The sequence below is a fragment of the Mytilus galloprovincialis genome, chromosome 12 (genome assembly GCF_965363235.1).
Source record: "Mytilus galloprovincialis chromosome 12, xbMytGall1.hap1.1, whole genome shotgun sequence".
Classification (NCBI taxonomy): Eukaryota; Metazoa; Mollusca; class Bivalvia; order Mytilida; family Mytilidae; genus Mytilus; species Mytilus galloprovincialis.
The window spans coordinates 6,933,617-7,077,795 of NC_134849.1; the positions used below are offsets into that span (position 1 = coordinate 6,933,617).

General features: G+C 31.3%; 1 protein-coding gene and 1 long non-coding RNA gene across 2 annotated transcripts; both read right to left on the reverse strand.

Moving 5' to 3' along the window:
* Positions 1–50,672: 50,672 nt before the first annotated feature.
* LOC143054229 (FMRFamide receptor-like) lies at positions 50,673–115,169 on the reverse strand. The gene is made up of 2 exons (XM_076227158.1): positions 114,912–115,169; positions 50,673–52,434 (listed from the first exon to the last, which is right to left on the reverse strand). Exon 2 carries the CDS (start codon positions 52,387–52,389, stop codon positions 51,313–51,315), a length of 1,077 nt encoding a protein of 358 aa, XP_076083273.1. The 5' UTR covers positions 52,390–52,434; positions 114,912–115,169; the 3' UTR covers positions 50,673–51,312.
* Positions 99,832–102,170, reverse strand: LOC143054516 (uncharacterized). Its single transcript, XR_012971709.1, has 3 exons — positions 102,027–102,170; positions 100,793–100,873; positions 99,832–100,021 (listed from the first exon to the last, which is right to left on the reverse strand). It is a non-coding gene; the product is annotated as an uncharacterized LOC143054516 (long non-coding RNA).
* Positions 115,170–144,179: the final 29,010 nt, after the last annotated feature.

Consider the following 144,179-nt stretch of genomic DNA (forward strand, 5'->3'; position numbering starts at 1 on the left):
AAACTCAAGTTTTACCTCATGACAATTGTATATGTCTGTCCTATGTCGGATTTTTGTTATTGTTTCAAAATGGTTGTTAGATTGCCTTGTAGATCTGTTAAAAGTATGCACAACCTTTATATATCGCCTGCCATTACATACTCAGATTGTTATTATATAGACACGTATCTGTTAATACTGACTATGTTATCTTCTATTCTTATGTCGTTGTCTTTGTTGTTATTTTTGTTGTTTGATTGCTGTATGATTTGCTTATATTCCATATTTCCTTACCTTTATATTTAAATGAAGTTTTGTTTACAAATGTTATTGTTTCATACCTTGTGCTTTTACCTTTATTGGTAAAAATGTGAATATATAGCTTTAAACTTACTTTTACAAAATCAGCATTGCAGACTAATGCAATAGATGGAAATGAAAAAAAAAACAATGTACAGCCATTACTAACAAATATTTCTGATTTTGATTGTATTTTGTTCACACAATTGTTTTTACCTTGTGCTTTTATCTTTATTGGTAAACCTGTTAATATATAATTTTTAGATAAAGGCAACAATAGTATACAGCTGTTCAAAACTCATAAATCGATAGAGAAAAAAACATCACATCCAAACTAAAACTGAGGGAAACGTATCAAATATAAGAGAACTACGACACAACAGAGACACAACATCGAAATGTAACACACACAGAAACGAACTGTAATGTAACAATGTGACTATTAAACAAAATCAGCATTACAGGATAATGCAATTGATTGAAACGACAATAAACTGTATAGACAAAAATTAACAAATATAACTCTTTAATAAGACAATCATACCTTGAAAGCTCTGATTCAAACATAACATTATCTAAAATTAAGACGCTTATTTATTAGAAGTCAACACATTTATCAGGTTTAAGGACGTTTTTAAAAGTCATCATCGTCATGCCCATGGGAACATACTGGGCTCGTCTTCATGTTGACTTGTTCCATTGTTCATATAAGACGGATTATAAATATTAATTTCCTTCAAATAATGGAACAAAAGTAGCGTTAATCGTTTGCTTAAGCTATAGATGATGTGTTCTCAGTAAATTATGTCAATATTGATGAAGATGCTGAACGGACCTCTTCCAACGAACATGAAATAACAGATACAACAGATATTGTTAATATAAAAAAGAAGATGCGGTATGATTGCCAATGATACACTCCTCCACAAGAAACCAAATGACACAGAAATAAATAGTATAGGTAACTGTACGGCATCATCGTTCTATCAGTGCTTTCAAAGAAAGTATATAAATCCCAGTGCATAATTGATTTCAGAGCTTGCATTCCTTTATTACATAAAAAAGGTGATTGCTTACGGCAAACCTATTAAACTAAAGGTTCCAAGTGCTGGAAGTAGAACATGATTAAGTCATCCTTTTGATAATTTACGAAAGCCTTCATGTGTTGTTTGACCGTTATAAGGATTTTAGACGAATCTTTAAATCTTAATCATGTAAAAATGTACGTTTTCTAATTTCGCTATTATATGTTCCCACTTCTTTACCTCAAGTTTGAAAGACCATGTGACTTATGAACTCGACACTACTTTATCTCCCTCCTCTCTTCTATTTCCTATTGTCCTCCGTCTTATTCTAAGTAGACGATTTTCCTCCTTGTCTGGTAATACACAGCTGTGTGTCAGATGCAACCGTTCATTCTGGTTTGCATAATATCTCAAATCCTTCCATTTGTGTTTATGACCTACTTATTTACCCTACATATATGATAACCTACATATATTTATGTTTTAATCATGTGTAATCCCATGTGCCAGTTCTCTAATCGGACATTAAATATTCAATAATAGAAATATGGAACCATCAATAAATACTTAAAGGTCCCAAATGTAAAATGATTAATACATTTCTTCATGTTATTGAAAGTTATCTGGATACACAATTTCAATTAGTAAACATTTAGATTCAAATATCAGATCTCTCTTTGCAACTATTGAGGCAACTTGAGGATAATGGTTGTATCCTACATTAATGGTATAAGGTACTTATAATGGGCGAACTAATGTTTTTTGAGTTATAGAATTTTGTTTGGAAAGTGATTCAAAATGTTTGATTTATTGTTGCAAATAACGTAGTACGATATCATTTTATTCAAGAAGTATTCCCTTCTGAGATAGTGAATTATCACGAAAATTGTTTAGAGACTCAGTTATGCATTTAGTTGATCAGATTACAAACACAATTTCTATTTATGATCTCCTCCGTTGTTTTCAACGAGGTGAAGTTGTTTAGAAACATGAGAATCACACCCCCGTGTATACTCTAATTGAAAAATTTTGCAAGTAATGTCTTCAGGAATAAATGTTTGTATTGCCAATGTCGTCTGATCATATTGTATACTATGTATTTTCACGTTTGTAATTGCTTGTTTTCTAAAAATATGTCATTATTTTCAAAAGACTTCTAAATCAAGTTAAAACCTTAACATTATAAGGTACACTTATATTTTTACATAATAGTGTGACGGATTTGTACTGACAATCTATCACAGGAAAAAAAGACCAAATGGTTCTGTTATTTCAAATAAACCATTACAATACATAGTAAGAAAAAGATTGTCAGAAGTTTAATAGTACATTATTAAACTCTGTTTTTTTGGGTATAATAATACTTTCAAAGTAACCAAAACAGGGGCCACTGACACTGCCGTTGCTTTCATCATCTCGATTTGAGTATAAACTAGTTAACGTGGACTGAAAAATACCAAAAATGTGTAAAAATATTTGTCGCATATAACAATCAGGTACAACCTTTGAAAATAGATACATTCATAGCTTATTAATAAAACGAATATAAATACCAGGATGAAAATTTTGTATGTGCGCGAGATGCGCGTTTCGTCTACACATTACTCATTAGCGATGATCGAATTAAAAAAAGTTTGAAAGCCAAAATGAAGAACGAAGTTGAAGAGCATTGGGGACTAAATATTTCGTAAAGCTTTGCCAAATTCAACTAAGGTAATTTGTTTCTGATGTCGAAACGCATGAGTATTTAAACAATTCAACATTTTGAAAATAGTTAATTTATAATTATGACCATATCAATGATAATTCATATTAACACAGAAGTGCTTACCACGGGACTGGTAATACCCTCGGTGAATAAAAAGTCTACCAGCAGTTGCATCGACCCAATAGTCAGTCCGAGATATGGAGAATTTTTTCATATATATTAACATAGGAACCAATACTTTCAGGAATATTTTAACACTGCAGCATTTAAGCACGTATAACCACCTTATTGTTGATTCATTAAATCACAGATGTGTAACATCAGGTTAACACACAAAGGCTTTAATGCAGCAAGACTGAGGTATCTCTATTGACAATACGGGGATTATTGCAATAACAAAGGCATAGTCTGTCCAAAGCCAACCATTGTTATAACTGTGGTTGACATGACAAATGACGGAGAATCTGAAAAACAGTAATTTCCATCAAGAATAGGACTGGTATTAGTTGTTAATAAATTGACCACATGGCAGAGAACTTGTATATGTTGTCATTAGTACATACTTTTCAGTAGCAATGCCAATAAGTTCAAGTTTTTTTTTTTTTTTTTTTGGAAAACACTTAATCAATCATAGTCAATTTACAACTGATTGCACAGATATCCTGATAAATAAATGGCGCTAATGATACGAATGTAATGTAATGAGTTTGTCTATTTTTTCTATTTTATTCTTTTATTTATTCATTGATATCCCTCTTCCTAATCCGTACCATAACCCTTACCCTAACTATTGGAATTTTCAACAGATCACAATATCTGCAATGACCAGACTATTTATATAAATATAGTAATTTAATGTGGTAAGTACAAATATACCTGATTTTCGTTTGATTGACATATACCATTATTTTTAGAGTGATTGACAGAAATTGCTGAAACTATAGAAATCTAAATCATCTCAAACAAACAACAAACACTTGACTCCTTCAGGAAAAATATAATCAAACATAAAAACAACAAATTTAATGAGAAGGCTGCTAAATAGCTCTTGTGTTTCCTTTCTTTCAGTCTAGCTGTCTTTACATAAATACAAAACAAACGTAATTGGTATTTTTAATGACTTACTAGAAATTTCAATGTTCCTCTTTCATTGATTTTTAATGAAACAAAGTTTTATTTTAGTCAGCATTGATTGAATTCACATTACATTGGAAATCCATCTGAGTGAATTATGGGTGTCGTAACGATATAAATCCAATCATTAAAATAAACTAGTTACTTTATTTGTAGCATTCTTATAAGGCACTATGTTATAATTTTTTCACATTTTATGATGAAACGTATTAGTATTATATATTACTCTACAAATTTAACTTGATTGTTGACTATCAAATATAGGTAATAAGATTAAAATAATCAATTATTTAACCATCGGATCATGCTTATATCATTATATCATAATACTAGCTGTTACTAATAACTTTACAATATTACATTATAATCACTGACTTTTGAGCCTCTAAAAAGTAACACAACAAAAATTCCGAACTCCGAGGAAAATTCAAAACGGAAAGTCCTTAATCTACTGGCAAAATCTAAAAGCATAAACACATCGACACAATGAATGGACAAAAGAGGGACATAAGATACCAGACAATCGAATATAAACTTATAAACTCGAGAATAAGCAACACGAACTCCACCAACAACTAGAGGTGATCTCAGATGCTCCGGAAGGGTAAGGAGATCCTGCTCCACAATGTGGCGTCCGTCGTATTGCCTCTGTTATAACAGATTCGGTAAATAGTCTAATTCGGTAGGTCGCATGATCGAAAGGTGAATAAAAAGTCTACCAGCAGTTGCATCGACCCAATAGTCAGTCCGAGATATGGAGAATTTTTTCATATATATTAACATAGGAACCAATACTTTCAGGAATATTTTAACACTGCAGCATTTAAGCACGTATAACCACCTTATTGTTGATTCATTAAATCACAGATGTGTAACATCAGGTTAACACACAAAGGCTTTAATGCAGCAAGACTGAGGTATCTCTATTGACAATACGGGGATTATTGCAATAACAAAGGCATAGTCTGTCCAAAGCCAACCATTGTTATAACTGTGGTTGACATGACAAATGACGGAGAATCTGAAAAACAGTAATTTCCATCAAGAATAGGACTGGTATTAGTTGTTAATAAATTGACCACATGGCAGAGAACTTGTATATGTTGTCATTAGTACATACTTTTCAGTAGCAATGCCAATAAGTTCAAGTTTTTTTTTTTTTTTTTTTGGAAAACACTTAATCAATCATAGTCAATTTACAACTGATTGCACAGATATCCTGATAAATAAATGGCGCTAATGATACGAATGTAATGTAATGAGTTTGTCTATTTTTTCTATTTTATTCTTCTATTTATTCATTGATATCCCTCTTCCTAATCCGTACCATAACCCTTACCCTAACTATTGGAATTTTCAACAGATCACAATATCTGCAATGACCAGACTATTTATATAAATATAGTAATTTAATGTGGTAAGTACAAATATACCTGATTTTCGTTTGATTGACATATACCATTATTTTTAGAGTGATTGACAGAAATTGCTGAAACTATAGAAATCTAAATCATCTCAAACAAACAACAAACACTTGACTCCTTCAGGAAAAATATAATCAAACATAAAAACAACAAATTTAATGAGAAGGCTGCTAAATAGCTCTTGTGTTTCCTTTCTTTCAGTCTAGCTGTCTTTACATAAATACAAAACAAACGTAATTGGTATTTTTAATGACTTACTAGAAATTTCAATGTTCCTCTTTCATTGATTTTTAATGAAACAAAGTTTTATTTTAGTCAGCATTGATTGAATTCACATTACATTGGAAATCCATCTGAGTGAATTATGGGTGTCGTAACGATATAAATCCAATCATTAAAATAAACTAGTTACTTTATTTGTAGCATTCTTATAAGGCACTATGTTATAATTTTTTCACATTTTATGATGAAACGTATTAGTATTATATATTACTCTACAAATTTAACTTGATTGTTGACTATCAAATATAGGTAATAAGATTAAAATAATCAATTATTTAACCATCGGATCATGCTTATATCATTATATCATAATACTAGCTGTTACTAATAACTTTACAATATTACATTATAATCACTGACTTTTGAGCCTCTAAAAAGTAACACAACAAAAATTCCGAACTCCGAGGAAAATTCAAAACGGAAAGTCCTTAATCTACTGGCAAAATCTAAAAGCATAAACACATCGACACAATGAATGGACAAAAGAGGGACATAAGATACCAGACAATCGAATATAAACTTATAAACTCGAGAATAAGCAACACGAACTCCACCAACAACTAGAGGTGATCTCAGATGCTCCGGAAGGGTAAGGAGATCCTGCTCCACAATGTGGCGTCCGTCGTATTGCCTCTGTTATAACAGATTCGGTAAATAGTCTAATTCGGTAGGTCGCATGATCGAAAGGGAATAGCGTTACTGTTCCTTTGTGTATAGATGACAAAAACTGTTATATTCCTGAAAATGGTGGATTTATCCTTGTGTTATAGCTAGGTAAACCTCTCACTTATATTACAGTCGCTTACAACATTCCATTATGTTGACAAAGATGTGTGAACAAAACATACAGACACCTAATTTACTTTTTTTGGACAATATTTTAAAAACCCAATATCGATTACAATACAATATAGCAGATGAAAAGAACCGAAACTAATATCTATTTCGTGTAAGTCAAATGTATATTTGATTGTGACCAAATTTCAATAATGAAATATTTACTGCCAATGGTTAAAATTTAACCATTTACTTTCTTGTTTTTGGAAACACATATTGTAAAGAACATGAATCCTAATCTAAACTAATTTACAACTAGCCAAAGTTTAGGAAAACTTCAATCAGAAATACTTTGATTATAATTTAAAAAGCCAGACGCCACACACAGCTACTATTGCATAGGTACTACTTCTGTACTAAAAAAATGCAGTACTGGAAATTTACTTTTAATATTTAGTACTATTTCTTTACTTTAAAACTATTGTAATATTTAGGTACTTGTATTTTACAGTACTTGATGTGTTTACTAAATGTTTTGGTACAGAAATAATACAATATACTATGTTTGAAAATCATAACTTTAAGAGATTTGAAATAGACAAACTTTCAAAATGCTGAAAATGTATCAGTAGTAAACAAAAATCTGTAGTACTTAAATTTTAAGTACATATAAAGTACAGTAAAATACAGGTACCTAAATATTACAATAATTTTAGAGTAACAAAACAGTACTGAATATTAAAAGTAGATTTCCAGTACTACAATTTTTTAGTATAGAAATAGTACCTATGCAAATGTAGCTGTGTATCTCATCTTCATTTCCTACTCAATGAACCTGAAATCAAAACATTGGAAGGTCAAACCAATTGACGAGTTTGAAACCAAGATATTATGTAGAAAAAAGTTGCTTGGGCTTAAAACTGTTAAACCACTTTGAAAATTTTCAGATATATTTCCAGAACAATATGAGGATGTTTTACAACTTTTTGTCACAGATTTACCTCAAAACCCGTTTTTGATTGGATTCATGTAACACATTAATTCTTTAGGATATGGTGACTATTCCGTTGATTGACAACGTTTGATTTTTTTAGTTTTATATGGACTGTCCTTTTGAAATTTACTCTGGTGTTCTGTAGTTTTGATTTACTTTTTTTTTTAATTTGTGATACAACTGAAAACACTGTTATCTTGATAAATAAATACAGAAGATAAAAACAAAAAATACATGATATCTCAATTGTATCTTTCGTCTCTTTGATTTATTTCTGCTAAGCTGATTCACAATAACATTGTTTTTGTATTTACCACATCAAGGTCTATTGTGTTCTAGTAGTTTTATATGCATTAATTACTTACTACAGCTGAAGATTAATGTTGTATAACTATCTTTCATCTTATAGTATTTAGATTATGATATGCACTATTTATATCTTACAGTTGCATGTTAATGGTTTAGAACTATATTTCATGTAAGATCAGTTAGATTCCCTTGTGTAACATTTCTGTGATTCTAAAACAGATAAAAGGGAGGTAATCGTATTATTCCTTTAAAAATTGTTACACGATGATGACTGCTGTACCAATATCTTGACTATTTTAATTATTTTGTCTGTTTAGTTCACGTACCATTGTAAATATAAAGAAATCTGAGGAGACTGTCGTCAAAGTGAGAGGGTAAGCACTATAAAACAAGGTTTAATCCACCATTTTCTACATTACAAAATCCCTGTACCAAGTCTGGAATATGACAGTTCTTGTCCATTCGTTTTTGATGTGTTTTGTTATTTGAATTTGCCATTTGATTATGGATTTTCTGATTAGATTTTCCTCTAAGTTCAGTATTTTTTTGTGATTTTACTTTTACATATTTATAGTCGAAGGTCCTACGTACAGCATAATTGATAATTGTATTGGTAGTGATCTTGATAATTTAAAGCAATATATCAACAGCTTTAAAAGAGGGACGAAAGATACCAAAGGGACAGTCAAACTCATAAATCTAAAACAAACTGACAACGCCATGGCTAAAAATGAAAAAGACAAACAAACAACAGCACACACGACACAACATAGAAAACTAAAGAATAAACAACACGAACCCCACCAAAAAACTAGGGGTGATCTCAGGTGCTCCGGAAGGGTAAGCAGATCCTGCTATACATGCGGCACCCGTCGTGTTGCTTATGTGATAACAAATCCGATAAATAGTCTAATTCGGTAGGTCACATTCATGAAAGGGAACGGAATTGTAGTTACGACGTAAGGAACATATCCGATATCGTTTGTGAAACGGTTATTCCATAACGGTCAACCAACTCGTAACAATCAGGATTAGATATCAGTACTCTCTATGCTTTGATTTGAAATCATTTACTGATTGGTGTACTCATGTATTCTGACAATTATCGACACTAACCTTCGGAAACTTGTAAACATAAAAGCTTGAATACATATACAAGAAAATGTTCCTTCCTGTGTTATTTTTATGAGGTAACAAAGAAAATTGTAATATCATTCAAAGCCAGTTGGTTTATATGGTATAGTAATAAAGATATTATTAGTAAATGATGAAGTTACAAACAAACACAAAAATAAACAAATATAGGTCACGGTACGGCCTTCAACAATGAGGAAAGCCCATAGCGCAGAGTCAGCCAAAAAAGGTCCCGAATCGACAAATGTAAAACAATATAAACGAGAAAACTAACGGCATAATTCCTTCACCAACAAATAAACGAAAAGCATACATGTAACACATCATCAAACAACAGCCACTGAATTACAGGCTCCCGACGTGGGACAGGCACATACATACATAATGTGGCGGGGTTAAGCATGTTAGCAGGATCGCAACCTTCAGTACAACATAAGAAAGATCAGTTGAAAAAGGCTTAACTCATCAGTTGGATACAAATACGTGTAACAAAAACGCAGAGTGAACGTTGCCGGGTTCCTGTATATCCAAACATCAAAAAGACATGTATTACTAATTTAAAAATACTTGTCGTTACTAGTTTGTCTCTAAAACGTGACAATAAAATATGACTACATCTGGAACATTGCGGACATTATATTTAAAATATATAACTTTGTAGTCGTTTATTATGAATAAAATGAATATGGATCTGATTTGCATCTGGAACCAAACGGATATCATATATTAATTGAATAAATATGCGATTGATTAGTATGAATAAATAATCATATATCTGATTACCGTCCGGATACATAACGGATTTCTTATATTAAGGATTACAGTACACTTAATTTTGTTTTTAAGGTAATGGACGCACAACCAAACGTTACATGTACTATTGTAACAATTAAATGTGTAACTGTTTCTGTTAAGTAGAAAGTCCCGTCATTATAAATGAATCTGATGGCCAGTGCTTATCTATTGATATGACACTTTGCTTATAGTAACTTTAGAATTAAAACAAAATGCAATAGATATATGAATGTTTTTTTTTATTCTAAAAATAACTATTTCGTATACACAATATTAGGTTCTATACGTCACTGAAGAAACAAAAAATACTACAGTGAAATGTTCTTTTGCATGAGACATGTATTGCGGACTGGAGAGATAGTTTGACTTTTCCCAAATGAACAGTTTAGTCTTTTGTAAACTAAACGCGCGTCTGTCGTAAATTATTCCCATCTGGTATCTAAAAAGTTTAATAACAAAATTCAAAACGAAAAATTATTTTTCAAATAGCTAAATCAAACGCTCAATACATCAAGCGAATGGAAAGTAACTGACATATTCCTGATTTGTAATAAAAGGTTGTTATTAGATTTGTTCATCGAATAAGATAATCAAATTAAGGGTCACTACAATTTCAAAAGTTTGCTTTAACTCACAGCTTTTACATTGTGTTGTATAGATGATTTTTGAGTAAATATAAATACGAAAATTTAGCATGAATGCCAACTAGATTACTCAAGTCAAAATATGTTAGAAGATAACAATTGTTGGTCAAAGAAAGACACTCAACACACAGCCTAAATTCTCAACGAATTACAAGATATAAGGACCTCAAATTGACAAGCGTAAAACAATTCAAACAGGAAAACAAGCGGTCTAATTTTTAAAAGAAAATACTAGAAAGAGAAACACTTAGAAGCAATATCAACAAAAGACAACAAATGAACAAAGCTCCCATCACACCAATTCAGTGGTTTGGACCGTTTTCACATGCGCCATCCTTCATCTTAACCTGAGACATATTAGAATTTTTGAGGCGAGAAATAACACAAAATTAATTAACATGCATTAAAAAATGATGTCTACATGTTAAACTTGCACGTAAGTACACTTTTTGAGTTCTCGCAGTTACTGAAAGATAGTAGAACCCAATCTCTAAATAGAAAATAAACGATGAAGAGTATTTATGTTTAAATGTGTTGATAATATTAATAAATTAATGCCAATGTAAAGAATACTCAAGGATCTTATTAGCTAACGAATCATTGAAATTGTTTTGTACAGTTTTCCAATGTTTATTGACAAATATGAAAGAAAAGTCATTTCGTTGCAGATTCTGCAAATACAGGCTATGTACATGATTCTTGTAAAATAAATAGGTGTACCCCTCACCCGTTTTCTTAAAATAAAGGCTAACAAGACTGCCTTAATTTGTCGTAAAATTTGGAAACTGAATTATTTAAAAACTGTTCATCGCAAATACACAATTTTTTCATAGTTATGTTTGATTATAATATTTTTAGAATTCACTAATATTTTCCAATTGTAACACATGCCTTTGAAATAATACCAGAACGAGATTTCAACGATACTGAAACGTCAGACGATTACACCCTTAAGGAGTTTTGTACATGTATCATACTTTTACGCATTTTTTGGCATTGATAGCAAGTTCGTCGGAGGTCACCTTATCTTTTTCTTTATGTAAAAAATTAAAACTTTTGCAAAGCATTATAAGGTACGAATCACATTAAGTCGTAACTGCATTGTGTATTGCAATCTTTCCTGTTCGATGGTTTCAAATTGTAGACGCGCATTTTATTTTCGGCAAAAACGAGGTCGGCAAGAGCTTGTATAAAATATAGTATAAACTAAGACAATTCCTTATCATTTTAATCGTGCAATAATGCTGGAATACTGTAATTACATTTTATAAATATATATTTAAGAATAAACCAGTGTCTTTTAGAACACTATAAACAGTGTATGTAAAGTTCGGATCTTAAGATATCATTTTCACTGTATATGCCATAAATTTCTGATGTAGAATGATAAATAAACAGACGATTTTTTTTATTTTTGACGAAAATGAAGAAATTTAATTAAAATGTTTATGTATACAAATAAGTAGAATGAAATTCAAAACAGTGTGGCTGTGGCCATTGATTGACACATTAAATTCATCCATTGACTGGGTCAATTTAGGTGAACGTTTGTATGTAACGATCACTGCTCACTATGTACTTTTTTAAGACACTTAAACTATGGGGTCACCAAAGGTTCTCATCACCTTAATAAAGTAATTCAAAAAATTAATCAGAAAAAACACGATGTTTTGATTTATAACAATTATATAAATCAAAACATAAAGGTTATTCCTGATTAATTTTTCGAATTATTTTATAATTAAAGGCGTTAAGAAACCTTTGGTGACCCCACAGTTTAAATGTCTATCGTAGGTACGTCGTGAACAGTGGTCGTTACAGACAAACGTTCACGTTAATTGTCCCAGTCAATGGATGAATTTAATGATTCAATCAATGGCCACAGCAACACTGTTTTGAATTTCATTCTAATACTAGTAACACAATGTAAGAGAAACAAACGGGGTTTTATCGCGCTTAAAGCCATCCAGCTGTGAAATATATACCGAAATATGTGAATATTTAGGACATTTCACGAACAGATCGTGCAGGTGATTTAAAACTAGCAGATGTTGTTGCAGAAAAATATTAACTTCAACACAATTATTACAGTTATATAACGTAGAATAGGTGTTGTCATTCAGTTTCTTCATATTGAACTAAATTCCACTATGATGCTTTCTTTATGCATGTTATGTTTACTGTCAAAAAATGATACTATACTTTTATTTTAACTGTAGAGCAATTCATTAGTATTGTATATGGGTACATTTTCAATATATTAATTTTATTTTTGTTTATCTATTAAAGCCTTAATTTAGCCGACTTGCTCAAACAATAGATAAGTAAGAGAAGGATTTGATAAAGTTTAAATTGCGGAGGAAAGTTTGATTTAACACTCTAATAATTTCAATAGAAATAACATTTATGTCAAATGAATCCCATTTAATTTCTTATAAATCGTAGTGATCTTCATCCTTGGTTTTATTTATCAATGTCCATGACACTTCATCCCTAATTACGTACATCTTGATATAGATTAAACCGTTTGTTATCCCGTTTAAGGTTTAACACTGGGACCCTTTGTAACTTTCTGTTCATTAAGAGTCAAGACTCAATGTTGAAGACCGTATTTTGACCTATAATGGTCTTCTTTTATAAATTGTGACTCTGATGGAGAGTTGTTTGAATTTTTTTAAATACTAAAGCTTTTCTACCTCAGGCATAGATTACCTTAGCTGTATTTGGCAAAACGTTTAGGAATTTTGGTTCTCAATGCTCTTCAACTTCTTATTATTTGACTTTTTTAACTTTTTTGAATTCAAGCGTCACTGATGAATCTTTTGTAGAGGAAACGCGCGTCTGGCGTATATACTAAATTTAGTCCTGGTATCTATGATGAGTTTATTCATTGTCACAAAGACATCTTCTTATATCTATCTATGGCTCAAACCGAAACTGGAGGGGACAAAAAGGGATAAAAAAAAAACACACTACTTTTCTAATATATTTATAATGGGCTTAATATGAGTCTTGTCAAATCGCACAATTTTGCCTAACCGGTTACTCGAATAGTCGTTCGAACGATTGACCGGTTAACCAATAGTGTAAGTTCATTTTTGAAACCTTACCTATAGTACACTACAAATGTTCGTTTTCATAATACGATGAATTTAAAAAAAAATAGAGAATGGCAATGGGGAATATGTCAAAGAGACAACAACCCAACCAAAGAGCAGAAAACAGCCGAAGGCACCCATGAGTCTTCAATGACATTTGTCCTTTTGAATAATACATGTTATACGGATTATCTGTGAGGAATACTGGCTAAGTTTGACTTTAAATAATTCAATATCACCGTATGTGCTATGGCGTTTGTAATATCTTCATATTGAAAAAATAAAAAAAACCTTCTTGATCTCGTCGAATTAAAATGATTCTTTCTCTTTCTCTTGATGTTTCATAAAATAATATTGGGTGGTTCAATTTGAAATTAATAAGTCAGTTGCATCAAGTATACATTAATTACATTCACCTTGATTTGAGTACACTTTTTTGAGTTGACATTTCGTTTAAAGTTGACAAAGCCTTGTACATTGAAATGTAGGTCTACGCAATATTAGATCACAAATAAAATAATGAAGTAAAATTTAATCGGATTACTGATTTAAAGTTATTGTTTGAAAAAATGTATACTACTCATTTTTACTTGAGATATCGCCCCGAGCTGATAGTATGAGCCAAAATCTTTTCCTGTGAAAAAAGTTCCAGTGTTTTTAAAATTTTTGTTATAATTAAGCATGTTAAGGGAAGCGTAATTTTAAGAATACACTATGCCATTTTGAGAAGTGTTTTTGTTACAAGTTTAAATAGCTATATTTTTGATGAAGAAGGAATGAGGAGTTTGTATTTCAATTTGAAAATGTCATAAATACTAACGTCATCAACTTAGTTTTTTCATTTGTTTCTAGTCCATTTATCACATAAATCTACAATAAAAATTCATCGCATCTTCGAAAATTCTACATCAGAAATGATTGCACTAATAGTGATAATTCATCTCATCTATAGTTAAAATGGAGCGCTTTCAATAATTGATGTTATATTATGTTGCTTTTATAACACTTATTTGAACTTTGATGCCGTTTTTTGTACATTAGAAAGACATATCCCAATGAAAATATGTTAAAAATTACATTCAAATCTATTATTTTGGTATTTTCAAAACGTAAACAGTTTTCCCATGATCCTTTATTTTACAATAGACATACTCGCATATGATAGTAAAAATTAACTAACTGGTTTCGCACTTTATATACACTGATAAACACATATTGAATATTTTGCATTTTAGTTTTCAAAATCATCTCATTTTTAAACGTTACAACAAGACCTTATTATTCATAAAAATGACACAAGTCGAAATTATATTTGGTATAAAATGTAACCAGGGACAAACAATACTTATTTGTTTACGTATACACTAATGAAAGGTTGTCAATTTTAAGTCTTATAATTGAACTGCAAATAGTTAACGTCAAGTTTAATAAAACTATGTACTCTTATGAGGTTGTATATAAATGGTTAAGTTATATGTATTCTAATACTTTATATTTTATTTGCACATTGTAGGCGTTCTACACCAAAACTTAGGGGCCACTGTGTCTGATTCGAAAATGTTATTGGGTATTTCAAAGAGCAAATTTCCACTGTGCACTTTTAGTTTCTTTACTGTTGTGCGAATTTCATATTTCAATTCTTGATTAGGACTTGTTTCATTACTTGTAGGTTATGATTTAATGATCACTTGGCCCGAGAGCTAAAAATATTGCCATATTTAGACGTTCGTTGTTGTCTTATATAATGTACTCTCTCTAAATCATGTCGTCTGAACCAAAAGTAGAACATAATGTAAAATTCCAGCAATTTTAAAACGGTTTAGACTAAGATAATCTCCCATGCAAACAAAAACCATCACAGAGTGTAAGGATTTCATTATCTATTTTAACCGAAACTTGTCAGACGACTCAACATTGGAGTTATTTCCACTATTGTGTTATATAAAGCAGCTGTGCTATTTGAGCAGTCAAATTGCATTGACCGTATATTCATATGTGATATACAGTCACTGACAGTATATTGATTTGTTCATGACGTAGACAATGCGTACGGTTTTATTTATAATGTCAATAAAGCATACAGGTTCACGGGAATTTTACGTCTTCATTAAGAAATGCTGGTTTTTATCTTAATTACTTCATTTAAACAGTTATAAGATTTGCTGTGTATAAAGAATAACCATACGTTGTCTCGAAATATAAATGTTATATTTACTCGGCTTGAACAGGTGGAAATGCTCGTTACGGCCTTGCTTTCTACTTGTTTCTTAGCCTGGTACAAATAACATTGGTAATTCGAGATAATGTATGGTTTGATGATTGAAAACTGTTACTTGACTTCTCATTGTTATTTGTGATAATTCATGAAAATAAATTATAGGCAAATATAATATGCAGAAAAGTCAAAGGGCTCAATGTTATTAATCATATTTCGTGTATGTTCCTTTTTGATTCATCAACAGATAAAGATTTTTTACAACTCAAACGCTCGTTTTACCTCACAATATTTGTATATGCTTTTCCTGGGTCTGGAACATCAATCGTCAGTATTTGGCAAAACTACCTTTATGCAGCCTAATCGATTTTTCGTATTTTAAAAATGGTTGTTAGATTGCGTTTTAGATTTATTAAATTCATGCACAACCTTTGGGTGATCTCTGAAGAATAAGCGATTCTGGTCAATTAAAAACAAGTCGGTTCATATGGTTAAGTATATCTTATAAATATTTTTATATATCTATCAAACGGGACAATAATGAAATATTGAATAAATGTGTGGTAACTTATAAAGCTTTTAAAAAACTGTAAATTATACAATTAATGTCTGCAAAGTATTTAATATAATATATAAGATAAATAAATTTATAGTCGCTTACTATAAAGAAAATTAATATAGATCTAATTTCCGTCTAGAACGAACCGGATATCATATATAAATGAACGAAATTGTGGTCGCTAAATGACGAATACAATAATCATATACTGAGCCAAAAAAGTTTAGCAACAAAAATATGTAATGTTATTTTACTATAAAGTCATAACAACATATAATTTTTATAATAACACAATGGAGGTATGACATGTCAGAAGCAACACGAGCCTTTATCACTCTCATTCATTAGGAATTTCATTGTATGGATCGCAGGATGGTCAAAATGCGGAAATGAGTATAGTGTTATTCAAAATCAATTATTCGGGCATGCCCTAAGTGCATCAATAAAGGATTGGTAGGCACACCATGCACTACCCTTGTAGCCGGAATAAGCTTGTTACGTGTTGACGTAAAGTGAAGGTAGCACTCCTCCCTTGTCGATAGTTTTTTTTTTGTCTACGAGATACCAACCTCTCCTGTGCAGTTGCAAATTGTCGAAATCTGTTTGTTAGTAACTAAACTGTTGACTTATGCACATTAAATTGAGCCACGACGTCAGCAAGACTCATTCCGGCATAAACCATTCCAAGAGCTCTCTGATGGTCATTTTTGAGGAGGCTTGGTTGACGCTCCCTACAATTTTTTCAAACGTTTATGTGTTTTTCGTACCAATGGTGTGTCTGAACGTTATTGACTAAATACTGTTTGATCTCCTACGTAAACGTTCTATTGTCATCTGCCGTATCGTTATCGTAAAATAATACCTGGGATTATGGTTTCACTATTTACAAAATTCTTCTCTTTGTTCTCGAGTGGAACAATGGGCTCGATAATGATAGTATTTAAGACATGTGTCATTGTCCTTTGATCGATGATTAAATTATTTGATATTAATTGATACTCGAAGGTCCCAAGTAGAATACGATTTATTCCAAGTTATCTGGATAATTCAAAAACAAAATCTCAATTAGTAAATTAAAGAATAAATCAAATATTAGAATTCCCTTTGCAACTTTTGACAAAATCAACTCCTGGATATACTCTTTACTAACATTATAAAGTACTTCTAATGACAAATGAATGTTTTTAAATTTACAATCTTTTTAATAGTAATTTAAATCATTGTATTTTTATTTGAAAATGATGTAATGCTTTATATTTTGTATTTTTTAAAATAAATGTTCACTTATGTGTTTAATTGATCTGATTTCAAACGCAATGTATAAACATGAACTCCTCCATTATGTATATTGAATAGGAAGTTGTTAAGATATAGGAGATTCACACCACCTGTATTTTTTTGGCAGATTTTACTGGTACCGTCTTGAAATTTTAATGTCTGTAATGAAAACTTTTTCATATCGTTGTGCAAACCAATCATATTAACATTGATTTTTGTGGACAGACTATCACAGACACACAACGTCAAAACTGAAACAACACGTAATGATACTGTGGATTTGGTTATTTTCGTGGGTATCAGGTTTTGTGGTATGAGTTAAACATGAATTAACCGGCCGGAATATCTAGTCTCGTAAAGGAGTAGGTGCAGTAAGACCCCTTGTTTGCCCCAAAATAGAGCAGTTTTACAAAATTGTGAAAATGTAATCTTTGAGCCATTTAGTGGAAAGAAGAATGCTTCTGCTACATAAATATGGGCTGTTTTTGACAATATAATGTTCATATATCGGGAACTAGCTTCATAAAGTCATGCTAAATTACGGAAATCTTCACAGTTTCAGCATTTTATTTAAATTTTAGACGGTTTCCTTCTTAAATGAAAGTGGTCGCATTCGTGTTCATTTATAATATTGAGATGTGAGTTGTATTTGATGATAATATATAAGATATATAAAGGTTGAGGATGAACACGGATGCGGCCACTTTCATTTTTGACAAAAACCAACTGAAAAGTGACTTTTTTTGGCATATTTGATAGATTTTTCATTTTTAATCTTGAATCGGAGCGTTTGTAATGACTAAATCAGTTAAAATCTTTCACATAAACTAATTAATAGAATCAATTGAAATAGACACTTAAGTGATTAAAAAGTGTCCAAAATCTTTCGTTAGATGAACCTGAAATTTGAGGCCAAAATAGGTCCTTACCGGACCTACTCCTTTACCAATCTCTGCATACAAAACTAATGAAACATACGTGATTCGTTGAACATACAGTTCGTATTCATTTGTGACCACTAAACCCACAAAATGTGATATCCAACGAAGAATAAGGAATTCACTGTAAGATATTCTCAAAACTATAGGTTAAGTTTTGTTAGCTAAAAGAATCAACGCATTGCAATAGCAAGATACGCAAGTGGTAAAAGTGGTCATCTGTTTGAAACTGTATGGACGATTTGGTTGACTGTTATTGAAAAATATTTTGACAGACGATTACAGCTATATGCAAATTGTCGTAACAACAATCGTATCTTTTTCCTTAAATATCTTTTGTTTTTGGGGGGATTCATTCTAATTGATCTAATCTAATCGAAGTCGGTTTTAATTTGGGATTCTTGTATCTCAGCCTCAGAGATGACATATCTTGTCCTACTGTCCTTGTGTTAAAAGATAGTTATAAATTCAGATGATCGGGTATTGTTACTAATAATTTAGTTATTTTCTTACTTGTTTTTGTGTTTTTCCGATTTGTTTTTACTTACTCCGTTACTCAACTTATGATTTTTGACTCTCCGGTTGGTGTGACAATCTCTTTAGATATCAGTTGTATCAAGTATCAACATACATATACAAAATCCTAAATGTTTTAAAATGTGATATTTTAGTTATTTCAACATTTAGATTATATAGTCTGCATAAACAGTAGGTGGGGAGCGTTACCTTGATTTGTTTTCGTTTTGTAGCAGTATAGTATTCGTGTTGTTTATTCTTTAGTTTTCTATGTTGTGTCATGTGTACTATTGTTTGTCTGTTTGTCTTTTTTTCATTTTTAGCCATGGCGTTGTCAGTTTATTTTCGATTTATGAGTTTAACTGTCCATTTGGTATCTTCCGTCCCTCTTTTATTTCAATTTACAGGTGAATTTTGTCATAAGTACATCATGTCCATTTGAATGAAAAATGTCGTTATGTGTAATGTGAATAAAATTAATTGCTAAAAACTACAAAAGACGATGCAAAAATCAAGCACCTGACTACTCTTTGGAGAAAAATTACGAAGGCAAACTGCAGTGGACATCTATTTGTGTTTTGTTTTGTTCGAAATATTTGATTGTTTCTTCCAATACGATTTTGAGTAGACTTTTGTTTGTATACTCGTCATTTTATATTTGTTAATGTGTTTGAACATGGACTAAAAATGATTTTTGATTGTGACGTTGGAACCCCAATACTCTTTTTTAACTTTACCGTAATTAGTATATTTTTGCACGCGAAAAGCTTTGATACCTTTAAAATCAATCTAAGAATCTCTTTTTTGTAAGGCCTTGTCATATATATTATATGAGACGCTTTAGATTATTTGAAAACAAAACTTCGTGAAATAAAACCGAGACACATACATGTAATATTTTAAAATAAATAAAATAATATTGAGATATCCCGACTTAAACATAACTATGTAAACTCTCTAACGTAATTATTAAATTGATTGCAAAGTGGTCATGAAATTATTGAATCTCTGAGGGTTCATTAACTATTATTTTATTCCATTATCACAAATGAAGTTCGGACGCTGATATCTAAAATAATTGACCATGAGCACTGGGAAATATTTTTAATCTATTAATAACTTTTGATAAATAATGCATCTGATTAATTCAATAACAAGTAAAGCTAGTATAGATATAACGATTTATAAAGTACTCTTTGTCCATCTGAGTGAAAAGTAACATTATTCATCAAAGAATAAACAGAAATTGCTATAAGGAGAGAATCTACAATCAGCCAAATCATAAACCTATGTGTGCGTTATACTTTTACTTAATTATTGTAGAGAAAATAAATTACGATGGTTTAAGATATCTATCAAATCATGGAATATGGGAAGACGTTAATGTTCCCCTGTTTAGTTTTAAATAAGCGTTGTAAAAGAATTGTCAATTTTCATGAAATATATCTGATGAAAGTTTGTTTACCATTTTATATGAAACGTCTTTATATTTACTACTATACATTTTTTTCTCATAATATATGAAACGTTATAATATAGAGTAGACGCTTCTGTCTCATGTCAATGAAGTATATACATAATCCTTTAATCATTAATAGAAGTGATTGTTTAAATATTGGAAAGCATTTTAGTGGTAAACGTTTCAGGAAGAAAAACTAATAATACGATCGTTTTGATAGGCCATAAACATGCGGTAGACGTTCTATCAGTATTAATTCAATAGGTCAGTGAAAAATAAATAATGTCACACCGAAGACACAGTTTTCTTCCAGATGAATTAATATTGATAGAATGTCTGGAGCCTGCAGAACGTTACAATGGATGTATAAAGATAATTGAACATGCATTTTTGGATATATATGATACAAAAAAGAAAATGTTATATTATTGCTAGACATGTGACAAGTATTTAGAATGAAACATCACCATAATGTAAATTAGCTTTTCTGAATGAGTTTAATCAATTTTATTAGTATAATCATTTAACAATTTAATCAAATGTGTTTGGTTAATTACACTTTCCTGTAGTATTAACTTAAGCTCGACGACTTTATATCTGTAATTGCCTCGGCTAAGAAGCATGTAATGATTCGTCTAACCAGTGATCAGGTTTAAATTACTCTTATTTTCTACAATCCATAGCTAAACTTAGATAAAGTTGAAGCATAACCAACAGAGATATAATGCACTTTGCACATTTGTATTCATACCACATCTTATTTTAAATTTATAATTATAGCATACATTTTGTAAATGTTAACTCTTTTTCCTTCTGATAAAATGTGCACGTGTTTCTTTGTACATTTCAATATAATTTATAATATATGTTTTAGAAAGTAAATTAAATTAAAAGTTTTATAGCACATGATTTGATTGTAACACTGTTACTGAGGAAACGTATCTACATAAAAAGGAAATGGAAAGCTGGGATTTCCTGATTTATTCGAACTCTGCATTATATAATTCTTCTTGTTCTAACGTCAATAGTATAAGCTATTGCCACATATATGCTGGTTAACCTAAACAAAAGGGAAAAAGAGATTTTTTTCAAATTTGATCACACTATCAAGGTGTTTATACCGTTAAAGTATTTCACTCAATAAACACAATGAGGTTGCTTCATATGCTGTTAAACATGGTGTATATGGTTATATGTTATACAATTGAGAATGGAAATGGGGAATGTGTCAAAGAGACAACAACCCGCCCAAATAAAAAACAACAGCAGAGGCTCACCAACAGGTCTTCAATGTAGCGAGAAATTCCCGCACCCGGAGGCGTCCTTCAGCTGGCCCCTAAACAAATATATACTAGTCCAGTGATAATGAACGCCATACTAATTTCCAAATTGTACACAAGAAACTAAAATTAAAATAATACAAGACTAACAAAGGCCAGAGGCTCCTGACTTGGGACAGGCGCAAAAATGCGGCGGGGTTAAACATGTTTGTGAGATCTCAACCCTCCCCCTATACCTCTAACCAATGTAGTAAAGTAAACGCATAACAATACGCACATTAAAATTCAGTTCAAGAGAAATCCGAGTCTGATGTCAGAAGATGTAATCAAAGAAAATAAACAAAATGACAATAATACATAAATAACAACAGACTACTAGCAGTTAACTGACATGCCAGCTCCAGACTTCAACTAAACTGACTGAAAGATTATGATTTCATCATATGAACATCAGGCACAATCCTTCCCGTTAGGGGTTTAGTATCATACCATCATAACATATATGAGAAGAACATAACCCGTGTCATGCCAACAACTGTTTTTAGAATAAATGTGTTTAGTTCCGATGCAAAGACCTTATCAATGACTCAATATTAACGCCAAAATATGCAATCTTTAATGACTTGACAACAGTATCGTAATTATATCCCTTCTTAATAAGTCTATTCAAAGGTTTTGTAAGTTTCTTAGGTGAATACTGACACCTTTGTGCTTTATAAAGAATATTACCATAAAAAATTGGATGTGAAATACCTGAACGTATTAAAAGTCTGCATGTTGAGCTATATTTACGAATAATGTCTTTATACCGATGATAAAATTTAGTAAATGTTTTGACTAGTTTGTGATATCGAAAACCCTGGTGTAATAATTTTTCAGTAATACATAAATTTCTCTCGTTAAAATCTAAAACATTGTTACATACACGAGCGAATCGTACAAGTTGAGATATATAAACACCGTAAGATGGTGACAAGGGAACGTCACCATCTAAAAACGGATAATTAACGAAAGGAAATGAAAAATCATCCCTTTTATCATAAATTTTAGTATTCAGCTTTCCATTAGTGATATAGATATCAAGATCGAGAAAAGGGCAGTGGTCATTGTTAGTATTAGCTTTATTTAAAGTAAGTTCAACAGGATAAATTTCATTAATATACATACTGAAGTCGTCATTATTGAGAGCCAAAATATCATCCAAATATCTAAAAGTATTATTAAATTTGTTTATCAGATGTTGTTTCGATGGGTCTTTGCTTATTTTTGTCATAAATTGTAACTCATAACAATACAAAAACAGGTCCGCAATAAGTGGTGCACAGTTAGTTCCCATTGGAATTCAGATAATCTGACGATATACGGAATCCCCAAAGCGAACAAAAATGTTATCTAGTAAAAATTCAAGGGCATATATAGTATCAAAGCATGTCCAATTAACATAGTTTTTTTGTTTATTGCTACTAAAAAATGACCTAAAAGAGTTTGAACATATATATTCACATTCTGATTTTTTGAATGCCCATTTAATTAGGTGTGTGAATTTTTTCTTAATGAGAATGTGAGGCAATGTGGTATACAGGGTAGAAAAATCAAAACTTTGAACAGATTCAAAATCACCAATATAAGCATGCAATTATCAAGTACTTCCAACGAGTTCTTGACACTCCAAAAGAAATTTATTCCACTATTTTCGAAGGCCTTATTTGAACAATTTATTATCAGGTTTTTAATTGTACAAAGTGTGCTGGTAAGAAGAATAGACAATTTAGTAGTTGAACAATGGCTTGAAGACGAAATAAATATATATTTGTAAGGGGTTTTGTGTAGCTTCGGAAGCCAATACATAGTTGGGACTTTCATTGTATTTGGCTCTGCTTGTAAAGCGGTGCCTAAAAGTTTATGTTTGTTACAGATTTCGTTTTCTGAAAATGGAGTCAGTTGGAATGTTGGTGAATTGGTGATTTCCTTTTTCAGAACCTCAATGTAAAATTTACGTCAAACAATAATAATATTATTAGCAGCTTTATCTGCCGGGACAAAAACAAATTCCTTGGCTAGTTCTTTTAGTTTATGTTTGATACGAGAAATAGGTTTATTGTTGTAAGGGTTTATAGTAAAATGTTCTTTAAAATGTTGAATACGTATATCAACTATCTTCATTACTGAATTAAAAAAAGAGTCCAAAGATTTTTTGTCAGCTTGCATATTTATAAATTTACGGCAAAACTATGACGGTAATAGAAAGAAGAAATGCTATTTATTAGGTTAGTAAACATAATCATACACGCAAAACGAATACTTGTTTAGTTTTGATTTCTTTTTCATAGAGCAGGCAACAATAAATAATAAGAGATGACGTTACGAGGGTCATCAAAATGAAGCTCCTTGTCATTGTCGACGACAATAAAATGAAAGTTCGCTTTGGAACTTTATGTTTGTAACAGATATTAGCATTTTTCTCTAAATGTCTTATATTTTGTATAATAAATCTGAGCATCAAATAAAATGTTTCAAATGTCAAGACCTGGTTTTGTTTTAATTATCTATACTACTGTAAATAGAATGTATATATAAAGTCGAGACTATTATTGTTGTTATCTTTTCGTTTGATATGTTTGAGATTTTAATTTGTCATTTGATTAAGGACTTTCAGTTTTGAATTTTCCCCTGAGTTCTTTTTTTGTAAACTTTTTAATGATAACACGACTGTTTTATTTTTAACATGTTGCACATGTTTAAGAAGACGACATCATCATTCTCTAATTAGTTGGCGTCTTCTTGTAATGTTTTCCAAGTTATGGTTTATAGACTGCTTCGTATTTTTGTCATTTAATTTTGTTTTAAGACGTTTTCTCCTCGTCTTAGACGTATGAGTTAGTATTTCCTTTTAGTATCTTCTGCATTTACTTTTTACTTGTATAAGAAACTGTCGATAATAAAATGTAAATAGATACCGGAACTCGCGACAAAAATTTAGAATATAAATTGGTTTATGAAAGTCATCCATTCCCAAGAGACTTTACAGTGTATCATTTTAAATACATGGTCATCTTTTATATTATAATGAAATTGGAAGCTTCAGAACCCAAATGAATAATTCCATACGGTTTATATTTTTTTTTCAAATTAAGCAGATGTTTAAAATAGTTAGTGTACTCATTATATTTCAAAATAGTATGTTATCTTTCTCTTTAATTGTAGTCATACACATCGAAGAGGGCCAGTAAACAAATCATGGTGAAAGACTAAAACGAGGAATTGTCTGATGAAACCATAACACAAACACTTTTTCATATTGTGAATATCACAAAAAAACATAAAGATAGAGAAAAACTTACAAAATCTGACACAGTGAGATTAGCGACTAGTTTCTGAAACTCATTAATATCTAATTCACCGTTTGATCACGACGTTTTTAGAATAAATGTCTTGTAATACGAAATCGTCTGAACGTGGTGCCAAAAAAAAATGGAAAGTTGGAAAACCTCTGCAAACTGCATGTTCTGACGACATGATATATGGTAATATGACGTTAGTAGTTTGAAAGTAAGATATTATACAAATTTGAAGAGTAAAAATAACGAATAACCTTTAGCTTCAATATTTTCAGTCGTATAAAATAATCCTGAAAATTCAACGCAATTAATCTAATATCAATTTTATACATTGACGTGATAGTGAAGGAAAAAAATACCATTCACATTCAAGTATTTGTAATTATGCGAAGAGTAAAAGAAGAAATAATTCTTTTAAACTAAAAAGTAATACATTCTACACAGGACACGAATTAAAGCCTCACTGTAATTTTCTATGATCTCTGGAAATGTTTGACTAAAACATTTTCCGTTTAATACGACAAGGAACGTGAAAAGATAGTGACAGGATAACTGTAAAATTCATTACTGAATAAAAAAAAAGAGTCCAAAGATTTTTTGTCAGCTTGCATATTTATAAATTTACGGCAAAACTATGACGGTAATAGAAAGAAGAAATGCTATTTATTAGGTTAGTAAACATAATCATACACGCAAAACGAATACTTGTTTAGTTTTGATTTCTTTTTCATAGAGCAGGCAACAATAAATAATAAGAGATGACGTTACGAGGGTCATCAAAATGAAGCTCCTTGTCATTGTCGACGACAATAAAATGAAAGTTCGCTTTGGAACTTTATGTTTGTAACAGATATTAGCATTTTTCTCTAAATGTCTTATATTTTGTATAATAAATCTGAGCATCAAATAAAATGTTTCAAATGTCAAGACCTGGTTTTGTTTTAATTATCTATACTACTGTAAATAGAATGTATATATAAAGTCGAGACTATTATTGTTGTTATCTTTTCGTTTGATATGTTTGAGATTTTAATTTGTCATTTGATTAAGGACTTTCAGTTTTGAATTTTCCCCTGAGTTCTTTTTTTGTAAACTTTTTAATGATAACACGACTGTTTTATTTTTAACATGTTGCACATGTTTAAGAAGACGACATCATCATTCTCTAATTAGTTGGCGTCTTCTTGTAATGTTTTCCAAGTTATGGTTTATAGACTGCTTCGTATTTTTGTCATTTAATTTTGTTTTAAGACGTTTTCTCCTCGTCTTAGACGTATGAGTTAGTATTTCCTTTTAGTATCTTCCGCATTTACTTTTTACTTGTATAAGAAACTGTCGATAATAAAATGTAAATAGATACCGGAACTCGCGACAAAAATTTAGAATATAAATTGGTTTATGAAAGTCATCCATTCCCAAGAGACTTTACAGTGTATCATTTTAAATACATGGTCATCTCTTATATTATAATGAAATTGGAAGCTTCAGAACCCCAATGAATAATTCTATACGGTTTATATTTTTTTTTTTCAAATTAAGCAGATGTTTAAAATAGTTAGTGTACTCATTATATTTCAAAATAGTATGTTATCTTTCTCTTTAATTGTAGGCATACACATCGAAGAGGGCCAGTAAACAAATCATGGTGAAAGACTAAAACGAGGAATTGTCTGATGAAACCATAACACAAACACTTTTTTTATATTGTGAATATAAAAAAAAAACATAAAGATAGAGAAAAACTTACAAAATCTGACACAGTGAGATTAGTGACTAGTTTCTGAAACTCATTAATATCTAATTCACCGTTTGATCACGACGTTTTTAGAATAAATGTCTTGTAATACGAAATCGTGTGAACGTGGTGCCAAAAAAAATGGAAAGTTGGAAAACCTCTGCAAACTGCATGTTCTGACGACATGATATATGGCAATATGACGTTAGTAGTTTGAAAGTAAGATATTATACAAATTTGAAGAGTAAAAATAACGAATAACCTTTAGCTTCAATATTTTCAGTCGTATAAAATAATCCTGAAAATTCAACGCAATTAATCTAATATCAATTTTATACATTGACGTGATAGTGAAGGAAAAAAATACCATTCACATTCAAGTATTTGTAATTATGCGAAGAGTAAAAGAAGAAATAATTCTTTTAAACTAAAAAGTAATACATTCTACACAGGACACGAATTAAAGCCTCACTGTAATTTTCTATGATCTCTGGAAATGTTTGACTAAAACATTTTCCGTTTAATACGACAAGGAACGTGAAAAGATAGTGACAGGATAACTGTAAAATTCATTACTGAATAAAAAAAAAGAGTCCAAAGATTTTTTGTCAGCTTGCATATTTATAAATTTACGGCAAAACTATGACGGTAATAGAAAGAAGAAATGCTATTTATTAGGTTAGTAAACATAATCATACACGCAAAACGAATACTTGTTTAGTTTTGATTTCTTTTTCATAGAGCAGGCAACAATAAATAATAAGAGATGACGTTACGAGGGTCATCAAAATGAAGCTCCTTGTCATTGTCGACGACAATAAAATGAAAGTTCGCTTTGGAACTTTATGTTTGTAACAGATATTAGCATTTTTCTCTAAATGTCTTATATTTTGTATAATAAATCTGAGCATCAAATAAAATGTTTCAAATGTCAAGACCTGGTTTTGTTTTAATTATCTATACTACTGTAAATAGAATGTATATATAAAGTCGAGACTATTATTGTTGTTATCTTTTCGTTTGATATGTTTGAGATTTTAATTTGTCATTTGATTAAGGACTTTCAGTTTTGAATTTTCCCCTGAGTTCTTTTTTTGTAAACTTTTTAATGATAACACGACTGTTTTATTTTTAACATGTTGCACATGTTTAAGAAGACGACATCATCATTCTCTAATTAGTTGGCGTCTTCTTGTAATGTTTTCCAAGTTATGGTTTATAGACTGCTTCGTATTTTTGTCATTTAATTTTGTTTTAAGACGTTTTCTCCTCGTCTTAGACGTATGAGTTAGTATTTCCTTTTAGTATCTTCTGCATTTACTTTTTACTTGTATAAGAAACTGTCGATAATAAAATGTAAATAGATACCGGAACTCGCGACAAAAATTTAGAATATAAATTGGTTTATGAAAGTCATCCATTCCCAAGAGACTTTACAGTGTATCATTTTAAATACATGGTCATCTTTTATATTATAATGAAATTGGAAGCTTCAGAACCCAAATGAATAATTCCATACGGTTTATATTTTTTTTTCAAATTAAGCAGATGTTTAAAATAGTTAGTGTACTCATTATATTTCAAAATAGTATGTTATCTTTCTCTTTAATTGTAGTCATACACATCGAAGAGGGCCAGTAAACAAATCATGGTGAAAGACTAAAACGAGGAATTGTCTGATGAAACCATAACACAAACACTTTTTCATATTGTGAATATCACAAAAAAACATAAAGATAGAGAAAAACTTACAAAATCTGACACAGTGAGATTAGCGACTAGTTTCTGAAACTCATTAATATCTAATTCACCGTTTGATCACGACGTTTTTAGAATAAATGTCTTGTAATACGAAATCGTCTGAACGTGGTGCCAAAAAAAAATGGAAAGTTGGAAAACCTCTGCAAACTGCATGTTCTGACGACATGATATATGGTAATATGACGTTAGTAGTTTGAAAGTAAGATATTATACAAATTTGAAGAGTAAAAATAACGAATAACCTTTAGCTTCAATATTTTCAGTCGTATAAAATAATCCTGAAAATTCAGCGCAATTAATCTAATATCAATTTTATACATTGACGTGATAGTGAAGGAAAAAAATACCATTCACATTCAAGTATTTGTAATTATGCGAAGAGTAAAAGAAGAAATAATTCTTTTAAACTAAAAAGTAATGCATTCTACACAGGACACGAATTAAATCCTCACTGTAATTTTCTATGATCTCTGGAAATGTTTGACTAAAACATTTTCCGTTTAATACGACAAGGAACGTGAAAAGATAGTGACAGGATAACTGTAAAATTCAGAAACAATACAATATTTTAAATCTCAACAATATTTTTGTTTTACACATGTTACAGTGTGCTGTGTAAAAATATTCAGCTATGTTCTGTTGGAATGACCTTTTATAATTGTTATGCCTCTTGTAGAATTATCGTCATTATTATTTCTGTACGTGATACATTGTTCTATTGAGAGACAAAGTGTATGTCCTTGTTCGAAATAGACCTCCCGCACAAGAGTTAGTTAACATACATTATCAGTCTTTTACCTAGAGCAACTCACATTTTCACACCTAGTTATATTGGATTCATTGGCCCACTTTTTTGAATATGAAATATATAAATTTAGCTATAAACAATCAATTAATATATGATGTAGTTGACTTATGATATTAATCTGCAAATAAATTATGGTTTGTTTGTTTGTAAGAACGTATTGAAAACTATTCAGTGTCCAAGGTAATTGGAAATGTCAAACACAGATGTGTGAAAGTAACTGAAGTCAGTGTCTCTTTTGACACATTTGGCACTTTCTGAGGACTCCGAGTGTCAATGCACAACCTATCCAACGGGCTAGCACAATTTATAAACACATATTTGTCGCAGACAAAGTGACTAAATCTGAAATGATTGCCATTCATATGAATGATTAGGTACGCTGTATACAATCATTACAATTTTCATCTGAATATTTTTATTTGTAAGTGCCGCTATTCAGTCAGGAGTATAGCAGTCACTATCTTGTGTTTCCATTTTTCACCCTTAGAGTTGAATGGTTGTATGCACATGTCAATTCCTTGACTTCTCTTGTTACAGAAGGACTACAATCCTAAAACATGTCGTTCATTTTATGTTGCGGAATGCTTATTACTTTAGCAACTGACGATTGCAACGTGGACTTTTAATCCAATGTCTCGTCTTTGATAAAGGCCGTACTTTCATTAATATAAGAAGATGTGGTATGAGACAACTCTATATCCAAGTCACAATTTTGTAAACTACACAGGGCCCCGGAAATAACTAGTGTAAAACCATTCACTCGGAAACTAACTTTTTAATCTACAAAAACAAAATTATGAACCATATCAACAAGCGACAACCACTGAAAGTCAGGTTTGACGACATCGGACAGGTACAAACAAAAATCAGCGGGTTTAAACGTTTTTATAGGTACCAACCTTCATCCTTATCTAAAACAAAAGGGTAACATCACTAAAGACACACTATAAAATATCAATTGAAATAGCTAAACTCAATAAAAATCAAACAAGAGAATAAACACTGCACAAATCAATTTCATCTATGAAACAATGTTAATAAAAAATCAATAAAATAAAGGGTGAAATCATAAATTATTTCAGAAACTTAACCATAACCTTTAAAACAATATCGCCATATAACTTTCATTTTATAAATATGTACCTAAGTATAAACCAGTATAATCATAAATCGTGTACATCTACAACTACTTAATGTTTTGCGTTTTAATTTTGAAAATTTCCCATTTAAACATAACATCAATACTTAATAATTCAAATACATGACACTGGTCGAAATTATATTTGGTATGACATGTCACCAGGGACAACGTTACTTATTTGTTAACGTATACAATAATAAAAAGATGTGACATCTTTTTTAAAAGTGTTTAAAATGAACTGCAAATAGCTTACGTCAATGTTAATAAAACAATGTACTCTTATGAGGTTTTATATAAAGTGTTAAGTTATATGTTTTCTAATACTGTATATCTTATTTGCACATTGTAGGCGTTCTACACCAAAGCTTAGGGACTGTGTGTCTGATTCGAAAATGTTATGGGCAATTTCAAAGATCAAATTTCCACTTTGTACTTTTAGTTTTGTTACTTTTGTGCGAATTTCATATTTCAATTCTTGATTTAGACTTGTTTTATTACTAGTAGGTTATGATTTAATGATCACTTTGTCCTAGAGCTAAAGATATTGCCATCACTAGACGTTTGTCGTTGTCTTATATAATGTACTCCTTGTAAAAGAGGGACGAAAGATACCAAAAGGACAGTCAAACTCATCAATCTAAAACAAACTGACAACGCCATGGCTAAAAATGAAAAAGACAAACAAACAACAGCACACACGACACAACATAGAAAACTAAAGAATAAACAACACGAACCCCACCAAAAAACTAGGGGTGATCTCATGTGCTCCGGAAGGGTAAGCAGATCCTGCTCCACATGCGGCACCCGTCGTGTTGCTTATGTGATAACAAATCCGGTAAATATTCTAATTCGGTAAGTCACATTCATGAAAGGGAAGGGGATTGTAGTTACGACGTAAGGAACATATCCGATATCATTTGTGAAACGGTTATTCCATAACTGTCAACCAACTCGTGATGGCGTCCGTAAAATTTACGAAGGGATGATTTCAACTTCACCATTTGGAACTCTTGGTTTAATAGCTTCCTTGTGAGCAGCAACCCTCTATCAAGAAAATCATGATAGGAAATGCAAGCACGGGAATATCGTATCAATTGGGAGATATATACCCCGTATGCAGGTGCTGCTGGAATGTTGCTACTTAGAAATGGAAAGTTCACAATTGGAAAGCTGAAATCATCTCTTTTGTCGTAAAGTTTTGTTTTCAACCGACCCTCATTGTCAATTTCTAGATGTAAGTCAAGATATGAGGCCGACTTAACTGTATCTGTAGTATCCTTTATCTCTAGCTCGATTGGATAGATGCGTTCCACATAGTCACCAAATTTTGAATTATTTAGTGAAAGAACATCATCTATATAGCGAAAAGTAGAGTTAAAGGATATTGCTAACTTCTTATCTTTCTTCCTAAGAAGTTCCTGCATGAAGTCAGCCTCATAATAATAAAGAAACAAGTCGGCAAGTAGAGGGGCACAGTTTTTTCCCATTGGAATGCCGACAGTCTGTTCAAAAACACGTCTTCCGAACGTAACAAATATGTTGTCAATCAAGAAATCAAGCATCTTGATAATATCAGTTTCAGAGAATTTTGCCTACAGCAATAATATAACCTTGGTAGTTTTGATATGAACAACAGGAATAAACTGTTATAAACAATAGGATAATCCCAATTAACATTATAATATCATCTACCTATTACGTTTCTTAATTAAACTCGATTTTTTCATTTTTTTAAAGTGCAAATGAATGCAGGAGTAAGTGAATTCACAAAATCAAAACAGGCCTGACTATGCAGAAATAAGGTTTAAATGTTTAATTACTTATGGAGTTATTTTGATTACTTTACAAAACATGTGTTCTTCTTTTCTTAATAATAAACAATTAAAACCTAAGGAATCTATGGACAGTTTCTCTGACATATAAATGGGAAATGTTTTGGATAGACTTGACCGAAAGTATGTTGTCCTGATTATTAAATGGGATTATTATGTGTCATGTTTTTTATCCAGGCTCTATTGAGCCTCTACTTTCTTATTTCAAAAATGTTTTACACAATTTGTATTTCGAAAAACAAGTAGTTTCTATCATTGTAGATTATTGCATCTTTGTGGCCGAATTTGAATAATAAAATATTTACCGCAAAATTGTTAACAATTAATCGTTCAATTACTTGTTTTAGGAACATATACTTCGAAGAACATGAATCAAATTCAGTCCTGATTTAAACTAATTTACAAAAGGCACAGTCTAGCCGAATTTCGATAAACTTAAATGAAAACTAATCAGAAATACTTTGATTATACTGTAAAATGCCATTAGGCATTTAGTTTGAATTCATGTAAAACATTTGTTTATTAGGATATGGTAGCTGTTCCGCAGATTGGCAACTAAGGATTTTTTAGTTTCTACTGACTGTCCCTTTTGAATTTACCCTGGAGTTCTGAACTTTAATTTACCTTGTTTCGTTAACTGTTGGGAACACTGTTATCTTAAAAGATAAATGCGGAAGAGAAAACAATAACAACATTTGACTGTTTCTATGGTATCTTGCGTCTCCATTCTAAAAGATATCTTTTATTTCAGAACGCTGCTTCACAATGACACCTTTTTTACTTGCCACAAGATGTCTTTAGTGATATAATGGCTCAATTATGTATTATGTACTGACAACATCTAAATAATAATGTTGTATATCTATCTTTTATCTAATAGTAATTAGATTATTATATGCAGTTTTTGTATATAATAGGTACAGATAAATATTGTATTCCTATCTTGCATCTACAATCATTCAAATTCTCCTTTGAAAAATTCTAATATTCTGTGACTTAATGTTTGATAAAAGATAAAAGTGAGATAATCGTACTATGTATGTATTCACGAATGTTAAACGTACAGCATGATTGAAAATTTTATTGGTAGTGATTTACAGCAATATATCAACCGCGTAAACAATCAAGATTGAACATCAGTACTCTCTCTGCTATAATTTGAAGTCATGTACTGATGGGTATACTAATATAGCAATTTTTCTGACAACTATCGTAACTTACCTCATGAAACGTGCTAAATATTTACATAAATTATATTGAATACACAAGCAAATAGACCTATCATGGTTTACTTTTGATAAATTGATATTTGGATGGGGAGTTGTCTCATTGGCACTCACACCACATCTTCCTATATCTGTCTGTGCTATTCTTATATAATAGTAAACAAGATATATTTTACATCATTTAATTTATCTAAAGCGATATGGTTCATATGGTATAGTACTAGTATATCTGTGAAGCGTGACAATACTAATATATCGAATAAAAGTTTGGTCGCTTATTATGAATATATACGTATATGTATGTTTCCTGTCTGGAATATAGTACAGTTCTAAATATGTTACTTTGTAGTCGATTATTATGAATATAATAATCAAAGATCTGATTTCCGTCTGAAACGAAACTAATATCATATTATATGAAATAAATAGATGCGTGGTCGCTGATTATAGAAAAATAGTCACTTGTCTGGTTTCTGTCCAGTAACGTAACGGATTCTTATTTGGAGATTAAGTTACACATGGCTTTTTCTTTCAAGTGATTGAAGCCCAAAACCAATGTTACATGCACTATTATATCAATCAAATGTGAAACCTTTTTCTTAAAGCAGACACTCCCATCATTCACTCTTACCTGGTAGACAGTGTTTATTTACTGATATGATTATTCGTTTAAAGTAATTTGAGAATTTAATTAAATGCAGAAGATAGACGAATGTTTATTCCAAGGTTAAAATGTTCCGAGCTGATTATGTGTAGTTGTTGGCTGACCGCTGGGCACCGTTTAAGAATTTCGAATACACAATATTCGATTTTAAACATCGCTGAAGAAAAATTAATTGCACACGGAAGGTTTACTACAGTATTGTGTTTTTTCTTGCTAAAATAACTGAACCTTTAATTACAGTGTGGATTGGAGAGATAGTTTGATTTTTTTTCCCAAAGAACTGTTGACTATTTTTTCGTCAAAACGCGCATCTGGCGCGCATTCGTGTTTTCTCTGGTATCTACTGAGTAAAATAACAAAAATATCGAACGCCAAGGAAAATTCCAAATCAAAATTCCATTTTCAAATTTTCAAATGACAAAATTAAATGCTCAAACACATCTAGAAAATGGAAAGCAACTGTCGTACTCTTGAACCGTAACGAAAGATTGTTAAAAGATGTTTTCATCGAATTCCATTATCCAATTAAGGGTCACTACCATTTTAAAAGATACTTTAACTTACAGATTTACAATTGTGTGGTTATGGGCAATTATAAATAAGAAAATGTGATATGAATCCCAACGAGACAACTCTTTATCCATGTCACAATGTGTTAACAGTTGACTATTGTAGGTCAAAGAAAGAAAATCAACACGGAGCCTTGTCACACAGAGCTTTACAAGCTTTAACGAAACCCAAAATGACAAGCGTAAAACAAGTCAAACAGAAAAACAAAAAACAGTTTAATAGAAACGAGTTTAAAGAGGTGCTAATTTAAATACAAAACAAGTGTTTAAAGAGGTGCTAAATACAAAAGCAAAGTTATAACAAAATAAACAAGAAACTTGAAAATCGAGATCTGTTCGTCTTTTCCTTTTTTTTTTCTTGACGCTGCATAGGCTTATTTTTTGATATTTTGTTCTTCTTTTGTAGTTTTCAAGATGCATTTCATGATGCATTTCAAGTGATTTATGTTAGATACTGGATGAAGTAAAAAAAGGAAAATGATAGTTTTATCCTATCATTTGAAGACAACACTAACAACAGCATTGCAACAAGTGACAAAATGACGTACAAGGCGACCGCTAATTATTGTGGATGTTCTATGGGGCACCAGATACATAAGTAAAGATCATCCTCCAAAGGTAGCAAACGTAATGTTTCTCATGGCAAGTACACATTCATTAATCATTCCATACGATAACATCATCAAGGAACAGATTGGGATTGTGGTTACAACGATTGGAACAAACCCATGTTCAACCGTGACAAATATATCAGAAAACGAGCACCAAGCCTCTGAGGAGAACAATATTATCAATGAAGATTTCAAACGAATATACATACTGTAAAATCAACGTTGTCTAATTTCGCTACGTTTTCATTAAGATTCTATTTACTTCCGGATGACACTGGTTTAAGGGTTAAGTGATTTATTGGCTAGATACTTCTTGAGCTCGTGCTCGTGCGTTTACCCCTAATCTTATGATTGATACAGTTAAACCCAACCAATGATTCTGGTTGCACAATTTTTCCATTCCTTTTAGTTCATCTTAAGTGGAACAATAAGCTTGATTTTATCATTATTTGATGCTTCTTAACAACGGCGTTCATGATATAATCATTATTAAGTCCATATGTAACATAAATATATGGTGGTGTGTCCGGTATAATCACATGTGTCATTGCCCTTTGATAAAAGATTAAATGATTCAATGTAAGGAAAAATGGCAATTATAAATTGATACTCGACGGTCCTAAGTAGAACACGATTTGTTTATTAATTTGAAGTTATCGGGATAATTCAAAACAAAATTTCAATGAGTAAACAATAAATCAAATATCAGAACTCTCTTTACAACTTTTGATACAATCAACTAATGGATGTACTAATACACTAATGTTATAAAGTACTTCTAATGACAAACTAATGTTTGTTGGATTTACAATCTTTTTTAAACAGTGATTACAATTTTTTTTTTTTTATTGAAGATGATGTAATGTTTTATTTCTTGTAATTTTAAAACCAGTATTCTCCTCTGAGATTGACAGATACAGTACCTCTTTTGAATAAATATTCAGTTATGTGTTTAAATGATCTGATTGCAAACGCAATTTCTATATATGAAATCCTCTATTATGTACATTGCAAAAAGGGGTTTATATATAAGATTCACAGAACATGTATATTGTATTGAGGGGGGATTGTTTATTTGTTGTAATAACACAAACATAGTTAACTAAAAAAGGGGCTTGTGCCAAAGCTGTTTTAGGAAGTAGAAACAAGAACACGTGAACGTTGATGAGTACACAATTAATGAAACATTGAATCTATGAGGGTGCATTAATTATTATTTTATTTCTTTATCCCAAATGAAGTTTTTCCTACGTTAATATTTACAATAATTTACAATGTGCACCGGAACATATTTGTTTATCTATTAATAACTTTTGATAAATAATACATCTAATTATTTCATCAGTATGTGACTTTCGTGTACATATGCACAGATGTAGCGATTTGTCCTTTTGAGTGAAAACTAACATTATCCCTAAAAAAATTGACAGAAATCGCAGAAAAAAGGATGTACAATCGACCAAAGCAAACGACAACAGCGACATCTTTAACAACATATAACCAGACATAGATCACACAGCGGATTCAACAGATAGCCTGATAAAGATAGGGTTAATGGAACGAATGTTATATACTTAAATGTTCTACTTTTACTTACATTCATGATTCAATCAGAACAACTAGTTTCGAATAGCTCGACAATTAAAGGTTATGCTTCTTTAGTCGAAGAATCATACAAGACATATCTATTGCTATAAGTTTACATATTATATGAAAGGTTTATATACAATTTAGACGTTTCTGTCTCATGCATTAAAGTGTACACATCGAAGTGATTTTTTGTAGCATTGTAAAGCAGTTCAGTGATAATTGTTTCAGAATAGAATACTGATAATACGATCGTTTTGATAGGATGTAAACATACGCTTGACGTTCTATCAGTATTAATTCAATAGGTCAATGAAAAGTAAATAATGTCAGACCGAAGACATCATGTTCCTCGAAATGAATGTATAATGATAAAATGTCTGGAGCCCGGAAAACGTTACAATTGATGCATAAAGATAATTGAACATGCATTTTCTGATATACATGATACAAAAGTTAATGAGTTTTATATTTCTATGCACGTTACATGTATGGAAAAGGAAACGTCGTCATTATTTAAATTGGCTTTTTTGAAAGAGTTAAATCAATTTTATGAGTATAATCATTCAACAATTTAATCAAATTTGTTTGGTTAATTACATTTCTTGTAGTATCGAACTAAGCTCGACGACTTTATAACTGTAATTGCCTCTACTAACAGGCATGTAATGGTTTGTCTAACTGGTGATCATGTATAAATCACTCTCATTTTTTACAATCCATAGCTAAACCTGGATGAAGTCGAGGCATAACCAACGGATTTATAATGCACTTCGCACATTTATTTAATCCTATTGATTTAAACAATGAGGGTACTTAAGTTTTTGGAAATTTCGGATTTTGTAATTTTGTGGGATGGAATATTTGTACTTAGATTAAAGACATTATGTATATTTAGAAAATTATTTATAATCATCACTTTAAAAAATTGGACATTTATTTTCCTCACGAGTATAGTTTCAATGTGCTGCATGACAAACATCTTGTTTGGGTTTCATTCCGTTTGGAAAGTTTAAAAGCATAGACAATTTTTGCAAGAATTTGAAAAAAAGAAAAATCAAGCACGCATACAAACTCGTGAAATACACCAGACTTTTATTTTTAATGCCGAAAGTGCATTTTTTATACAAAAGACTCATAATTGACTTATGTTACATCATATTTCAAATTGACTGACAGTCTTGCACCTTAAGTTTCAAGAAAATGTCTAGTTGATTACCTAAAAGTTTACATTGACTATGTTACCAATGTTATATCATATATAATTCATGGTTACGGACAAATCATCAGAAAAATAACCAAACATATTTCCCTTAAATGTATTACTAATGTAGTGGGCATTCATTTTAAAGTTCAGTTTTGGACATGTTGACTGTATGTTCGGTTTTATACTATGTGGTGAGTAACTCGGTTGGTATCTGTTGAGGTGCCATTCGAAAAGGTAACATAAACTCGTATTTTTGTTTGATCAAACTTCTCCTGTTTTATTAAGGGCACAACATCAGTTCAACCTTAATTTTTGTGATTTTACTTTTTTCCAAGATTGTTTTAGAATGCGTGTTTCACCTTATGCACGCTGGGGCCTTTTATACTTTACTATGAAGTATGGATTCTGTTCGGTGTCGAAGACGGTGAAACGCATATAGTTGTTTGCATAATAGTCCCTCGTGGAAACTTGCCTCATGAAGAATCATACCACAACGTCCTATCTCTATTTGATTACCTTACATCGTTTATTTCTAAATTTGAACTGACTACTAGGAAATCCAAAATATCTATTTATATGACAAATGCGTTTTTGGTTTGGAATGTTTTTTTTTTTTTTTTATATTCACCTTTATGTTAAATGTTACGATAACTATTCGCGATAGAAAACTATTCTTTCATTATTAGAAATCCGATTTCAGTTGTTAGTTTACCATGTTTAAGTAGCTGGTTGTTGCAGTCAAACTACTTAAATCCCGTCGCATTCTGAATGTTGTAGGTTAATTGGTTGTCGTTGATTCATCAGGGACTAATTTTTCGTTTCGCAATATTTTTTTCTTTTTTATAAATTAAGCCGTTAGGTTTCTCAATTACATTGTTTCATGATAATCATTTAAGGTCCTTTTGCAGCTTACTTTACGGCACGGTTTTGTTTCTCATTATTGAAGGCTGTACTGTTTTCTATAACTACATACATCCACTTCATTTGAACTTTGCTGAATTGTTGTCTCATTGGCACTCATACTATATATAATTTTGATTATATATATATATATATGTAGCATATTTGATCAGAATGGATAACAAGTTGTTTCTTCTTGTACATGTGTACTCTTGTTACTTGTTATGTGTCGATATATTTATTATGCATTTCTGAGAACTGAATATTTGATTTCAAAGAAATGTTTTATTGCCCTATATTTGATTGTAACGCTGCTATTGAGGACATTGATATACATAAAAAGGAAATGGCAAAAAAAGAGGGACGAAAGATCCCAGAGTGACAGTCAAACTCATAAATTGAAAAGAAACTGACAACGACATGACTAAAATGAAAAAAAGACAAACAAACAAACAATAGTACACAAGCTGCACCTTTTTGATTTATTCCTAACCTGCACTATATTATTCTTTATGCTTTTTCGTCAATAGTATAACATTTTGTGACTTATATGCTGGTAAACCTAAGGAAAGGGAAGAACAGAGGTGTTCAAGATTCGTTCAGAACTATCAAGGTGATAAAGTATAACACCTACATAAACGCAAATTAGGACGTAAGTGAAAATAAGACGTGTTGTAGATTAATACTCGTTAATAGGTTCGATTATTTTTCTACAAATCAGGAATAGATAAATAAAACAATGAAGTTTCGAGGTGTCAACAACATGAAGCATTGAGTTTCGCGACGACCATAACATAGAAGTTCTCTTTGCAAATTATATTTGTTTTTAAACAGATATTAGCATTTTTCCATAAATGTCTTATATGTTTTGTAATTCATTTAATTTTAAAAAATATATATGTTTTTATTTGCCTCATTTAAGGATGTTTGCTTGTCATCTCTTTGGATTTTTTGTCAGATTTTCGAAATCCTCTGGTTTTATCCATTTGAATGCCTTACAAAAAATTGCCCATGAACCCCCATTTTTCTTTTTATAAATTTGTATAATTATAAGCCATTTGTAAAAGTCTTATAACATCTTATTTATTTTTTAATAGTTTTTGAGAACTTTAACTGGTCAATGATAAAGCTATGAAAAATCAAGAGAGAACATTTTCCCGCCAAAATTTAAATGGCTAATATCTCGAAAACAAGCACATTGACCCCTATATTTTTTTTGCTTTTTTGATTCCTAAATTAATCCCCTATCAATGTATACTAGTTTTATGGAAAGTTATTTATTTTGAAACTGAGCAACGAACTTCCTTAAATAGATTTTAATGCATATATTGGTTGTAAATAACAAACTAATTCTGCATTTTTCATAACATTTCAAATGTCTGTATTTACTAGCGATTTACCTGTCAATAAATCGTTAAAAATGTTTGCATATAATTCTATAAAATCTAGATCATATTGGGATGCAAAATTTATGTCAGTATTCAAATTAAAATTCTTGTGATTAATCCACCATTTTATAAATTAAAAAAAATGCCGGTTCCAAGTAAGGAATATTACAATTGTTATCCATTGGTTTGAGTGCAGCAGCAGGATCTGGACAGATGCTCAGTTGAAGAGAGTTGAACGCATTCAGGAAAACACACCTCATTTCCGTTAAAAAAGGATTTTTATAGGGCGTGATGTATTGTATAAGACAAAATTCACTGATACACTAAAACGTTAATTATTATAACAAACCCCAATATCACGGCTATTTTTTTGTATGCAAATAAAAGAATATAACACTGATGAGAAATGTAGACAATATTATTTTTCAAATATTTACGTTGTCTCATTGGCAATCATACCACATCTTCTTTTTTATATACCATTTAATAGTGATAATCGTTTTACAATGTTTTACTTCAGTAGATGTGGTTTACATGATTTTCACCGGTATTTTAATAATACGATAATAATAAAACGCTTCGTTTGTGTATATTAGGTATAATTATACACTTTAATATCAACGTTAACTTTATACAAAACAACTTATATTTGTAACATTTTTTATACGATGTAGAAGACATTTTTAATTTAGAAAGGACACATCTATCCTTTATACAACTTATGTAATTCTGGAATTGCAGTCTGAGCCGTTTATCTTTCATCTTATCCTCATTTCGATCAGATCTATCACTGTGCAAGCCATTAAGCCATTGGAATAGTTTAATTTTAACATGTCTTTTGATATTTTGAACATCCAGAGAGGATATAATTTTTTTTTTTCGTCATTGTTTACATTGTGTTAAATAATCGTTTGAAAATATTCCGGATCGGTCGGACAAAATTTCTGGAATATATCAGTAAAAATTGAGAAAGGAAATGGGAGAAGTGTCAAAGCGACAACAACCCGCCCATAGAGCAGACAACAGCCGAATGCCACCAATGGGAAGCGAGAAACTCCCGCACCCGTAAGCGTCCTTCATCTGGCCTCTAAAAAATGTATTCTAGTACAGTGATAATGGACGTCATACTAAACTCCAAATTATACACTAAAATTAAAAACCATACAAACTAACAAAGGCCGGAAGCTCCTGACTTGGGACAGATGCAAAATGGCGGCCGGGTTAAACATGGTTATGAGATCTCAATCCTCCCCCAAAAACTCTGGCCAATGTAGAAAAGTAAACGCATAACAATTCGCACATTAAAATTCAGTTCAAGAGAAGTCCGAGTCCGATGTCAGAAGATGCAACAAAGGAAAATAAACAAAATGACAATAATACATAAATAACAACAGACTACTACTAGTTAACTGAAAACCCTGGTGTAATAAATTTTCTGTAATGCATAAATTTAATTCGCTAAAATCTATGCAATGTTTTATGACATCACGAATTAGTTGATCCATATGATGTGTCTTTGACCAAACTAGCTAAGGACATTTTTACCACATGGTAGATCGTGGTTTGTCATTACGTCGTCTAATCTTTTAATTACCGAACGTGACTTATTCCCGATTGTGACTGTTTTGCTGAGTGTGAATTCGCATTACTATAAGACGTGTTACGGTACTTATCTATCCCAAATTCATGTATTTAGTTTGATGTTTTATTTGTAATTTTCATCGGATTTTGTCAAATTGGTTGACGTGTTTTCTAATAAATTCATTTGTTATGGTAAAGAAAATTAATCACCGCCTTCATTTGTTAGTTTTGATTTTGTTCAACGTAATCTGTATTATTTTTATGTTTGAAGTTAGATTCAAAACAAACCGGACATATATATAACATAGTTAATTGCTATTGATTAGTATTGCAATGTGCATTGTGTTTAAATGTAATATCAGTAGTTAGTTCTATTATAATCTTAATTCAATCCTATTTCTATCTTATTTTCTAGAAATAATTTTTCAAATATGACGTCATATTTGTGCTGTTTCAGAAATTCAAATGTCTGCATGACGTTATATTGTACCTTTTCAACACTTCGTATGTGACGTCATGGTTATGACTTTTTGCGTTCAGGCCTGGTTTGTCACTGAGTCGGGTGTGTCTATTTTCTGTGTTGGTCTTCAATGCATTATGTATTATGGTTTTGTTTTCTGTAATCAGTTTGATCATGTAAATCTTTTATATTCATTTGATAAAATTAACTGTTTGCAATAGCATAAATTGTTTTATATAATAAGGATGTTCTTATCACAAGCAAAAAACCCTAGCCGTATTTGGCACAATCTTTTTCAACTTCTGATCCTCAGAGCTGTACAACTTTGTCCCCCTTTTTTTGACTTTCGAACTTTTATATCTGGGCGTCACTGGTAAGTCTTGTTTGGACGAGGCGCGTTTTTGACGTAATGAATTTTAAACTTGATGCCTTTTGTTATCTATTATTCATGTGTTTTTATGCCTAATACGTTCTGCTAATTATTTGTATTGTAGTCCTGTATTATTATGTTGTCATTTTAATGTTATATTTAATAATGCCATCAAAGTGCGAGGTTTGGCATTCCACAAAACCAGGTTCAACCCACCATTTTTTTTCATTAAAAATGTCCTGTACCAAGTCAGGAAAATGGCCATTGTTATATCATAGTTCATTTCTGTGTGTGTAACATTTTTACGTTGTGTTTCCGTTGTGTCGTTTGTTTTCTCCCATTTTTGAGTGTAAATTCACATTACTATAATACGTGTCACGGTACTTTTCTATCCCAAATTCATGTATTTGGTTTTGATGTTATATTGGTTATTCTCATCGGATGTTGTCTAATGCTTAGTCCGTTGCTGTATGTGCTACATTTTAATGTTGTGTCGTTCTCCTCTAATTTTTAATGCGTTTCCCTCAGTTTTAGTTTGTTACCCCGATTTTGTTTTTTGTCCATAGATTTATGAGCTTTGAACAGCGGTATACTACTGTTGCCTTTATTTATACACGAATCGTACAAATTGGGGTATATACACACCATAAGATGGTGACAAGGGAACGTCGACATCTACAAATGGATAATTAACGATAGGAAATGAAAAATCATCTCTTTTATCAAAAATTTTTGTATTAAGCTTTCCGTTAATGATATAGATATCAAGATCGAGGAATGGGCAGTGGTCATTGTTAGTATAAGCTTTATTTAAAGTAAGTTCAACAGGATACATTTCTTTAGTATACATACTGATGTCGTCATTATTGAGAGCCAACCTCCATTTGTTTGATGTGTAAAAGCTTTTGATTGTGCCATTTAAAAATTTTCATGGCGTTTGGGTTTTAGTTATCTTTACATGTATTTACATTCGACGCCTTTTAACCAACTCACCTAATAGTACCTAGTTATTGGATACATTGTTAATCTATTTTGAATATGAAGAATGTTATCTTAACTATCAACCGTCAATCAATAAGAATGATGTGTACTAGAAATATGCAATTGAATGTCAGTTACTTTAGTAGTAAATGTGGGAGGAATGATTGGAAACGTCCAACACAGTCGAAGTCAGTCATTCAATTTCCTTCGAACGCATTTGATCCTTACATAAATTCCTACTGAGGAGTGTAATCATGTTTAAAATTCACAACCTCTTCATTGGGTTGTCTTAGTTGAGAAACACGTCTCTCGCCTCGTACAAATTGACTACAACTGAAAAGACTGCAATTCATTCGGATGATTAGGTACGCTGTATAAATCATAACAATTTTCATTCAAATATTTTTATTTGTAAAATCCTGTATTCAGTTCGGACAATATTAATCACTATCTTTTGTTTTTATTTAGAAAATCTTAGAATTTTAAACTATAAGGTTGTTGAAAATTTTAATTCCTTGAATTCAACCGTTGCGAAAGGACAACATTCCTTAAACCTGGAATCCGTTTGAATTTAAGGCATTTTTAAAATGCAGCAACTACCGATCCCAATCGCAACTTGGACGTTTAAAAAAATGTCTCGTCTAGGATAAGTGTCGTGCGATATGGGTTTTGTTCATTGCTAAAGAGCGTACAGTGGCCCATAGTCGTTAATTTCTGTGTCATTTTTGATTAAGGTGGAGAGTAAGCACACCCTTTTTAAATAATTAATTAGATTTCAAAAATGTGAACCTTTTCATACATAACGAATGTAAAAATTTCACCTTTTCCAATATTGGCATATTTTCCGCATGCACGTAAGTGTCACAAAGAGGCTTAATTAAGGCCGTTTATTTTCTCGTTTGAATTGTTATATATTGTCATTTCGGGGCCTTTAATAGCTGACTATGCGGTATGGGCTTTGCTCATTGTAATGACCGTACAGTAATCTATAGTTGTTAATTTCTGTGTCATTTTGGTCTAAGGTGGAAAGTTGTATCATTGGCTATCATACCCCATCCTCTTTTTTATATTCAGTATAAACCAGTATCAAAAATCGTGAATGTGGTGATCTTCATAACGGTTGAATATTTTGCGTTTTAGTTTTAAAAACCTTACATTTAATCATAACAACAATACTGAATTATTCATACAAATGACACTAGTAGAAATTACATTTTGCATGACATGTCACCAGAGACACTGTTACTGTTTTTTTTACATATACAATAATGAAAGGAGGTGCCTTCTTTTAAGCCTAAGAATTTAACTGCAAATAGTTTACGTCAATTTTGATAAAACTATGTACTCTTATGGTTTTTTTTTACAAAGTGTTAAGTTAGATGTTTTCTGATACTATATATATTATTTGCACATTGTAGGCGTTTTACAGCACAGCTAAGGGACCACCATGTCTGAAACGAAAATGTTATTGGCAATTTCAAAAGATTAAATTTCCACTTTGTACTTTTAGTTTCATTACTATTGTGCGAATTCATATTTCTATTTTCTTGATTACAATTATTTTGTATTACTGGTAGGTTATGATTTAATGATCACCTTGTCCGACAGATAAACAATACTGCTACCAAAAGACGCATGTGACCGTCTTATATAATTTACCCCTTGTAAATCATAAAACTAAACCTGAGGATAATTATTTTTAGAGTAAATAATCTAAAAAGTAGTCCGATGACTCAGTGTACCAAATTACATGGTCGTCTTAACCAAAAATAGATCACATGGTAAAATACAAGTGATTGTCTTTTTTAAAACGCTGTAGACAGAGATAAAAGAGGGACGAGAGATACCAAAGGGACAGTCAAACTCATAAATCTAAAACAAACTGACAACGCCATGGCTAAAATTGAAAAAGACAACCAAAAACACCACACATGACACAACATAGAAAACTAAAGAATAAACAACACGAACCCCCCCAAAAAACTAGGGGTGATCTCAGGTGCCCCGGAAGGATAAGCAGATCCTGCTCCACATGTGGCACCAGTCGTGTTGATTATGTGATAACAAATCCGGTAAATAGTCTTATTCGGTAGGTCACATTCATGAAAGGGAAGGGGATTGTAGTAAAAAAATATATCCGATATCATTTGTGAAACGGTTAACCAACTCGTGATGGCGTCGACATCGAAACACAGCTCAAAACATCATTGTATACCATATATGTTGACATGAATATCAATTTTATGGTCAATTTTATAAATTCACTGTGTGTAAATGTAAGAAATTATTCGACATACTCAGGATTTTTTCAAAATATTAAAGGATTTTGCATTTTAGTTTTTAAAATCGTCTCATTTTTAAACGTATCAACAAGACCTTATCATTCATAACAATGACACTAGTCGAAATTGTATTCGGTAAACATGTCACAAGAGACAACGTTACTTATATGTTTACGTATATAATAATGAATGGAGGTGACATCTTTTAATTCGAAAAATTTATCTCAAAAAGTTAACGTCGATTTACAGAAATGTAATCTTTTATATAAATTGATAGGTTATATGTTTTCTAATACTATATATCTTATTTGCACATTGTAGGCGTTCTACACCAAAGCTTAGGGGCCGCTGTGTCTGATTCAAAAATATTATTGGCAATTTCAAATATCAAATTTCCACTTTGTACTTTTATTTTCATTTAATACTGTTGTGCCAAGTTCATAATTTTTTTTCTTGAATACGATTTTTTTACTGTTAGGTTATGATTTAATGATCACCTGGCCCGAGAGCTAATATATATTGCCATCACTACACGTCCATTCTCGTCTTATATAGTGTACTCCCTTTACCCTGTAACTCACATAACTACTCTTGGAAATAATCATTCCTTGAGAACTTTATTTTTTATTACTTTGGGCCGATAACTCCTTGTACAAACTTACGTTGTCATGACCCACAGCGAAGAACATGAGGTAATTTTCAAGTATTTGTCTATGAATTTGAGAAGACTGCGACCGAGATTCCCCCCATTGAATAAAATAGCTAACAATAAAGATTTAACTACCTATTTATCATACATTTTAACCAAAAATGTTCAGACCACTCGTCATTGGAGTTATATACACTAAATGATGAACAGTCTTCTTCCGATGTTTTTTAATGTTCGCCTATAATCTTGAAAGCTCTGATTGAAAAACAGGGATAAGCTTTCAAAATCAGGAAGCATCAACAAATCAGCAAATTCGTTTAAAAAAGGTTGATGATTAAAAGGGTTATTTGACTTTTTAAAGTGTTATCATACATGTATCACTACTTCTATCCATTATTTGGAATAATTATTGAACAATATTGAATAAGCAAAAAAGTTCTTAATCATATTTTGTGTATGTTCCTTAAGCTTGGTGTATAGTGTATAGTGTATGTAACTACTGATTAATTTCAAATTGAAAAAAATCTACAAGGCTAGTTTTACCTGTAGAACGTTTTCTAATGTCTGTCCCAAGTATTGGCCCTTGATCGTCAGTACTTGTCGAATGCTATGCTTGCATTTCCTATCATGATTTTCTTGATAGAGGGTTACTGCTCACAAGGAAGCTATTAAACTAAGAGTTCCAAATGGTGAAGTTGAAATCATCCCTTCGTAAATTTTACGGACGCCATCACGAGTTGGTTGACCGTTATGGTATACCGTTTCACAAATGATATCGGATATGTTCCTTACGTCGTAACTACAATCCCCTTCCCTTTCATGAATAAGACCTACCGAATTAGACTATTTACCGGATTTGTAATCACATAAGCAACACGACGGGTGCCACATGTGGAGCAGGATCCGCTTACCCTTCCGGAGCACCTGAGATCACCCTAGTTTTTGGTGGGGTTCGTGTTGTTTATTCTTTAGTTTTATATGTTGTGTCATGTGTACTATTGTTTTTCTGTTTGTCTTTTTCATTTTTAGTCATGGCGTTGTCAGTTTGTTTTAGATTTATGAGTTTGACTGTCCCTTTGGTATCTTTCGTCCCTCTTCTATGAGTAATTAATTGTTCGATATTTTGCGAAATGAATGTGAGATTGCATTATGGATCTGATATATATCTGCACACCATGTGTCGTTCATCTCCTTTTGGGGTTCGGTACGCTATTGTATAGGTACTTGCCTATTGATAATTAATATGGTATCTTCTATTCCCATGTCCTTAAATTTATTTTGGTTGTAAGTTCGCAGTATCGTTCAAATTCGTTTGATTTTAAAGTGATTAAGTTTATACAACAATGTTGACTGTTGTAATCCTCTTCTTGACCTTTTTTTTCACCTATAACGTTTGTTTGTTTTTGTTCACATATCTTTGTCACTTTGTCAATATAATAGAATTTGATGCGAATAACTGTTTGACTTTTTTTTCAGTTTTAGCAATGGCGTTGTCGGATTATTTTCAGTCTAAAAAATTGACTGTTCCTCTGGTATCTTTCGCTCCACTTCCTCAATGAGTTTTATACTGCACAATAGTAGACGAATTCAATAAAAGAACAGACAAATAATATTTAAGAAGGAAAACTCATATACTAGTAAATCCATCATCGTGAACTGTGTTTACAACGTTTGAACATTTTCATTACCCTGTTGTTGATTCAAACATTGGAATCAGTGTTTCTAACATTAGTACCTTTACATTACAAAAGTACACGATTTTCTGAACATTTTAATATCTGATTACTAAAATGAACTATGAAAATAATAAGGACACATGTACTTTCACATGTAACACCTGTTTCATATTATTTTTGAGCATTTCTGTAACCGTTTCGTTATATTATAAACCAATTAAATGATTGTCGAATGGCACATTTGATAACTATCACTAGTTAGCTATCATTTACAGTTACTGTAGCAGAATCAAATTAATCAGAACTGACCTTTTATCAACTCGCGTTATTTAGTTAAATATAGCAATATTGATGAATTTTAACTAGATGAAATGAAACGGGCACTTAGCATACTAAATTGTATGACTGGATTCTTCAATGAATTTGTACTGCATAAACGTGAAAAAATCCATGTAAGAGCAGACGAATAAACATTAAAAGCAAAATTCTTATACTAGTACATTCATTTTTGTGAACTGTATTTGATACATTTGCACGTTTGCATACACTGTTGTTGATTCGAAATACACCATTTCCCAAAGGACTGGAATATCTGATTACCGGAATGTACTATAATAGTAATAAGGACATCATTCACTTTCAGATGTCACACCTGTCACATATTATGGTTTAGCATTTCTGTGACTGTATCGTTATATTATAAATAAATGATACGATTGAACAGTACATTTCATAATAAGTATCAAAAAGTAAAATCACAAAACTACTGAACTCCAAGGAAAATTCAAAAAGGAAAGTCCCCAATCAAATTTCAAAATCAAAAATTCAAACACATCAAACGAATGGATAACAACTGTCATATTCCTGACGTGGTACAGGCATTTTCTTGGTTAGAAAATGGTGGATTGAACCTGGTTTTATAGCTAGCCAAACCTCTCACTTGTATGACAGTCGCATCACTAGTGAGCTATAATTTACAGTAGCTGAAACAGTTTTAATCAGAACCGACCTTTAATCGACTAGCGGTTAATAGGTTAGAAAATAGCAATACTGATGAATTTTACCTAGATACTTAAACGAAACAGCTACTTAGAGTACTAAATTGTATGCCTGTAATCGTGAATAGATTTGTACTGCAAGATAGTGGACAAACTCCATTAAAGAGCAAAAAAATAATCATTAAAAAGAAAATCAATATACAAGTAAATCCATCTTTGTGAACTGTGTTTGGTACATTTCAACGTTTGCAGTACTCTGCTGTTGATCTAACGTACACGATTTTCCTAACATTTTGATATCTAGTTACCAGAATGTACTATAAAAATAATAAGGACATTAATCACTTTAGATGTAAAACTTGTCTCATATTATATTTTAGTATTTCTGTGACTATTTCATTGTACTATAAATTAATAAAATGATTGTCGAATGACACATTTGATAAGTATCACTAGTGAGCTATAATTTACTGTAGCCGAATCAATTAAATAAGGGCTTACCTTTTATCAACTCATGTTATATAGTATAATATAAAGCAGTACTGATTAATTTTACTGAGATGAAACAAAACCGGCACTTAGCGTACTACATTGTATGCCTGGATTCTTACTGAATTGGTAATTCATAATAGTGGACGAGTTCCATGTAAGAGCAGAAATATAATCATTTAAAGAAAAATCAATATACTAGTACAAAAATTATCGTGAACTGTGTTTGCAATATTAGCAACTGCGTTACCCTGTTGTTGATTCAAGGTAAACGATTTTCATAGCATCTTAATATCTGATTACCAGAATGTACTATGAAAATAATAAAGACATCATGTACTTCCACATGTAGCACCTGTCTCATATTATGTTGCTATTTCATTATACTATAAATTAATGAATTGATTGAATGGTACATTTGATAAGTATCACCAGTGAGCTATAATTTACAGTAGCAGAATCAATTTAATCAGAACTGACCTTTTATCTTAATGGTATACGAGGACGGAAGTACATTACGGATATCGACTATAACCAACGTTGAAATATAAATCACAAAACACTCTAAAGCATTAACATATATATTTAGAAATAAATAAAGCAGCCCAATATTTTAAGTTATAATTTACAATAATAAATGTTTATCACAGAACCCGGGGCAATTGAAATATTTACATTTTAGATGAAAGCTGAGAACAAATATGGTGATGTTCGTTTTCAATAAATTGAAAGAGGTTGACAATTTTATTACCAATCGTCATCTTTGACATTTGATAAAACAGACAAAGAAATGTTTAAATGGTTAAATGGTGAAGACTCAATTAAGAGCATAGTATGGATTATGTGGTGTTTTGATATTGTTCGTAAACATGACGGATTGTGTTTCATTTATCATTCACCCGTGATATAAGAATTTTGGCAGAGTCGATTTTTTCTTGAGACAATTTGTCTTAAATATATAAATTTTGTCCCAAAGTCAATTAATCCTTGTCTTGAAATATTTAACATTTCAAAAGTGATAACATTTCATTTACTTAAAAACTCGTTTAAAATTCAACCAAATGATAATTGTGTTTTACAACAGCAAATTCAACATAAACGAACATATTCTTTCGTGGTATCATAAATGTTTGTTCTTTTTGTTCTTGATTTTAGTTCGGGCGGATTTTTGCAATATCACTATAAATGGGTAATATTTATAACAAAAATCAAACAGCACTGCCTCTTTTTGATTTGTGCATTGCTGTAGACTCCGAAAGGCGTCTGTAAGTTTCTTCTTCGAGTTCAGTCTTTTTCTTTTTCAAATGAGCACAGAATAAGGCCTCGAAATTTTTGACAAATGTTCTGCTAAATAAACAATAAATAACAAAATTCACAGCTGCATTCAGTGCTAAAAGTGTATCCGAATATTCCCGTATTCCCTTAACTAGAAAATCTTCCTCCTCGTGGTAACCATATCCAAAAAATGTCGTCATTATGGCATCCGGTGTGATACAGAGAATGAACGTTACCATGACGACAACCATCATTATTGTTACTCGGTGACGTGCACTGTTCCGTTTATTCGCTCTAGATTTTCGAATTGAATTTATAATACACGTATTCAGTGTTATGAGGATTAATAAAGGAATATTACATCGTAAGAAATTCTGAACCCAATTATACGCCGAAGCAAATGTTTCATTTTGCCATAATGCTGTTATTTCAACAAAGTATTGAGTTGTATTAGTATCCTGATCGACTACTAATATAGTTTTATATCTCATAGCAGAAGGAATAGCGACACAAGTCATTACAAAATAAATCAATGCACTCGTCGTAATAGCCCTAGATCTACTACAGATTAGTCTGGCTCTTACGGGATGACAGACCATTATATATCGCTCGGCAGCAACTGCCACTGTCAACCAAGAGGAAATACATGCCGACATGTTGAAAATAAAATGTGCATACGGATATATATAACCAAATGCTTTGTTTGCTTCCGCTTTGTGAGTTTTAGACAAGAGAGTTACGGAGAAGTAAATAATGTCATTAAGTAATTTCACGCTGTCAGAAACAGCTAGTGCACTGAGAAAGGCATTTGTGGATGTCAACATGTTTTTCTTTGATAGAACGATTAAAGTGATCATGTTGGCTAATATTCCTGGTATACATATTGTCGGATATAATATAAGTCCTGTAATAAACTGTGATGTTTCGTAAAATTCTTTGTATTTCAAATCAGGCGCCTTTCCCAATGGCAAACAATTCGTAACGTTATTTTCAGAAACTGATAGCTGCATTATCTCTTGTATTGCCGGTGATGGTCTTTGGGTTTAATATTCCATCTGAAAATAAAAATAACGAGAAATATTAACTCCTGCAGATTTTGCTTTTTAACTGTTTTTTTTCTTCTGGGTTTAATATTCCATCTGAACATAGAAATAACGAGAAATATTAAACGCTGCAGATTTTGCTTTTAGTTGTTTTTTCTGTCATAAACAAGACTTTTGAAACATCTAATGTGACAAAGGCAAATCTAAAACATTAACACGGTATTGCTTCTTATGATGTTAATTGGTAAAACTTATTGATTTTCTCTGAAATGAAGGAGAATAGATGTGTTTGGCGGTACATACTAATTGCAGTTTTTAGAATAACGATTATGTTTCTTTACATTTAATTGAAATAACAACATCATTCATAGAGCAAGAACTTCCACAATCTTGTCATTAAGTACAAAGGATAAATGAAGATAATTGTACATTGTATCAATAGCAACTTTGACGAATATAATATAATTCACAAACCCAGATAGCTGATAGTAATATAATTGAATAGCCTCAGACATTAAACAATTATTTATAAATAGAAAACGCATAATTACAGAAGCATTGATCAAAGTCCCAACGGTATTTTTCTTGGTTAATGAGAATACAACCACAAAATAAGTTGTCCATGTAGTCTATTTGCGACAAAGGGTGGTATATATATTTAAAGTAAAACTGAATATCATACACTGGAAAGCACTTTTCTGGCTTTTCAAGCATCAGGTAAGCTCAAAACCATATATTTGAAAGTCAATAATGTAAAAGACCCGTAATATTTGACGAGCTATAGCATGTACAGTATGAACAAGCACTTAGAATTTTCATCGCGATCCATCTACGGTCAACTTTTGAAAGATAATACTTGTTATTAGGCGTATGCAATGCTTTTCTGACTTCATCTTCATACGAAATGCTCAAACCAAAAACACTTCGAAGACAATTATATATAAGTCTTTTACTCTTAATAGAAATAAAATACATTCATCCAAGAATATACATTGCATATAATGCTTGAAAGAATTGCTATGAAACAGTTAACAGAAATACATCTATTCGCCTACAATACGAATGCAACTAGTCTAGTTCTGAGAAGCATTAACAGTAAATATCATAGATTTATATAGAAATAAGTAAAATGCTTCTTTTTATACTCTTGAATTAAATACAATTGTGTATTAGATAAAAAAATTAAATAAAAAAATCTCAAAACTAAAGACAATTTGTTTTTGTTTGTTGAGTGACAAGCTAGTTAAGGATTGCTATTTACTTTTTGAGACAATATCATGCGGATGATATCGTATTGCCATATTTAATACACAAGTCTCGAGATAACTAAAATATAATTGTACACTCTCCTCCAACTATTCAAGCTTATTACGGTACGATCTGTCTGTCTGGTATGGATTGAAATATCTTAATAAGATGAAATAATATTGCTATATTTAAAAGTCGTTTATTGCCTGAAGACGTTATATCATACACCGATGTTAAGATAACTTTGAAGATTCGATAGTAGTTCAATTTGTTTAATTTGTTGAACAATCAAAGACATTGGCAATGCTCTGTATTATTTCAAAGTTTGATAGTCCGTTTAATCCCTAACTTAACGTACAGAATTGTTAAAACTCTAATCTAACGTACATAACTGTTTAATATTTAACCAAACGTACAAAATTGTTACATCTCCAATCAGACGTATAAAATTGAACAGTATATTAACATTATGCGTTTATTATAAATACATGTACTATCTGTGGACAATATTTATCAATTTTATAACTTTGGAAATTCAAAGAATCTACACGATTCTCACAGAAGACAAGATGTTCATTCTACCGCGTCGTATAAACTACGGCGTAGAACAAATGTATCGTTTGGTGCTGTATCCTCTAAAGTAGAAAAGATATGTATTATGTCGAGGCGAATGTCTCTCAAGTGACACTATGTATATAGTAAAGCGTCGTATATGCCACAATGGACACGATATATATCGTATCCCGTCATATTGATCAAAACGTAGAACGAATGTATTGTATAGAATTTAACAGGAGACATAATGTGTATCGTTTCGTGTCGACACAGGTGATAATATATATATATATATATATATATATATATATATATATATATATATATATATATATATATATATATATATATATATATATATATATATAGATAGATTCGCGTCGTTTGCGCAACAGGGGCAACATATGTATCGTATCGCCTTAATTGCGCCACATAGAACCTGGAATGTATCGCATCGAGTAGGATGCGCCACAGGGGAACAAAAAATAACTCAAACTGCATCGTAAACTTGCCTCAGAATACTATGTATTGTATCACGTCGTTGGCAGAACACCATACATATCGTACTGCATTAAAAGCATCAATGGGAAAAAGGTATGAACCGTGTCGCATTGAATGGGCAAGAAGTCCCCGGCATGAAAGCTTTAATATTATTTCAAATGATTATAAAAAAGATTTGGTATAATTTCCAATGAAACAATTTTTCACGAGGGACTGAACGGCATTAACTTAGCAACTCATTTAAGGTCACCGTTAATCCTTCACCAATGGTCAAACCGATACTAATATAGCAAGATGTAAAAGCGCCTCGAAACGACAAATGTAAATTAAACAAGTTCAATTTATGTCAGAACTTAGTGGTTTTGTTTCGTTTACAACTTTATCTTAAAGGTTAAATTTAAATACAGTTTGCATAAAACATTGTTAAGTGCTGCTTCTGTAGCAATTTAAAATTACCATATTAAACAGCTTAGCACAGATTTTCTAAAACTCAAAGTATTTAGTCTAATCAGTCGGATATTGATGGCTGAATAGAGATTGGTGTCTAGACATGCTATATGCACAGTAATATGTATAAATTGTCTATTATTGGTAGTATTACTCCCTGCTTCTATGTTGTAAATGGTGAAAGTAGTTAGTGGCCATGCTAACCTTTAAGTATAATAGACAATATTGTCCCCAGTATAAAAATTGAGAAAGGAAATGAGGAATGTGTCAAAGCGACAACAACCCGACCATAGAGCAGACAACAGCTGTAGGCCACCAATGGGTCTTCAATGTAGTGAGAAACTCCCGCACTATGTAATATAATACTATGTTGATACAAACATTGAAAGAAGTTATCGATCCAAAAATGCTTTTTTCTCCAGAACTATCAATAAATTAGTTTCCTTTGATCAAATATTTGAAGCCTTATAGTTTCATTCTGGATGATAACAGTTACCGTAACGGTTATATTTCAAAATAATTTGTATGAAGAAAGAAGCCCAACTCTTCTACGAGTATATCGGATTATCGATACTTTTATCTTTCTACCTTTATCCTTGTTCTTTAAAAATAGACGTAAACCCAATGTGTAAACAATATACAGGAATAGACGAGGAAACACAACATGAGAGCAACGTGATCCTATGTGATCCTACTGAAAATCGTTAATGTACTACCGATATTGACTATCACCCCGTACAAAGAATAAATGATGATAAATAAACGGTTCAATCTATACCAATAGGTTTTGTCAACCTTGACAATATCTAAAAAATTCGGTCAATGAATCACTTAGACATTTTGTAAATATGCATATAATTCCAGAAATTTCTTTCGATTACTTATACTCAGGAAGTGCAATGAACGCATCTACTTGTTTCTGGAAAGATTTGTCAATATTTAAGTTCTGATTAAAACAGACAAGAATCCTTTAAGATTTGCAACTGTGGCCGGTCAAAAAAAAAAAAAAAAAAAAAAAACAATAGCGGATCTTACTTTCATCTGGATCTGGATGTTTGTCTCTCATTTTTGTTTTCTTAAACGTTTTAACCCAGTTTCTTTATATTATTTATTCATTTTTTACCCGTATCTCTATTCTGAATATGTCAGCATTACTTAATAAAGAACAAAATCATGAGTTTCAATGTTGTAGCTCTATTTTCCTTATTTTGTTTTTTGCAGTTGTTCATTCTATTTGGTATTGGACCATTAGTCTGTATATAAACCCTCGTTCATCGTATTGTTTCCAACTGTACATTGCAACTCTATTTGGTTTTTTAGAAATACTTTCACAACCTGGGTTTAAAACTTAAAACAAAAACACAATATGGTTAACGTTTTAACCTAAAGGATGAAATACTAAGACAATAAACGTTTCTGTTTAACGTGTGTGACAGCATAAAACTCAACCTTTTTAAGATTTATAGGATGAAAACTTAAGCTAACAATTTTGTTCTAAACATTTGTAACAACATAGAATTCAACCGTTAAAAGACGTATAGAACAAAAACTAAGGCAATAAAAATGTCTGTTGAACACTCGTGACAATATAATTCTCAACCTTTCAAAGATGTATAGGATGAAACTTAAGCTTACAATCTGTTTGGTTTAAAATTTGTGACAACATGAATCTCATCCTTTTAAGGATTTATAGGACAACACTTAATCTTAGTGTTAATGTCTTCTGCAATATATACAAATCGAAATAACAAGTACATGTCATAAAACTGTCCGCGGTCATGCCTCTATCAATAACATTTGATTAAAATAACGTTACGACCGGCAATGTTATAATAGGATTATCGAAACACATTGTTATATTATATAGACCATTTTACTGTTTAATTGAAGTCAAAACGAGGCTAACACGAAGTGACAGTCAGAAAAGAGAATTAATGACAAATGAACGTACATACAGACATAAGTAGTGATAAATACAGTTTACATCATTGCTTATTTGTTTCATATATATGATTTAATAGATCTTGGTTACTTTTTTTACCCCCACCCCTTTTTTTACTCCAGACAGATATGACAGCGGTAACATGGTTTTCCATTTTGTGCATCAGTTCCCCCGTCCTGTCTGAAGATAAAATTGTTTAACATACTCGCATCAAAGATACATGTACCATTAATACATTTTTTGTAAAAAAGACTCACCAGTGACGCTCGAATATGAATATATTTTTCTCGAAAGATGGGACTAAGTAGAGTCTGAAAACAAAATTAAAATAATACGAAGTGTTATGATTCCCAATGAGACAACTATCCACCAAACTTCAAATGAAGTAGATGCAAGCAATAATTGACAAGCATATATCATTTTAGATACGTATGCAGTAATATGTGAATAACCTCAGAGTCTTGTCCTTATTTAGACGTGGGTATTTTGTAACGAACACAACTGTGAATGGAGATCTTAAATAATATTGGGCAGATGTATATTTCAAATTATTACGCAAAAATATCAATTTCATCGCAGGATTCCGTCTGCAGACAAGAAAATAATAGCACAATTAAAGAATAACAATATAATCATTTCATGGTTAAAATACACGTAAATGTCGTTACAAATCTGGTATTTTCTGTCCATTTTAATTTGTAAAAAAAAAAAGATCATACTAAATTAAGGATGGTATGAGTTCATATCAGCAAGTTAAGTATTTTATGTCACGCGGTAAGGTATTGTATTTTTTTTTTATTCTTGTTACTAGTTTCTACAATACCGGTATTTTTAAAAATAAGTCGTTGCTTTCTGTGTGTTCTGTTCATACTATTAATTATCTAGCAAATATAGGTAAAAAGTGATTACAGCACAGATCTCTATACGATTTAAAATGGTCAAATTCCCAACATAATGTTTAGCCTTAGTAAGACAAAAAGGACTCGGCTGGAGGTGTCTTACGTTGTATAAACACTAGATGCATTTCTAATAATTTGTGACGATTCGGAGCATTTTGCTCATACAATCTTGGTATGTGTTGTTGGTAGCTAGCATACCCGTCGACGTTTGTGTACACAACTCAGTCTTCAATTTGAAAATTGATTTAAAGAAAACAAAACCTTTTGTGTAGTTTTCTCTCGTAGAACAATTGAGTTGACTGCTTCTTAGATGGTATAGAAATTATTTATTCTTAAACCGACACTGGGTCCAGTGCTAGTTAATGAGAGTTCGTTGCGGTATTAGGTTAGATTTGTGTTGATCATTCTTTTATATGTGTAGTGCTTAATGAACTGTTTGTCGTGTGTGTGTTTGTTTGTAAATGAAAGAGGGAGTCCAACTGTAAGTTCCTATATGAATTTATTTGGGGAAAATTTTAGTTGTCGAAAATAAGGGGGGTCTCACCACGGAAACCTTCCTCTTTGGGTTAGTCACTCCTTGTAAATACTGTTCATTGCACCCTTGATGTCTTCTCAATCAATTTAAAATAAATCATTTGGGACATCTTCTACTTTGCCCCCTTGTTATCTTCTCAAACATTTCAAACGGAATTATTCGGGACTTCTCTAACTTTGCCCCCTTTTAAACTTGTTGTTTAATTGAAATGCAATAATTCTGGATTTCTCTAACTTTGCCCCCTTGACATATTCTCAATCAATTAAAAGGAATCTTTCGGAACTTCTCTTGATTTTACCCCTTAATATATTCTCAGTCAATTAAAAAAAAATCAATCGACATTGCTCTTACTTTATCATAACGGTCTTAAAATGTAATTATCTTATGCGTATCTCAGGCAATTTCATTAAATGAAAAAGTCTAACATAGAATATTCTAGTTGACAAAACCTAAATATTTTCTAACACAATTCATACAATTTAAATTTAAGATGTAATTAAGTATTCAGTTCTTGTCACCAAAGAATCTGGAACCTTTAGTATTCACAATGTTAAGTTAAATTTACGGATATAAAAGATCAGTTTGTTTAACGAAATGTTAACATTTATAAATCAATAAAGACTATACAAAAAAGTAAAATCACAAAAATACTGAGCTTAGAGAAGTTATTGTAGAAATTCCGAGATAGTTCATTTGTGAAATCATTCAATCAGAGAATTTCAATGCGAAAAAAAGACTAAGAGATCAGAATAAATGTCGAAAACTTGAGAGAGAGAGAGAGAGAGAGAGAGAGAGAGAGAGAGAGAGAGAGAGCAATACTAAAGAAAGGACATTTTTTTCTCAGCAAAATAGGAAACGAAAAACGATTTATTTTCACAGAATGTTGTGAACGTTTCATCAATAAACCATTCACTAAAGTATAAAAAATGCGGAAAGTAATTATTGAATATGGCGTAAGCTCTTTCGAAATTCAAATTGCTATTTCAAAACTATTAACCTAATACGTGCAAACGTTATTAAAAAGAAAATTAGAGGAAGGAAACGAATATTTCTAGGAAATGAAAAAAAATGAAAACAATTTGTTGTGACAGCACGAGGGCTATTATAATGGTCAACAAATAACACGTGAGCATTGGAAGATAAAGACATGCGTAAAAGACACCAAATGGTCAGACGATACCAAACAATGGATATTACAGATGTGCGTGTTACCCAAATAATTATTTATCTATGGGGCTATCTATGTATATTGGTATACTGATGTTGATTGATCAATACGAGGTTGATATATCCCATCGGTGATATTATAATTCCTTTCACTATGACGCTTGATAAAATTTTGCGCTTTATTGAATACTGATAGTTTTCTACTTTAAATTCGAAATTAAATAGACGGTAGTAACATAAAATTCGGTATGAAAAATTAGATAACATAAAGCTGAGAGGGTGCTAGAGCAGATTGTTACCCCAGAGAAAATAATTTCAAACTTGTATTCATCAAGCAAAACATGTTAACCGATTAAAGGTTGTGTGAATCAAGGTCAAATAGTTGAACATTTTTTAATTTTCAATTCAATTTTCTAGCAGATTTAATTAACAAGTTTCAGAACAGTATTAACCCAATAAACCATATCTTAACTGTATTGCAGTGGAGATACAGTTGTTAGACAAACTATGCTTATTTTAACAAAAACCTTAAAGAAATGTCGTCAAAATTGTTACTTTCTTTTTAATTTGTTTTTCGACAAATTAAAACACAGCCAATTCTCAAATTTATATTGTATTATAGTTTTTCTTCAGGACTTTTGTGTATTATCTATCAATTGACAATGTACTGATTATATCCTAAATAAGTAAATTTTTCGTATTCTTATAATCTAAAAGATGTTGTTTGTTTATTTATGGCCCTTAGAAATATCGTAAGGAATTTTATTATGACAACGTCCAGACTAGCTAGAGGAAAGAATCGTATATCCATGATCTAAACTTCACTGCATCTGCACTGTAAACAAGAGAAAGGATAAAACATTTCTGTTGGTTTTTTTTTATCATGATCCAGATTCTTGAACTGCGAGTTTTGAAGTTTTATGTACAAACTCTGGACACTTTTAATTTGCAAAACACTCATTTGCAAATCCTCCGACGCCACTCATTAGAATTATCGTGTTATTATAACCAAAATGTGTATAATAACATTGGATTGAAAAATTCAATACTTTTTTGTTGTTCTTTTAGCTATTCTTTCAATTTGATTTAGAAAAACATGGGATTTACCATTATCCCATGGAATTTTAACTAAAGTGTTTAAAACAACTGATTAGGAAAGACGCAACAACAAATCACTAGTCTTGTTAAAATTTCATTATGTAAACATGGTGCATCAAAATGAAAATAGCATTTCACAATGCTTGTGTGTCAAAAATTTTTTTTCTTGATTATCATTTCACCAGGAATGCTAACACAAAACCGTTGTGAGAAATAAAGAAGGTTGTAGATAAAAATAAGAAGGTGTGGTATGATTGAAAATAAAGAAACTCTCTACCAAAGACCATATGTCAAGGACGTTAACAACTATAGGTCAAAGTGCGACCTTCGACAATGAAAAAACCTCCTACTTGAATTCCCGTGAATTTTTATTACCAATAGGGAAGACACAGAAGAGTCAAATTCATCATCTGTCAGGTTAAAGGCAATCATTTGATATATGACATTATGCTGGTATTCCCTATTGTTGGAGGTTAATAAATTATATTTCCATAAAACGATTTATTTCGTTGGCACCTAAAGGGTGTAAGGACGTACATAATTTAGAAGCCTTTTACAAATTTGATTGAAAAGCGGATACTTGAATACATAAAATCCTTAAACAATATTTCATATAAACTCATCATAGATACCAGGAATAAATTTTGTATTTACACCAGACGTCCGTTTTGTCCACAAAAGACCCACCAGTGACGCTCAAGACATTGTCAAAGAAAATAAGTATTGGTATGTCGTGAATTTCTATACAACATAATTCTTCTATACATTTCTTTTTTTTTCTTTTCATTTTTGTTGCGGTATTCAGCCGGGCATAAAGAGGGGAAGGGTATTAAATATTCAACCTTGTTCTACATTTTTTAGGGTTGTTGCAACAATAATCCCAATAATCTTTTATTATTGTAATAATACCATAGTTATCAAAGATACCAGGTTTATAATTTAGTACGCAAGACGCGCGTTTAGTCTTCTTAGAACTCATCAGTGACGCTACGATCAAAATATGTATAGAAGAGCATTGAGGACCAAAAATTCAAAAAAGTGCCAAATACGGTAAAGTTATTTATGCCTTGAATAAGAAAATCCTTAGTACTTTGAAAAAATCATACTTTTGTAAACAGAGAAGTTATCAAAATGACCATACAATTGATATTCAAGTCAGCACTGAAGTGCGACTTGTTGGCTGCTGATGCCCTAAAGGGCGAAATGTCCACCAGCAGTGATGTAGATTAAAGGTACCAGGCTTCTGATTTAGTACGCCAGACGCGAGTTTCGTCTACATAAGACTCATCAGTGGCGCGCAGATCAAAATAACTATATAGATAAACAAGTTCAATGATGACGAGCATTGAGGTCCCAAAAGTTTATAGCAGTTAGACCTGTACATTACACACACTTGACACAGCGTCTTGTTACAAAATTAGGCGTCTTTGTGACACGTACGTACATGCATACATTCGAATACATTCGAATCATGAAATAAAAAATATTCAATTGCTTATTTCAGTTTTAATTTTATGGCGATGTCATGTGCGTTGCTTTTTAGATTTAACACTATAGCTATCGGTTTTAGGTATCAAAGAGAATCATTGCTCCCGCACTGTGCACTCTATAGGTAATTATAACTGAAAGTACAACACGTCCGTGCGGGAAAACCTTCAACGGCTGTTAATATGTCTTTTGTAAAAAAGGACGCGATAACAAATTTAAAATTCGATTAAAAATAAAAATTAAATTTTCCAGGAGAATGAACTAAATGTCATTGTCAGAAGTGATAAACTGATCAAAACAATGTGCTATAATCGTGCAAAATAACATAAAAGAAATATTACCTGTCCAACAGTCGTGATTATTTGTAATAATTCAGTTTTATTACTTTATTTTATTGACTGTCTTTATATTTTTTTCTTCAATTTCATAAGTTTTACGACAATATTTTATAGCGCTAGATTGAATGGATCAAAGTGCTTATAAACGCCTCTGGTTGGAAGTAGTAGTCTTGCCTAAAGTACGAGTGTGCGTTGGTTTATACCTCAACCGATCCAAAATCAAAGATTTGAAATTTGAATTCTGGTAAGCATGCGACATGTGGTAGTAAAGGGTGCAATCAACAGTTGTTTTCTATGACGTTATATTTTTAGGGACCATACATAAGTATCCCTTAGTGCTGGACTGATTAATAAAGATACTTGTATAAAACTCGATATCACTGGAATCAGAATGTTCTCTAATTTCTAAAGAAATGAATATAAAGTGTACTTTTATCATATTAAAAAAAATCCATCCAAAGAACATGGGGGGAAAATGCCTAATTTGACCATAAAAAACCTGAAACCAGGTCATGTTCGTTACCCATAAAGGCATGATACGTGCACATTTTTCATAATCGAAACTGTATGAAATTTTAACAACGACGGGGGCCACATGTGAATCAGGATCTGCATACCCTTCCGGAACACCTGAGATCACCCCTAGCTTTTGGTGGGGTTTTATATTTTTGTTGTTTATTCTTTAGTTTTCTATGTTGTGTCATGTGTACTATTGTTTGTCTGTTTGTCTTTTTCATTCTTAGCCGTGACATTGTCAGTTTGTTTTAGATTTATGAGTTTGACTGTCCTTTTGGTATCTTTCGTTCCCCTTTTATAGGTTTATACCAGGCCATTTAAAAAATCTTGTTTCAGGGTACGGTCTCCTGCTCCGAAAAGAGCTACAGTGGCTGCAAATAAGTTTTCATTTTTCACTGCCTAAAATACAGACAGCATGTTTACGGTGTTGTCTCTCCTCAAAACATGTACATTTGATATAATTTTTAAATTATTTCAAATATTCAACCTGTTTTAATTGAAAGCTAATTAACTATTTTTAACAATCAAATACAAAACACATGATTCTTTTCACCAATTAAGTAAATAAACAGGGGTTTCCCCTCCATGGTTATTTTTAGTCGGGGAACAACCCCTATATTTTTTACGAAACTGTTTATAGCACCCAAAAGAAAAGACTGGTAGAGTTTGAGTCAGAGTAATGTGTGCACAAAGCAGGGTTTATGTTCATATGTTTTCGTCCTGAATATACATTTAATTTGCCACTGGACGTTAAACAGGCTCATACAATCATACAATTCATCGTTTTAGTTGTCTCTGAAAATAGATATACACATGTTTATCATGTGACTCGACGGACACTGTAATTGATGAAACATGTTTCAAGTATTCTTTTACTACTTTACCCCCGGGATGGTTTCAATATCCTTTTACATCAATGATATTTTCATACAATAACAATATTTAGTATACACAATGTTTATAACATGTCTTTGTAGACGCGTTGGCTACTAGTAAACGACGAACGCGAAAATAGAATAGAGTGTTTACTGAGTAGGCTGAAACAGTCGTATGTACAAACCTACAGCTTATACCCTAAACTGTAACAGTATCTATCGTATATCGGAACTTGCGTATTATCAATGTAAGTTTTACGGAACTAAAACTTAAACAACTAAACTATTGCAAGTGGTGCAAACTGCAAAGGTTTAGTTAATGTCCTGCTTTTGTTTTAAAATTGTTTTTCTAATCCAGTTTCCATTTGCATAAACCATTGTAGTAATGCTAGTTGATACATAAAGCTTAATGAACACTATCTTTAAGACTTTGAAATTGTAACAAACCATTGCTTTACATTTTTTAATATTCACCCTGGTCCTATGATTGTATTGCGCACGCACAGTTTCGTGTATGTTTCTATCAAAATGTTAGTACTGCATTATTACAACATCAACCAAATTATGTATCAAGTTGTATGACAGAAACAAATAAGATGCGATTTGCTTAGCTGAAATGAGCAATTAAATTTCCAACACTTAACTCCATGCGTAAATTTAATTTCAAACCAAGCCATCATACATAGTGTAAATTATTTAAAAAAAAAACAATTTAGTTAACACAAATAATTAATGAAACTCTTATGTAATTTTACATCCAATTTACAGCATTAAGTTTTGGTACTGCCTCTGTCAGTGGTCAAGTGGTAGGATTCAATTTCCAACTAGACATTAAAACTCTTTAAACAATCACTGTACTTTGAGGATCATGATTTTAATTTATATTTTACTATTGAATTATTTCACAATTTTCATTGCGAGGTCATGAAAGCAAACGATACGGTATTGGTTTATCTCATTGTTGCAAGCCTTTTGTATGCCTATCTTTTTTTTACATTCATTTCACTTGCACTTTGGTTGATATTTGTTTATTTATTGTAGCTGGAGATTTGGTTAATTTATACATAATTAAAACACAATGCATATTTTATATAAATGAACATTTTTTTTTCAATCATGAAATACATGTCATTATTATATCTAGATAAGCGAGTTACTAAAGCTAGCAATTTCAAAACCTTTTGTTCGAATTTGAGACAACATCTCCTCCGATTAAAATCATTACTAAATACTGGAGTTGCGTTTCAATTAATATCAAGTTGAGTCAAACAAACAGAAACATATAAAGAGGCGGACTACGAAGAGTTTTAACATAGACATTACGTGGTTTCATTTTACTCCGATTATTGATATACATGTGTTTGTAATTTGCCTTTACGAACTGAGTAATTGATGAGCCATGTTATATGTATCATTTAGTACTTTACCTCACCTAGATATTAAAACAAGTTGTTTCAATAGCCTTGCACATGTATGACATTACCTGTTTTAACAATTATCCTTTCAAGCAAAATAATAAAACGTGTATTAAACTCATAAATGTTTAGAATTTATATGCCCTAGAAGGCTATTTGCGTTTTATTTTCAATTTAAAAAAGGTTGATCATTTCTCAAGGCTCGTAATGAAATGTTTAAACCTACACATATTCAAAATAGAAATGACAAATATAAAACAAAGCATTGCATGGATATACATTTTATGACTATTTATTATATTGATAAAAGATATAAACAGATTTGCTATATATTGAGAAGCACGGGATTGTTTTGACAAAAGTTCTTAATGAATCATGACATTAACCTTAGTCTCGAATTATCGAATAATGTCTTTTAATCGAAAAAATATATCATCAATTAGCGCCCTTATGACGGCATTTCCAGATAGAAGGCTCTACCAAAGTGTCAAGCTTAAGCATCTACAGTGTCGTATTCTGCAGAATGTCTAGAATTATTTATGTTCCGTATACGACTGAAGGGTGGAAGATAAACTTTTTAGATTTTAATTTCTAGAATAGTTTCTAGTGATGAATACTATCAAATTTTTTTAGTCATTCATTCAATATGTGAGCCTACATTTTAGTCAGGGTGTGATCGAAGTCATATGAAAGACATAACGAGCTACCCTATCTCGGAACTTGTGTATGTTAAATGACATAAGTTTTACTGAAGTAAAACTATACTTAAAAGTTTGAAACTGTTTTACGCACATTTATTTAGGGTTGCGTAAATGTCTTGATTTTTTAAAAATAATTCTATCACATTTAATTTCCAATAGGATGCACCACTGTAAAAGCAAATGTATTTAATGTTGTAAGCTTAATGAACACACTATCTATGAGAGTTAGTTTTAGTCGTAATAAACCAATGATATTCTTTGCTCAATATTTCCTATGAAGCCCAATCCTTTGGTTTTATTGTATACACAGTGTGACGTGCATGTTTCTATCAAAGCTTTGTTCTAGTTTTATTGTTGTATTCAACGTAAACATGTATCAAGTTGTATGACAAAACCTACTCGGATTTTAAATGATTCACTTAAATGGGCTATTGAATTCTCGACATTTGAATAAATGCTTCATTACAATTTCAAACCACGTCATCTTCTGTTCATTGAATGATATAAAGAACCACTATAAATTGAATTAACAATTTTCGAAATTTAGAAAACAAGTACTAATCAAATATATCATATATTAAGCAAATAAATATATAACATATTTTGAACCAGATTAATTCAAAATAGGATATCAAACTATGTAAACGAATATTTAATTATTTAAGGAATGACTGTAATATTTTTTTCTGTCTATGAAGAAATAACATTAAAAATTTGGTGCACACTGAATAACGCGCGTAGCTGGTTATTTAACAGTCTGCACCACATTTTTTATGTTATTTCGAATAGACAGAAAAAATATTACAGTCATTTCTTATAATTTAATCCTAAATTCCATTTTAAACCGTAGAAAAACCATGAAAAAACATTGATGACGTCACGGTCACATCACTAAATTATGTCTATGGGCTCATAACAAAATAACGTCAGCCAATCAGAAGACTAGTCCGGCGGCTACAAGCATATTTCAGACGAATTGTGCACATCATGTTACAAGCATGAAATTTGGCATAGACCTTCCTCAACTATTACTCTTTTAATTCAGATAGGGAGGCATTTGAAAAAAATGTCTCACTTCCGGTAAAATCCAAAATGGCGGACGTCATACTTAAATCAGCCCAATATCGAAGGCTAGCGTGTAAAAATGTGTTATCATCATGCTACTATCATAATATTTGGTACATACCTTTGTGCGATCTTACAGTAAAACCCCGGTGATTTAGTCTGATTAATCATCATTCTTTTTGTTAAAGTCACATCTTCAAATGCAATCAATGTCTCCCACATAGTCTTTTCCCCCCTTTCGAACAAAGAGAGAACCATATCACAACAGGTAAAGACATGGATAACAATAAGTGTTTCAGATCACCCAGATCACTCATTGCCTAGTGCAATTGAAAGGCCATTGATAGATATTAATCCAAAGTCTTTTGCCCTCATAAACACAACGTCTACCCCTATGTCACGGAATAGCGAAACAGTATTGACAACATCATCATTAACGGCTGTTCGAATCATGACTCGTTTAAGTGCGTGTTTCACTGCATCAGACACATGCACCATGATTTTAGTGTCTGCCTCTAAATGTGAACTTGGTGCTGAACTTGAAATACATTACGTGGTGGATAAGATAGAATATCCTGACCATTTGTTGCTATAACTACCATACGCATCCAAGACTTCATCCACTCGTATTTCAGTTTCAAGGTATTTTATTTAGGTAAGGACATAACACTCAATCAGCATACTCAGTAGGCCGCAATTCACAATCGGAGAGCTGATTTCCAACATTTACAAAGACTGTGGTATTGTTTCTCACATCTTAATAAATTCTGCAAAAACACATATTTTCTTGCCTTGTTAACCTAATCTGTTTCTTTTTTTTTATCTTTAACAAAACCACGTATCGTTTTCAATGACATAAAACATCAAATCCATATGGTGATGTTGGCTGCTCAATCATCATTCTAAATGCTATAGTCACATCTTCAAACTCCATTAATGTCACCAACGCAGTTCCTTTTCCAGCGAACGTGTTATCTTTTAATGCCTAGTGCATTTGAAAGGTCATTGATTGATATATATTTTATACGTTTCCCCTTCTAAATGCAAACCAAAGTTTGTCTGCCCTATGTCACGGAATAGCGAAACAGCAATGACATCAGTATCGACTGTTTGAGTCATGACTCAGTTAAGTCTATGTTTCACTGCATCAGACACATCTATCTTGATTCTAGTGTCAGTCTCGTCGTGTAAACATGGTGCTAAACTTGAAACATCATCAAGTGGTGGATAACACTAAACATCCTGAGCATTTGTTGCTTCAACTACCTTGTACTCAAAATTGTATTGAGCAAGCTCCTGTGAATGAAAACTTAAAAGTTCTTTCTTACTGTCGTCATCTCTCAGAAAACTTTCCAATCTTTTAGGATGTTTTTAATCCTGGGTTCGTCTGTGTATTCCCTTTCCCCTAAATGTTGCCCTTGCTTCTTTTAGCAGCTTTAAAACTACCAGTATTTCGCTATTCCGTAACAAAGGGGCAGACGAACTATTGATTGTATTTTGGGAGGCAAAAATCTTTGGATTAATATCTATCAATGGCCTTTCAAATGCACTAGGCAATGAGTGATCACACACTTTTATTTCTGACCAATACCTTATGACGGGTTGTGATACTGTTCTCTCTTTGCTTGAAAAGGAAAAAAAAAACTGCGTGGGAGACATTAATGGTATTTGAAGATGTGACTTTAACATAAAGAATGATGATTGATCAGCCTAAATCACCGGGGTTCTACTGTACAAACTTATCAGATCTAACATGATTAACGAACCAAGAAAGCCAATTTTTGCACAAAAGGGAAATCTCATTTTAAGTGAGGCTATTCCCACGACTTGTTCTAGTCTTTTCAAGCATGTAAAACGTGTAATATACTAATGCAGGTGTTAGTGAGACGAGCTTTGGATTGACTCTTATGCTACCTAGTCTTGTCACTAATGGATTGCGAAGGGACAAAGAGGGTCCCTTTAAAAAAAAAACTCTTTCTGAGACCTCATCATTTTTTCAGAAGCTTGTACATTATGGATGTAAGAAAGGATGCCGCGGTTATTTTTAATGTGTAAAATCGGGTCTCCCGTGCACTGCCTTGTGTGCATGTGGTGGTGATTGTGAATAAGCATGTATTCTTGGCCAAATAGAAGTAGTTTTAAATATTTTTTAGTACTATAGAGATTTTATTTTGTTTAAATCAATCTATCCAAAACTCTACATCGAAGAAATAGATTGAGGACTCATCTTTAAAATTTACGTCATATTTTTACCGGAAGTGTCAACTTTATATATTAGCATTTACAACATGCTAAAATAAGTGGTTTTGGGGATAACTTAAAGCCAAAAGTTTAATGACCAGCACAAAATAAAATCATTTTCTTTACATTTTGAAGAAAGTTGAAAATTTGAATAAAAAATTGATATTTCTCTGTCCGCCATATTGGATACTTCCGGAAGTAAGGGTTTTTAAGACATATGTCTTATACATTGACTCCATCAGAAGCACCAAAGAAAGGTTCATACATAATGTAATTATAGTAGCAATACGTTAAAACACATTACAATTACCCTCCCTAAAAAATAAGCTTAATTAAGTACAATGTCCGCCATATTGGATTTTAACCGGAAGTGGGGTTTCTAAAGACATCTAATCTATTTAATTTATCCAAAAGTAGTAAAACACAAAGGTCTGTACCAAATATTATGATAGTAGCATGATAATAGGACATTTTTACACGCTAGTCTTCGATATTGGGCTGATTTAAGTATAACGTCCGCCATTTTGGATTTTACCGGAAGTGAGACATTTTTTTCAAATGCCTCCCTATCTGAAATAGAAGAGTAATAGTTGAGGAAGGTCTATGCCAAATTTCATGCTTGTAACAGGATGTGCACATTTTTTTACAAAGCCGCCGGACTAGACGCGTTATATCCAAAATTAAATTATTTTTCTTTACATTCTGTTATCCTTTATTCTTTAAAAATTATTTCTGTTTAGTAAATATATAGTATTAAAATGCATAGCGGTCGCTGGTGGAAAGATATTTTATTTACAAGCATACCACATCTATTAAATTTGTATAGCATACTAGAATTAGATAATCGAGTGTTCCCGGTTGCTATCTACTAATAGAACTAACTGAAATCTGATGAAAGGAGTAATAAATGCATACGAGAATCCCAAATCGACGTGATTAAGATGCATGCATAACTTTATCATCTCCGCTCCTGTTATCTATAACATAATTCTTCTACCTACACTCTTGTTAAATTTGTATAGGCACCTTCAACAAGATTTCAATGTCATTTTTACAACTTTGTCTCGCTGTTTTGGTTTGAAAAGTTAATTTTTACAATTGTTTTTTTCATATGATAAAAGTAACGTTAGCAGTTAACAAAACGTATCGTAAACTTTAAATTTGTTACTGAAAGAACCCATTAAAATTGTAAACTTCATTTACTAGAACATATATGTAGAAGGAAAATCAAATTTTAAAACACGAATTACAAATTGAAAATCAACTATAACCATGTTTTCCGTTAAGTGAAGACTTCATTGATATTCGCTGTCATAGACGTAGTAAATGTACCAAATCCATTTCATTAGTTGTGCGTATTGACGACAAATAAATACTTTATTTCATTAAAAGAAAATCCACAACATCAAAAAACAAAAGATCTCACAAAGTTTAACTCCGCAAAATTGTGTATGTATTTGTATATAAGTGGATGATGTTTGTTGTTGTGTTACATATTTGTTTTTCATTCATAAATTTGTACATAAATTAGGCGGGTAGTTTTCTCGTTAGAATTGTTTTACATTTTTCATTGCGGGGCCGTTTATAGCTGACTATGCGATATGGGCTTTGCTTACTGTTGAAGGCCGTATGGTGATCTATAGCTGTTATTTTCTCCTTTTTCGCAACCAAATCACATCTCCTTTTATAAGATATAAGTAAATATTTTCATCGTTTTCAGTAATGTTTTTTTATACTTTTTTTGTGATTTTATTTTCTCTTTCTCACTTTGTGTATAATTGCATCTATTGACATATATCTTTGAGCAAATGAAATAGTTTTAAACTTAAGCAAATGTCACGATGGACAGATTAAAAGAAATTCATTGTTACATCTATTAATGAGACAGATTTCCTGAGAGACAGGAAACTTTTCTAGGGACTTAAACGAATGAACAGTTAATAGAAAACTTAATGTCAAACGAATGTAAGATATTTCTAGTCTTTAAAAGCACAAAACCTTTATCGACAATATATCACAGTTGATATTAACAGATATTTACAATTAGCGTAACACAAAACCTCGCTTTATCCTTCTCTTTCATTTTCTTTGAACTAAATCAGAACTTTCATAGCCGTTCACTAATTGTTAAAATGAACGTCTTTTTTTTTTAAATCCTCATTAATGCACTCACAACAGGAAAGAGAAATATTTACCAGCAATCAAAAAAGAACAAAGGATTTAATATAAAACTTGTATACTTGATTTTACTTGATAATGCACTTATTTTAGCTATTGAAAATGTGAATTATTCATCAATTAGCATTATTCTATATATACGTTAAGGCATTATTTATTTGACTGATTTATTTTTCTTAAATTAGAAATTTAATATTCGTAACATGTATGTATTTAAGAAGCTTATAAGCTAAAGGGACGTATTATAGTATGGAATAATGTCTAAAATTGTATTTGTAAGCAGTGAGTTTAATATTCTAAACCAAGATGGGACCACAAATTGGTTGCTTAACGGAGTAATTATCAATAATGATTTTTTTTTAGTTTATCAATTGTCAAAAAGCTTCTTACTTCTTGTTTTAATTCGTTCAATAATAACACTGATGACGTACAAATCAAATTTAGAGAATATTTTCAGCCTCGTAATGAATTCCTAATTCTGTTTGATAACATTAATTTGAATCATATTCCTTTTTTATTAAGAGAGATCTTCAAGGACCCTTTTACAACATTAAAACACTAAGTCTACGCTGCATAATTTGAGAGACGGCACCAAACATCAAACTATTAAAAGTCCCGGTTTAGAATGGCGACAATTTTGCCTTTTAATGTTTTTTTTCTGTTATAAAAACAAATTTTGAAATGTCTAATGTGACCATAGTTAATCTTAAACATTAATACAATATTATATCTAATGATGTAGGTTGGTAAAACTTATTGATTTTTTTTTTAAATGAAGAAGAATAATTATAGAAGTGTTTGGCGGTACATACTAATCGTAGTATTTGAAATAACGATTAAAATGTTTCTTTACATTTAATTGAAATAACAACATCATTGATAAAGCAAGAACTTACACAATCTTGTCATTAAGTACAAAGGATAAATGAAGATAATTGTACATTGTATCAATGGAAACTTTTATGAATATAATATAATTGATAAACCCAGATAGTTTACAGAAATATAATTGAATAGCCTCAGACATTAAACAATTATTTATAAATAGAAAACGCATTATTACAGAAGCATTGATCAAAGTCCCAACGGTATTTTGCATGATTAATTAGTACACAACCACACAATAAGTCTTCCAAGTAGTCTATTTGCGACAAAGGCGGTGTATATATTTAAAGTACAAATAACACTTTACAAATGTCATGCACCCGATAGCGCTTTTCTGGATTTACCTCCTCTAATACGCTCAAAGTCGAATAATTTAAAGCAAAGAATATATATAGAGGAACCGTTACAGTTGATCAGCTTTATTATGAAAAAATAAATTACAGCGAAATGAATTTTAACTCTTGTAACATAACATTGTGTTCAGTGTGTACGTCCAAAGTGCATTTCTAGATTCACTTTCATCAAAAAGACTAAAATCACCTTATTTCAAGGTCTAGCATGTATAAGACGTGTTTGCTATAGCAATGCCAGTTCGTATTTCATGTATGAGCTCGAACTCTTTTTGGAGTCATACAACATGTATAAAGCTATGTTTTATGGTTTATATTACTCTTTGGTCTATCATTTTCATTTTGTTCATCTGTCTTTTGTTTCACGAGTACTGGATTAATTTTGTGTCATAAATACATTTAAAATGTCTCTGTTTCATTAATATACGCACGAAGAAGCACTGCATTTAAAAAAAATGACGGAAAAAGATAGTTATGAAATTAGCAAACTTTAGGTACATTTTTGTGTTCTTTTTGTCTATAATACGAATAAATTAAGCTGGTTCACAGACACGATTTAGGGCTTTAGAAGAAGACAAATAAGATAATGTGAAAATATGTCAACAATTGAATTTGTGTTATTGAAAATAAATGTATGAAAATAGTAACATAAAAGTAGACATCATAAAAGTAGACATCATATATAGACTTGCATATATATTAAGGAGTATAAAGCTTCCTTTTATTATCTTAAATTAAATACATTGTGTATTAGATATATAAGAATTTTTCAAAGATAAAGACGACATATAAAAAAAGAAGATGTGGTATGATTGCCAATGAGACAACTATCCACAAAAGACCAAAATGACACAGACATTAACAAATATAGGTCACCGTACGGCCTTCAACAATGAGCAAAACCCATACCGCATAGTCAGCTATAAAAGGCGTATTTTTATTTAATGAGTAACAAGCTTGTTTTTAGGATTGATATTTGCTATCAGAGAACCTGTCATGCGCACGATATCTAATAGTTATGTATAATATACAAGTCTCGTGTAAAACAGCAAATCAATCTTTTAGCACTGAGATAAATAAAATATACTTTTACACTCTACATCAACTAATCAAGCTTATTACGGTACGAACTGTCTGTCTGGTATGGATTGAAATATCTTATTTAGATGAAATAATATTGCTATATTTAAAAATCGTTTATTGTCTGAAGATGTTATATCATACGCCGATGTTAGAATAACTTTAAAGATTCAATAGTAGTTCAGTTCACCTCATTCACTCAATTTCATTTGTTGAATAATCAAAAACTTTGGTAATGCTCTGCATTATTTCAAAGCTAAGACCTCACTATGATAATCAGTTTAATCTCTAACCATACGTTCATAATTGTTTAATCTTTAACCAAACGTACTGATTTGTTGATACAAAAACCAAACGTACTGAAATGTTGATACAAAAACCAAACGTACAGAACTGTACGTTACGTGTTCATCAACCGTTTATTATTGATAAATGTACTATCTGTTGACAATATTTATCAATTTTATAACATTAGAATATCCTAGATTTTGACACAATTTTTACAGGAGACAAGATATTCATCATACCGCGTCGTATACTCCACGGCGTTGCACAAATGCAACGTTTCGAGCTGTATGCTCTATAGGAGACAATATATGTATTGTGTCTAGGCGAAAGCCTCACAATTGACACTATGTATATAGTATAACGTCATATGTGCCACAAGACATATATCGTATCCTGTCATATTTACCACAACGTAGAACGAATGTATTGTATAGAATTTAATGCTAAACAGGGAACAACATATGTATCGCATCGCCTCATTTGCGCCACATAAAACTAGAAATGTATTATATCTAGTTGTATGCGACACAGGGGAACACAAAATAAACCGAATCGCATTGTAAACCCCACTAAGTATACTATGTATTGTATCGCGTTGTTTGTGGAACACCATACATATTGCACTGCATTAAATATGAACCGTGTTGCATTAAATGGACAAGATGTCCCCCGCAATTAAGGTTTAATCCTATTTCAAATGAGTATTAAAAAGAAAAGATTTGGTATAATTTCCAATGAAACAACTTAAAAAAAGACCGTATGACATTAACTTAGTCACCATATTTAAAACCCATACCACTAAGCAAGATTTAAAACGCCTCGAAACGACAAATGCAAATTAAACACGATCAATATATTCCAGAACTCAGTGGTTTTGTTTCGTTTACGCTTTATCTAAAAGGTTTAATTTAAATAAAGTTTGCATTAAACATTGTCAAATGCTGCTTATGTATCAATTTAAAATTACCATATTAAACATCTTAGCACAGATTTTTAAACACTAAGGGTATTTAGACTAATCAGTCGGATATTGATGTTTGAATAGAAATTGGTGTCTAGACATGCTATATGCACAGTAATATGTATAAATTGTCTCTTATGAATAGTATATCATTCTGTACTCAATGCTTTTATGTTGTAACTGTTAAAAGTAGTTAGTTGTTATGCCTACATATTGTACCTTTAATTATAATGGACAAAATTGTCCTCAATAAGTTTGAAAAGAAAATATGATACAAACATTGACAGAACTTATCGATCCAAAAATAATATCTCTAAGAATAACTATTTCATTCAATTAGTTTTCTTCCATTAAATATTTGAAGACTTATATTTTTTTCTGGATAAAGACAGCTTCAATTTTTTTCAAAATAAAATATGTTGGAAGAATGAAGCCTATCTCTTCTACCAGTATATCGGATTATAGATACTTTATAGATCTTGATACCTACATCCGTGTCCTTTAAAAACAGACGAAAACCCAATGTGTAAATTATATACAGAAATGGAATAAGGAGCACAACAGGAGAGCTACGTGATCATACGTGATTCTACGTGATTCTACTGAAAATCGTTAATGTGCTGGCGATATTGGTATTTATCCTGTACAAAGAATAAAATGCTAATAAACAAACGATTCAATCAAGACCAATGAGTTTTGTCAACCGTGACAATATCTTAATATTCCGGTCAATGTATCACTTATACATTTTGCAAATGTGCATATAATTTCAAAGATGTCTTTTGATTACTTCTACTCAGAAAGTACACTAACGCGTCTATTTGTTTCAGGAAAGATTATTCAATATTTTAGTTCTGATAAAAATAGACAAGAATCCGATAAGATTTTCAACTGTGACCATTCAAACAAAAACCAATAGCGGATTAAACTTTCATGGAGATCTGGGTGGGAGTCTTTTCTAATTTGTTTTCTTTTACTTTTTAAACTAGTTTCTCTGTATTCTAAAGTTATCTTGATCCGTATTCTCTATTCATTATCTGTAGGCTCACCACGAATAACAAATGCAAGAATGTGTTTTTAATGTTGTAGCTCTATTTTCTCTCTTTTTATTTATTTTTTACATTTGTTCATTTTATTTTGTATTGGACCATTAGTCTCTATGATAAAAACTCCATATATAGATAGACCCTCGTTCGTCGTATTGTTTCCAAATGTACTTGTACATTGCAACTCTATTTTATTTTCTAGAAATGCTCTCAAAATCTAGGTTTAAAACTCAAGAAAATAAAATTTTCTGTTTTACTTGTGTTATAACATAATTTATATTTAAATCTCTTTAAGATTTATAGGATGAAATCTTTAGACAATAAACTTTTCTGTTTACCATTTTCGACAACAAAAATCTTAATTTGTTAAGGTTTTATATGACAAAAACTAAGGCTATAAAAATTTCTGTTTAATATTCTTGACAATATAATTCTCAACCTTTCAAAGATGTATAGGATGAAACTTAAGCTTAGAATTTTTTTGTTCAAATTTCGTGACAATACAAACCTCAACCTTTTAAGGATTTATAGGACGAAAAGAAAAGACAATACACTTTTCTGTTTAACATTCGTGACAACATAATTCTCAACCTTTCAATGTTTATAGGACGAAAGCTTAACCTTAGTGTTAATGTCTTCTGCAATATATCTTAATCGAAATAGCTAGTACGTGTCATAAAATTGTCCGTGGTCATGCCTCCATCAATAACATTTGATTAAAATATCGTTACAACCGGCAATGTTTTAATAAGATTATTGACCTACATTGTTGTATTATATAAACCATTTTGTAGTTTAATTTAGATCTAAACGATGCTGACACGAGGTGACAATCAGAAAATAGAATGTATGACAAATTTTAGTACAGACATTAGTAGGGATAGATAAATTTTAAATCATTGTTCATTCGTTTCATATATGTAATGGATTATGGTGATTTTTTTTACCCCTTATCCTTTTTTCAATATAAGATGGTAAGGGTAATGTGGTCTCCAATTTGTGCTTCCTTTTCGCCGTCCCGTTTGAGGTTGAAATAGATTAACATACATATGGGTGCGGTCCTAACCTTGACAAAATTAACTTAGAGCAGACATGTTGTCTGCTTTCTTAGTTAACTTAAGAATAACATTTTGTACAAAACACTCATCTGTGACGCCCTAATCAAAAATCGTATTTAAAAAGATCACATAAATATGCTTTGAAAGAGTTGGACCAAGGAGTGTATTCATTTTCTCAAAACAAAATAAAAAAAAGGAAATGCGGTATGATTGACAATGAGACAATTATTTAACAAACTTCAAATGAAGTATATGTAAGCAATAATAGACAACCGTATGTCATTTTAGATATGTATGCAGTAATATATGAATAACCTCAGTGTCTTGTCCTTTTCAAACGGAGGTTTTTGTAACTAACACTATCAATGCGGATTTAAAGTTCAATGTTAGGCAGATGTATATTTCAAATAAGAACGCAAAAATGTCAATATCATGGCAGGATTCCGTCTGCAGACAATAAAACAATACCAAAATTAAGGAATAACAATATAATCATTTTAAGATTAGTATTCACTTGGATTTCATTACACGTCCGATGTTTTCTGTCTATTTTAATTTGGCCCAAAATAGATCATGCTCAATTAAGGATGGTATGAGTTCATTTCAGCAAATTGAGTATTACATGTCACGCAGTATGATATCTTTAAATTGTTTTGCCTTTGGTTTAACAAAAAAAACTCGCCGGAGGTGTCTTATGCTGTATTTTAAATACTAGATGCATGTCTAATAACTTGTGACGATTTGGAGCTTTTTAAAATCTTGGTATTTGTTGTTGTTGGCTTGCGTACTCGTCGACGTATGTTCTCACAAATCTTCCTTAATAATTTTGAAAATCGATTTAAAGAAAACAAAACTTTTTGTACAGTTTTCTCTCGTAGAACGAATGAATTGACAGCTATTTGGATCGTATATAACTTATTCCTAAACCGACAATGGGGCCAGCGACGCTAGTTAATGAGAGTTCGTATTGGTAATAGGTTAGATTCGTGTTGCTCATTCTTTTTCACATGTGTAGTGTTTTATAAACTGTTTTTCATAGTGTTTTTCATTTTTAAAAGTGCAAGACGAAGTCCAATTATATGTTCCTCTACGAAATTTATTTAATAAAATGTTAGATGTCAAAAAAAAGGGTAAGAACCTGGAAAACCCCTCTCTTTGGACCCACCACTACTTGTAAATGCTGTTTATTGCACTCTTGGTACCTTCTTAATCAATTTAAAATGAATCATTTGGGACTTCTTTTACTTTCCCCCTTGCTATCTTCTCATTCATTTCAAAAGACTTATTTGGGACTTCTCTAACTTTGCCCACTTTGAATCTTGTTGTTCAAATTAAATGCAAACGTTCTGGACTTCTCTAACTTGCATTGGTTTCCTTGGTATCTTCAAATTCAATTTAAAAGGAACGATTCGGGGTTCCTTTAACGTTGATCCCTTGATATCTTCTTAATTTTTCCCAATACTTTGGTCTCAAAAGATTTAAACGAAATCATTCGACACTGCTTTAACTCTATCATAACGGTCTTAAAATGTAATTATCCTATGCGTACCTAAGGCAATTAGAGTAAATGAAAAAGTCTAACATAGAATATTCTAGTTGACAAAACCTTAATCTATTTTCTAACACAATTCATACTTTTTCAAATTCAAGATGCAATTTAGTATTCAGTTCTTGTCACCAAAGAATCTGGAACCTTTAGTTTTCACAATATAAAGTTAAATTTATGGATGTAACAGATCAGTTTGTTTAACGAAATGTTAACATTTATCAATCTATTCAGATAATACAACATTATTGTAGAAAGTCCGAGATAGTTCATTTGTAAAATCATTTAATCAGAGAAATCAAAAGCGAACAAAGGCTATGAGATCAGAATAAATGACGAAAACTTTAAAGAGGGATTAAATAATACTATAGAAAGGACCATTCCTTCGCCACAAAATAGGAAATAAAAAACGATTTCTTTTTAACGAATGTTGATAACGTTTCATTAATGAACCATTCACAAAAATATAAAAAAGGAGAAAGTAATTATTGAATATGGCGTAAGCTCTTTAGAAATTTAAATTGTTATTTCAAAACTATTAACTTCAAGCGTGCAAAACGTTACTAAAAAAAAGAAATGGGAACAAAACGGGGATTTCTAGGAGATGAAAAAGATAAACACAATTTGTTGTAACAGCACGAGTAGTGTTACAAGAGTCAACAAACAGCAAGCGAACTTCTGAAGATATAAAGACATAAAAGAATTCAAATGGTCAGACGATACCAAATATTGGACTTTACATATGTGCGTGTTAAACAAAGATTACTTAACTATGGGGGTTATCTATGTGTATTGGTATACTTCATATACAAATGCAAGATGCTGATTGCTCAATACGAGGGAGATATATACTTTTATTCCGTTGCTGATATCATAATTCCTTTCACTGTTACGCTTGATTAAAATTGTGCACTTTATCAAATACCGAAATTTTTAATTTAAATTTGAAATTGAATAAACGGTTTTAACTGAAAATTCAGGATGAAAAATTTAATAACATAAAGCTGAGAGGGTGCTTGAGCAGATTGTAACCCCAAGTTAAAAAATATCAACCTTGTTTTCACCAAGCAAAAATAATGCAATGTAAACCGATTAAAGTTTGTGTGCATCAAGTTATTTTTCAATTTTCAACTTAATTTTCTAGCTGATATAATTTACAAGTAACAGAGCAGTATTAACCCAATAAACCAGCTGTTCCCAATTTTAACAGTAACACAATGGTGACAGAGTTTTAATACAAACTATACTTAACTTTAAGGAAAATCTGACGAAATGTCTTCAAAATTGAAACTATCTTTTTAATTTGATTTTCGACATATTGCATCACAGCCAATGCACATTAAAATTATTGTATTCTAGTTTGTATTTAAGGTTTTTATAAAAAGGAGAATGAAGATGGGGAATATGTCAAAGAGAAAACAACCTGACCGAAGAGCAACTGTTTCTCATTATTACAAATTAAAAAAATGTTGTGTGTTTATCTATGACCTATAGAAATGTCGTAAGGAATGTTATTATGACTATGCCCAGACTGGCTAAAGGAAATACTCGTCTATCCATGATTTACGATTAAAGTCTTATATAGAAATACATTTTGACTTTAAACAGGACTAGAAAACTTTAGAAGTAAGAAGATTTGGTATGATTGGCAATAAAATAAACTCTCTACCAGAGACCAAATGTCAAGGAAGTTAACAACTATATTATAATAGGTCACAGTGATACTTTCGACCATGAACAAAGCCCATACATCAATTCCTGGAGATATTTATGACTACCAGTGTATTCACAGAAAAGCCAAATTCATTATCTGTCTGGTTATATAAGGCAACCATTTGATATATGACAATCTGCTAGTATTCCAAATAATTAGAGGTTAATATATTATATTTCCATAAAATGATTTATTTCATTCACACCTAAAGGGTGTAAGGACGTTCATATTTTATAAGCCTTTACCAAATTTGATTGAAACGCGGATACTCGAAAACATAAAACACTTTTGAAAACGAAATTTCATGACATTGTCAAAGAAAATCAGTATGTATATTGTGAATTTCTTTACCACATAATACTTTTATATATTTCTTTTCTGTCCTTTTCATTTTAGTTGACGAAATCAGCCGGGACTAGAGAGGGGGATAGCTTATTTAATCTTAAACTATTGGACGTGATATGTTCTTTTGTTCTACCTATTTTAAACTATTGGACATTTGATAAGTTCTTTTGTTCTACCTTAGAGACAACTTTTTGTATTATTTGTATAGTTATTTAGGAATAGTTAACGTTCCCAACAATCATCCAAAACCTTTTATGATTGCAATAATACCCAATTCAGTTAGACCTGCACTATTGTGCACTTGACATAGCGTCTTGTTACAAAGTCAATATATAAAAGAAGCTGTGGTAAGATTGCCAATGAGGCAACTCTCAACAAGAGACCAAATTACACAGACATCAACAACTATAGGTCACCGTACGGCCTTAACAAGGAGCTAAGCCCATACTGCATAGTCAGCTATAAAAGACCCCAAAATGAAAATGTAAAGTAAAACACTTTCGTACAGGAAAACCCTGTTAAAATGTCTATAACATGTAAAACAACCGACGCAATAACACATTTAAAATTCGACAAAAAATAAAAAATCACTTTTCCTGGAGAATGAACTAAAAGTCATTGTTAGAAGTGATAAATTAATCAAAACAATGTGCTTTAATTTTGCAAAATAATATAAAAGAAATATTACCTGTGCAACAGTCGTGATGTTTCGTAATAATTCAATTTTTATTACTTTATGTTATTGACTTTCTTCATTTTTTTTAAAATTTAATCAGTAGAACGGCAACATTTTTTTCAACACCCAATTAAATGCATCAATGTACTTTGATCAGTGGTCACGTAATAGTTGGTCCAAATAAAACAATGGATTCTCCGATGAGCAAGCAGCATGTAAGAGTAAGAGAAAATATTGATAGAGTCAGAGTCGGAATAGTGTTTTTTGAGAGAGTGACGTGTTTTTTCGCGTCCTGTAAATTTGTAAACAAACGCGTTTAAAATCCAATTCAGAATGTCGGTCTAGTACAAAGCAGGCTTTATTTTCATATATCATAAGACCATGTTCGTGTCCTGACTATACATTTGTAACTGGATATACCTTCATCCCTCCATCTCTGTACTTTAATGTTAAAACAACAATGTCATGATTGTGTACATATTAAATAACTACATTGTCAACGAACCAACATGGAAATCATGGCATATGCATAGTGATTTATGAAAATAAAAGATAAAACAAATTCTGATCTTAAACAATTTTTCATGACCAATGTCTTAGCAACACATTTTTTTTTCCGGCATGGTGTCACTTGGTATATACATTTACATCAGTTACTTGCAATAGAAATGAAAAACGAAGTTTTGTTATGTTTGATTGTTAGACAACAACAATGTGGATCAAAACTAAATACTTGAGTTGCAATTCAATTATCAATTTGAATCAAACAAACAGAAAGATAGTAACCTCAGGTTAAATAAAGTTATAACATGTTAAAGATTAATTGTTTATTTTTTGGTGTTTCAACGCCACTTTCAAGCGCAAATTTGAAGCGCCACTTTTCCAATATTTCGTGGTGGTCAGTTTTTATGGGTGGAGAAGTACCCGAAGAAAACAACCGACTGAAAATCGTAGTCACTTAAGATTGAAATCAAGCGAGGTCGAACTCACATTCTCAGTATTGTCTGGCTAGTGATTACAGTACCACAACTACCTCAATTACTTGGCCACCGAGGCCCCTTCAAGTCAAAGACGCATACAATTAAACATTTTATAAATACGTCTGGCGTATTAAATCATAAACCATAAGCCTAATACCTTTGATAACTAATTCATTGTCTCGATATAGATATAGATATACACGTGTTTGTCTATAATATACAGTTTTATTTGTCTCTGGATATATATACGTGTTTGTCATGTGACATAGAGGAGTATGTAATTGATGAAACATGTAACATGTTTTATTTTACTACGTCCCCCCTCCCGAGATAATGAAACAATGGTTTCAATAGCCGTGTACAGGAATGATACTACCTATTTTATTTAATTATTATTTGCAGGCATAACAATTATGTGCATATTTCATTGGTATATTTTAGAATTGATATGCTTTGGAAGATTGTTTGTGTTTTATGTACATTTCGGAAAAGGTTAATCATTTCTCCAAGCATACAATAAAATGTCTACACCTACACAGATTAAAATAGAAATGACAACTATACGCACCCTGTAATTAATGAACCATGTTACATGTACTTTTTAACTACTTTTCCCAACGACATATTGAATGAGTGGTTGCAATAGCCTTGTACATGAATTATATTACCTTTATCATTAATTATTCATTCTAGCAGAACAATTATGTTTGTATTACATTGAAATATTATTAGAATTGGTATGTCTTGGAAGGTTTTTTTTTGCGTTTTATTCTAAATTTGTAAAAAAGGTAATCATCTCTCCAGGCACGTAATAAAATGTCTAAGCCTACACATTTTCAAAATAGAAATGACAAATATAAAATATAGCAAGGCATGCATTTACATTATATGACTACTTGGTTATATGGATTAAAGATATAAACAGAGTTGTCATTAAGTGAGAATTGAAGGATTTCATTTTGACAAAAAATGTTAACGAATCACCACAATACTCTTAGTCTCGACTTATCAAATCATTTCTTTCGGAAATATATAATCAATAACGCCCGCCCTTCTGACGCGATTTACCAGATAAAAGATTCACCTGTGCCCATTCACTATTTTAGTTATCAATAGCATCTTCAGAATCGTCTCATGCTGGAGTGTAGTCTAGAAGTACTTTATGGTCCGTAGTTATGATATCTCTATTCCAATACGACTGGAGGGAGGGTGAAAAACTTAATAGGTTTAATTTCTCGAATATTTCGTGCAGTATAGCACTGGACATTAAAAGATAGATATAACGATATACCATAGACCTATGTAACTTAAATGACATAAGTTCTACTAAATCAAAACAACTAAAAAAACGTATCACAGGTGGAGTAAATGTCCTGCTTTCATTTTAAAATTGTTTTTTGTTCCTTTTAATTTCAATTTCCAATTGCATGTACCTCCATTGAAGCAACGTAAGTTGATATGTAAAGCATAATGAACACACTATCTATGAGACTTTGAGTGGTAATAAACCATTGGTATTCTTTTCTTTTCGAGATATCATGACGTCAATGAGACATCAAACAAGTCTGTTGGACAGCAGCACAGTAATGCCAGAGCAACACAGAAACAAGACAGCGATACGTCAATGAGATATCAGAATGTCAATGAGACATCACCACTTCAATGAGACAGAAACAAGTCAATGAAACAGAAACACGTCAATGAGACAGAAAGAAGTCAATGAAACAGAAATACGTCAATGAGAAAGAAACACGTCAGTGAAACAGAAATACGTCAATGAGAAAGAAACACGTCAATGAGACAGGAAAACGTCAGTGAGACAAGACAGCATCATGTCTATCAGACTTCAACTTGTCAATGAGACAACAATAAATCAATTGAATGACAAGACGCTGCTGTTTTTTGACTTCCTTGGTCTTATGTGAATATTACACGTTTTTTGGGTATCTAAATACTAGATAATTAAGATGAGACAATAATACTCTGTAAACATGAGACCAAGTGAGCAATATTTAAGTTTGGTACAGTGTAAAGGATTTCATAATATATGAATTGCCTTATATCGTTAACTAAAATAAAGTAGCATGATTCTTTTTTGTTAATGGGTTATATTTTATCGCTAATTATAAATACATGTAAACAATAGAGAACATATTCACCATACAGCTGTCGCAGGAAAACAATATGTTTCAAAACATGTGTCTGGTTTATTGATTTTCCTCTCACATGATAATGAAACTTACACGAGATATACACGTGTTTGTCATGTGACTTTGAGGACTCTGTAATTGATGAAACATGTTATATGTATTATTTTACTACTTTCTCTGCGATAATGAAACAGTGGGTTCAATAACTTAGAACATGAATGATAATTAGATGTGTATTACACTCATAAATTTTAAGAATTCATTTATGCCCTGGGAGGCTTCTTGCATTATATTGTCAATTTGAAAAAGGTTGATCATTTCCTCAAGGCTCGTGATGAAATGTTTAAACCTACACATATTCAAAATAGAAATGACTACTATAAAACAAAGCATTGCATTGATATATATTTTATGACTATTTTATTATATTGAAAACAGATATAAACAGATTTGCCATTTATTGCGAATTACGGGATTTTTTTGACAAATTTTTTTAATGAATCACGGTTATAAGCTTAGTCTCGACTTATCGAAAATGTCTTTTAATCGAAAAAAATATCATCAATAAGCACGCTATGATTACTCAATTTTCATATAAAAGGCTTGCTTTAATCCATGCACTAACAACGTGTAAAGCATCTACAGGGTCGCATTCTGCAGGGTAGTCTAGACATAATTTAAATAAAGGAAGGATGACCAACTTATCAGATTTTTAATTTTACAAATATTTCCATCAGTATACCATTAAACTTTTTCAGCTATTCATTCTTGATAGATAGTACCAACGACCGTATCTCGAAACTTGCACATTTTAAATGACTTCAGTTTTACCAAAGTAAAACTATACTTACAAGTTTGAAACAGTTTTTTGTACACGTATTAAAGGTTGCATAAAAATCTTGCGTTTATCTTCAAATTATTTTATCAAATTTGATTTCCAATTGCATGCATTACTGTGAAAGTAAATGTAGAGAATATTGTAGCTTAATGAACACACTATCTGTGAGACTTTTAGTATTCTTTGCTTAATATTTTCTATTAAGCCCAATCCTTTCGTTTTATTGCGCACGCACTGTGACGTGCATGTTTCTATTAAAGCTGTGTTATGGTTTAATTGATGCATTCAACGTAAACATGAATCAAGTTGTATAACAATACCTACTCAGATTTAAAATGCTTAGCTGGAATGGGCAATTGAATTGTCAACACTGTAGTACATGTTTCATTCAAATTTCAAACCATGTCATTTTACATACAATGATTAACAAAAAGAAGCGCACTTCAAATGACATAAACAATTTTTTTAAATACAAAGAAAAAGTACTAAACAGAGACCTGTTGGTGACCTTCTGCTGTTGTCTTTTCTATGGTCGGGTTGTTGTCTCTTTGACACATTACCCATTTCCATTCTCAATTTTATTTACATCCATTTTTTAATCAATTTGTTATAATAGTCAAAAAGGTTGTCAATTTTTTTAGATTGAGCAAACAAGATGAAACATGAGACAGAATTACGTCAATGAGGGAAAAACATGTGATTAGGACAGCAACATGTCTATGAGACAGAAACAGTTCATTGAGACAGCAATATGTCATTAAAAGACGGACACGTCAATAAGACAGCAACTGATCAATGTAACAGGACATCAAAACATATGTGAGACAGCAACTGATCAATGTAACAGGACACCAAAACATATGTGAGACAGCAACTGATCAATATAACAGGACACCAAAACATATGTGAGACAGCAACTGATCAATATAACAGGACACCAAAACATATGTGAGACAGCAACTGATCAATATAACAGGACACCAAAACATATGTGAGACAGCAACTGATCAATATAACAGGACACCAAAACATATGTGAGACAGCAACTGATCAATGTAACAGGACACCAAAACATATGTGAGACAGCAACTGATCAATGTAACAGGACACCAAAACATATGTGAGACAGCAACTGATCAATATAACAGGACACCAAAACATATGTGAGACAGCAACTGATCAATATAACAGGACACCAAAACATATGTGAGACAGCAACTGATCAATGTAACAGGACACCAAAACATATGTGAGACAGCAACTGATCAATATAACAGGACACCAAAACATATGTGAGACAGCAACTGATCAATATAACAGGACACCAAAACATATGTGAGACAGCAACTGCATGAGCCATGTAACAGTAGCCTACTGATACCATTATAGTCTATATCTTTTGAGGAATGAGGTACTAATTATTATAACACAAAATTAACTTATTTGTCTAAGAAAATATATTTAACTATAGCTTTCAACGTCTTGTTCTAATGTGAGCATGTCACGTGTTTACTTGAATAAAAGATGCTGCTGATGAAAAACACCTATTGAGCAATTTTTAAGTCTGGTACAATGTACATACTTTAATGCATTGCCTTTGACCGTTGACTAGATAAGGATTTAAATATTATTTGTTTTAGATTGGCAATGTTTCATCACTTCATATAAAACATATGAACAATGGAGAAAATATGTATCATGACGCTGTCGCAGGAAACAAGTGTGTACTATAACATGTGATTGATTGATAAATAACATATGTTATGCAAGATTAATTCAACAAATGATATCATGCTATGAAAAAAGAATATTTAATTATTTGTCTTCACATTCTTGTATCCTTTATGAATTATCCGTTATTTCTGTTTAGTAAATATATAGCGATAACATGCACTGCGTTCGCTAGTGGAGAGATATATTTTGCAAGAAGCCATATCAAATGTATCTATTTGTAAAGCATATATAATCGAGTGTTCCCGGTCGCTCTCTACTACAGAAATGACTGAAATTTGATGAGAGGAGTAATGAATGCATAAGAGAATCCCAAATCTATATGATTAAGATGCATGCATAACTTTATCATCTCCGGTTCTGTTCTTGTTCTATAACATAATTCGCTCAATCCACACTCTTGTTAAATTTGTAGAGGCATCTTAAACTAGATTTTAATAACATTTTTACAACTTTGTCTCGCTGTGTTGGTTTGAAAAGTTATTATTTACAGTTGAGATTCTTATGATAATAGTCACTTAAGCAGTTAACAAAACATATCTTAAAACTTAAACGTTTTACTGAAAGAACCCATAAAACTGTAAACTCCATTTACTGAAAGGAAAATCAAATTTTAAAACACGAATAACAAATTGAAAAACAAATATAACCATGTTTGCCGTTAAATGAAGACTTCATTGGTATTCGCTGTCATAGACGCAGTAAATGTACCAAATCCTTCTCATTCGTCGTGCGTAAGGACGACACATAAATACTTTATGTCGTTCAAAATGTTTTGAAATTCAAAAATTACAAAAAACAAAGATTCGTTGTTAGTATAATCAAACATGATAAAAGTAAATGTATTTATCTTTATCAGAAATTTTTGTTTTTATTTATAATTTTCTGATTTTTTTTTTCTCTTTATCGCCTTGTGTATAATTGCTTCTATTGATAATTAAACATAATGCGACCAAAAAGAAAAACATACCGACTTCTGTGAGCAATAGCATTAAATTTAAACAAATGTTACGATGGACGGATTAAGAGAAATTTCAGTCTAATATCTATTAATGAGAACGATTTCCTGAGAGACAGGAATCTTTGCTAGGGACTAAAGCGAATGAACAGTTAATAGAAAACTTAATGTTAAACGAATGTAAGATATTTCAAGTCTTTAAAAGCACAAAACCTTTATCGACAATATATCACACTTGATATTAATAGACATTTACAATTTACGTAACACAAAACCTCGCTTTATCCTTCTCTTTCATTTGCAAAGTGTCTGAACTAAATCAAAACTTTCAAAGCCGTTCAATAATTGTTCAAATTAACGTCCTTTGAAGGATGTTTTACCAGTGTATCATGACTGAAATTGTATCAATGGAAACTCTTATGAATGTAATATGATTGATAAACCCAGATAGCTTACAGAAATATAATTGAATAGCCTCAGACAGTGGATAATTATCTATAAATAGATAACGCATAATTACAGAAGCATTAGTCAAAGTCCCAGCGGTATTTTGTTTCGTTAATGAGTGTAAAAGTACTCACAACATTTTCCTGACAGTCTTTCTTCGGCAAGGCGATATATGGAAAGTAAAAATAACACTTTATATTTACATTTAATGTTATGCACGAAACAACGCTTTTCTGGATGTACCTGCATCTTGAACGATAAAATCCGAACTTTTGAAAGCCAAGGATATAGTTACAGTTTCAGTTAATGAGCTGTATTATAAAAAAAAAAAAAAATAATTACATTGAAATCTATCTTAAGTCAACTTTTTTAAATGTGCGCGTCCGAAGCGCAAATACAAAATTGCAATTTACTTTCAGTTGATTTCAAAGCCAAAAAGTTATAAGCATGTTTTGCCATGACATTGCCAATTTAAGTTTCATGTATGAGTTTGAACGACCCTTTGGGGGTAATATGACATGTATATTACTATAAATTATGACTATATACTACTCTTTCGTTTAATATTATCAGTGTGTTCGTCTGCATTTTGGTTCACAAGTACTGGAAAAGAAAATTTAAAAGGGAAAGTCCTTAATTAAACAGCAAATCAAAAGTTCAAACACATCAAACGAATGCGTGGATTACAACTTCTCATATGCCTGACTTGCTTTAGACATTTGGTAGCAAACTAAACTATTCACTAGAAACGACTATACAACTTCTTTATATACTCTTATATTAAATACATTGTATATTAGATATATAACTATTTCTCAAAGTTAAAGACAATATATTTTTGTTTATTGAGTAACAAGCTCGTTTAAAAGGATTGATGTTAACTATTAGAGAAACTGTCATGTGGACGATATATCATTGCCATATTTATTAAGCAAGTCTCGTGTAAAACAGCAAATCAATCTTTTAGCACTGAGATAAATAAAATATACTTTTACACTCTACTTCAACTAATCAAGCATATTGCGGTACAAACCGTCTGTCTGGAATGGAGATGTTCATGTATTTGGTTTTGATGTTATATTGGTTATTCTCATCGGATTGTGTCTAATGTTTAGTCCGTTGATGTGTGTGTTACATTTTAATGTTGTGTCGTTGTTCTCCTCTAATATTTAATGCGTTTCCCTCAGTTTTAGTTTTTTACCCCGATTTTGTTTTTTGTCCATAGATTTATGAGTTTTGAACAGCGGTATACTACTGTTGCCTTTATTTGTATTGAAATGTCTTATAAAGATGAAATAATACTGCTATAGTTACAGGTCGTGTATTGAATGGAGAAGTTATATCATATACTGATGTTAAGATAAGTTTAAAGATTCAATAGTAGTCACCTGATTCATTTAATTTCTTTTGTTGAATAATCAAAGACATTGGTAATGCTCTATATTGTTTCAAAGCTTAGACCTCGCTATGATAGTCAGTTTAATCTTTACCCAAACGTTCAGAATTGTTTAATCGTTAACCAGACCTATTTAACTGAACAGTATATTTACATAAACCGTTATTATCAATAAATGCACTATCTGTGGACTTTTTTCAGCAATTTTATAATATTGGAAAATCATAGACGTTAACACAATTCTCACAAGAGACAAGATGTTTATTCTGCCTCGGCGAAAAAACCACGGCGTAGAACAAATGTTACGTTTCGAGCTGTATCCTCTTGAGGAAACAAATATGTATTGTTTCGCGCATGCCTTACAGCTGAAATTATATATAAAGAAAAAAATTACTGTATAAAATTTTTAAAATGTACAACAGGAGATTTAATATGTATCGTTTCGTGTTGCCACAGGTGATATTATATATATATAAATTCGCGTCGTTTGCTCAACTGGAGACAAGATATGTATCGTATCGCCTCAATTAGCGCCAAATAGAACCGGAAATGTATCGTATCGAGTTGTATGCGTCACAGGGGAACACAAAATATATCGAATCACTGCGTAAAACTTCCTAAGAATACTATGTTTTATTACGCGTTGGTGGCGGAACATTACACATTTCGTACAGCATTACATGTTCCATTGGAAACAAGGTATGAACCTTGTCCCATTAAATGGACAAGATGTCCCCGGCATGGAAGCTTGAGTACACATAAGAGAAGATTTGGTTTAATTTCCAATAAAACAATTTTTCACGGGGGACTGAACGACATTAATTTAGCAAATCATTTAAGGTCACCGTAAATCCTTCACCAATGTTCAAATCGATACTAATATAGCAAGAGAAAAGGCACCCGAAACGACAAATGTAAATTAAACAAGTTCAATTTATTTCAGAACTTATTGGTGTTGTTTCGTTTACGCTTTGTCTAAATGTTAAATTTAGATAAAGTTTGCATTAAACATTGGTAAGTGCTGCTTCTGTATCTATTTAAAATTCCCATATTGAACAGCTTAGCACAGATTTTCAAACACTAAGGGTATTAAGTCTAATCGGTCGGATATTGATGGTGTCTAGACACGCTATATGCACAGTAATATGTATAAATTGTCTCTCATTGATAGTATAACCCGGTGCCTGTGGGTGGACATGTTATATGCACAGTTATATGTATAAATTGTTTCTTATGGATAGTATTACTCCGTGCTTCTATCTTGTAAATGTTGAAGGAGTGAGTGGTTATGCCTACAAATTGTACCTTAAAGAACAAAGGACAAAATTGTCCTGAATATTTAAAAGTTTGGAAAAATTTGATACAAACATTGAAACATTTTATCGATACAGAAAATAATTTTCTCTACGAATATCTGTATCTATATATCAGTTTCCTTCCATTAAATATTTGAAGAATTAATTTTTTTCTTGAAACAGCTACATCTTTTACCGGTACATCGGATCATCGATACTTTATAGATAGTTATACCTTTAATCTTTTCCTTTTGAAACAAACGAAACTCCAATGTGTAAACAACATACAGAAATAGAACAAGGAGCACAACAGGAGAGCTACGTGATCCTACGTGATCCTAGATGATTCTACTGACAATCGTCAATGTACTTGCGGTATTTACAGTCATACCATACAACGAAGATAATGATAATAAATAACCGATTCAATCTAGACCAATGAGTTTTTTCAACCGTGACAATATCTAAAAATACCGTCAATGCATCACTTAGACATTTTGTAAGTATGCATATAATTCCAAAGTTTGTCTTTTGAATACTGATACGCAGGAAGTACACTGAACACTTCTACTTCATTTGTCAATATTTTAGTTCTGATTAAAACAGACGAGAATCCTATAAGATTTCCAACTGTGGCCCGTCAAAACAGTAAAGAACAATATCGGATATAACATTCTCGGGGATCTAGATAGGGATCCTTCATTTTTGTTTTCTTTAACTTTAAGTTTAAACTAGTTTTTCCATATTCTTGGGTTTTTCTTAACCGTTTTTTTTTTTTTTTTGCTTTTATATGGTTTTGGGCCCTTATTCTGTATTATGTAAACCCATGCAGACCCTCTGGAATCGTATTGTTTCCAAATGTACATTGCAACTCTATTTGATTTTTTAGAAATGCTTTCACAATCTGGGTTTAAAACTTAAGACAATAAATTGTTCTGTCTAACGCATGTGACAACATATAATTTAACCTTTTTAAGATTTATAGGATGGAAACTTACGCTCGCAAATTTTTTGTTTGAAATTTGATACAACAAAAATCCTACCCATTTAAGGTTTCATTTGACGAACACTTAATCTTAGTGTTATTATCTTCTTCAATGTATCCAGTAAAACGAAATGACTAGTACGTGTCATAAAACTGTCAGTGGTCATGACTATCAATAACATTTGATTAAAATATCGTTACGACCGGCAATATTTTAATAAGGTTATCGACATACTTTGTTATATTATATAAACCAGTTTGCAGTTTAATTGAAGTCAAAACGAGGCTGACACGAAATGACAGTCAGAAAAGAGAATTAAAGACACATGAACGTACATACAGACATAAGCAGTGATAAATACAGTTTACATCATTGCTCATTTGTTTATGAAGTAATGGATCATTGTGATTTTTGTTTACACCTTCTCCTCTTCCAATATAAGTTGGTAGGGGTAACATGGGTTCCAATTTGTGCTTCCGTTCCACCGCCCATATGACGTCTTAATTGTCTACCATGTACACTTATTAAAATACATTTTTGTACAAAAGACTCGATCGAATAATTGGACCATTTTAAAGATTTATAGGATGAAAACTTAAGCTAACAATCTTTTTTTAAACATTTGTGACAACATAAAATTCAACGTTTCAAAGACATGTAGAACAAAAACTAAGACAATAAAAATGTCTGTTGAACATTCGTGACAACATAATTCTCAACCTTTCAAAGATGTATAGCATGAAACTTAGGCTAACATTTTTTGTTTCTTTCAAAGTGTGTGACAACCTTTTAAGGATTTAAAGGACGAACACTTAATCTTGGTGTTAATGTCTTCTGCAATATATCTTAATCAGAATAACTAGTACGTGTCATTAAACTGTCCGCGGTCATGCTTCCATCGATAACATTTGATTAAAATATCGTTACAACCGGCAATGTTTTAATCAGATTCTTGACACACATTTTTATATTATATAAAACATTTTGCAGTTTAATTGAAGTCAAAACGAGACAGACACAAACTGACAGTCAGAAAAGAGAATTAATGACAAATATAAGTACATAAAGATATACGTATGGATATACATAGTTTAAATCCTTGTTCACATGTTCCATATATATATATATGGTGTAATGGATCATGGTGACTTTTGTCTTTTTGTATCCCCCCCCCCCCGCTTCAACACACACTTTTCCCAATCTGATATGGTAGGCGTTATACAGTTACCAATGTGTGCTTCCTTTCTACCGTACCGTTTGAAGTTATCATTGCTTAGCATAACCTAAAAAATATGCATGTACAAAAGATTCATTAGTGTCGCTCGGATCAAAAATTGTATCTAAAAAGACCATATGAATATGCTTTGAAAGGTTGGACTAAGGAGTGTTTGTATTTTCTCAAAACAAAATAAAAATAAGGATTTGTGGTATGATTGGCAATAAGACAACTTTCTACTAAACTTCAAATGAAGTAGTTGTAAGCAATAATAGACAACCGTATGTCATTTTAGATACGTTTGCAATTACATGTGAATAACCTCAGAGTCTTGTCCCTTTTAAACGTGGGTATTTTCTAACTAATACAACTGTGTCGGAACGGATTAAAATTTCATGTTGGGCAGATGTATATTTCCATTTATTACGCAAAAATGTCAACATCGTCGCAGGGTACCGTCTGCAGACAAGAAAACAATTGCAGAATTCAAAATTAACAATATAATCATTCCATGATAAGAATACAATCACTTGAATTTCATTACAAGTCCGATGTTTCCTGTATATCTTAATTTGTCAAAAATAGATCATGCTTAGGATGGTATGAGCAAGTCATGAAGTTGAATATTTCATGTCACGCGGTAAGCTATCGTTTTTTGTGTTTTTTTTTATTCTTGCTACTAGTATATACTATACCGTTATTTTAGAAATAAGTCCTTGCCATCTGTTTGTTCTCTTCATACTGTTAATTATCCAGCTCATGTAAATACAAGGGATTATAGCGCAGATCCCTTCAAGATTATAGAGGGTCAAAACTGTTTGTCGACGTGTTTTTTATTTTTATTTTAAAAAGTGGAAGAGGGAATCCAACTATATGCTTATATACGAAATTTATTTAGGAAAATATAAATTGTCGAAAAAAACAGGGAGAAGGGGGGTCTAACCCCGGATAACCTCCCCCTTTGGATCCGCCACTGCTTTTAATTACTTTATATTGCACCTGTGGTACCTTCTCAATTAATTTAAAATGAATCATTCAGGACTTATTTTACTCTGCCCCCTTGGTATCTTCTTATTTATATTAAAGGGAGTTTTTCGGGACTTCTCTAACTTTGTCCCATTTGAATCGTGTTGTCCAATTTAAATGAAATCATCCCTTGGTATTTTCAAATTCAATTTAAAAGGAATCATTCGGGTTTTCTGTAACTTTGCTCCCTTGATATATTCTCAATTAAAATGACTCTTTCGGGACTTCCCTTAATTTCCAATTTACTATATTCTCAAGCAATTGAAAAGAAATCATTCGACACTGTTCTAACTTTATCATAACGGTCTTAAAGTGTAATTATCCTATGCGTATCTAAGGCAATTTCATTAAATGAAAAAGTCTAACATATAATATTCTAGTTGACAAAACCTTAATCTATTTTCTAACACAATTCATACAATTTATATTTAAGATGTAATTTAGTATTCAGTTCTTGTCAGCATAGAATCTGGAACCTTTAGTATTCACAATGTAAAGTTAAATTTATGGATGTAAAAAGATCAGTTTATTTAACGAAATGTTAACATTTATCAATCTATTCAGACTATACAAAATTATTGTAGAAATTCCGAAATAGTTCATTTGTAAAATCATTTAATCAGAGAAATCAAAAGCGAACAAAGGCTAGGAGATCAGAATAAATGTCGAAAACGTGAAAGAGAAGTATTAAGTAATACTATAGAAAGGACCATTCCTTCGCCACAAAATAGGAAATGAAAAACGATTTCTTTTTAACGAATGTTGTTAACGTTTCATCAATGAACCATTAACAAAAATATAAAAAAGGAGAAAGTAATTATTGAATATGGCCTAAGCTCTTTAGAATTTAAATTGCTATTTCAAAACTATTAACTTAAAGCGTGCAAAACGTTACTTAAAAGAAAAAGGGGAATGAAACAAATATTTCTAGGAAATGAAAAGGATGGAAACAATTTGTTGTTACAGCACGAGTGGTGTTATTTTAGTCAACAAACAGCATGTGACCATCGGGAGATAAAGACAAGCGTAAAAGAAACCAAATGGTCAGACGATACCAAACAAAGGACATTACAGATCTGCGTGTTAACCGAATGATTTCGTAACTATGGGGGTATCTATGTATATTTGTATACGTCATTTAAAATTGCCAGAAGTTGATTGGTCAATACGAAGGAGTTCATATACTTTTATCCCATGGCTCATATTATATTACTTTCACTGTATGTGACGCTTGATTAAAATGGTTGCCCTTTATTAAATACGGATAGTTGTCTACTTATTGGAAATTGAATAGAAGATAGTAACAGAAAAATCAGAATGAAAATTTTTTATAACATTAAAGAACCTTAGTGAGCACGCTCACATACCCCACGTCCCCACATTGTCATTGGAGAAATTAAATAAGTGTAAGAAAAAAAAATTGTATAAGAAAAAATATTGAATAATAATTTCCTGTCAATATGCACATCAACATAGTATGTCCTTATTATCTACAAAATTTCATGAAATTCTGTTGTGTGGTTTCAGAGGAGTTGAGATGACAAACTGTTGCAAAAGTACATTGAAGCAAATAAGTTCAAAGGGGCGTAACTCCTAGAAAAAAAATTGAATCGTAATTTCCTGTCGATATGCACATCTATATAGTATATGTCCTTATTATCTACAAATGTTCATGAAATTCTGTTGTGTGGTTTCAGAGGAGTTGAGATGACAAACTGTTGAAGTAGTACCTTAAAGCAAATAAGTTCAAAGAGATGTAACTCCTAGAAAAATATTGAATCGTAATTTCCTGTCGATATGCACATCTATATAGTATATGTCCTTATTATCTACAAATGTTCATGAAATTCTGTTGTGTGGTTTCAGAGGAGTTGAGATGACAAACTGTTGAAGTAGTACCTTGAAGCAAATAAGTTCAAAGAGATGTAACTCCTAGAAAAAAAATTGAATCGTAATTTCCTGTCGATATGCACATCTACATAGTATGTCCTTATTATCTAAAAAGGTTTCGTGAAATTCTGTTGTGTAGTTTCAGAGGAGTTGCGATGACAAACTGTTGCAGTAGTACATAAAGCAAATAAGTTCAAAGGGGCGTAACACTTATAAAAAAAATTGAATCGCAACTTCCTGTCGATATGCACAACTACATAGTATGTCCTTTTCATCTGAAAAGGTTTCGTGAAATTCTGTTGTGTGGTTTGAGAGGAGTTGCAATGACAAGAAACAGGACTGACGGACGGACGGACGGACGGACTGACGGACGGACGGACGGGTCAAAAACATTATACCCTCCGCAACTTCGTTGCGTGGGGTATAATAAAGCTTAGAGGGTGCTCGAGCAGATCGTTACCCCAGAGAAAACATTGTATTCTTCAAGCAAAAAGAATGCAAAGTTTACCGATCAAAGGTTGTGTGCATCAAGGTCAAATTGTTTAATATTTTTCAATTTTCAAGTTAATTGTCTAGCTGATTTAATTTACAAGTAACAGAACAGTATTAACCCAATAAACTAGCTTTTCCCTATCTTTACATTACACAATCACTGTGCTTAAACGGCTGTGGGTAACTTCAGCCCAAGATGGCTTGTTGATATTTAATTCATACAAAATGTACCTTTTGCGACGTTTTTCATGCAGAATGTAAATATTTATAGAATTATTTAATAAAGAAATAACTAGCAATTACCATAAATTTGTTAATATAGAGTTCACTAAAGCGCAAGGCCAACTTTAAGAAATGCATAAGACGTCCGTAACTTTTTGATCGAAACTAAGCAGACTGTCCGTAACTTTTAGAAGACAATTAACATCATATTTGTAACCTTCACGGCCGTTTATACTACTCATTCACCACCAAATGTAATTTTATTAACGCACCATACTTACACCACAGAGGTTTTATGTGGGGTTTGTGGTACTCGATCCTGGTTATGGTTAGAACTTTTATTAACTAATGTGCGTCTTATTGAAGTTTTCGATTCGCACCATGACTGTGTCATACTCTTTAAATTTTTTAGTTTAATTATCTGTTTGCCGTTTATTTTCACCTCTGTTTCTTTTTATGTGTACTTTGATGAATACTGTTTGACGCGGCTCGGTATTTATACATCCCACCAGTAAGTTATAGTGTTATGTTTTTTAAATACGTTTCCTAGTATGTTTTTTTTTTTATTTCTCTTTGTATGTTATCAGGGATTGTTAAACTATTTTAAATTACCCTGTTGTCTTAGTTATTTATATTTTCATATACTATTTCTAATTGTTACACTATGTTGATTGCTCTATTCCTTTTATGTCACTGAATTTTAACCATTGTGTCTTTTAGTTTAGTTCAATTTAATGAAATTCAATGCAACTTGCATACAAGTGAAATATGCAACTAGCTTTAAAACTAGGTTTTATACATTTTTACAAAATGACCTTTCTTCAAGTTTTCTCATTTACTGCAAATCTATAAAGTTCGAGCATCGAATGCAACAGGCCACTATAAATTCTAATCGAATCGTAATGTCATTGGACTTAGAATTAAGTGATTTTTTTTAAATCATGGAAATGAATATCTTTTGAATATAATCGTTTTTGGCTGAACCTTTGTTAATTGTCATGTGATTGGGCAATTTTGGTCCCCCCCCCCCCTCATCAAAAAAAAAAAATAATCCCGGATTTACGCATGATCTACTCTTGTCATTGCTGGCAGAAAATCATTTAGTTCATACACGCCACATGCATGTGTAAAAATTACTTGTGTAGTCTACTTGTTCAAAAATAAAAATCAACAATGTTGTTTCAACAGATTATCTGCAATGGTAGGAAACCACCCTCCGAACTGGGCGATTTGGATATCCCGACGTTATAAAAAATCAGACCCAAGTTTAACAGATTTATCGTTATTTTATTCATATTTTTCCCAATTTTGTCTTCCATTCTAATTCAAATGAATTATGTCATACTAGAGATCTACTTCATTTCTGATTATGTATTCGATGCAATCTCTATCATACGTAAAACATTACCCAGCGGGCACATCAACGTTGCTTCAACGTTGAAACAATGTCATGCTGAAACGTTGAATCAACGTTGAAATATAGGTTGAAAATGAAAGGTCATTTCAACGTTGAAAATACAACGTTTCATCAACGTTTAGATATCAACGTTGATTCAACGTTGAAAACTCATAGTTGATACAACGTTGCGAATGTTGATAATTAGTTTCTTTATAATGTTTGTGCTATTTTCACATTTCTTGATCAGTGTGAGAAAAATATTTAGTGAAATATCTGTCCTCTGCACTGCAAATGATTGGATGAAATTGATCAATACCTCAAAATTTCTTGGTTTCTTCTGAATTTTCCTAGTGTGACGACATGAAAAAAGGTGACCATGCCTGATGACCTCAAAAGGAATGATAACACAAATAAGTCCATAGTACATGGATGCCCCACTCGCACTATAATTTTCTATGTTCAGTGGACCATGAAATCGGGGTTTAAACACTAATTTTACATTAAAATTATAAAGATCAAATCATATATAGGGAACATATGTGTACTAAGTTTCAAGTTGATTGGACTTCAACTTCATCAAGAACTACCTTGTCCAAAAACTCTAACCTGAAGAACAGACTGACGGACAAAAGAATGAACGGACAGACGCACAGATCAGAAAACATAATGCCACTCTTCTATCGTAAGTGGGGCATAAAAATCATTTGATTAGGACACTCTAACTCAAGTAATATGATATTTCTTCACTCTCAACAGTTAAATATGAATTATCTAAAAAGCTCAAAGCAATTTGGTAGACTAACAACCAGTTCATTGTAACGCCTCTGGTGTAAGTTGGTCAGCTCTTCGTATGTTAATACAACACATTTTTGTTGGATGCTCCACGCACTGTTTTAGAGAAAAAGAAGATGGAAAGACATTTATTAAAATATTTGATTAGGATGAATGGATAGTTGGTTGTTTAACATCCAGTGACAAGTCAAATGCATATGCAGGACAAACATGAGAGCAGACATGCTGAGCAGGGTTATAAATGTACTAGCTCACTAACAGTTCACACATGTCACCTTACCCAGACACATATTTTCTAACTGGAGGCTAACCACTCTTAAATGCTATATGTTTGGTGGAAAAGCGGCAAATACCAATTTTATAATCTTTGGTTTGAATCGAACTAACCTGCCAAACAATTATTTAGTCAATATGAGTCATTAAAAACAAGATGAAAAGAGCATTTATTTATTTTCAGTATCTGGAATGGAATTTGAAATGTCCTCATCCTGCCTCTTGTTTTTTTCGTTCCTCCCTCCACCTTCACGTCTTTCAGGGGCATATTTAAAGGAACCTGGACAATTCACTCTTCATCATAGTTTCGGTTGCGTCAACCAACCCAGGAAAGGACTCTGAGACACATTCTGTTTGTAAAAAAAACAGTAACAATTAAATCACAAAAGTAAATAAACAGCTGCGCCACGAGCGCATGATACGCCCGTCGTCTAACTCTTGCGTGTGAATTTTTATGCAATAATCATAAATAGTTTCTGAGATACGGCACGACATGTGAAAACCCTTCCTTTTTACAAAAAACTCAATATCTCTAAAATAAAATTTTTAATCATCACCAAAAATTATACAGATCTTTGGATTAATATAACTAAGAAGTGTGTAAAGTTTGAAGCAATATTCATAAATAGTTTTTGAGATACGGTGCGACATGTGAACTCCCCCCTCCTTTTTTTTTTACAAAAAACTCAATAACTATGAAATAAAATTTTGAATCATCACCAAAAAATATAAAAAATCTTTAGAAAAATATAACTAAGAAGTGTGTTAAGTTTTAAACAATAATCATAAATGGTTTTTGAGATACAGCGCGACATGTGAAAAAAACACCCCTGTTTTAGTTACGGAGTCCTGTAACTCAAAAAGTTTTAATCTTATTTTCATGTTTACGCCGGAAAGATGGATAGACGGACGCCAGACATTTGTATACCATAATACGTCCCGTCAAAATTTTGACGGGCGTATATAACAATTATTTCTTTTACGTAAAAAGTTCATACAGCTACTGTGGATAAGTAAAAAGTAGTCTTGAGGTTGGTTAGGATGAACAGGGTTTCAAATTTGTTTTCCAGTGAATTTTGCAAGTTACTTGCTAATATAGAATTTAAAATAATGTAACTTACCAAGAATTATTGTGAACAACTTTGAGGCACCAAATGAAATTTTGCCATTTTTCCCGCTGAATCAAAGAATTATGGAGGACCCTGAAAAAAATATATGCATCTAAATAAAAAAAATCACATTCAGATTTAAGATGTTTTTAATTTTACAGTCTACAATATGAAAATGCATCAAGTTTATCAAACAATTTTTAACAGACATCTTGGATGTTTTTGCTGTTAAAATTTGCTCGTTAATTTCAATTTCTACATGTTCTTTTCTTGCATTTGTACTAAGTGTTAACTCTTTTCTTGGCTTGTAATCTGATGTACAGTTGTTGTCGTCTGTTTATGTAGTGCATAGGTGTTTCTCATTTTTATATAGATTAGACCGTTGGTTTTACACTAGTAATTTTTGGGGCCCTTTATAGCTTGCTGTTCGGTGTGAGCCAAGGCTCCGTGTTGAAGGCCGTACCTTGACCTATAATGGTTTACTTTTATAAATTGTTACTTGGATGGAGAGTTATCTCATTGGCACTCATACCACATCTTCCTATATCTATAGTAGTCTTTCCCTCATAATTTGTTTTTGATACCTGTTTTAAAATCATATAGTTTCCTTAACTTAGTTTTTTAAAGAAAATGTAAAATGGGTCAGGATGATACAAGTACAATTGTTGAAAATGCTCTGCAAAAAATCATCAGACCAAAAAAAAAAAAATCAAACTTCGTCTGAAACTTGTCATGATAAAACTATATACCAAATATAATATTAAATCAGTATCTACAAGCATGACGAATAGTGTAGAAAACGGATAATTTGAGTGAATTTTCTGAGTCCAAGGACCACAACTGCCTCCGTAGGGGAAATCCCGACCCGCAAATAGTGGAAATCCCAACTTGCAAACAGTGACAGATAATAGTCCAATTTGGCAGGAATGTAAATGGATTTAGCCTTTCAGCTTTCATTAATTATATATCTAGCCCCCCCTTTTTTTTAAATAAAAAAATGGATACGACACTGGAAGTGAATGACAGGCCTTCAACTGTTTTATATGCACCTGTCAATTAATAAATAGCCTATAGGTACTCTATGTGCTCAGAATCAATACTTGTTTATGAAATTATGTTTAAACCACATGTTCACACGATGTGTGTGGGCACTGCCACTGCATGGATTTAAAATTTCATGTACGATCTGTTGATAGAAACACAATTGCCTATGTACTTAATAATTTGTAACAATAAAATAACGTACAGATTGTTCACTTCTGTGTTCTTGTCTCATGCTACCTTCTCCCATCGCTGTAAACGTACGTAGTAGAATAGTTTTTTCTTCTGTTTTTCTCGGGCAGTAAACAATGTTGTTTCTTTGAACAAAGCGCTAATCGACATGCGCGAACTTTCGGAAGCATGTCCGTGATATTCCGAGGAGCAAAGTTTTAAGAGCGGGAAATGTTTAAAATTATATTTCAATAAATATGTATAAATATCTCCGTAAATTAATTTTATTTTAAATTGTTACAATGGTTTGAATATTGTTATAACCCTTTGTATGGAAGAAATATATTTTATTTTGTAGAAAGTGATTATCAGAAAACATGCAAGGTTCTTTGGCAGATCAAAAAGGGGATCGAGAGGGGGAGGGAGAGGGTACGGTTCTGGTGGTTTGACCTTTTTCTGGGAAAAATCTGGTTGATAATAAAGGGAATCTCTGAAGCATGACCGGAGCGGGCCACCTCTTAGGCAGTCAGTTCGGCCCCCGGAAAATTTCTGAATCCGCCATTGTCAAATACATTTATCGTAAAAAAAGAGGGGATTTCACCCCATCAAATCCCCCTCCCACTTAATCACACGGCCTGCTTCAATTTCCAAACTTAATTCATTAGAAAAACAGATTTAAATAGTTGATTAATGCATGATATCATACATTTCATATATATAAATTGGTTCAACGTTGAAAATGTGACGTTGAATCAACATCAACTTTCTGTTAAACTTTCAACGTTGAAAAATAAGACGTTGAATCAACATCAACTTTCTGTTGAAATTTCAACGTTGAAAATAAGACGTTGAATCAACATCAATTTTCTGTTGAAATTTCAACGTTGAAATTAAGACGTTGAATCAACATTGAATTGTGGTCGAATATACGACGTTGAAAATAATTACGTTGAATCAACGTTGAATCAACGTCGATGACGAACTCAACCAAAATTCAACAATTTTTCAACGTCGAAACAACGTCATGTGCCCTCTGGGTTCATCCACGTATGTCGATTCTCTGAAAGTTATGGACATTCCTATTGGTATAATGAGAAATGTTACGGACAAGTTGTTTTTAAGTTACGGACAGCGTGAGCGTTTTTTCAAATCGTGCTGTGATCGTTTATTTTGTAGAATTTAGTCACCTGTTAAGTTTACGGGTTTCCCTAAACGATCAATACATCTTTTTAATTCAGTGGTTTAATTAATGCATCCATATGCATGGTATTGTTATTCTATAGAAGAGAAGTCCCTAACCGACGAAAGGCGACTCCATCTTGGGCTGTGGGTAACTTAAGTTACCCACAGCCGTTTAAGCACAGTGACAATGGAGATACAGTTGAAGGACAAACTATGTTTAATTATAACGTTAATCCTGAAGAAATGTCTTCAAAATTGTAATTCTCCTTTAAATTGCTTTATCGATAAATTGAATCAGAGCCAATACACATTGAAATGCCATTCACAAATTTATATGGTATATTAGTTTTTTTTTTGATACTTTTATGTATTCTCAATCATTTTACAATGTTCTAAATGAACAATAGATAAGCATTTTCTTCACATTTTTATAATCTAAAAGATATTGTTTGCTTATTCATGGGGTCCATATAAATGTCGTAAGGAATTTTATTAGGGCTATGTCTAGACTTGCTAGATAATCATATATCCGTGATGTACGCTTAAAATCACTTGTTTCGTTCAAATTGCATTTCACAGTACTCATGTGTCAGATTTTTTCTGGATAAACATTTACCAGGAACGGTAAAACAAAACTGTTTTGAGAACCAAGGAAGGTTATACATAAAATTACAGTGCGACCTTCGACAATGAACAAAGCCAACACCTGAATTCCTTGGGATATTTATGACCACAAGTGTATACACAAAAAAGCCAAATTCATTATCTGTCAGATTTATGGCAACCATTTGATATATGACGATTTGCTAGAAGTTCCAATTATTGAAAATTAATAAGTTATGTTTCCATTAAATGATTCATTTCGTTCACACCTAACGGGTGTAAGGAAGTACATAATTTAGAAACCTTTCCCAAATTTGATTGAAAAGCTGATACTTAAAAACATAAAACACTTTTAAAAACGATATTTCATGACATTGTCAAAGAAAATTAGTATTTTTATATTGTGAATTTCTGTACAACATAATTCTTTTATACATTTCTTTTCTTTTCTTTTCATTTTTGTTGAAGAAATCAGCCTTAGAATTGGGGAGGGTATAGCATATTTAATCTTAAACTATTGGACGTGTGGCAAGTTCTTTTGTTCTACGTTTGAGACAAATGTTTAAATAATTAGTTTATTTATTGTTTTTTTTAATCTTTTTTAGGAATATCTAACGTTCAAAAACCTTTTTATTATTGCAAAATTACCAATAACAGTTAGATCTGCACATTTTACGCATTTAGCAAATCGTCTAGTTACAAAGTTCAGCTTCTCTGGACACGTACGTACATGACGTTTATTATCACTGTACTAGTATACATATTTTCTAAGGACACCTCTGGGTGCGGGAGTTTCTCGCTACATTGAAGACCCATTGGTGGCCTTCGGCTGTTGTCTACTCTATGGTTGGGTTGTTGTCGCTTTGTCACATTCCACATGTCCTTTCTCAATTTTATTTTTATGCAAACATTCGAATCATGAAATGAATAATATTTTTTTTTATTTCAAATTTAAATTTTATGACGATTTCATGGGCGTTGCTTTTCAGATTTAACACTTTTATTAGTTATCGGTTTTAGGTGTAAAAGATAATTACTTCCGCACTGTGCACTTTATAGGTAATTATACAACACTTTCGTACAGGAAAACTCTCAACGGCTGTTAAAATGTCTTTAACTTGTAAAAAAAACGACGCGATTAAAAATAAAGATCCAATTTTCCAAGGAGAATGAACTAAATGTCATTGTAAGAAGTGATAAATTTAATCGTGCAAAATAATATTACCTGTGCAACAGTCGTGATGGTTTGTAATAATTCAGTTTTTATTACTTTATATTATTAACTTTCTTCATATTTTTCAATTTCATCAGTAGAACGGCAATTTTTTTTTTTCAGCGCCAGATTTAAGGCATCAATGTAGTTCGGTCAGTCACGTAAAAGCCGATCCAAATCAAAGACTTGAAATTTGGATTCTCAAATTAACAAGCGGCATGTGAGAGTATAAGAATGGACTGGTCGAGTCATAGTCATAATAGTGTTTTCGGAGAGTGATGTTTTCTCGCGTCCTGTAACTTTGTTAACTAGCACGTTTAAAATCGAACTCAGAGGGTCGGTATAGTACAAAGCAGGGTTTATTTTCATATTCATTATCATGTTCTAGTCATATTATATACATTTAATTTGCAACTGGACATTAAACAGCACAATCTCCATCTCTCCGTCTAATGTTCGAACAACAATGTCATGATTGTGTACATAAAAGAATTAAATTGTCAACGCACCAAAACAAAAATCATGGGATGCGCACGCTGATTGTAAACAATAAAAGTGGTCTTTAACAATTTTGCACTACTAATGTCTCAGTATCGTGTATGTTGCTATCAAAGTGTTGGTACTGCTTTATCACAGCATTATGTACTACATTGTATGACAAAACCCTACTGAAATTTAGAATGCTTAGCTGGAATGGGTAATTACATTTTCAATACTAAACTTGTCAATGAGATAACAACACGTCAATGAGACAACAAAACGTCAACGAGACAACAACACGTCAATGAAACAACAACACGTCACTGATACAACAACACGCAAATGAGATAACAAAACATCAATGAAACAACAACACGTCAATGAAACAACAAAACATCAATGAGATAACAACACGTTAATGAAACCATATCACGTCAATGAGATAACAAAACGTCAATGAAACAACAACACGCCAATGAGACAACACGTTAATGAAACAACTACACGCCAATGAGACAACAACACGCCAATGAGATAACAAAACGTCAATGAGATAACAACACATGAAGGAGACAGCAACACGTCAATGAAACAACAACACATTAATGAGACAACAACTGATCAAAGACACAACTGTAACTATGTAAATATCTTTTGAGGATTTGAAGTATCATTTGTGATATCTATCAATTCTTTACATTGACATTGTATTTAACTTTTAAAGATTTAGATCAGTCAGCAATACTCTGTAAACAGGACACCAATTAAGTAATTTTCAAGTTTGGTATAGTGGAAACAATTTCAGGATATATGAATTGCCTTATATGGTTGACTAAATTAAAGTAGCAAGCTCCTTTTTTTATTGATAAAAAAGGTTTATATTTTATCGCTTCATATAAATACTTGTAATCAATAGAGAACATGTAAATCATACAGCTGTCGCAAGAAAACAATATGTCTAAAAAAATGTGTCTGGTATATAGACTTTTCTCTCACATTATAATGCAACTTACACGGGATATACACGTGTTTGTCATGTGACTTTGAGGACTCTGTAATTGATGAAACATGTCACATGTATAATTTTACTACTTTTCACACCGAGATGATGAAACAATGGTTTCAATAGCCTTGTACATGAATGATATATACTGTTTGATTAATTATTCATTCAGGCAAAATAATTATGTGTGTATTACATTCACATATTTAAGAATGTATACGCATGGGAAGAATTCTAGTTTTTGAAAAAAGGTAAATCATTTCTCTAGACACGTAATAAAATGTCTAAATCTACACATATTCCAAATAGAAACTATAAACCAATGCATGGATATATATGTTATGTTCCTGATACGACTATAGGGTGGATGATTAACTTTTTAGATTATAATTTATAAAATATTAGTATCTGGTGCAGAATATCATCAAATTTATTTTAGTCATTCACTCAACATGCGTGCCTACATTTTGGCCAGGCGGTGATAGAAGTCACATGATAGATATAACGAACTACCCTATCTTGGAACTTGCTTATTTTAAATGACATAAGTTTTTTCCAAAGTAAAACTATACTTTAAAGTTTAAAACTGTTTTACGTACGATCATTTAAGGTTGCGTAAAATTTTTGCGTTTATTTTTAAATGTTTTTTTATCAAATTTGATTTCTAATAGCATGCACCACTATTAAAGCGCAATGAGGTTAATATTGTAATCTTAATGAACACACTATCTATATGAGTTAGTTTTAGTCGTAATAAACCATTGCTATTATTCATTTAATATTCTCTATTAAGCCCAATCCTTTGATTTTATTGGACACGCACTGTGACGTGCATGTTTCTATCAACGTTTTGTTATTGCTTTATAGTTGTATTCAGCGGAAACATGTATCAAGTTGTATAACAAAACTTATTCGGATTTTAAATGTTTCGCTGGGATGGGCAATTGAATTTTCAACAATTAAATGCATGCTTCATTTTAATTTCAAACCACGTCATCAACAATACACTGTATGATAAAAATAAGTGCACTTTAAATCAAATATTTATTTTCTGAAGTTTTAGGAACACGTACTTAACAAATATATTATATATTAATGAATTTATAATAATAGTCTTCAAGAACGAGGAAAAGGAGATGAAACCTGAGACAAAAACATATAAATCAAACGATAACACGTTAATAAAACGGCATCGTGACCAAATGACATCAACCCGTGATTGAGACAGCAACATGTCAACGAAAGATCAAAGATGTCAATAAGACGGCAACACGTCAATGACACATCAATACATCATTGAAACATCGACATGTCATTAAAACAGGAACATATCATACGACAGCCACACGTCAACGAGAGAGAAACACATCAATGAGACGACAACACGTCAATGACAAATCAAAACATCAACGAAACATCAACATGTCATTAAAACAGGAACATATCATATGACAGCAACACGTCAACGAAAGAGAAACACAGCAATGAGACGGCAACACGTCAATGACATATCAAAACATCAATGAAATATCAACATGTCATTAAAACAGGAACATATCATATGACATCAACACGTCAACGAAAGAGCAACACATCAATGAGACAGCAACACGTCCATGTGACAGCAACACATCAATGAAACAGAAACGGATCAAAGAAAAACTACACCATTTTGTTTTGCCTTTTACGTTATTTTTGTAAAGTAATTATTTATAAATGTGCTGGTGAGAATAGTTCTTCATTTTCAAGCATATCACATCTATTTATTTTGTAAAGCATAGATGTTCCAGTGTTCACGGGTGCTTTCTACTCCTAGAACTGACTGAAATTTGATTACAAGATACGAGAATCCCTGATCTTCATGATTAAGATTCTAAGACTAAAAGTGCAGTATTTATAATTTATTCATAACTTTATCATTCCCGCTACCTTTATCAAACTCTTGTTACGTTTGTAAAGATATCATAAACAGGATTTTAATTATTTTTTTACAACTTTGTTCCGCTGTTTTGGTTTGAAAAGTTAAAATTTTTACAATTGAGCTTCTTATGATAATAGTCACGCTAGCAGTTAACAAAACATATCCTAAACTTAAAATGTTTTACTGAAAGAACTCATTAAAATTGTAAACTTCATTTACTAGAAGGAAAATCAAATTTTAAAACACGAATTACAAATTGAAAAACACATATAACCATGTTTGCCGTTAAATTAGACTTCATTGATATTCGCTGTCATAGACGTAGTAAATGTACCAAATCGTTCCCATTAGTCGCGCGCATGGCCACCAAATCCATCTCATTAGTCATGCGTATAGACACCAAATCCATCTCATTAGTCGTGCGTATGGACGACACATAAATACTCTATTTTGTTAAACATCTTTTGAAATTCAAAAATAACAAAAGAACAAAAGATTCCTCTTTGTTTAATCAAGCTAAATGTTTACATCCGCCAAATTTTGTATGTATGTTCCCTTCCCAAAACCAGATCCTGTATTTCAGTGGATGTCGTTTGTTGCTGTGTTACATATTTGTTTTTCATTCAAAAAGTTGTACATAAATTAGGCCGTTAGTTTTGTCTTAAGAATTGTTTTACATTTTTCATTGCGGGTCCTTTTATAGCTGACTTTTCGGTATGGGTTTGCTCACTAGAAGGTCGTATGGTGACTTTTAGCTGTTAATAACTCTGTCATTTTGGTCTTTTATGAAGAGTTGTCTCATTGGCAACAAAATCACTTCTACTTTTCATAAGATATAACTATAGGTAAGTATATTCATCGTTTCAGTAATATTTTTTTTAACTATCTTTTGTAAATTTTCCCTCTTTTTAACATTGTTTATAATTGCCTGTATTGATATACATCTTTAAGCAAATGGAATAGTTATAAACTAACAAAAATGTCATCATTATGAACGGATTTAAAAAAGTGAATGTTATATCTATTAATGAGACAGATTTCCTTAGATACAGGAAACTTTTTCGAAGGACTTAAGCGTATGAACAGTTAACTGAAAACTTAATGTCAACCGAATTGATATATTTTAAAGCCTTAAAAGCGTACAACCTTCGTCGAACGTATTTCTCACTTTTCATTAATAGGCACTTATAACGTCTTACGTAATTTAAAACCTCGCTTTAACCCCTTCTTTCATTTGCAAAGTGTCTTGACTAAATCAGAACCTTCACAGCCGTTCACTTATTGTTCAAATTAACGTCGTATGAAGGATGGTGTTTACAGTTTACACTGACGTGGTAATATTAAAGAAGATATTTTAATTGGGACATTTTTATGAACCATTCATTCATTTGATTGACACATATATTGAAGAAAAAAAATAAGCCAGCTACCAAAATTAATTACCATAATTAACAAATTTTTGAGAGGTTATACATCATAATGTTATCCCAAGAACTACATATTGATGAGAGAGAGAAATTTGAAAAAACAGTCCATAATGCGCTAACAAGAGTAAAATAGATTCTGTATTCTACAGATAGGAATCAAACATCAAGCAAAGAATGATGTACATGGAATTTAACACCCAAAAAAAGTCAGCTTTTATTGATTAATAATCGTGCATCTGTGAGGCTTATAATCTTCAGGAACTTATCATAGAGTGTAATAATATATACAGCTGCGTTTGTAAGCACTGTATTTAATATTCTACGGCAAGATCTTACCACAAATTGGTTGCTTAACTGAGTTATTATAACTAATGATTTTTTTAGTTTATCAATTGTAAAAAAGTTTCTTACTTTTTGATTTGATTTGCCATAATTACACTGGTGTTGGATAAATCAAATTTAGAAAATATCTTCAGCTTCGTAATCAATTTTTAATTCTGTTTGATTACCTTAATTTGAATCATTTTTCTTTTTTATTAAGAGAGATCATGTAAATATTCAAGGACCCATGACTTCACTAAATTTACACTAAAACACTAGGTCTATTTGCGTAATTGGAGAGACGAGACCAAACATCAAACTATTAAAAGTCTTGGATTAAATCGGCGGCAATTTTATATCTTTCAGAAATTGATTTACGTAAATAATTAGTACAACTGTTATACAAATACGAAAAGCTTGAATTTGATTATTAATTATAAGATAAGTCTAGACTGGTTTCAGTAGTGATATAATTAATCTATATGATTATTTTTGTAATATTTATGATATTGTTGCTAAATATGCGATGTTAACAGCAGTAACTAGTGTTAGCGTTACTCAATTTAAGGTGGTTTACAAAAGTCCATTGATTTTAGCTTTGGTGAATTTGCGATGTTTATGACAGTATACTGGTGTTAGCTTTGCTTAGTTTTTTTTTATGTTTCTCTGATGTGAGCGTTGCTTTGTTAGTGTGCCTTTGCTTAATATGTCTGCCTTACACCACTTATTTAAGCGTACTTTGTTAGTGTACACATGCATGTATATGTATTATGGTATTAAACGGCTTACCATTTCATTAACGTTGCAAGTTTGCCCATATCACGATTTTGAATATTTATAAAAGATGAAAAACAGTAAAAGTAATAATCAGTTTTAATTAAATTTTGTAGGGAAAACAATCATCTGTTAAATTAAAATCTTAAAATTAATGTGCTTGATTTTATTAATACTCCGTTTCTTAGCCTTGGTTTGAAATTAATTGCTAACAGATAGCTGAGTGCATTCAAATGGAATTAAGCACTTTTCTGTGAAAATTTTCAAACTCAATATTGCAACACTGATTTGAAATTTGATATAAAATATTGCAATGTCGTTTCCACTCGATAGTATTAATATTTAGTCGTTAAATTTGATATTTCACTTTTCAAAACTTCTAGTATACCCTCATACTTTCCGATATATTCACTGAGACCATAACAACGACTAGAGAACAGTTTAAATATTCCTGACTAAACTAGTAAGTATTACGTTTTATAAAGTGATGTACATGTAGTTGATCACTCCAGTATTAGCTGTTTTTCTTCTAAGTATAAACATGTGTTGTTTGAGGTGTTTTACTTCTAAGTAATAAACATGTGTTGTTTGATGTGTTTTTTTGGCTCATAGTTTTTGAAACTCCTCTTCGCTATCTTCTCTTTTGTTTGATAAATTTAAATCTTTTTGAATACACGTATATATTAATTTTTCTATCAAAATTATATCAAAATAATTTAATTTTGGATGTAACGCGTCTTCTGATTGGCTGACGTTATTTTGTTATGAGTCCATAGACATAATTTAGTCATGTGACCGTGACGTCATCAACGTTTTGTCATTGTTTTCTACGGTTTGAAATGGAATTTAGAATTAAATTATAAGAAATGACTGTAATATCTTTTCTGTCTATTCGAAATGACATAAAACATGTGGTGCACACTGTTAAATAACCCGCTACGCGCGTTATTCAGTGTGCACCAAATTTTTTATGTTATTTCGTCATAGACAGAAAAAATGTCACAGTCATTCCTTAATAGAATACATATCATTTAAAAATTTAACTTTCACAAACAAACTACTAAACAATTGTAATAAAAGCTACACATCTTTTTCTAAAATTATAAAAATAAAAGTCAAATGTTTTATCGCGTTAATATGTGTGGACAGCACATCATGACTGAAATTGGCATTTCTACATTGTCTTAACGATTTAGTTTTGCATCTTTTCCTTTAGCATGTTAAATTTTCTCGTTGGTATTGACTTACTTAAAATTAAGCCGATATTGATTATGATTTAAACTAAATTAATGTGTAACGCTCAGTGGCAGATAGCATAACAGGACGATGCCATCTTAATGTTGTGCATAACAATAAAAAGGAGATAACTCTGTAAAATTCAGCGGTACTTTTTAATCGTTTTTTTTTTTTTATGTTAAGGAAATATTAAGCGTCTCAATGATTAAATTGATGTTTGTCAAACTGATATATACTAGTGTCCAATGAAATTTCCCGATAAAATAAGTTTTACAAATTGTTTGAAATTTTTATATTTTTGTCAAAGGATCCAAATAAATATTTTGTCCGAATTTTATGAAAATTAAACGAGCAAAATTAATTTAAGTCCAGATGTTTAGTACCATCTTAATTTGATTTGGAATTTATGGAGGAACAGCAACAACAAATGTTCGGTAGTGAATTATTTCCATTCAATTTCACACCTGAGGTGATCATGGAACAACGGGTTCATCGAGGTAAAATAAATTATGAAAAAAAATCAGTGCTTTATTTGATACATTATTTATTTTTCTCAACTGATTATTACGTGGCTAACATTTATCTTACTAATAGGTGTCATGCGTTCATGAAGCTGCCGTAGTTCCTTATCTTCTCTGTCGTCATAGTCTCATGTTTATGTATATAGATATTTCGATAAAATAATTTGTTTTATGCTAATCAGTTTTAATTTTCAATTATTATCGAACTTTTGTCTTTCATGCTATATGCTCGTTTCTATTCACTGTACAATTTACAATAAATCCAATGTTAAAATGAGCATTTATCATGGAATGAAAGAATTGTTGTTTTCAATCTAAAACGAAAGCCTTCCTTTCCAATGACTAACTTAAACTTTCATCATGAATTACTTCACCGGTATTGAAATCAAATTATTCTTAGCTTTTAAGAACACTTTGAAGGAAGAGGGGAATAACAATTCTTTACAATAAATGCTAGTGAAATAATAATGTTTTGTAAGATATATTTTTTTTTAATTTTGAAACAAAAAATGCAATAAGGATATCAATTGAATAGATGGGCAGGACTTTCTTGTTACATTGAAGTACCATAAGTGACCTTCGACTGTTATCTGCTCTTCGGTCGGGTTGTTGTTTCTTTGACATATAATATACCCCGTTTCCATTTTAAGTAATATCAAAATAATATAACTCATTTCAGTGTGAATGTACTAGTAATACCCTTCTTAGAGTGTTGACATTTATCTAACGTTACTTTAGTATATATACGAGGAGAAGTATAGAAGTAACAAAGTTACACAATTCAATTCATTTCAAGTTGAAAGTACACAATTTCCCCCACTTGAAAGCGGTGACATTAATTTCACGTTACTATAACATGAATATACGAAGAGTGTATTCATAGAGGGACCTAAGTTAAAAATTCAATTCATTTCAAGGTGAACGTACGCGTTATCTCCTACTCAAAGGCGGTGACATTAATTGTACAGTACACTGGATATATTTATGAAGGAGTTCATTCTTAGAGGTAATATAGTTACGAAGTTCAATTCCTTCTAAGTTAAAAAATCGTGTTACCGCAAACTTAGAAGTTGTGACATTTATCGTGGGTACTATAATATAAATTAACAAAAATGTTCAGTTTTAATGGATTTCAAATATATTGGCCACGAACATCAATGTAGAGACATGTATTGTCGAAATACACATCTGGTACCGTTAATGTTATTAATGGTAATTAAGTAAAAAAAACCCATTAATTTCAATGTAAATGCACGTGTCATCCAAAACTAAGAAGCTATGACGTTTATCTTACTGCACTACAGTTTACATTTCCGAAAAAGTTCGATCGTGGATGTAACTTAGTTACAATTTTCAATCCATTTCCATTTCATTGTAAGCATTATACCTAACTTAGAAGTTGTGACATTTATTTAACGGTACTATAGTATGAGTAAACAAATAATTGGTTCATTCTTTGTGGTTGTTAAGTATCAAATTTCAAATCATTTTAAGGTGAAAGTGTGCATTGTCCAATCAAAGAGGTGATTACATGTAAATACGCTAATATAGTATAAATGTATGAAAGTCATTCTATGAGGTACTTAGGATACGGAATTCAATTCACACTTGACCTTATTAGAATAAGCGTTGACATTCATCGTAGAATACATGAAAATAATAATGATAATAATACTTATGATCAAAATTACTAAGCACACTCATTTTTACGGTTAAAAATATATTGATTCCAAATTGCATTGTGAAGTGTTCATTTTAAAGAATCTTATTGCCTTATCTGCTTTTCTAACTATCCGGAAGTATTCGCACAGATACTTATTTGACTTTTGTTAGTCTTAAAATAAATTCACTAAAATTTAAGATCATTTGAAAAAAATTAACGTTGACCCTATATGAATTAAAGTATTTTCAATAAACAGCTTTTGAATCACATATCTCTTTATATGTTAGGTATTTATAATGCCTGGATTATAATGTTGTTTGGTAAGAATATTCTTGATGAAGATAAATTTAAAAAAAAAAACCTTCGTACGTTACAAATTCATATCTTTATTTTATTTTTTTAATAACTGTAAAGCTTAATTTTTATTTTAGCATAGATTGAAAGTACGTAATATATGATATTTTCTGCAATTTTTATAAGTGAACAATTTTAAAAATATTAATTAAAAAAAACAAGATCATAAATTTAGAATATTCTTACATTAATGTATTTACATGTAAAACAAAATGCATTACCTTAGCAGTTACGTCCACAATTCAATATTATCCTTGATAATCACGGCTTGTCACAGAACCATAAAAATAGTTCTAATCATCAACTGACAATTAAATACTACTTTCTAACAGAGTTATCCATTAATGGAGTAGATTCCCAGTAGACATAAGAAACAGTTTCGATTTAATGAAAAAGTACAAACATTTGTACAAACTAAGCATTAATTGTACGCCTCGTATCTTTGATGAGTTTATAATAAGGTATATAGGAGAAATGCATTAACTATTATCGACGGAATATTACTCCTTGTTTTCACAACTGGCACTAATCGGAATATAGATATCGCTATCTACAGCTATTGGTTAAATGCTTCTGTCACTAGTTCCGCTTACTACAGCAATGAAATTAAAGTGAGATAAGAGATTTGATATCATTGATGTTTGGTAGTTTTAAAAGCATGATGATGTTAGAGTAGAAGTGCTCACAAACAGTTTTACCAATGGTAATAACTGCTTCCCAATATTAAACACAGATTACTGCCTGAAGTTACTGTTTCCTAATGTAGGACATTAGTAACTGGCTCCAAATGATGAACATAAGTTACTAGTTCCAAATGTTAATCAAAAGTAACTGGTTTGAAATTATGGTCATAAATTTCTCATACAAAATACTGAATAGAAATTACTGAATCACAATGTAAGACTGCATTTCTAATGCTGATATTAGACATAATAACTGGTTCCCCATGTTGGACAGAAATAACTGGTTCCCATTTTCAGACAGAAGTGATATATGGATTTATATTCATGCAATTGTAAGATAATAATTGGTATTTTTCTTTATGAGATTTTAATATTTTCTTATTCCTTTTTGCAGTACATAATCACGTTTTAACTTTCCAATATGTTGCAAATCATATTGAACACGATAAGGATCAAAAAGATTTATTTTAGAAGAACAATATAATTCACCTTCATTCTTTAATGCCAACCATTTAAATTGAAATAAAAGGGAGAACTCGTTATAAAACAGATTTGGTTAGTACTAAAAGAGTTTTGAATTAGATATGTATTTTGTTTTCTGTGTCAATCGAATACACAAGATTCCATCGTAAAAGATGTAATACAAGTCAGTGTTTTACACAAATGCTATATTATATTTTTCATATATTTAGTACGAAATACAGCAATTTTGTATATCTAATAAAGGTTCTTTTTTCCAGTCTGTATCACCTACCCTGTATCGCATACCCCGTATCGCATAGCTTAACCCGTATCGTATACCCCGTATCGCATAGAAAAATCCGTATCGCATACCTGGTGTGACGCCATAATTAGAATGAGGCGTCAACGTTTGACCTATGACGTCCAGCTGCCGCATTTTCAGGCTTAGGGAAAAAAATGATTTCTATTAAAATAAAGTCCTATCATTTCAACTAAAATAGATTTTTTCCAAATAATTATTACCCAGTAACTTGACGAGCGATTTTTATATAAAATAGTACAATAAGATGTAGAAATATCTGAAATTTTATTGTTTATTTGGTCATAATTTTCGTGAAGTTTGTTTCTGCACAAATGCATTTTTTTACAATTTTAATTTGGTTTTAAAAAATATATGATCAACAGAATAATACATAGCAAAATCCGTATCACACGCTCTATCACCCTTGACCAATATCATCCCTCGGGCCTAAAGGCCCTCTGGCTGATATTGGTATCTCGGGATGATACGGCATATGATACGGATTTTGCCATGTATTATTCTCTATAGATTCTAGTGCATCGAGTGAGATACGATATCTATCACTCGGGACAGTGATATGTTTATTTATCTCTCGGGACAGTTACATTTTTTAATATAAAACACTAGGCTCTCAGATCGTTTTAAATATTTAGAATTTAACTGTCAAAAGTTAATTTCTAAATAATTTACTTTTTTTACGTTCTTATAAAATATGATGGATTGTATTGGTGCAAACAAATCAAATAACGTAATATACATGTAGTTATAAAAATCTGATGTTTATACAATATGTAGTTTTTATGTTAACATTTTTACAAAAAAAAAATATGTACCTTTACCAGCTATTCTTACTCACATTCAGTTTGTATTCTAGGAAAAGTGATCGTAGTTTCTATTAGATTAGGACATACGACTAACATGCATGCTATATATAAAATAAAAATTACATTACATTTTAATGTTTACTTTTGTGAAAACCACATGAGTATATAATGGCGATTTATTACTTGAATGGGTTCTTTTTAGATGAAAGTAGTTGTAATGGCAATTTATTACTTGATTTAATTCTTATAAGATGAAACACTATTAACGTCAAGGCGACAGCTGAAGAATCTGTTTTCTTCAAATCCATACGAGGACAATAGATAGGTGCTATCAATATTTTATGTTTTCTCGTGTAAACGAATTCACGCACCTTCGTGAATTCTATATTGAAATGTCTGAATAAGTTTGCCGTCGCCACATGGTTCATATTTTGATTTTATAGATAGGTATATTACAAAGATTGAAAAAGACTTAACTTCAGTCATCTCTAATTTTAGGAATAGAAAATGAGACTTTAACTGTAGTTTACCTTTTAAACCGCGAACATTTTATACTGAACCAAGATATTACAATATGTATTATCGTAACTATACCTACATTTAAAATATATCAAATCCCCACGATTTTTAAGGTTAACAATATTGTACTAGTATTTTATTTGGTATTAGGACTTAGAGCATTAAGGTTGTACAAGTCTTAACTAATTTGTTGAGCTATGACTGTCAATTCAAAATGCCAATGCAATATTATGTAACAATTTTTTTCATTGACTAAAAGTCACCGTCAAATCCACAGTTGACCATTCTTAACTAAGGAGGGACCAACGATTTTAAATTGATTTGATCAAAACATGTCTGATTACTATAATATTATCGAAAATTGAACAATATCTAACTCAAAATAGATGGGATTTTATTCAAATTTGAATCATTGGGGTAACACAATAACCTTACGATTGTAAGTTTTCATGTGTATGACGGCACGTTTAGCCTTGACGTCTTTGTGCTTTAATCCTTCAAGAAATTTTGCGGGATTTATTATTTTTTTTCAAATGTCTGCATTTTTCTAGCGCAAATGTAATGTTCTTTTTTTGTGATGCATCATCACAGAGTTAGAATAACAGTAAAGTATTTGAAGTGTTGCCATTGTCAACTATGATTTGACGGTCGAACATTTAAATATCTCCGCTACGAGTCGTCGGTAAAACAAACTGCATTTGCGACCGTCAAATCGCCAATTGATGGTAGCAATTCTTCAACTACAGTACTGTCATACATTAATTCGACGGTCGAAAAAGGAGGTTTGTGGTTGATGAGGAGAATCGATGTCATACTTGATCAGAATTGTAACTTTATGCATAGAAAAAAAGAATAGGAAAATACGTGAATCAGCAAGTTCAAATGACAGTTACATTTTTAGATGATTTAAATTTAAAATATCGTATAAAATTTTAAAAAGGTTACATATAAAAATAAGGAGATATGATATGATTGCCAATTAGACAATTCTCGACCAGACACCGAATCACGTAGAATATTAACAACGAAATCAAGTTGTCAATACAATGAATTTTTTGCGACTGTCATACAAATGGACGGTTGGGCTTGTCATAACACCAGGTTTCATCAACTTTTTTCTACATAAGAAAATGATTTTACCAAATCAGGAATATGACGTTGTATGTGTTTGAGTTGATGATTTTGATATTTTATTAGGGACTTTCCTTTGAAACTCCTCGGTGTTTTTGTGATTTTACTTTTAACCGAAAAGACTTATAGAAAATTGAGCAACCTTTTATCATCTTATTAAAGTCAAAAGGAAATAAACAAAAACTAATCATAAAATAAAAAAAACCCAGAAAACATGCCTATGTGAGAACATAAAAACAGTTAATAATTTACAGACAATAACCTGCGCTTTGTAAAGTTTAAGAAACAGTGCATGGTGAAACGTGATCATAAAAGTATTTTAAGTAATATTTTTGTTCTATTAACCCTACCCAAACAATCTGCTATAGATTTTGTTAAGATACACACTTTATGATGTTTTAAGTTTATTTAGAAATATTGTATAGTTCTTTTTTTATTGTTGATCTATACAAATTTAAAAGTCACATTTACCTAATACATCGTTTCACTGTGGCACTGACAAATGTAATACTTTTATTTCAAAATAAAATTTAAACAAAATCTTAATTCTTACCTGTCTACGTATAAACAAAAATATCCAATAATACTTGATCTTAACCTTTGTTCTAATTACATAACACAAATCAGGCAATTAAAACCTTATCAAATAATTGCGTAAATATTTTCTTAACATTAATTCATATTTCGATTGCAAGAATGATACTGAATTGAAATAGTATTGAAAATACTTTTCTTACTATTCCCAGTTCATTAGATCAATACAAACTGACACCTGCCATAGATATGAAATACTATATATAATCTTGTTTTATTAATTTATATACATATATATATTAGCCTTAACAGTAGGCAGATCCGATCATTACAGAGGAAGATGTCAGTCAGAGGGAAAAAGATCTTGTTTAATTCCATCGTAATGTACAATTGATTCGTGTGGGTTACTTTTGCACCAATTGAGGCTTGATATTTAATACCTATGGTGATTTGTTTTACTTTTATAACAATATATGATCTAAAATAATCTACACAGCAAGGATAATGTACTGAAATAATCTACATAATAATAAAGAAATAAGTTCATTTATTCAAAGGTCATATAAAGTTGTTTTTACTGCAACATTCACATTTCTGCACTATTAAATGAATTAACAAATATTTTTTTGCTAGTCTCTTAACTTTTTTATTCGAACTTCACTGATGAGTCTTTTGTAAAACGCTCGTCTGGCGTACACAATTGTAATACTGGTATATATGAAGAGTTCGTTCCTTAATTTAAACCAATGGTGAAAACAACCATTGAAAAATGTGATCAATCGACGTTTTTTCCGTCAGCTTATTATCATAAAAGGATAATAAACCTTCCAAAATTTCAAAAAACAATGCATCATTTAACGCGTGTATCAATCCAATATGATATTACAAAAACAAACAAACTAAAACATTTAAACGTTGCACAAAACTACGCAATTAGCTAGAAATGTAGGCCTTTTTAAATTCATAACAGTTATATTTGCCTAAACACAGCAGAGTGAGGCGGACTTAAATATAGTCTATATGACACAATTTTTGAAGACGAATCGCCATAGAATGATAAAATATAAAATCACTTTACTCTGTAACGGCAAGATTAGAAAAATATGAAATAATAAATGAAACTTATAAATAAACTCAAACACCAGCGCTACATATGTACCTACAAAGGTGCACATAAAACAAAAGCAAGTGTTAAATGAAATAATCAGCTGTGAATCGTCAATACACACACTCATGCACTTTCTGCCTTAAAGAAATAAATACATAAACAACATTGATTTTCCCTCATATAATGTGTATGTGTTTTTAATACGCATAACTGTTAAGATATATAAACAAATAGACGCCTCGATCATAATACTTCCTTTTTTTTCTTAAAGCATTACAACACTACTTAAAACTCATCAACGACTCCAGGCTTATATTTTTGTACACCAGACGTGCATTGCACTTACAAGAGACTCATCAGTGAAGGTAGTATAAAATAAAGTACGAAATTGAAGAACACAAAAAACCAACACGTTCAAACCGACGGATGAAGCAATGTTGTTACTTCACAATCAACAAATCCCGTAATATGTATAACAAATAAATTGTCAGGCATTGCTTACTAGGTATTAGAGAGAAAGGGAAAGGAAACAAACAGGAAATTAAAAACTAAACGATTACTCTTAGCAAAACGTGTTAATATATTGCATACGGCAGAAGTAATTTCTTATAATCAATTTATAATGTATATATTGTATATGTACGCAATGACTAAATCATGTTCTAGCAATTGAACAGGAAACTTTTATCTTTTAGTAAGTAAACAATTTACGTGGATTCTCGTTCCTCATAGTTTCTTGTATTTTCTCTCATGGATGCATTAAAGGCGACAGAAGAATTAAAAAATGAATTAAAAAAGAGAACAATAAGAAACCTTTTATATCATTTTTTGAAGAAAAAACCATGGGGATGCAAACTATGACACGCCACACTCAAGACACAATTAATAAAATGAAATCTTCTTTGTTTTGAAGGAAAGAAATAATAATTATACTTTAAGTTGTAATTATAAGACATTTATACTATTCAGGGTTGTATTGGAAGACAGAAATCAATATATTCTGATTAAATCAACTTGATTCAATATAAAATCAGTAATCACATCCTATCAGATGTTTGCTTGTAATAAATTGTTTTCTTATAGTGTTAAGATGTTTTTCTATATTTAAGACAACTATCCTTTTCAGCGACGAAATGTTTCTGTCAGATTATCAAAACAAACAATTTTAACCGCGAGTATTAAGTCTCACATCAAACATGTACTCAACAAATATCAGAGAGAATGTCCAATCCTAAATTGAGCGTAGTGAAAATGTCCCAGGGGAAACTGTTGAAGAATCATCGGTAGAAAATATCATTGAAATGTTTCATAGAAGTGAGATAAAAGACATCAAAGGGACATTCAAACTCAAAAGTCAGTAATAAACTGACAACGCTATCGGAGAAAACGATAGCGGCAAATATGGCTTTCAAATACGGTATGTTTTGTTCACACTTCGTAGTCAATATAATGGAATTATATACGACTGTCATACAAATGAGAGGTTTAGATAGCTATAAAGCCAGGTTAAAGCTTTTGACATCGCATTTAATTAGAGACTTTCCGTTTGAATGTTCCTCTGAGTTCAACATTTTTTGTGATTTTTATTTTTACCTTTTGGTAGATTTTTTAAAATCGTACTGGTACCTGTAGTTCTTTTTGTAAATAACTGTCCGTTTATAGATCCAAAAACTGATAAGAAACTAAAGTGTCAACTCCGTCAGGGAAAGTTGACCTTTAATGGATTTTGGTAATATATATTGCTCTTATACTGTTTCGGTTCTTATACATCCTTGGCTTATATACATTCGACATTAGGCGTTCTTTACGAAGGTGTATCCAAAAAAGCACTTCGAATGCATGAAAGTATAAACGCACTGTTTTCATATTTTTTGTCGAATTTGCAATCAAACCATATGTATTCTATCAAGTGAAATTGAATCGTTGAAACTATAATCAATTGCATCATCAGAAAATTATATTGGCATTCTTACAATTGAACAGATAGTGAGTTGTTTGTTATATATGTCTTCTTTTTGTTGTTATTTCATTAACATTCGTCCCTTTTCTTCTGATATTTATAAAAAAATAGACGCTTCGATTCTAATGATATTTTTCGCCGAGCATTACAGAAACCACTTAGTACTTTACCTTGATTTACCTATAATTGTGTACACAATACGCCCGTTGTCCTACAAAAGACTCATCAGTGAAGCTAGAGTCAAATAAAGTACGACATTGAAGAATAACAAAGACCAACACGACCTTCAACCCAACGGATGAAGCAATGTTAGCAAACAATCAACAACTCCTTCAACATGTATAACAATCAATTGTCAGCCTTTGCTTACTAGGTTTAAGAGGAAAAATGGGAAGAGACAAACAGGAAATTAAAGACTTAACGATTACTCTTTTAACAAAACGTGTTAATATATTGCATACGGCAGAAGTTATTTCTTACTATCAATTTATAAATGAATATATTGTATATAAACTCACCATAGATACCAGGACTAAATTTTGTATATATGCCAGACGCGCGTTTCGTCTACAAAAGACTCATCAGTGACGGTCGAATCTAAAAAAGTTAAAAAGGTCAAAAAAAGTACGAAGTTGAAGATATGTACGCAATGACTCGATTCAATCATGTATTAGCGACTACACAGGAAGTTTTTATCGTTTTGTAGGTAAACATTTACTGGGATTCTAGTTCATGATAGTTTGCACAATTTCCTGAATTTTCTCTCATTTATGCCTAAACATGCATCAAAGACAACAGAAGAACTAATGATTAAAAAAAATGAATTAATAGAGAGGACAACAAATTAATTAGCGAAACTTCATCGAAACCTTGCAAGTCTCTTATTTTGCAATCATCTAAAAAAAAAAAGTGAATACAAACTATGAAACGATAGTTCCAAGACACAATTAATCAAGAGAAATCTTCTTTGTTTTATAGAGAAGATGTAATTATCTATAATACTAAAATTACGAGGTCCAATTTGTCAGCCGTCATCGGGTAAAAACGACAAATCAAAGAATTCAACTCTATATAGAACTAATATAGGACAATGGTGTAGATTAAAAATTACACCACTCCAGACCCTTTTGTTTTCCACATAATTAATATTGCCAATAATTAACAAGTTCCGGGTCGAATCCGATACCGATACCAATAGTATATTCACCTGTTAGCTATTACCTTAGCTGTACGTTCCGCATTTGACAGGCGCACCACCAAACGGTGTATTTAGGATTTTGCTATATACACGGGTCATAATCAAAGGGCTGAAAATACACCATTCCTGGATAGCCAGGACCTTTTGTTTTCCAGATAATTAATATTACCAATAATTGATAAGTTCCAGGTCGACTGGTTCAAACAGAAAGATTTGAAAGCAAAAAAAAACTGTATCTTATAATCGACATGACTTTATCAGATGACAATACCAATTACTAAAATAAGGCTTAGGCATAGTTATATACTTTAAGTCAGTCACGGACCCGCGATATCACGGGTGTGTACTTGTTATACTTAAAATTGTAATTTTAAGACAGTTATTCTATTTAGGGTCGCATTTGAAGTCATAAATCAATATATTCTGATTAAATCAACTTGATTCAATATAAAATCAGTAATAACGTCCTATCAGATGTTTCTTTGTAATAAATTGTTTTCTTATAGTATAAAGATGTTTTCTATATTGATGACAACTATCCCTTTCAGCGACGAAATGTTGCTGTCAGATTATCAAAATAAACAATTATGACCGCGGATATTAAAGTCTGACATCAAATATGTAATAAACAGTTATCAGAAAAAATGTCAATCCTAAATTGAGCGTAGTGAGAATGTCTCAGGGGTAACGATTGAGAATAATCGGTAAAAAAATGCCATTGAAATATTTCAAAGAAGAGAGGTGAACGATATTAAAGGGACATTCAAACTCGTAAATTGAAAATAAGCTGACAACGCAATGGGAGAAAACAACAGCGACAGTTATTGCGTTCAAATCCGATATGGGTTGAGGTGAAAGATATCAAAGCTACGTTTAAACTAATAAGTTGAAAATAAACTGACAACGCAATGGGAGAAAACAACAGCTGCAAGTATAGCTTTCAAATACGGTCCGGGTGTGTTCATTGTTAAAGATTGTAGTGGTATTTACAGTTAATAACCTGTTTGTCTATATATTCAGAAACTAAGGTTTTAACTCCGTCAGGCAAACTTGACATTCAATGGCTTTTAGAAATATATATTGCTGATGGACTGTTTCTGTTCTTTGACCTATATACATTCGACATAAGGCGTTCTCAGAGAAGGTAGATAAAAAACAACACTTCGAATGCATGAAAGTCTAACCCATTGTTTTCAAACTTTTGTCGATATCAAAATCAAACCATTTGACTTCTATCAAGTGAAATTAAATCATTGACACTATAATTAATAGCATCAACAGAAAATAATGCATCTAGTCTGTAATTGTATTTCCAAAAGCATGGTAGAACATATCAATGGGAATTCAAAATATCAGACAAACGAAGAACCGTTTAGACAGAATAAACAAACGATTAGACAGAGTCAACAAAATCATAGTCATCTCGAATCTATATTCCCGTAAATCTTAGTAAAGCAAATATGTGTTTCTTGATATAGTAAGATGACGAGTGAAATATGATTAACAAATAATATTTGTAGAAGCTTAAGTTATTTGTTTTTATATGTTATTTGAAGACAAGACCAGGAATGCATGCATAAGTATGTAAAAACAGCATGATTTATATTAGTTCCGCAAAGGTCAAATCAAGTGCAACAACAATTAAAATATCGGATTGAATTGCAATAAGAAAGAAACACCGTATACAAACGATGTATTTATCAAGTAAACAGAAAAAAAAAACACAAACATAGTGAACTCCGAGTATAATTCAAAACGAAAGGTATCTAGTTAGCTCAAACACATCACATTTATTGATAACGACTGTCATATTCCTGACCATGTACAAGCATTTACTTATTTAGAAAATGGTGAATTAAAAGAGGTTTTACAGCTAGCTAAACATCACAGCTGTATGACAGTCGCATTAAATTCCGTTAGGTAATACAGGTCATGACGCGATTTTATTTCTGTAGATTCACACTATGTTAAACTCATTGAAAATGCTACGGGTTTAATATGGTGGTTGAAACCTGGTTTGATAGCTAAATAAATGTCATACGTGTATGGCAATCGCGTTGAATTTCAATATATTAGCTGCAATGTCTGAGCAAAACATACCAACATAATAGTAGAAACGTCATAAAATTAATGTGCAACAGTCATCATTGTAACGTAATCTTTATATTCATTTCACTTAATCGCAAACACACACAGACCAATATTGCTTGTTTACAATCAAGTCTTATATTGTGAATGCATTATACAAGAAAAGGCACCATTATTTGAAATGCATAATTGCAAAAAAAATTATGCAACAATCGCTTTTTAACGCATAATGTCAGATTACATAACGAAAACGATTGGATCATCATTTTTGATATCATGCTACATAACAAATAAGATCCATTGCTGAGTATGGATTTAAAATTACATGAAAACAAAAATAATTAAAGGATACAATTCCCTCCTAGATAAAAAAAAAAAAAAAAGAAAAAAAGAAAATAGTTCCTGAAATATATTCCGTTTCAGCATTTCAATATGCAAAACTTCAAAAATATCGAATTAAACATTTTGATCGATGCGATCTAAAATATCGGTTCTTTTGTTTGATACTGCTTAACAGCCAGCTATATTGTTAATCAGTATATCTTTGAATATTATTCATATTAAGTCGTTTCAATTGAGGTTCTCGGTTTCGTGTCCATGATATTTGAAGATACAAATACGCTATGTTCAAACTTATCAATCTTACAAATGTAGAAGTTGAATTTTCTTTCCTTTTAAATGAATAATTTACGCGCGTTACTTAGTGTGCACCAAATTTTTTATGTTATTTCGAATAGACAGAAAAAATATTACAGGCATTCCTTAAATAATATAAATTGAAATATTTTGTAGTACGAAAAACAACACCTTAGAAACAAAGCTCCTCAGGCAACATTAAATATTGAGATAAATTAAAACTGAATAACATTTGTTTTACTAATTGACAAACAATACCTCATTATTCTTAGAAATGACTCGCAATTTTATCTGTCGTTTTATTTCTATCATGCAAACGAATTTCTCATTATTTTGAGCTTTCGGGTTTGTTTTTTTTAACAATATTTGTTTTTAAAGTTAAGCGACAGTATTGTATTGATGTAAACATTTGGTTAATCAATTTAAAAATGATTTTACATTATCATATATTTCACAAAGTCTATATTTTCGTCAGGTATAAAAAAAAAAAAAACATTAAACAGTTAACTATCCGTCAACATTGTACCGATTGAATTTAATTATCTACGTTGCGAGTACCAGGATGTCGAACCCCAGAGAAGGTAACAGGTTGACAAATTAAAAATTCCGGAGCAAAATGTCTGTTACATAAAAGTATAGTGTGCATGGATTCGAATAAAAACAATCTGAATATGACACATAATAATATTTTATAAAATTCAAATATTTTTTTATAAACTTACGGTCAACAGAATCTCGGCATTATTACAGACCTGGAATGTTGTTGAATATGAAACTGAATGAATATGATAACCTACAACGAAATTATTAACCTATATTTGTGAATGGATCGTTGCATAGCGGATTTTTATTGTTGCAATTGTTATGTAGACTTTAAATAGTCTTCAGATGTTTCTGACAATTTAATTGATAAAGTATTCGTTTCATAGTAGACCTATTGATAATAACTCGTGTCTATACACGCATATCAATTAATAACTCGCCTACAATGAAGTTTAATTGAATTCATGGCATGGGTAAGGCACATACACATGATACAGAACGTGCCTGGTTGGAGGTAGCGCGCATCGGACGTATAAAAATATTTTTTAACCTTTTAACTTTTGACGGCTATTATTCGTTTGTTTCTCTATCCTATATTTTATCCCATTTATCTGTTTATCAATTGTAACCCTGTCGTGTAATGTTGTCATTTTTATGTTATAATTAACATTGTCATTAAAACAGGAGGTTTGGCATGCCACAAAACCAGGTTCAACCCACCATTTTTTTCATAAAATGCCCTGTACCAAGTTAGGAAAATGGCCATTGTTACATTATAGTTCGTTTCTGTGTGTGTAACATTTCGGTGTTGTGTCTCTGTTGTGTCGTAGTTCTCTTATATTTGATACGTTTCCCTCAGTTTTATTGTGTAACCCGGATTTGTTTTTTCTCTATCGATTTATGGATTTTGAACAGAGGTATATTGCTGTTGCCTTTATTAGATATATTTGGTTATGTACAAGGTATAATCCTTACCTGCGACAGTGGTGTGATAGTACAACTTAAAGATAATGTCGCAAACAACAGTCCTAAAACAAAATGTTCATTTTGTATGGTGTTACTTATGGTGCTGAAAGATGTATTGAAGTAGTTAGGAAGTGGGAAAGAAATATCCAAATCTGTATTTTCATCGTACATTGGTAAGATTAGAATATATGAACCAGTGAATTTTACTAAATCATTGTTTGCATATATTTGTTGGATTACGTTCAACAACTTTGAAAAGGATGTTTTATGTAGTGTTGTGTCTCTTTTTTAGTCTATTCCTCGCTTTAACATTGGCAGGGTCATTTGAATTGTGTAATCTGAATGTCTTCTTGATGTTTTCCGGTTAATTGCATGCAAACATTAGAAATGAGCGCAATGAACGTAAATAAATCACATCAACGTCAATGTATTCTCATGATACAAATATCTAGTTTAATGTTTTAACATGATAACAACATCACTATTGCAACAAATATGAATGTATTTAAGTGAGTGTTTTTCTTTGTATACTGTGTAGTTTACAGTTCGTATTGTGTTTTTCAATTAATTAATAACCACCGAATTAGACTATCTACCGGATGTGTTATCACATAAGTAACACGACGGATGCCACATGTGGAGCAGTATCTGCTAACCCTTCCGGAGCACCTTTTTCGGTGGGGTTCGTGTTGCTTATTCTTTAGTTTTCTATTTTGTGTCATGTGTACTATTGTTTGTCTGTTTGTCTTTTTCATTTTTAACCATGGTGTTGTCAGTTTATTTTCGATTTATGAGTTTGACTGTCCCTCTGGTATCCTTTGTCCCTCTTTTACAAAACAATAGTCACAACACCTGTTTGTATCTTTTTGACAGTCTCGAATCTCATTAATTGTTGTCTGTGTCTATTTGTTTATGTGTCGCCTTAATTGTACACATTGTCTAATTTAATGTTCAGAACAATGTCTTACAGCCATACAAAAGAAATAAAACAAGCATTGCAAATAACATAACATTTAAAAGGTGTCCTCTATATCTGTGTCTCAACTCAATGTTATCACGATCGTTAATCTTTTGATATCAGAATAATGTCCTGACATTTTATTGGCTCTGCAATATGAAACATAAAAACCGATAAGACAAAACGACAAAATACACAAAATACTACTTAGAAACAAAAGACCTAGCAAAACGAACTGTACCAAAACATGCATTCACAATAAAAGTACGGAATAACCGGAATAAGAAATATTTTAAAAATGTCCTACTGACTATAAAATACTCTACATGTTGTACAATTATAGAGGCTTAAAAGACAACAACATTCACAACATTGATTTTACCACGATTTGTTTAGTCGTTATGGAAATTCAACGTTGCTGCTTTATTGTTCTACAGAAGCAACTGTTGAAATTCATTCAGATATTATATTTGGATTGAAGTACGAGAAAAAATGTGTACGTTTATATAAGAATGTTATTTCTCTATTGTTTTGCTATTTTAACATTTCTTGGGCGGTGTGAGAAAAAGATTTCTTCTCAATAGTGAAATGTCTGCTCTGATTAGTCAAAGTTGATTATGACGTCAACATTTCATAATTTCTTCTGAAATTACTATTGTGACGTCATGAAAAAAGGTGACCATGCCTGATGACGTCACTGTCAACAGCGACAGTTATTGCGTTCAAATCCGATATGGGTTGAGGTGAAAGATATCAAAGCTACGTTTAAACTAATAAGTTGAAAATAAACTGACAACGCAATGGAAGAAAACAACAGCTGCAAGTATAGCTTTCAAATACGGTCCGGGTGTGTTCATTGTTAAAGATTGTAGTGGTATTTACAGTTAATAACCTGTTTGTCTATATATTCAGAAACTAAGGTTTTAACTCCGTCAGGCAAACTTGACATTCAATGGCTTTTAGAAATATATATTGCTGATGGACTGTTTCTGTTCTTTGACCTATATACATTCGACATAAGGCGTTCTCAGTGAAGGTAGATAAAAAAACAACACTTCGAATGCATGAAAGTCTAAACCCATTGTTTTCAAACTTTTGTCGATATCAAAATCAAACCATTTGACTTCTATCAAATGAAATTAAATCATTGACACTATAATTAATAGCATCAACAGAAAATAATGCATCTAGTCTGTAATTGTATTTCCAAAAGCATGGTTGAACATATCAATGGGAATTCAAAATATCAGACAAACGAAGAACTGTTTAGACAGAATAAACAAACGAGTCAACAAAATCATAGTCATTTCGAATCTATATTCCCGTAAATCTTAGTAAAGCAAATATGTGTTTCTTGATATAGTAAGATGACGAGTGAAATATGATTAACAAATAATATTTGTAGAAGCTTAAGTTATTTGTTTTTATATGTTATTTGAAGACAAGACCAGGAATGCATGCATAAGTCTGTAAAAACAGCATGATTTATATTAGTTCCGCAAAGGTCAAATCAAGTGCAACAACAATTAAAATATCGGATTGAATTGCAATAAGAAAGAAACACCGTATACAAACGATGTATTTATCAAGTAAACAGAAAAAAAAAAACACAAACATAGTGAACTCCGAGTATAATTCAAAACGAAAGGTATCTAGTTAGCTCAAACACATCACATTTAATAACGACTGTCATATTCCTGACTATGTACAAGCATTTGCTTATTTAGAAAATGGTGGATTAAAAGAGGTTTTACAGCTAGCTAAACATCACAGCTGTACGACAGTCGCATTAAATTCCGTTAGGTAATACAGGTCATGACGCGATTTTATTTCTGTAGATTCACACTATGTTAAACTCATTGAAAATGCTACGGATTTAATATGGTGGTTGAAACCTGGTTTGATAGCTAAATAAATTTCATACGTGTATGGCAATCGCGTTGAATTTCAATATATTAGCTGCAATGTCTGAACAAAACATACCAACATAATAGTAGAAACGTCATAAAATTAATGTACAACAGTCATCATTGTAACATAATCTTTATATTCATTTCGCTTAATCGCAAAAACACACAGACCAATATTGCTTGTTTACAATCAAGTCTTATATTGTGAATGCATTATACAAGAAAAGGCACCATTATTTGAAATGCATAATTGCAAAACAAATTATGCAACAATCGCTTTTTAACTCATAATGTCAGATTACAAACGAAAACGATTGGATCATCATTTTTGATTTCATGCTACATAACAAATAAGATCCATTGCTGAGTATGGATTTAAAATTACATGAAAACAAAAATAATTAAAGGATACAATTCCCTCCTAGATAAAAAAAAGAAAAAAGAAAAAAAAAAAAGAAAATAGTTCCTGAAATATATTCCGTTTCAGCATTTCAATATGAAAAACTTCAAAAATATCGAATCAAACATTTTGATCGATGCGATCTAAAATATCAGAATTCTTTTGTTTTATACTGCTTGAAAGCCAGCCATATTGTTAATCAGTATATCTTTGAATATTATTCATATTAAGTCGTTTCAATTGAGGTTTTCGTTTTCGTGTCCATGATGTTTGAAGATACAAATACGCTATGTTCAAACTTATCAATCTTACAAATGTAGAAGTTGAATTTTCTTTCCTTTTAAATGAATAATTTACGCGCGTTTTTCAGTGTGCACCAAATTTTTTATGTTATTTCGAATAGACAGAAAAAATATTACAGGCATTCCTTAAATAATATAAACTGAAATATTTTGTAGTACGAAAAACAACACCTTAGAAACAAAGCTCCTCAGGCAACATTAAATATTGAGATAAATTAAAACTGAATAACATTTGTTTTACTAATTGAAAAACAATACCGCATTTATTCTTAGAAATGATCCGCAATTCTATCTGTCGTTTTATTTCTATCATGCAAACGAATTTCTCATTATTTTGAGCTTTCGGTTTTTTTTTAATAATATTTGTTTTTAAAGTTAAGCGACAGTATTGTATTGATGTAAACATCTGGTTAATCAATTTAAAAGTATGATTTAACACTATCATATATTTCACAATGTTTATATTTTCGTCAGGTATAAAAAAAAAACATTAAACAGTTAACTTTCCCTCAACATTGTACCGATTGAATTTAATTATTTACGTTGCGAGTACCAGGATGTCGAACCCCAGAGAAGGTAACAGGTCGACAAATTAAAAATTCCGGAGAAAAATGTCGGTTACATGAAAGTATAGTGTGCATTGATTGGAATAAAAACAATCTGAATATGACACATAATAATATTTTATAAAATTCAAATATATTTTTTATAAACTTACCGTCAACAGAATCTCGGCATTATTACAGACCTGGAATGTTGCTGAATATGAAACTGAATGAATATGATAACCTACAACGAAATTATTAACCTATATTTGTGAATGGATCGTTGCATAAAGGATTTTTATTGTTGCAATTGTTATGTAGACTTTTAACAGTCTTCAGATGTTTCTGACAATTTAATTTATAAAGTATTCGTTTCACAGTAGACCTATTGATAATAACTCGTGTCTATACACGCATATCAATTAATAATTCGCCTACAATGAAGTTTAATTGAATTTATGGCATGGGTAAGGCACATACACATGATACAGAATGTGCCTGGTTGGACGTAGCGCGCATCTGACGTATAAAAATATTTTTTAACCTTTTAACTTTTGACGGCTATTATTCGTTTGTTTCTCTATCCTATATTTTATCCCATTTATCTGTTTATTAATTGTAACCCTGTCGTATAATCTTGTCATTTTTATGTTATAATTAACACTGTCATTAAAACGGGAGGTTTGGCATGCCACAAAACCAGGTTCAACCCACCATTTTTTCATAAAATGCCCTGTACCAAGTTAGGAAAATGGGCATTGTTACATTATAGTTCGTTTCTGTGTGTGTAACATTTCGGTGTTGTGTCTCTGTTGTGTCGTAGTTCTCTTATATTTGATACGTTTCCCTCAGTTTTAGTTTGTAACCCGGATTTGTTTTTTTCTCTATCGATTTATGGATTTTGAACAGCGGCATATTACTGTTGCCTTTATTAGACATGTTTGGTTATGCACAAGGTGTACTCCTTACCTGCGACAGTGGTGTGATAGTACAACTTAAAGATAATGTCGCAAACAATAGTCCTAAAACAAAATGAACATGGTGTTACTTATGGTGCTGAAAGATGTATTGAAGTAGTTAGGAAGTGGGAAAGAAATATCCAAATCTGTATTTTCATCGTACATTGGTAAGATTAGAATATATGAACCAGTGAATTTTACTAAATCATTGTTTGCATGTATTTGTTGGATTACGTTCAACAACTTTGAAAAGGATGTTTTATGTAGCACTACAAACCATTAAAAGTCTGAAATGGCCTATATCTGTACTCGACTGTACTGATTTTTACTCGACCAGTCTGAATTCGTCTGAGATTTACTTGATAATACTCGACTGTAGTCTGAACCATACTTAACAGTCTGAATGTGTACTTGACCAGTACTTAACCATTTTATACTAGTCTGAACCGTACTCGACCTAGTCTGAACCGTACTCGACCTAGTCTGAACCGTACTGGACCTAGTCTGAACCATACTCGACCTAGTCTGAACCATACTCGACCAAGTCTTAACCATACTCGACCTAGTCTGAACCATACTCGACCAAGTCTTAACCAACCTAGACCTATTCTTTGTATCTATCAACCTTAATTTTATCAATTAAGGATTTTTTTTAAATAAAAATGAAATTTGAACAACAAATTGAAATTAAAAATGTATTCAGTACAGTATTGAAATTAAAATTTCACAATAATCAATCATAATATAACGTCAACACAATATTAATCAACACTTACGTAAAAATATATATCAACTTTTAAAATATAAATAAAACAAGCTGATCACATAATCTAAAAAAATGAATTGTGACTAACAAATGACTAATATTTTCAATATTTATTCAAAATTTTATGAATACTTCGGAAGTATTTTATGGTAACTGGACTATTTTCACCATTAACTTAAACCTAGTAAAGATTTAGTTGAGTTGAATTAATAATGCAGTGAATGTTTTTTTTATTAATATATATATAAAATAGTATATAAAACAACTTAATAAATTTAAAAAAAAAGAGCTTAATTGTTTTGTTTTACTAAACCAAGAATTTAATGTAATCATGATAATAGAATTTCCATAGCAATCCTTGATAACCTTTTTAAAAAAAAATGTATTCCAAAGTAACAGTAAAAATTTATTTCAATTAATTTAAGTAATTTTTTTTGTCAAATTAACATGGCATACAGAAAGCACTTTAATATGTTCTAATTATATATAATTACCTCAATACATGTGTGTTTTACAGGTAAAAAGAAAGCCCTATTTTCTTAAATTCGTGTATTACTTATCTAGTACATACATGTATATTTGAAAGGCCTTGTTATTTAACTTAAACAGGATGTTGCAATTTTGAATCAATGTTATTTAGAATTTAATACCTCTGACCAGGTGTGGTCTTATTTATGAGTTTGCCACAAGCAGAGGTTATTCTTTATATTTCACCACTAATCAGAAAAACAATTTTATTTATTTATTTAATATTATCCCTTTTTGATATAAGTTTTATATGATATATTTTTTTTCATCCTAAATATAATCATAGATATATTTCTAATATAAGGTTAAATTTTTTTATAAATTTTGTTGGCTGTTGTTATATATGTCATTAAATAGAAATTTATTTTAACAGTTAAAAAAGTAGAGTTTTTTGGTCTAGTATGGTTCAGACTGGTCGAGTACTGTTCAGACCTTTGGTTAAGTATGGTTTAGACTGGAAAAATAGGTCGAGTACAAGTCGAGAATGGGTTAAGACTGTTTCAGACTGGTCGAGTAATAGTTCAGACTATTTTCAACGGCAAAGATAAGGGTCAAGTACGATTCAGTACAGTCAAGTATGGTTCAGACTGGGGTCGAGTAATATCAAGTAAAAGTCAGACCAATTCAGACTGGTCGAGTAAAAATCAGTACAGTCGAGTACAGATATAGGCCATTTCAGACTTTAATGGTTTGTAGTGTAGTGTTGTGTCTCTTTTTTAGTCTATTCGTCGCCTTAACATTGGCAGTTTCATTTGAATTGTGTAATCTGAATGTCTTCTTGATGTTTTCCGGTTAATTGCATGCAAACATTAGAAATGAGCGCAATGAACGTAAATAAATCACATCAACGTCAATGTATTCTCATGATACAAATATCTAGTTTAATGTTTTAACATGATAACAACATCACTATTGCAACAAATATAAATGTATTTAAGTTAGTATTTTTTTTTTTGGTATACTGTGTAGTTTACAGTTAGTATTGTGTTTTTCAATTAATTAATAATCACCGAATTAGACTATCTACCGGATGTGTTATCACATAAGTAACACGACGGATGCCACATGTGGAGCAGTATCTGCTAACCCTTCCGGAGCACCTTTTTTGGTGGGGTTCGTGTTGCTTATTCTTTAGTTTTCTATGTTGTGTCATGTGTACTATTGTTTGTCTGTTTGTCTTTTTCATTTTTAACCATGGCGTTGTCAGTTTATTTTCGATTTATGAGTTTGACTGTCCCTCTGGTATCTTTTGTCCCTCTTTTACAAAACAATAGTCACAACACCTGTTTGTATCTTTTTGACAGTCTCGAATCTCATTAATTGTTGTCTGTGTCTATTTGTTTATGTGTCGCCTTAATTGTACACATTGTCTAATTTAATGTTCAGAACAATGTCTTACAGCCATACAAAAGAAATAAAACAAGCATTGCAAATAACATAACATTTAAAAGGTGTCCTCTATATCTGTGTCTCAACTCAATGTTATCACGATCGTTAATCTTTTGATATCAGAATAATGTCCTGACATTTTATTGGCTCTGCAATATGAAACATAAAAACCGATAAGACAAAACGACAAAATCCACAAAATACTACTTAGAAACAAAAGACCTAGCAAAACGAACTGTACCAAAACATGCATTCACAATAAAAGTACGGAATAACCGGAATAAGAAATATTTTAAAAATGTCCTACTGACTACAAAATACTCTACATGTTGTACAATTATAGAGGCTTAAAAGACAACAACATTCACAACATTGATTTTACCACGATTTGTTTAGTCGTTATGGAAATTCAACGTTGCTGCTTTATTGTTCTACAGAAGCAACTGTTGAAATTCATTCAGATATTATATTTGGATTGAAGTACGAGAAAAAATGTGTACGTTTATATAAGAATGTTATTTCTCTATTGTTTTGCTATTTTAACATTTCTTGGGCGGTGTGAGAAAAAGATTTGTTCTCACTAGTGAAATGTCTACTCTGATTAGTCAAAGTTGATTATGACGTCAACATTTCATAATTTCTTCTGAAATTACTATTGTGACGTCATGAAAAAAGGTGACCATGCCTGATGACGTCACATATTAAGAACACAAATTTTCGATAACCTTTGGAAAAGAAGGGAACAATCATTAGAGAAACAGATTCTGACACTATACCTCGTGTATAACGATATTTCTAAACTCTTGACAGTTAAATTCGAATTATTTAAAAAGCTCGACAAGCCTCGCTCTTTAAATAATAAAATGTTACTGTCTCGTGTGTAGAAATATAGTAACATACTTGCAGTGTAGGAATCTATATAAGAACAGAAATGCCAATGTTTCACCCTCCTTGAATGGGGATAGTAATTTAATGCATGATCTCCACATTTTTAAAAATGAAACAAATAATATTCATCTTTAAAGGTTGCATTTCTGTAAATATTGACAATACAATTTTCCTTAGGAACTACTTTTACGGCTAAAACTGTACCACTTTTTCTATGAAATTTTGACAAAAATCTTATTTTAGAAGTGAAAGTTCATATGCACCACAATTTTTTTCAAAGGTCAAAATATAGGGCTGTGAGGCATATTTTCAACGTTTATATGCCCTGAAGTTCTCAGAATTTAAACAAACACTAATTGTCTTAACTACCCCTACCTCGAATGAAAGGTTACTACAGATTTCAATGTAAACAATATGCACATGTTTATTTACAGAAGGAACACAGAGAGCATAACTGGAAACCAGTATGTAAACAAAATTAATTTTCTATGAATATTCAAGATCTCCCCATAAGAGGCGTGCATTGAGAAACAGCTGTATTTACAAAGTGCAACCTTAACTTAATCAACTGTTATGTTTTGCAGTATTTAATTATCTGGTTAGAAACTTATTTTAACTATGTTTAAATGAAAAATTATAATGTAATAACGTGTATACGTTCAAATTTAGATTTTCTAAAAAAAACTTAAATAAACTTTGGACACTTTTAAGCTATCTCTGACAATACTACTTTGAAAAGTGTTTGTATCAACATAACAAATGATCTTTTAATACATTAAGTGAACTGATGTTTAGTTTTATTGTCATGTTTTTTTTTTTCAATACACATTATCATACAGTCATAAGTGTATGGTAAATGTATTTCTCATTACAGATATAAAAAAGCAGTGAAATTGAGAATGGAAATGGGGAATGTGTCAAAGAGACAACAACCCGACCATAGAAAAAAAAAACAACAGCAGAAGGTCACCAACAGGTCTTCAATGTAGCGAGAAATTCCCACACCCGGAGGCGTCCTTCAGCTGGCCCCTTAACAAATATATACTAGTTCAGTGATAATGAACGCCATACTAATTTCCAAATTGTACACAAGAAACTAAAATTAAAATAATACAAGACTAACAAAGGCCAGAGGTTCCTGACTTGGGACAGGCGCAAAAATGCGGTAGTTAATTCATATTGTCTTGAGGGTTATCTCAAATTGTAAACTATAAAAAAAAAAATAGACCACACGTAAAATGTACTTGTACATGTAGTTAAAACGTAATAATATAACATCAATAGAAAAATAATATAAAAATATGAAGATAAGGTATGGTTGAAAAAAATATACGCATGTAGGTCACCGTGTTCTAACTTAACTGTTCCGGGTTAACGATAAAAGTAAAAAAATATGTAAGAAAAAAAGAAATCCAAAGAAAATTTAAAACGGGAAGTTCCTTATAAAATGGAATAAATAAAAATCAAACATATCTAACGGATGAAAGGGAAGTGGATGGACCCATCAAACATGCTGAAAACTATTATTTAGTTGTTTTCTTTTTGTTGCTGTATATCATATTTCTTTTTGTGTATTGTTTGCACATAAACCGTTAGCTTTTTTGTTGGATTTAGTTTACATTTGTGATTTCTGGTACTTTTCCAGGTGATTATACGGAAAGGGTTTTGAATATACTGCTGAAAACCATACGGTGACCTACATGCGTATATTTGTTTCAACCATACCTTATCTTCATATTTTTATATTATTTTTCTATTGATGTCATATTATTACGTTTTAACTACATGTACAAGTACGTGTGGTCATATTATACAATTTTTCCCATTTCAATAAGTTAATTAAAAGAAAAAGAACATGTCAGAAATGAAATATTGATTTCAAAACTTTTTAACTTCAGTATTTATATGACGCTAGCTGAGACTATTTTTTTATAGTTTACAATCTGAGATAATCCTCAAGACAATATGAATTAACTACCGTTTACATAAAAATAAACACACCAGTCTTAGATCTCTACAGATTTACACCGGTGTAAAAAATCAGTTTATTATTTTAATAATTGAAACAGAAATAACTTCCACAATATGTGTTTTATATGTAGTAAACAATTATCGTATCAACATTTGACAGCTCATCATCTGAATTATATAATTAAACGGTAAAATCACTGACTGTAAGTACGTGTACAATGTGTTCTGTCCTTTTAAGAACTCATCATAGACCAAGTTGATGACAAGGACAGGGTTCTGATGGGATTTGTATTTAATACGTTACAGTAAGTAAATCGAATCATTTGTGAAGATCGTTTGGTGAAATCTATTGTCAACATAAGCGTTTGAAGTAGTTCGTGCGTTCAATCACGGGTCAAAACGAAGACTTATACAACTTGTATTACGTCCATCTACACTAAGCACGCGTCGTTTTGGAAAAAAATCACAGACCGGTCGGCCTGCAGTCAAAGTAATGGGACTAGGTAGGGTGACATATTATCCTGCAAACTGTTACCTTGTGAACTAGCACGTTCAAATCAAGCTTCTTGTGTCGGTCTTGTACAAAGTAAGGTTAATTTTGTATCAGAAAAGATACTCTTAATATATAAAAATATCATTATCAATATAAGAAGGGCGAAAGATATCAGATGAACAGACAAACTCATTGATCGAAGATAAATGACAACGCCGTGGCTAAAATGAAAAAGACAAACAAACTAGTGCACAAGACACACCATAAAAAACTAAACACCAAGCAACACAAACCCCATAAAAAACTGGTGGTGATCTCATGCGCTCTGGGAGGGAAAGTAGACCCTGCTCCAAATGTGGCACCCGTCGTGTCAGTCATGCTATAACAACCCAGTTAGTAGTAAAATATAACATTATATATAAATATATGTCAATATAATATTAATATATTACATTATAACTAGTGTTTAACAGCATCTTGTTAGTAATTTTTAGTTTAAAGTCGACAGGCAATATGATGGAATCAAATAAACTAATAACAATGGTGTCTAAGAAGTAAGTGTCAGTGTTTGTAATCAATGAAAAAAAAAATGATACGAAGGTAGAAGTATTAATAAAATAAGTCGAAAACAATTCCATTTTTAATTTATCAATTGTCTTTCTAAATTTATTATTAACAGAATTACCAAGAAATTATTTGTAGGATGCTTTACATAGAAGATATCGAGGAGATTAAAATATAATTATTATAGTTCATTACTGTTGCACACACTTAACTATATCATGCTTATAAATTCAGCGCAGTATTTAATAAAATTTTATATAATTTTGTGGCAGTTTTTTCATTGACTGAATAGAGAAATTAGTAAGATTTGTATTTCATTAAAACGTTCATGAAATAAGCAAAAACGTTTTCTGATTTTTATAAAAATACATATATACAGACTTACAAAAAAGGGGGGGTTAAACGAGCCTCGTTCAATTCTATAAATGTAGAAGTATGCACTTATCTTGTTCGTTATATAACAAGAAAACGAGCATCACATATTTTATTTGTTCCATCTTATTTTCCAGATGTATTATAAAAACAGCTCTTTTTCAATATTCAATTTCGAAATTTTATCGTTTATTTTTGCTTCTAGTCTGAACCTTACGTTTTTTTTTTCTATATAATTTTGAAGGTTATCTGATAAAAACTTCATAATTTTTAACAAAAGTCTTTACCATCTATCATGCCTATCGTCAAAGACAAACTGTTTAACTGTCTTATCCCAATTACAATAGCGTTTAAGTTTAAGGAATGACTGTTATATTGTTTCTGTCGTTTCGAAATAACAATAAAATAAAAAGCGTGGTGCACACCCTAAAAAACACGCTACGCGGGATATTTGGTGTGCACCACATTTTTATGCTATTTCTTCAAAGACATATTGCAATCAGTCCTCTAATTCTTAATTTCATTCTTAACCGGAGTAAAATCATAAAAAATCGTTGATGACGTCACAGTCATATGAACAAATTATGTCTATGAGCTGATAGACAAAACAATGTCAACCAATCAGAAGACGTGTTACATCCGAAATTAAATTATATATTATTAAATACCCTATGCTGCTTTACACAGGAGCTAGGTATTGTCAATTCACTTAGAAATCTAACATATACCTCGAGGACACTTTTGCAAGTGTCTCGTTTATTGCTCACCAAGTTTTAAACTCACAGGTAAATTCTATGTAACTTCGAAATTATATCCAACATGGATAAATACATCTACTACGCTAAATCATATACGTTGTCGTAAGTCTTGAAGAATTTAGTACACAAACGATCCATTTTATAATTCAGATTTACTTTGCGAAATGCAGATATCAGTATACTTTGGTTAATATTTTAGTGTAAGCGTGTTTATTTGAAACATTTTGGTTTCCAAGCTTTTAGAGTGGTTCGTGTTTTTCATGCCTAAATTTCTATGTAGAGTGTTTTGTACTGTTGTGTGGCTGTTTTAAGTTTTAGCCTTATCGTTTTTTGTTCGACTTAGTAATTTCAAAGGCACTTTGGAGTTATGCTCAAAATTAAGTACACTCTTTTGTTTTAAAAGTTTAATGTTCTTTCTTGTTTTTATCATGGTATGGTCGATTTATTTTTATTCAAATTGTCTTCTTTTTTAAATAAATAAAGAAAGAATAAAACATAAAGAATATGATGTTTTCGGTTTAAATGTTTATAATGATAATTGACATGTATTTAAAATGCACTATTGATATAATGATCAATCTTATCGAATTTACAATGTGTTGTAATTGCTCAGACTCAATTTCCTAATTGTCTGACCTGCATGGCATTCAAATTGAATAACCATGCGTTATTTCAATTTGTGTTTATTCTATCTGGTGTTTGATAACGTGACCGAGTGATGTCTTTAATCTAATTGTGTCTCAAATTTGGCAGACAATAATGCCTATAAATGAGATATGATTTAAAGATACACCTTCTCGTCTACAGCAGATATCTGATCTTGTTTCTCAATTAAAAAAAACAATGAATATTGGTTCGATTTGAACTTCGTGTAAATAGCATTCATGCTAATGTGAAACTATCAATGAACCAAGAAATCAAAATTCTTAATTGATCAGGTATATAAAAAAAGATATGGTCTGATTGCCAATGAGACAACTCTCCCCAAGAGACCACAATAATAGAACAATTAACAACTTTAGGTAACCGTATGGTCTCCAACAATGAACAAAGCCCATACCGCATAGTCAGTTATAAAAGGCCCCGAAATGAAAACGTAAAAAACAATTCAAACGAGAAAAGTAACGGCCTTATTTAAAAAGTAAAAAAAAATGAATGAACGAAAAACAAATATGTAACACAAAAACAAACGCCATCCACTGAATTACAGGCTCCTGACTAGTTTGCACTCAATACATTTGTTGTATTTTGTTGATGTGTTTTCTTTTCTTTTTTTCATCAGAGATTCCAACGTTTATAAGTAATGTACATTCCTGCTCCAATTGTTTGTTTAAAACCTTAAGACAGATAAATCCGAAAAAGTGCTTTAAATAATTTGCCTCATTTCTAGTGTGCTTATTTAACCGTTCCTATACAAATGTATGATAAGGTTATCCTTAAGAATGGAATGTCAATATTTCAGTTTAAGGGGATATTTTTATATTTCAATGATGGTGATAATAAAGAGTTCTAGAAATGAAAGATTCATATGTCAGTTTAATAAAAAAAAAATCATTTGGCCATTCCTCAACAAACTTCAAAAATTGGTTCGATGGTAAATACATAGTTATGTACCAGCAAATTGCAAAAAATGTAATTTTTGTTTGACCTTTATAATAGAAGTTAAACAGGCTCCAAATAAAGCGTTATGATAGGCACATTACTAATAATATTAATGTCCTCATGTATTTGTCATGCTATTATTATAGAAATATAATTGTGTATATCAATCAATTTTTCCTTTCTATTTTAGGTGGGCGACAGAGCGGCACTGTCCTCGAATTTTCGTCAATGGCGACACACTTTAAAACAGAAATTCGATACTAGAGTTATTATTTTCTATGATTAAATGTTCTTCTGGACTCGTTATTCGGAAAGTATTAAAAGTGTGCATAGCCAGTTGAGAAAGGTGAATGATGCTTCAAATTTTAGATTAAAACAAGAATTTTTGTATTTTATCAAATGTAAGTTATAGCAAATACTCCAGCAATATTAATGAATGTGAAATATTGTCATGTAAAATAATTGGTTTTCCATAACTGAAAAGGCTGATACTTCCGTTTCCGAGAAACAAAATCATCCTTTAAGAGCAATGCATTTTCACACTTTCCATTTGTTACAAGTCATCATTTAATATATCAAAAAAATACGAATATTTATTTGATAACGAATAAGACAACTATTCAGAGTCCAAATAATTGGCTTTGACAAATGAAGGCAACAGTTGTATACCGCTGTTCAAAACTCGTAAATATATGGACAAAAAACAAAATCGGGGTAACAAACCAAAACTGACGAACGCATTAAATATAAAAGGAGAACAACGACACAACATTAAAATGCAACACACACAGAAACAGACTATCATAAGCATTAGACAAAATCCGATGAGAATAACAAATATAACATCAAAACCAAATACATGAATTTGGGATAGAAAAGTACCGTGACACGTCTTATAGTAGTGTGAATTCACACTAAAATAGAAGAGAAAGCAAATGACACAACGGAAACATAGCGTAAAAATGTTACACACACAGAAACAAACTATGATATAACAATGGCCATTTTCCTGGCTTGGTACAGGACATTTTTAAAGAAAAAAATGGTGGGTTGAACCTGGTTTTGTGCCATGCCAAACCTCTTACTTTAATAGCAATGTTAAATATAACATTAAAATGACAACATAATATTACAAACTATAGGTCACTATAGAGCATTCTGTAATAAAAACAAGACACCGCAAAACAACTTCTAAGAAGTGCCGACACAACTGTGTGTCACACAATAAAGCTTATGGAAACAATAAACAACAACAGAGTATGTCTTTGAAATTGAAAACAAACATTACTGAATAATCTTTTTGAATCAAAAATAAGTTATTTAAATCAATTGATACAAGCTCCGAAGACATGCATGTTTTTGTTTCAATGAAACAAACCAAAACAAACTAACGTTACTCAGTCGAATGCCTTGTATTGTGTAAGTTTTTTTGGCTCTACAATAAAGTTGATAATGGAAATGTGAAATGTGTCAAAAAGACAACAACCCGACCATAGAACAGACAACAACAGAAGGTCACCAACAGGTCCTCGTTGCAGCGAGAAATTCCCGCACCCGGAGGCGTCCTTCAGCTAGCCCCTAAACAACTATATACTAGTTCAGTGATAATGAACGCCATACTAAACTCCAAATTGTTCACAAGAAACTTAAATTAAAAATAATACAAGACTAACAAAGGCCAGAGGCTCCTGACTTGGGACAGGCGCAAAAATGCGGCGGGGTTATATATGTTTAGGAGATCTTAACCCTCTTAATGAGGCGTTATAGATATGCGGTAACTGCGGGTGTGATTATACTTTATTATTGATGCGATACAATTTAAGCATAAGGATCAGTAAAACATAGCAATATATTCTAATAAAATGTTCAGTTTGTGAATAATAACCTTATTTTATATCCAATCAAATATCAACTACCAATAAAATTGAAATAATGCAGAAACTTCGCCTTTTTCTCTTAATGTAATGGCATGGAAAAACCAAGATGTGATAAATATCACGCTTTCGGCAGAATATGACGTCAACAACTTGAATAAATGCTGATTTCCTTCCATTTTTATATAGTGCAATGATTCTTTAAACATATTATGTGAACCTTCATTGTATAAAGATATGTTAAATGTGCAATCAAT

Bases quoted from the DNA above. Each gene is read 5' to 3' on its own strand.
- LOC143054229 (XM_076227158.1), bottom strand. From the start codon at position 52,389: ATGCAGCTATCAGTTTCTGAAAATAACGTTACGAATTGTTTGCCATTG.